The sequence below is a fragment of the Populus trichocarpa genome, chromosome 17 (genome assembly GCF_000002775.5).
Source record: "Populus trichocarpa isolate Nisqually-1 chromosome 17, P.trichocarpa_v4.1, whole genome shotgun sequence".
In the NCBI taxonomy this organism is placed as follows: Eukaryota; Viridiplantae; Streptophyta; class Magnoliopsida; order Malpighiales; family Salicaceae; genus Populus; species Populus trichocarpa.
Genome location: NC_037301.2, coordinates 3526522 through 3670700, shown reverse-complemented (window position 1 = coordinate 3670700; position 144179 = coordinate 3526522). Strand labels below are relative to the sequence as shown.

Sequence of the window (144179 nt, the reverse complement as noted above, 5' to 3'; positions counted from 1 at the left end):
TAATCAACATTATTTACCTTTAAAACTTCATTTAATATTTTTCTTGAAACATATTTAGTTTGTAATGAATATTATTTAACTTTGTTTTTTTTTTTTTTATGTTTAATAAAAATTTTATTTGCATAATTGGTTTGTATAACAATTAATTTATATAGTTTTATATTATATATCCTAAATAATTTTTTAAAAACAAATTAAGAAAAAAACTATTACCAATGATTTTACCGACAGATTAATTCGGTCGGTATTTTAAACGTTCACCGACAGACTTACCGACGGAATTAATCCATCGGCATTTGACAGTAGCTTCCACCAGTACCGACGAATTTACAGACGGACATATTCGGTCGGTATTTCATACATTCACCGACCGATGTACCAACGGATATTTTCCGTCGGTAATTACAATGTCACTGACGAAATAAAAATCCGTCGGTATATTTCAAGCGGGAATCTTTTTTTTGGCGTGCACGTTCCGTCTGTAAAACCGTCGGTAAATGGTTTTTTTGTTTTTTCGACCAATATACCGACGGAATGGGGAATCACCGACGAAGGTAAAGCCGACGGACATATTCCGTCGGTGATGACGTCGGTAAAAAAATCACCGACGAACTTCTAATCATACACCGACGGAATTGTTCCGTTGGTAAAACTGTGAAATCTTGTAGTGAAATATCCAGAGCTGTACTTAACTCTGTCATATAAACATGGAATTCATTGTAAATGTTATTAATTTAGAGATCTCATCTTCATTTGAAAGAGGAATATAATGGTTATCTGTCATTGCCATTGAAATTGTGTTTCAATGTTTTTTAAAAATATATTTGATTTGAAAATGTATTGAATTGTTGTTTTTTTTAATGTTTTTTAAGATAGTTTTGAGGTGTTGATATAAAAATATAAAAAATTATTTTAATATATTTTTAAATAAAAATATCCTATACCATAATTTTAAAAATATAATCTTAAAAAATACCTTACAGTGTAATATCAAAAATACACTGATCCCTTTTGCTAACAACAACTCTAAAGACTCCACACACTTTTCAAAGTTACGTGGATCCCTTTAAACTAGAGGTGATCATTTTCAATTCGGTTTGATTTTTATAAAAAAATTAACAAAACTGGTTTTTTTCAGAAAAAACCGAAACCAAACCGAAATCGGTTCAAACCGACTGGTTTCGGTTCGGTTATTTTAGAACAATAACCAGTTTTTTTTGTTTGGCTCGGTTTTTTCCGGTTTGGCTCGGTTTTTTAAAACCGAAACCAAACCGAACTGGTTAGTTTTTTTTTTAAATTCTAATTAGTTTAATCGGTTTTTTTCACGGTTCGTTTTTTTTTTTTGTTTTTTTTCCGGTTTTCTTGGTTTAATTAATTTTTCAGTTTTTTTGCTTACCCCTACTTTAGACGATGTTAAAGCCGACCTCTAGAAAGGTAATATTGTAAATGACGTTAGCATTTAACCTCCATAATAATGGCTATTTTGGATTATTAGCATAAAAATATTAAAATTTTAGTGAAATAACACTTAACAAAAGATTTTTTTTTTGTTGAAATTACATAGCTTATGTTTGTTGTGCTTTTAAAACATGACTTATAAAAAAGTTATAATTAAAAATATAACATTAAATCAATATCACGTTTTACAATTTTTATCCATTTATAAAATATAAAATTAAAAAGAGAGGTTAGAGTTTAACTTCATAATATATCATGATTTTAAATTGTAACTGAATAATATATTATGATTTAGAATCGTGATAGGTAAAAATTGTGTTATTTTACTAATTTTTTTAAATTATATTATTCTACTAATATTTTTAATTTATTATACTAATTAAAAAAATAAATCAAACACTTGAGGCTATATAACCCAAATGATTATCCATAAAGGTAGGCATATAGCAAATGAACAATTCCTATATGCACAATAATAATCCCAAATAAATTATGCTATTTGTGGTAAATATTTTTATCTCAAGAATCATAAGCAATTCATTTATTTCAGTCTATGTGAGCAATATATCATCTCTTACCAAACCTTGCTTTGCTTTGCTTTATTCTTCTTTTTTCTTACAGTTTAGCTTAGTTAAGATTTTACAACCACGTTGTTGGGAAGTTTTGTGGATGATTGAGGTAGTTTTTACTTTCAATAGCGGGAGAGCACTTATTACTAAAGAAACTAAAACGAGTTTTATTATTTATATTAAAAACTTTTTTTATTTCTCTTTTTTTTTATTAATTTTATATTGCAATATTTTATTGATTTAAATTTTATTTCATAATTTTTTTTAGTTTATTTTTTATGAGATTATTGTAGATTCAAACAAACATATGTCCTGATATTTTATTTGTGCTTGATTTTAAAAGTTTCTATTTCTGTTATCTTTTTGTTATCATATAATTAATTAAAATATAATTTAAGAAAAATAAAATTACAAAACCTAATGGGGTTCATGACTTTGGCTACAGGTTTGTCAAATTAAGTTGCAAAGGTTGTATCGATTAAATATTTTGTGGTCTCAATATTAAAAAATAAGATGTCATTTTAAATATTTTTAAAATCAAATTATATTTTTTACTGACCGTCTATATTATTTTTAGACCCATCAAGTTGACAATATCAAGTTGGAGAAAATCTCACATAGTTTGATTTTAAATCTTGTCTAAATAAGAGGTCGAATAAGGACATTTTAAATTTAAGATGCTGGGACTGATTTAATAATAATATTAAATAATTATATGCTGCCTAAATATTTTTCTTACATTCAATTTTGTTTATTCAACCTCTAAGTATAGCACGGGAACGTAAGCTAGTCTTCTCTACACAAGGAGGAAGGCTAAAAAGGATGGGCTTGCAGAAATAGGCCTAACAAGCATTCCATGTCATCTCTTACTTATTCTAGGTTTCATGTCTTAAACTTTAACATGGGCTGTCAACGACAATCAGCTAGGAATCGAATACTAATGAGGTTAATACTTAACCTTTGAGAGAGGGTTAAAATGCACCCACTTGTTTGATTTTCCTTTTCCTTTAAGCCCCACAGACATATATTATGTATTATTTAATCATTTTCAATTTAATCGTTGATTAAAATTTACAGTATCACAAATTTATACATGATTTCTACACATCAATAAACTTTCTTGACATTATCGCTGACCTAAACACAATCTAAGCCCTCTTGTTTCTCGGGTTGCTTTTCCTGTTTCATAGTTTTTTTTTTTAGTTTCTTCATTGACAATTAATCCGTGGCCTATACTTTGTTTTTTTTTTATAACCCGGGGTGTTCGGGCCAGCTTACATGTACCACGACTAATCCCCGAACCTACTGAACATCCTGTAAATCCAGTATGCAGGTAAGACATCGTGGGGATAACAGACGTGCACACAAAAGTTCGAACCTAAGGTGCAGAGACAAGAAATTCCTTGCCAGGACCGCTAGGCCACGAACCTGGGTGCTAGTTTGGGGACATACCTCTTTCTTGCAAGGCAAGAAAGATCAATCCTTTCATTTTGGTTATAGCTAGAGCATGCGTTATTATCTTTGTTTCGTGTTTCTGTAAATGATTTTGGATATAGTAATCAAATCACACAAGATGACCTTAGACATTGGTAACAAGATATGCCTTAATTAATAAAACAACATCAGATTGTCAAGACTGAGACCCACAAATACATAGATTTGGTGAGCCTGGGCATAAACAAGCTGGTGGTGAATGCAGAAGGATAAACACTCGAACTTATTATATTAGTAATATATAGAACAGAGAATAGATATTGTAATCATGCCTTTGCCTGGGTCAAGTGAGCATTAATATCTTTGGTGAAATCGACTGCATTGTCCAGAAATGCTGTTGGAGCTGGAATATTTTCATTCAGCTTCTCAAATATCAGTGTCCAATGCACTACGCTGCCATGACCTTTTGGAGTAGCTTGAACGATGACTTTGAAACTCTTATAAGCCTCCATTAAATCTCCTTCAATCACTTTGAAGGTGGTCGATAGTTTTGTGTTATCTATGTCTTCTATAACCTCCTTGGCGACCTTAGGGGCTCCATCTAGTCACAATTCACAATTAAATATGCAAATTAGCTATGAATATTAATATAATGTGTAATCTTCTTAAAAATATATATCTAAAAAAATGGGATGATGGGATGCCCTAGCAATTAAGAGCTGAAACTTCTAGTGCATGCATGGTGTTCTTTAGTTCAAATTCTGGAAGGAATAGGATTGAAATTAAAGAATTAGAGGGCTATTCTCTATGTATAGTTTAGGATGCATTGAACCTCCAACTAAATGAATAAAGAGAAGACAGAAAATAGTGTTGATAGTAAACCATATTTTGGTTTTTAAAATAGAAGAAATGTTAGATTAGTTGAATTAAATAAATCGTTTAATTGATTCAAAAACAGTCAACAATTCAAGTCAGCAGAATACGTATATTGTTCAGATTAAGATTTTTTTTGAATAGTTTAATTTCTTATTTGTTTAGGATTTGAGAACTATCAACAAGCTTGTAATCAGAAGCATAATTAAAATATATGCAAAGAGAAATACACAAGAGAAAACACTTCTTCCTCTCATATCTTCTTTTTGTTCTTTAGTTTTTCTCATTGTTTTGATGTCCTTGAACACCTACTCCCTAGAGGTCACCAGTTCGAGTCCCACAAATCTTAGAGCCACTGAAACTTACATGGTCGTTAACTTAGGGTCCGTGGGATTTATCGAGGTGCACGCAAGCTAACTCGGACACCCACGTTAATAATGATAATAACAAATAACAAAATTAGATGACCATTTTCTGATTAATGCTGCAAACTTACCGATACAAAAATTCCAACAGATAGTACAGCCAGGTTTCCCCCATTCTCCTTCAAGGAGATGAATAGCTTGTACCTTAGCAGGACTCATGCAAGATACTTGGGGTAGAGTACTGCTACTGAAAATATCATGAACTTTTCAGCACGAACGTTAGTTTCTACGTCAACCTCCATCCTATCACAGAGAGACATTTTCAGCTGCAAATTAATGGGGGGAATTTTAAAGCAGCTATCAAATTAGAGAAGAGATGTATTGGGTGAAGGTTGAGAAAATACTTGAGCCTCATGCCTTTATATAGAAGAGCTATGAGTTTGCACGAGTCCTTTTTACTATTACTATTATTATTGTTATTATTATTATTATTTGTAGGAAGGGGATTTAGACTTAATTTTTTCAATTAATCTTTCCCTTTCTCATTTTCCTTATGAGATTCCATTCCTTTTCAATAGAAACTTTTCATGTCTTTTCTGAGCACTTGACATTGTTATACACACTTTTTATCCACTTTGTGAAGACATTCATTCCATTTTATCCACAGAATAACCTTTTCAGTCTAAAGCTTCAACAAAAAGAAGAAGAAGAAGTCATTTTGTCTCTATGGAAAAGATCTGGGAAGTAGTTTAACTAACATGGATGTGCAAATAATGTTTTGGAATGTGGATGTTCTACCTACAATTTAATTGTTGAAAAAAAATGATTTTTATAAATGCATGTTAAAAATATATTAATTAGCTTGTATTTCAAAAAGCAAGAGAAATGATGTTTGTTTTAGATTGAAGATTGCTTATATTATTGAGAATAATAAAAATAGTTTTTAAGATATTAAATTAACTAATCTTAATATTTTTTATACCTGATAATTAAATAATTAAAATATATAGTTAATAAATTTAAATATCTAAAATTAACAAATCTTAATTATTTTATTCTAATTTATTAGTTCTCATCTTGTATGGATTCTAATTAAATTATTTAGTAATTTTATTTATCAAAAGAAAATTGTAATGTTTCAATTATGGTGTTCTTTCACTACCAGTAAATCTACGAATACAAACGGAATCACCGACGGATTGTTTCCGTCATTATTTTAGGGTGATATTTACCGACCTAATTTTTTCCATCGATAACTTCTTTGGTATTTATCGATAAAAATATTTTGTAGCTATATACCGAGAGAATCCTAGTCGAAATAGAAGGAATTTAAAAAAACCAAACAGTATGATGACGTGTAAGTTTGTATGGATGATATTACTGACATAATTATAGTTGGATTCAAACAGGTATGTCCGTACAGTGACGTGTCACTTATACTGACAAAATTACCGACGGATTGACAGACGAAAACATTCCGTCAGTAATTCTATCGGTAATAGTTAATATATGACCTGACCCCTCCCTTACCCTATTTCTCCTTCTTCCCCTCCCCTCTGCAACTAAACAAACAACCCCCCCTCGCATCCTTCCTCATCTCAACATAACTCATCATTCTTCAACTTTTCCAGTCACAACATCCGTGTTTTAATTTAAATTTTATTGTGGATTTTTCATAAGTAAATCTACCATTTTTTTTTTAATTTGAACACAATTTTAAAATATTAATTTTTTATTGCATATTTTTCTAGTATATGTATTTTGTTTGCATTTTTACTTGTATGGATTTATGAATTTGTACATGTTATTTGTTTTAGATTTTGTAAAATTATATTTATTTGTAAATTGTTGAAATTTATGTTGAATTACCAACTTAGGTGTATTGTGATGAAATAAATAATTGCTTGTTTAACGGGTTCGTTTTATATTTTGTCAATTTTATTATCGAGTTGTAATTTTTGTAAATTAATGTGTACAAATTTGGATGTACGTAGATAATTGATAATGAATTAAGAGAAGTATGAAATTACATTGGATAATCTTGAGCTAAACCAATATTTTTGCAAATTTATTTACTTAACATAGTTAATTAATACATGTTCTCATCATTATTTGATATAGGTTCGATAGAATTAGTCATGGATGATCGTTCATGGATGTATCGAGATTCACCCAAAAGATCGCGGAGGATGGATTATTATAATGAGGTTTAGGGTTTTATTAATTATGCAACATCTATTTCGAGATATATTAGTGAAGGCGGTATTAGGTTTCCATGCAAGAGGTGTAAAAATAAAAAGTTTCTCGATCCAGATGTTATAACGATGCATCTTCTATACAAAGGATTCATGGAAGAATACTTGTAGTGGTATGCACACGGAGAACCATTTGTTCCTCATGAGAGCATGGTAGAAAGGATGGTTGGGTCACCTTCTAGTGCTAGAAACATGCATAGAGTTGTAAATGACAATAGTAATCCTTACAAGACTATGGTTATGGATGCGATGAGAATGAATCAGGGTCATGCCAGTTAATGTCCAATCGTAGATGAAGAACCTAATGTAGACGCGACCAGATTTTTTGATCTTTTGAAAGATTCTGATGAATTATTATGGGATGACTGCACAAATCACAGTAAATTATAGGCCGTTGCACAAGTGTTTACCATTAAGTCGGATTATGGGTTGAGTGAGGTCAGTTATGATAGAATTATCGAATGGGCGAGAATCATTTTATTTGAAGGGAGCAGGTTGAAAGAGAACTTCTATGCTGCTAAGTCCATGATGAAACCCCTCGGTTTAGAATACCAGAAAATCAACATGTGTCTAAACTTCTATATGCTGTACCACCTTGAAAATGCTGAGTTGACCAAGTGCAGAACATGTGGGCATTCCCGTTATAAACCTAGAACTGATAGGGGAAAGACTCTTGTAGCACATAGAAAACTTAAATATACTTCCCAAGCACACCTAAACTGCAGAGGTTATTCATGTCACCAAAGACTACTGAGCATATGACATGGCACCAATCACATGATGTAGTGGATGGAGTGATGGTGCATCCTTCCTATGGTGAAGCATGAAAACACTTTAACAATGTGTATCCTCACTTTTCAGATGAATTAAGGAACATGCATCTTAGGTTATGTACAAATAAATTCTATCCATTTAGGTCATTTGCTGCTCCTTATTCTTGTTGGCCGGTTATTCTCACGGTTTATAACTTGCCACCGGGGATGTGTATGATGTCGGAGTTCATGTTTTTATCTACGATCATACCCCATCCTAATAGTGCGGGCTGGAATATAGATGTTTATCTTTGACCATTGATTGATGAGTTGACGTAGTAGTCCTCTAGGGTTTGACTTATGATGAATCGACAAAACAAAATTTTCTTATGAGGGCAGCTTTGATGCGGACTCTCAATGATTTTTCAATTTATGAAATAGTTTCTGGTTGGAGCACGCATGAAAAACTAGCATGTACATATTGCATGGAAAACAACAAGGCATTTACGCTAACAAACAGGGGTAATTTGTTTTTGACTACCACTAGTGTTTCTTATTAATGGATCACAGGTACATAAAGAACATAAATGATTTTTTTGTTGGCAGAATTGAAAAGGATGTTGCACCTCCACGTCTATCTGGTGAAGAATTGTATAACGTGGTGTTAGAGTATGGTGATATTGTGTTTGATTTTCAATCTGGTAAGCAGAAGTTTCATAGTTTTGGTTTGACCCATAATTGGGTAAAGCAAAGTATTTTATTTGAGCTTTTATTAGAATTCAGACAAGCACATAATTATGTGCTATTTAACTGTGATGAATTAAGAACTTTTATTCACTAAGTATATATACCACTTAAACTTTGTTATAAATGCACATAATTATGATAATCAATTTCGTTACAGAATTCTCGTTTACTATTAATTGTTGTACTTGATGTACAAGGTTTATTAATTGGGAAGGAATGCTAATGCTACATTGTTTTTACTAAGTCAGGGTCCTGAAAGAAAAGTGAAGTGCTACAACAAGTATTTTGTCAATGGATACGTGTTTCATACTGAAGAATATGAGCAGGGTAGAAAGACATATAACAATGGTGTTTGTGTTAAGAGATCTACTTTTAGCAAGTATTAAATTAAAAGAGGTAATTGAATTGCAATATCATAGTAAGCATCATAAAGTATCTTTATTCAAATGTTATTGGTATGACACTATTGACAGAGGAATCAGAGTAGATTCCCATCATGGTTTGGTCGAAAATTAACTCAAAAGCTAGATTCCGCAACGTCAACGATGTCTTTGTTTTCGTCAAGCAATGCCAACAAGTTTATTACACATACACCCCTTCCTTTAGAAATACTAAACAAAGAAGTATTAATTTTATAATTGTTATGTCAACTGATGTTATTGTGTTGTGCATGCATCTTTCAATTTAAGTATTTATAGGATGGATAGACAGGGAATACAGATACAATCTGTCAATCACTGTCCACAACACCGATGGAAACACCGACGATTTGTGTTCGTCAATGTATTCCAAAGCCGGGTGGAACTGTTCCCCTCCCTCTGACACGGTTCACTGTCCACAACACCGATGAAAACACCGATGGTGTATTCTAGAGACGAATGGAACTATTCCCCTTCTTATGTTGGTGATGACAATTAAAGTCCTCTGAGTGTATGGCAGGTTCTCGAGGGAATTACTAACGGACTACGAATTCCAATGTGCTTGTAATTAAGGCATCTCTAACTATTTACATTTTTATCGATGGAATCACGTATGAACCTCAATAATTCTAGAGGCTTTTTTTGAAAATTTTAGTGTGAAATAAATATTTCCAGGTGAATGTTCTGAGGGAATCACTGATGGAATAATAAAAAATAATAATATAAAATATTTCATCGGGGATTCCCTTGGTAAAAATGCAGTATAAAACCCAACGAGGACGCTAGAAGTGTAAACCCCGGGAAAAAAAATAAATAAAAGTGAAGAAATTCATGCATATGGTTAAATAAAAATAGGAATTCAGAAATTTTTGAATATAAATTTCCGGGCGAAATAATTCGAGATATTATAATAAACCCAGTACTGTTGAGGGTTGGATTTAATTGAAGAGAATAGTACACTTAAAGGAAAAAGGGGGCCTAAATGCAAATAAGGGAAATTATAGAGTATAAATACCCTCTCCTCACCAAAAAAAAATCTGCAAGAACTATAAGGAAAGAAAATAGGGAGTTTTATACCCGTTCTTGCAAAATCAAGAGAGAAATACTAAAATTTCAAGAACCCATCCAAGATTAAGGGTATATAGATGGGATAAACACTTGTGTGCAGGGGATTAACAAGAAAATTAAACAAGAAGAAAAGAAAGGAGGGAGTTGAGAATCTTCAACTGGTTGAAGATCAGAATCTTAATTCGTACCGAGTAAGGTGTTCTCAACATGATCTTAAAAATTCATTTTTTAATTCGATAATGAATTGATGCCTTGATATTGAAATATGAGTTAGGGTTCTCATACATGAAATGGGAAAAAAGTATTTGTTGTTAAAATTAAGTTAATTCATGTGTGATATGTAGTTTATGAAAGTATTGTGTGAAGGGAAGAGGGTAATGAATCTAGACAGACTCGTCTCCTGACTTTCAGTGAGATTTTAGATAGGAGGACGAGGGAATTAGGATCGGGTTCCTTCATAGAAATTGTAGATTGAATGTTAGCTAACCAAGAAAATTGGTCTTGCGTAATTTGGAGATATAGAACTCCAGTTATGGTTACCAACCGAGACTGAGTCGTGACTAATTATGTAGGGCAGTAGGACTGATTAGTTGATGAGCAATTTTGGCTATCTAGGAGGCAGAACTGGGTTCTCCTTTCTTCAGAGAACTTGTAGCCTCGTGTCTTAGCTTCTAACGAGATTAATCTCACTTAAAATGGAGTTTTAGAACTTTAGATATAGTTAAAAATCTTATGAGTGTTCAGACAGTAACAATTCAAATGTCTAGACAGTAACAGTTCAAATGTCTAGACAGTAATAGTTCAAATGTCTAGACAATAACAGTTACTACAGTAACAGTTGGACAATAATAGTTCAAATGTCTAGACAGTAACGGTTTGACAGTAACAGTTCAATGTCTAGACAGTAACAGTTGGATAGTAACAATTGGAAATTGGACAGTAACAGTTCAAAGTTAGACATTAATAGTAGACTTTCACGTGAATACTATATGTAAGAATATAAAAGAATTGAGTCATACGAACACTTGCACATTGAGATACTAACTCTGAAAATATACATGATATATGTATGTATATTATTAAGAGGAAATGAACATGCATAGAAAGTAACATATGAGTAATGGATGAATATGAATTCTCTATAATATCGGCTTGAAGGAATCATAACCAAAAACTTCCTTGTGATTCAGGAGGAGCAACCAGGATTGGATCTTCTGTTAGGGGAGGTCGCGAGACAGGCGAAGCAGGTGCGTGATTTTCCTCCTATTTACACTTATACAATTTAAAATTTTTCTGGTGAATGCAATTACAATAAATATCGTGTACATTGTAAATAAAGTCTAGCGTATTTACAAGATTAGGTTCGGCTAATGGCATCCATGATAGGATTGCTAGGAGATGAATTACAAGATTACCTTCGGCTAATGGCATCCGTGATAGGATTGCCGGGAGATGAATTTCAAGATTAGACTTTGCAAGGTCACCCAGTTCATGCAAGTAATTAAGAATATGCAAATAAGTGCTAATTGGGTTTAAAAGATTTACAAGCAAAATATAAGTTCTCTGTTAGAATTCTTATGGATTCGATAGAAAATTAATACTTCATTTGTATACATTACATGAGCATATATATATATATTCTTTATCAACATAATGGTATGTTTATTTGTGTAACAAGCCCATCAAATATCCAGGGAGATTATTAGTTTAGGACTCTACTTTGTCAAACTTATGTAAATATTTAACTTAAACAAAAGGGAATTACCGCGTTTATGTAGTATACTTTTGTGTAAACCTTGATGTATTTATAAAAGTTCAGCTTAACATGTAGTATTTTAGTTATCTTGTAATTAACCTTTTTGAAATGTTTAAGAACACTTATTATGTTGTAAATGCTTTCTTTACATGTTAGTATTCCTTTTCTTTTAAATTTTATGTGGACTATGTTCATGTTGAACTTACTCGTAGGATATTTATATATATATTATGTGGATTGTATGAGGTGTTAAATTATGATATTTGATGTAAGGTCCGGAACTATGGGATCTTGTGATGATGGGTTGATTAAGTAAATTGATAATAGTCGATAACTTGGGATGCCCTAAATACAAACAAAACCCTGCCGAATTTTTGGAAAAAAAAAAAATTTACACTCAAATTAAGAGGATATGTTGGGATCTTTTAACATTGATCAAGTCGTGCAGTCGGACTGTTACAAGAACATTTTTCTCTCTCATTCTCACAATCAAATGCTCTCACTCTCTCAATTTTCACACTTTCACTCTCTCAATCCTCTCCTGTTTCAAGTCTTCTTAAATATAATTAACAGGTATATATGGTGAATTTTTTGACTTATTTTCTTTTTATTTTTCTTTTTTTTGGTTTATTAACAATGTATTTTTGTTTTTTTTTCTATCATACGTAGATAAACTTTGAAAATAAGCACACCATTAAGGTAAGCATTTTTCATTCCTAAAGCCTATATTTGTTTTTGTATTATTTTTTATCTATTTTTTTTGTCTACATTACAGTAATGTTTTATTGTTTTGTTGAATTATAATTGTTAATTAAATTTGTAGTATAAATGTTAATTGAATATATATGATTAATTTTTTTTTTTGTCTATTTCATTGTCTACATTGCAATAATATTTTATTGTTTTGTTGAGTTTTAATTGTTATTGTCAAATTTGTAGTATAAATGTTAATTGAATATATAGGATTAAAAAAAAAAGTATCACGTTGACGTTGAAAATGAGATGAAATTGAAAATAAAATCAACTAGTTTGTGGCATATATTTTGTATATTTGTAGGATCGAAAATTCTGGGTAGTTTCCAGTATAGGGGAGGTGCTGCCGATTTTTTTTTAAAATAATAAATTGATTATGCAAATATTCATCAAGTTTGTGTAGATGCATAGGGAAAAATAAACAACACTTCGTGAGTACAAGATCACAGTTAGTTCTTCTAGCAGCGATCGAGAAGAGGCTCATTGGAAGAACAACCTTTCAATGTAAGTTTGTTTTGCTTGGAGTTGGTTTGTGTTTAACAATTTATGAACAATTAATATTTCATTAATTTTATCAATTTTCAGGTTTACAAACATTGAGGCCGCCAGAGTAATAACATTGACATTTAAATCGTCGATGGAAATTGCATTGTTTTAATGGAGTCAGGTTTCCAAATATCCTGACTGGAAACCTCATGTTGATGCTTGGTTTACAAGATTTAAGGTTAGTGTTAACTAGTTTGTGGCATATATTTTGTATATTTGTAGGATCGAAAATTCTGGGTAGTTTCCAGTACAAGGGGGGTGCTGCCGATTTTTTTTAAAATAATAAATTGATTATGCAAATATTCATCAAGTTTGTGTAGATGCATATGGAAAAATAAACAACACTTCGTGAGCACAAGATCACATTTAGTTCTTCTAGCAGCGATCGAGAAGAGGCTAATTGGAAGAACAACCTTTCAATGTAAGTTTGTTTTGCTTGGAGTTGGTTTGTGTTTAACAATTTATGAACAATTAATATTTCATTAATTTTATCAATTTTCAGGTTTACAAACATTGAGGCCGCCAGAGTAATAACATTGACATTTAAATTGTCGATGGAAATTGCATTGTTTCAATGGAGTCAGGTTTCCAAATATCCTGACTGGAAACCTCATGTTGATGCTTAGTTTACAAGATTTAAGGTTAGTGTTAACTAGTTTGTGGCATATATTTTGTATATTTGTAGGATCGAAAATTCTGGGTAGTTTCCAGTACAAGGGGGGTGCTGCCGATTTTTTTTAAAATAATAAATTGATTATGCAAATATTCATCAAGTTTGTGTAGATGTATATGGAAAAATAAACAACACTTCGTGAGCACAAGATCACATTTAGTTCTTCTAGCAGCGATCGAGAAGAGGCTAATTGGAAGAACAACATTTCAATGTAAGTTTGTTTTGCTTGGAGTTGGTTTGTGTTTAACAATTTATGAACAATTAATATTTCATTAATTTTATCAATTTTCAGGTTTACAAACATTGAGGCCGCCAGAGTAATAACATTGACATTTAAATCGTCGATGGAAATTACATTGTTTCAATGGAGTCAGGTTTCCAAATATCCTGACTGGAAACCTCATGTTGATGTTTGGTTTACAAGATTTAAAGTTAGTGTTAACTTGAAATTTTAACTATTTTTATGTTAATTCCTTTACTTTATTAAAATTATTGATTTAGTTTTTATGAATTTTTTATGCAAGGCTAAATTCGAGTGGGATAGAGCTAATGATAATGTTGCAAGGAGAGTTTGAGAGAATCACGCTGCAACTAGGTAACATTGAAAACAATACGATAATTTTTTTTTAATTTTATATATTAAAATTTCATTTGTCATTAACTCATAGATTACGTTTGTATCATGTAGGTTGCGTGATTTTTAGTATAAGGCGTAAAAAAATTCTAAAAAATATACTAGAGGAAACGCTCTACCAAACTGGAATGACATGGTAGTTTGGAAGGATTTTAGGTTGCTATACATCCCGAAGGATATATGGACAGAAAATATTCGGAATCGGCAAATTAATGGTTCAGTTACCATGCACACCGGCAGCTCCGCATACGAAGCGGATGGTAAGATTAATTTTAATCACATCTATCTTTAATTAATTTGTTGTTATTTATAAATATATTTAACTTGCAACTTTTTTTTCTTATTGGTTACGACTCTTGGATGTGAGCCAAGTCCAATAGAGCTTTCTTACGACTGCAAATTTGGATGGAATCGGGAGCCTAATTGTACTCAATTTTATCCAAAACTGAAGAGACAATGCAAATTCAATGGCAAATTAAATCATTATTGGACGAATCTGCATAAAAATAAAGCCAAATAACATAATTAGATTTTTAATAGGTCAATTTGATTTAATCATTAGCCAAATTAAAGCTTCATTATGTTTAATAATTAATTTGGGTTCAATTAAAGGATTTAATTAAGGGCAAAGACTTAATTATACTTTAAATGGGTCGAATTAATTTTATTAGCGGCTTAATTGGTGAAAAATTAAGTTTGGGAGCCTAATTTGGGCTTAATTGAGAAGATTGAATTTTTAAGAGACCAAATTTAATTTTTACCAAGTCAATTGATTCAAATCAGGGGTAAAATTAAAAGAAAATCAAATTTTTGGGGTCAATTAAGGGTTAAATTGAGGAAATTCACAGCTAAGGATCATTTTGTAAAAGGAGTCAAACTCTAGGGACTCAATTGATTGAAATCAGGAGTGAAATTAAAGAGATTTGAAAGTTTAATGGTCAATTAGGGGTTAGATTGAAAATGTTTTGAGACTAAGGACCAAAATAAAGAAGGCGCTGAAATCTGGGGTTGAAATTGAAGTTTGTCAGGGGCAAAATTGAACGAAATTAAAAGTTTGAAGCCAATCAGAGGTGTAATTGAGAGGCATCAGAAGTAGAAGGACTAAAACACACTTTGCCAAAATGGCACCATTTTGGGGTTGAATGTTCATCTTCTTCTCTAGAGAGGCTGCTCGAGTGGCCTCCTTCCCGAGGCGTTTTATGCTTCATCTTTCCACCAAATTAGACAAAACTTATACGAAAATGATCACCTGACACCTGACTACATGCCAATATGACTCGTTTTGGCTGATTGACACCACATCGGTTATGACACTATCCCAAAATGGCCATCCCGACTAACCATTTTCCTATAACAAATTTGACAGCCTATGATAGCTACTTTAAGCCAACGGTTGGGATCCTTACAGGTCGAATCAAGGGCTGAGATTTGGCACCAGTAGAGACATAACGTTCCTCTTCCACCACCTATAAATAGGGTTGGATTTCATGGCTCGGAGAGGAGAAAATCGGATGTAAAATTGGGAAAAACCAGCCTCCCCCCATTATGTTTTTCTACTAATTTTATATAATATTAGGTTGTATATTTATATTGAAAAATATAGATCTGGTATTAAAATACCCGGTATCTCCAAAATGTTTTTATAAAAAAAAATCTCAAAATTCAAAAAAATCTCAAAACTTTTAAATTAATTTTTGCTTTCAAAAAACAAAAATTTTTTTTTTTTCATTTTATGTTAGGGTTTAGATAAAAATTGCATCTTACTTATGTTTTTTTAAAAAGCAAAAAAATAGATACCTTAACTAGTTTATGGTTATCCATTAGGATTTGACCAAAATATCAAAAACCCTTCACCAATCATTTTGTTCATTTTATGTTAGGGTTTAGACGTAGACTTTAATATTTGGGGGTGTAAAACTACACAATAGAGTACACTCTCAGGTATTAAAGATATAAATTGCAAAATAAATGCGATGCTAAAATTTAGACTTTAGAACAATTAGGATTTCATCCAATGAGGTAGAGACTCTCTCACAAAGGGAGATTTGCCTTAGACCTTAGAAGAAGACCAATGAATAGAAACTTGACCTAGAAAAATAATCAAACAACAATGCAACTTATCTTAAGTAGGGTGCACTTGGGGTGATGCGTCTTTGATGCGTCTTCCCCTTGCACAACCAGTCCCTTACTCAAACTCTCGCAGACTATAGGTTTTCTAGTAGTCTTAATACTAGGTGGCGACTTCTGGATCTCATTTCGTGAGGAAGTCTCTACCTTATCAGGTTAAATCCTAGTCATTTTGATGTTCAAATTTTAGCGTCACATTTATTTAGCGCTTTATATCTTTAATACTTGTGGGTATACTTTACAATGTAATTTTATACCCCCAAATATTAAAGTCTACAGTAAAATCCTGACACTTTAAATATAAAGTGAACAAAATGATTAGTTAAGGGTTTTTGATATTTTGACCAAACCCTAATGGATAATTATAAACTACTTACAATATTTATTTTTGTATTTTTAAAACTTGAATAAGATGCACTTTTTTATAAAAAAATATGTTTGAAAATGTTTTAGGATTTGGTTGTATGCACGAAACAAAAATATTTTTGTTTTTTGTTTGTTTTTTTAAAGAGAAAATTAATTTAAAATTTATGAATTTGTTTTTAATTTTAAATTTATTTTTTTGAAACTTTTTGGAGAAAACCAAGTATTTTAATACCGGATCTGTATCTTACAATGTAAATATACAACCCAATATTATGCAAAATTACTGGAAAAACATGCGAGAAAATCACAAATATTTTGAAATAACCCTTGGAATTTTTTTTTATTTTTTTTAATTATATAATATTATATTATTAAATATAAATTGGGTTGGACCCAGCTCAGCCATCCAGGATGGGCCAAAATAGGGTTTGCCCGGAACAGGCTAAATCGGGAAGGGGGAAAAACAAGAGGAGGAGGTGGCGCAACCTTGCATGGTCGAAGGTAAAAGTTGTTGGAGTCATTCCTGGTGTCGTAGGGAAGACCTAAGCATGTTTGGTGGCAGCAACGATGGTTATTGGGCTAGAGGAAGTGGTCAAAGTAGTGGTCGAGAGGGAGAATAAAATTGCAGAATAAAAAAATAGGGAAGAGATGATTTTTTGCCAACTTTACACCCTCTTTCTTCATGCTCAATCCAAAGAATCCACCCCTATTTATAGCGGGTGGAAGAGGAAAATTTTGTCTTTAATGGTGCTAAAATCTTGGCACTTGATTCAGCTCAAAAGGATCCCAACTGTTGGCTTAAAGTGGGTGTCATGGCCTGAAAACATTTCAGCTGGAAGGCTGGTTGAGTTGGCTACTTTGGGGCGGTGTCGAGGCTGTTGTGGAGTCAATCGGCTAGAAAGGACTATACTAAGGTGTAGTTAGATGTCAAATCATCATTTGCGTGCAAATTTTGTCAAATTTGGTGGAGAGATAAAGCATTAAATGCCTTGGAAAGGACGTGATCCGAGTAGCTTTCGGGCGAAACCAATGATGAAGAAGATAAACAGTTCCAGAAGATGCATCATTTCATTTAAATGAAATGGAGTATTTTTGGCTTTTATGGTTTTAATTTAGGGATTTGACCAAAGTTCAATTTGGTCCTCCAACTTTTAATTTCTTTCAATTACACCCCTGATTGACCCTAAATTTCCAATTTTATGCAATTTTGCCACTACCAAACTTTAATGTCAACCCTGAATTTTAGCGCCCTTTTCACATTACTCCTTGGTTTTGGATTTATACAATTTGACCCTCAATTGACCCTTAAATTTTTAATTTTCTTCAATTTCACCCCTGATTTCAATCAATTGAGTCCTCATAGTTCGACGCTTTTTGCAAAATGGTCTTTGGCTGTGAATTTCTTCAATTCAATCCCTAATTGACTCTAAAACTTTGATTTTCTAGTGATTATACCTTTGATTTGAACCAAATGACTTTGTAAAAATTAAGTTTGGTCTTCTAAAATTTCAATCTTCTCAATTAAGCCCAAATTGGGCTTCCAAACTTAATTCTTCACCAATTAAGCCCTAATAAAATTAATTTAACCCATTTAAAGTATAATTAACTCCTTGCACCTAATTAAATCCTTCAATTGGATCCAAATTAATTATTAAACATAATTAAACTTTAATTTGACCCATGATTAAATCAAATTGGCCTATTAAAAATCTAATTATATCCTTAGGCTTAATTTTTATGCAGATTCATCCAATAATCATGTGAATTGACCTTGAATTTGCACTGTCTTTCTAGTTTTGGGTAAAATGGGGTACAATTACACACGATTCCATCCAAAATTACAGCTTGATTTTTTCTACATTTGAAATCCTCTCAGCTTGCTTTTGCCAAAATATTAGTCTTCTTGCTATTATTATTATTATAATTATTAATTATTATTATTATTATTATTTTATTTTGGAAAGAAAGAAGATGAATTTGGGGAATAACTCAGAAATGAGTTATGATAGTTGGCCCTCTCTTTACAATACTTACAATAAAAAAGTCTCGTATCTTTATAAAGCTTACTATCTAAAGTCTCGTAAGAGATTTTAGATAGTAAGCTTTATAAAGAAAAAAAAAAGAATGAGAGGTAACGAATTAACCAGATCAATAAATGATCAATCATTTTGAAAATATTTGAAGTGAAGGCTCAGAAGCATACTCAAAAGAAAAAAAAAATAAGGCTAAAAAGTGCACTATTCAAAGGACAAGGGCTAGAAACTATACTCAAAAGAAAACGAGATAGGATTTGTAAGGAAGAAAATGATCTTTGTGAAAGACTTTTTGAAGTGGTATGGTTATACGAGACAACCTACCTATTGATAGAATTCAAAGATTTTGAAATGGTTAAATTGTTAAGGGTGATCTGCCCAGATGAAAAATACAAAAGTTTTTCAAAATAAAAAAAATGCCCAAGTGGTCTCATTGAAATGAGCAACCTGCTCAAGTGAAAAATACAAAGATTTTTCAAAGTGCTCTTATTGTAATGGACGATCGGTCTAGGTGAAAAATACAAAGATTTTTCAATGTGGTCTCATTGTAATTGACGATAGATCCAGGTGAAAAATGTAAAGATTTTCAAAGTGGTCTTATTATAATAGTCAATATGCCAAGGTGAAAATACAAAGATTTTTCAAAGTGATCTCATTGTAATGGGCGACATGCCCAAGTGAAAAAATGTAAAGATTATTCAAAGTGGTTTTATTGTAATGGGGACCTACTCAGGTGAAAAATACAAAGATTTTTCAATGTAGGCAAGTTTGAAAATTTTAATAGTTTTTAACAATCAAATGATGATTTTTGACTAGTAAATCATATAGAATGTCTAACAGACTTATTTATGGACTAGTAAAATAGAGTTAAGCCTAGAAAAACAACTTGTTCATGTCATAACAATAACTTGTCGAGATCAAATTTTATTTGATAATTCTATAGGCCCATTCTTTAAGAGGACTGACTAGCTAAACCATCCAAGTTTCGTAAGACCCTCAAATTAGGCTTTGATATGTTATTTGAGATTTTATTATTTTTATTCTTTATATTGTGTTTTGTTTTTATTTAGGATTCAAATTTTCCTATCTTGTAAAGTTGTAAAGGTTGATTTATGGCACATTAAAAGTTTGTTTGGAATCTTTGAAATTGAATTCAATTTCAAGAGTTAAATCAATTCTTGTGTTTGGAATTTTTTTGAGGATATTGATTTAAATTTTAAATAAAATTCAAATCATGAAAAATAATCAAAAACAAATCAGAGGGTCTCCATCTAATTTGCTATAGTAATTCTAATTCAAAAATACCCCCTTTCTTTTATCACATAAACCCTTCTCTTTACGGGTCTTTTACTGATAGCTTGTGGTGTAGCATGCGTATTATATATTTTTCGCTTTATTTTTCATCCTTCTCAAACCAACAAGTGAAGAAAAAGCCACCATATTGCAATCTACAATTTGATATGAAGAGCCACAAGGGTCATTATTGAGACAAACAATTTGGTTTGATGAAAAAGCTTGGGATCGAGAGGGAATTGATGGAAGCTGCAGGCATTTTGTTGAGCTAAATGCTATTTACTAAGAATTATGAGCACTTTAGAAGCTTTTAATTGAAATACCTAGCTTGTGGTGTGCATCATCAACATTTGATTTTTTTTGCAATGCTGAGTTGGAATATTTCTACATCCAATAGTTTAAATCCCAAAAGATTTAATCAGAAAAGCACATAGAAGATGATACTTAAAATCTATTCGCCTGCTAAACAAAAGCAAAGCGTGGAGGCAGGCACTTCAGGACTGCAACAATCAGTATGAGCAGTTGGTTGCACCAAATACAAAAATAATTTTAGCCTTTAAACAAATTCAATTCCAATAGGAAGGAAATCCAACTCACAACACATAAAACCGTATCTCAATCCAATTCACAAATATTTAGACCAGACTCATCTCTTATAGACGGATCAGACCTAACCGAATAACTTACATAAATGCATCATGATTTATCATAAAATAATTATGGATTATGTTTCCACATTAAAAAAATGTTTTTTAAATTAAAGGTAAAATAATCAAGATTAATAATCCAATTCAATTTCATACGTATTTCAAATAGTATAATTGAATTTAATTATATAATTTATTATTTTATTCCAAACATAAAAATTATAATAAATTATTAATTAAATTTAAATCACATGAGAAATAATTATATTAAAAATAATTATTCAATAATAAATTATGAATTAGAAACCTTTTCGACAACAATTCTGTCTTTTATTACATATTGTCCTTGTGTATTGTTTTCGTGGATCTTCCAATCTTGCTTTGGAAAAGAAGATTTCATCCTTTCATTTTGGTTCTAGCTAGAGCATGCATTATTATTTGTGTTTTTGTAACTGATCTTGGATCTTCACCACTAATTATATTTAATACCAAGATTTATTTATTAAATCACACATGTCCTTAAACGCTGACACCAAGATATCCCTTAATATTACAACATAAGATTGGCATAAAGATCCAGACTGAGACCCACACATACATAGATTTGGTGAGCCTGTACATAAACATGCTTATAGTGCATGCAGATGGAGAAGCTTTTCTTCCATCAAATTTCAGTCTTTCTTTCTTATTCATACAACAAAACCACACTCGAACTTATTATATTAGTAATATATAGAGCAGAGAATAGATATTGTAATCATGCCTGTGCTTGGGTCATGTGAGCATTAATATCTTTGGTTAAATCGACTGCAAAGTCCACAAATGCTGTTGGAGCTGGAATATTTTCACTCAGCTTCTCATATATCATTGTCCAACGCACCACGCTGCCATGACCTTTTGGAGTAGCTTGAACGATGGCTTTGAAACTCTTATAAGCCCCCATTAAATCTCCTTCAATCACATTGAAGGTGGTCGATAGTTTTGTGTTATCTATGTCTTCCATAACCTTGGCGGCCGTAGGGGCTCCATCTAGTCATAATTTATAATTAAACATGCAAATTAGCTATCAATATTAATATAAATTGTAATCTTCTTAAAATATATATATTAAAAAGAGCCCTTGATGGGTTCCCTAGCAATCAAGATTTGAAATTTCTAGGGCATATATGATGGTCTTAGGTTCAAACACCGGAAGGAATAGGATAGAGATGTGAGAATTAGAGGGCTATTCTCTACGTATAGTTTAAGAAGCACAGAGCCTCCGATTAAACAAAAAATAGAAAACAGAAAATAGTGCATGTAATCTCTCAAGTAAGTATAACAAAATTAGATGACCAATTTCTCACTTATGCTGCAAACTTACCGATATAAAAATTCCAACTGATAGTACAGCCAGGTTTCTCCCATTCACCTTTAAGGAGATGAATAGCTTGGACCTTAGCAGGACTCATGGAGGATAATTGGGTTATTGTACTGGTACTGAAAATATCATGAAACTTTTCAGCAGGAACGCTGGTTTCTACAGCAACCTCCATCCTACTACTAAGAGACATTTTTAGCAGCGAAATGAGGAAAATTTAAAGCAGTGTCAAATTAGAAAAGAAATGTATTGGGTGAAGGTTGAGAAAATACTTGAGTCTCTTGCCTTTATATAGAAGAGCTATTAGTTTGCACTAGTCTTTTTAACTATTATTATTATTATTTGGAGGAAGGGAATTTAGACAAAATTTGTACAATTAATTTATTCCTCACTCCATTTCCTTATAATAAGATTCCATTCCCATTTCCTTATAATAAGATTCCATTCCTTCTCATTATAGAACCTTTTCATGTCCATTTTGAAGAATTGTTTTCAAAAAATAAATATCCAACACCCACTAATCAAAAGTATGTAAAACAAAATCCAATGATTAAACTAGGATTTCCAATTGAATTTTTTTAAAATCCTGAAAATAAAAATATTGATTTGAAGTTAACAATTATGACTTTTCAAACATAATCTATCAATTTGTTTTTTGAAATTTGTTTAAAACATGGTTAATATACATATTTGAGACTAAATAAAAAATGAAGTCTACTCATTTTTAGGATTAAAACCCTATTGGAATTAAATATTTAACATGAATTATTTAACATGAAAAATTAACATGATTTAAAAAGAAATTAGATGAATGAGAAATTGATCTTAAAGAATCCTTTGTTAATATGTTTTAGAGAAATCCAAAACCCTAAAAAAACTTGTATCTTACAAAAAAAGAAACAAGGTATGCTTGTTGTTTATATAGTGAGAACATGATAAGTTAAAATTAAACCTAAAGAAATGACCTAATCAAAGAAATGACCTAATTTATTCCTCACTCCTTTTCCTTATAATAAGATTCCATTCCTTCTCATTATAGAACCTTTTCTTGTCCATTTCGGAGAATTGTTTTCAAAAATAAATATCCAACAACCACTAATCAAAAGTATGTAAAACAAAATCCAATGATTAAACTAGGATTTTCAATTGATTTTTTTTAAAATCCTAAAAATAAAAATATAGATTTGAAGTTAACAATTATGACTTTTCAAACATAATCTACCAATTTTTTATTTGAAATTTGTTTAAAACATGGTTAATATACATATTTGAGACTAAATTAAAAATGAAATCTACTCATTTTTAGGCTTAAAACCCTATTGGAATTAAATATTTAACATGAATTATTTAACATGAAAAATTAACATGATTTAAAAGGAAATTGGATGAATGAGAAATTGATCTTAAAGAATCCTTTGTTAATATGTTTTAGAGAAATCCAAAACCCTAAAAAAACTTTTATCCTACCAAAAAAAAAAAAAAACAAGGTATGCTTGTTGTTTATATAGTGAGAACATGATAAGTTAAAATTAAACCTAAAGAAATGACCAAATCAAAGAAATGACCTAATTTATTCCTCACTCCTTTTCCTTATAATAAGATTCCATTCCTTCTCATTATAGAACCTTTTCTTGTCCATTTCGAAGAATTGTTTTCCAAAAATAAATATCCAACACCCACTAATCAAAAGTATGTAAAACAAAATCCAATGATTAAACTAGGATTTCCAATTGAATTTTTTTAAAATCCTGAAAATAAAAATATGGATTTGAAGTTAACAATTAAGACTTTTCAAACATAATCTATCAATTTGTTTTTTGAAATTTGTTTAAAACATGGTTAATATAAATATTTGAGACTAAATTAAAAATGAAATCTACTCATTTTTAGGATTAAAACCCTATTGGAATTAAATCTTTAACATGAATTATTTAACATGAAAAATTAACATGATTTAAAAAGAAATTGGATGAATGAGAAATTGATCTTAAAGAATCCTTTGTTAATATGTTTTAGAGAAATCCAAAACCCTAAAAAAACTTGTATCTTACAAAAAAAAAGAAACAAGGTATGCTTGTTGTTTATATAGTGAGAACATGATAAGTTAAAATTAAACCTAAAGAAATGACCTAATCAAAGCAAGTTTTGAGCTTAAACCCCCCCCCCCACACACACACGGGACTCGTGCTTTGGCTCAAGCTTTGGCCTAGGCTTAGGTTTCTTGTAAAATAATTTCTTAACCTACAAAAAATTATTTTTTACCGATTTAATTTTGGGCCCGGGTGTAGTCCATGAAAAATTATTTTTTCCTGTCCATTATCTTTTTCTGCTTGTCCAGCCGATGGACTAATTCTGATAAGCTTTTTTAGTTTTATATTTCAAGAATTGATTCTTCATAAACCTAGACAATTTTGGATAGTTTTTGCAGCTCTTTAAAACCAAAACTATTAAGATTTATTATTTTGTTATTGCAAGTAATTAAAGATGAGTATGGATGAAATTTATTCTGGTATTAATCAAAATAAATTCTTGTCAGTTTTGGTTTCAAAATTCACTATAAAATGAGAATGTCTCAAATTTTTTATACTATCCATAACCTTAATTTTTAGTATTTCTCCTCTATTTTAAGTTTTATTATCCTCTCTGATACAACCATATTATTCGATAGTTTCACCCACATTTAACTAGTGTTTTGCCTATGTTTTATATATAAAATGCCTTGATATTCTTTGTTTTATGTTTTGAAGGCACTTTTAGATGAAAGATGCAAAAAGAAGTAAAATGGAGATAATTGGCAGATTTGACCTTCAGTCGATGTTTTGTGCAGAGCGTGAGCTCTAGAGGTTGAAATGAAGTGATTCTAGTGGAATTAAAAAGCTAACATCCATACCTTTCTGGATATCTAAGGCAAAAAAATAAAATAAGGAAGAGCATGGAAATCGCAGCCTTCAAAGTCAAATCTTGCAATCTGCCAATGTTGACCTTTGGCCATTCCAACTTGAATATCTGGAGCTACAGAAGTCCAATTGATGCAAACGCAATTGTTTTGGATTCATGACTCAAAGGTATATAAACACTCCAAATTTCAGCTAAAAAAGATGTCATATGGGGGAGATATGAATTTTCAAAGATGACAACTGAATTCTGCCAGCAAACAGGTTTCTTGAAGAAACAAGTCCAAATTACGTTCCGAAGCATCTAAACCGATATCCAAGTTTTTATTTCAGCAATTTAGCTTCTCTAAGTCAAAGCTTAAATATTTCATGCAAGGCTATTTCTCCTTTTTTAGGAAAATAGTTATTGAAGTACTTAAATGTAAACAGTCTACTTAATGGAGGACTATTTTGTAAAATAGAGACTAGGGTTTCCTAGGATATAAAAAGAATGAGAGAAGAGAAGGGTGGCAGCCAGCCAAGAGGAGAAAAACACCCCCCTCCTCTAAAAAACTCGAAATTATGCATTCATCCTTCTTTTTTATTAGTTGTTCAACAAACATGCAAGGCTAAACACTTTTTCTTGGTTGCAAGGACACGGAAACCTTCGGATTTCAAGAACTGTGAGATTTATTTTACCTTTTCTTTTCTGTTTATATGATGAATATGTTTGTTCTTCTATGCTTATTTTTCCTATGATTGTTTATTTTAATTGCTAGAGTGGACTCTAAGTTATTATTGTAGACAATCTATTGCTAAGTTTGATATCACAACCGGAGTTGTGGTATATGAACTTGTGAAGCAACTGAGTTTAATAATTGTGGCGGATCTACGTTATTAATCTTAGGGAGAACATTCAATCAAATCAAACATAGACTGTGGATAGTTATGTTTTCTTGATTAATCAACTTATCTAGTTCTCAGGGCTGCCATTGAATTAAATTACTAGTGCGGACATTGTGGTTGTTTGATGGTTAGGGTTAGTTATACGGCGGATTCATTAACTAATCAATGTTAAGAAGAGATAAATATTCAGAATATAAATTGATGTTTTGTTTCCATGATCAGTTCTGATTTCTGTAGGTGGATGTTAACTTGCGACCAAGGTTTGTTCTCTTGATAATTTTCTGATTTTATATAAATTTTTTTGATAGTTTTCTGTTTTCTTTTGCTTTAGCCTAGATAACGTCCAAACCCCCCCAAATTGCATATCATCTAGCATAAAAATCTGACTTGAACCTTCCTCGTGGGATCGACCCCTTGCTTGCTCTATACTATCTTGTGTGTTGTGTTTGAAGCTAGGGTAATTAATTTGTGCAACCGCGACATCGCAACACTCTCAAATCTAGAGTTTATGTTTGGTCTTGTTGAAAGATACACACGCTACATTTTCTTAATTCGTTGACCATGTTTAGAAGCATATCTAAACAAGGTGGTGCTATTAGAATCTTGGGATGCTTATTACAAACAATCTTTTACACTAAGTGAGGATCAGTAAACCTTTAAGAACAAAGAACTCATTATTGATAACAACAAAGCTGGATCAATGCTAAAGTGTATCAACGAACAAGTGCCTTTTTTTGGTTTGTTTAATGAAATATGTTAGTATGCATGTTAGGATTATATTTAAATCTTTTATGCTTATTTGAATATATGCTTAGTGTACATGTTATTTGAATATATATATATATATATATATATATATATATATATATATGTTAGAATAGTCATGTTATGATAAACTAAACTTGCTCAATAATCTAGTCTAATACCTTTTGACTTATAATATTAAGACATTATTAAAATTGGTTTAATTAGACTTTGTTAGAATTTTCTTAGTTGTCTTACGGACTTACTAAATCAGCGATGTTGATAAATATATTTATGTGAAAAACACGGATAAAAATTATGTCATTGTCTGTCAATTTATGGACGACATGCTTATTTTGAGTAATAATGATTACATGATCAAGTATACCAAGAAAATATTAATTAATAAGTTTTACATGATCATACTAAGAATAAAAATTACTAGGACATTTGATGGATTGTATTGTCCTAATCGTATTCTATTGATAAGGTTCTTAATAAATTTTCTAAAGGTAACAATAGCTTAATCAAAGCACAAATGATCACAAGTGTGCATTTGTCCAAAAATAAAAGTAAAGGAACATACCAAATAGAAAATTCATGAATGATTAAGTGTTTTATGTACGTTATTAATTATACAAGGCTTGATATTGCTTATTTGATTACCAAAATGAATAGATTTGTCAGTACTCTAAGTATGAATCATTGAAAAACAATTAAAAGAATACTCAAGCATTTGAGGTATACCTTGGACTATAGGGTATACTATAGTGGTTACTTAGTGGTACTTGAAGGGTATAATGATGCCAATTGGATATCCAAAACTAAGAATTTAAAATCTATAAGTGGATATGTCTTCACAAATGATAGAGTAGTTGTGTCATAAAAATCCTCTAAAAAAACATGTATTGGAAGATCCACAATGAAATCAGAGTTTATTACTATTGATAAAGTTAAAGAGAAAGTCGAGTGGCTTTAAAATTTCTTAAAGGATATTTCATGTTAACGAAAACCAGTGCCAACTCTTTATATCCATTGCAATGATCAGTTTGCAATTGGTAGGGTATAAAAGTAGTATAATGGTAATTCTAGATAAATGCATCATAAACATAATATTGTCAAACACCAGTTTTTAAATATAATAATTTCTATTGACTATATAAAGTTAAAGGAAAATAGTGTAGATTTGCTAACAAAAGATTTATTAAGAGAGCTTATGTATAGTTCATCGAGGAAAATGAGCTTAAAGCCTTTTTAAAAAAATATAATGATGATAATCATACCTAGTTGAATTGAGATGTCAAGATCCAGATTTAAATTGAAAATTAAGTCATATAACATTCATAGTAACACTTGAAAATTATTATTTCATGCTTATTTATATGATGAAAGAAGTGTTAGTTGAAACATGATAAATGGTGAGATGTGCTTTTAATAATTGTTATATCTTCATAAATCAAATGGAGTATAGAAAAATACTCATAATGAAATATCACCTATATGAGTGAGAAATGTGTTTGTTTTTTTAATAATTTCAAAAGGCTAAATGAATCCAAGAGTTAGTTAAGGCCAAAATGAACACAACAGTGAGAACTACAGTAAATCAGCAGGTATAGATTAGTATGAATACTATTATTTTGATTTATATAAAAACATGAATAGTTAAAGACATTGCATTCACTAGCTAACAAGTAAATCCAATAGTATTTAACTAAGAAAAGTTTAAAGCCAAAAGTAACATATCTTGATGTAGTGATCCACCAAATCAATCTTTATGAATCTTCAAGTCATTTTTAAACTAGTTAGACAATTTTCATTCACGTGGGGGATTGTTAGAAATTTATTTAAAACATGGTTAATGAAAACATTTAAGGCCAAATTAAAAGGGAGTTCCACTCATTTTTAAGGTTAGAATATTATTGGAATTTAATCTCCAACATGGTTTAACATGGAACATTAACATGATTTAAAAAAATTATGGGTGAATGACTTATTAATCTCAAATAACTCTTTGTTGATATATTTTAGAGAAATCCAAAACCTTCTGAAAACTTGTATCCCACATAGGACAGAAACAAGCTTTGCTTGTTGTTTATATAGTGAGAAGGTGGGAAATTAAAATAAGGCACAAAGGACACCTAAGCTTTTTTAGAAGATAGTGAGAAGGTGGGAAATTAAAATAAGGCACAAAGGACACCTAAGCTTTTTTAGAAGAGCAAACCTAAGCAAAGTGAGTTTTAAACTCAAATCCAAACGGGTATGCCTGACCCGACTCATGATTGGGCTTTGAGACTAGGGTTGGGTTTACTATAAAATAATTTTTTGGACTACAAATTTTTTTTTCAATTTAATTTTGGGCTTGGGTCTAATCTTTGAAGGATTATTTTCTCCAACCTATTATCTTATATAGCTCATGGACTAAGTCTGATCATCTCCTTTAGTTTCATTTTTCTAAAATTGATTCTTTATAAACTTGAATAGTTTTTGCATCTTTTTAAAATAAAAAGTGTCAGAATTAATTCTGGTATTATGTCGAGTAATCAAAGCTAATTATGAAAGGAATCTATTCTTGTATTAATTAGAATCAATTTTTATCTGATTTGGTTCCAAAATTCACTATATAATGGGGGGTTATGAGAATAGTTTTCTTCAATATTTTTCATACTCTCCCACACCTTGATTTTTAGTAATTTTTCCTCTAATTTAAGATTCATTTTCCTCTTAAATGTAGAGCTTATGATTTGTCTTATTGAGAGATACTTTAGTTATATTTTCTTAGTCCATTAACCATATTTAAAAGTGCATTTAGACAAGATGTTGTTAGAATCTTATTGCAAACAATTCCTTACACAAAGTGAGGAGTAATAAAATTTTAAAGATAAAGGATTCATCATTGACAACAACTAAACTTGATCAATTCTAAAGTGCCTTAATAAGTAAGTATCTCTTTTTTTTTGTTTAATTAAATATATTAGTATGCATGTTAGGATTATATTTCGATCTCTATGCTTATTTGAATATATTCTTAGTTTGCATGTTTTATATTGATTTGCACCTTTGACATGTGTGTGTGTATTTCACATATTTCTTATGTTCTCTAGTTTTAATTTGAATATCTAATTTGTTTAGAGTGCTTTTGTTATGATAAATTAAACTTGCTCACTAATCTAGTCTAATACGTTTCGACTTGCATTTTAAGACCATGAGAGGATCTAAATCTTGAAAAAAAAAGGAAACATAATGACTTAATTCTCCATATATCCACTAATTTCTAATTAGTCTTTTTCTGTAGACAATATTTACTTTTTTAAATATCATAGTTCTTTAGAACAAAGTTTTCTATTATATTTGGTAGAATTGTTTTTTAAAAAAAAACCTTGGTTAAGGGAGATGTTTTAGACCCAAATGAAAGTGGGTTCCACTCACTTTTAGGATTAAATCTTTATTGAAAACTATTCTCCAATAAAAACTCTTTGACATGGAACATCACATTATTAAAATAAATTGTATATGAATGAAAAGTTGATCTAAAAAAACTTTTAGTTAACATGTTTTTGTGAAACACAAAACTCTCTATCCCTCATAGTAAAAATATAATATTATATTATAGTTTATATAGTGAAATGTTGAAGGGTCATAAATAAGTTTAACCCATACGCAAGTTCTTGGCTTAGGCTCCAGCTTCGTATCCTGAATTTATTATAAAATAAATTTTTGATCCATAAAGAATTATATTTTTTTTGTCCATGAATAAAGAGTCTTAATAGTCTTCTTCCTCCAAAGCAATTTATTTTCAGAGGAAAAAATATATGGTTTTCAAGGAAAAGAACTAACACCTTTTTATTCTTTTTTATTAGGGGTAATTAAGGTAAAACAACATAAAGTAGTTCTGGCAATTACCAGAATTAATTATGCTTGAGTTTTTATTTCAAAAATCAATATAAATAAAAGTTAAAGGGGAGATGTTCTGCACACCTTGCAATAGCTTTTAAGCCTTCTTTTTAGTTATTTTTTCCAATTTCTTTTGCTTATTTTCCCTCCATTCTAGAGTTTAAGTTTTAGTTCTTCATAAAGAGATTGTCAGTTTCTTTCTTTTTGTTTATGGATCTTAATAGGTAGTTTATTTCTGAACTTGTTTTATTTTTAGTCTAATAATTGTTTTTTATTCTAATTTTTATCTTGTATTTTTCTCCTATCTATTTCTTAAAAATCTTCTTTCCATAATTGTTTTTCCTCATATCGTTTCTTAACACTTGATTTATTACAACCTTATGTGTGCATCACTCATAAATACACAACGTATTGTTTTTTAATCTTTTTTGTTCTTTTTCATATGAAGTAACTGATCATTTATCCACTTTCTTAAATATCATACTCTAAATTCCAAAGTCATTATCATTTTTTTTTCATGTTTTAATGCTCATGATAATGTCCCATTTTATAAAATGGTAATTGAGAGAAAAGGAATATAAAAGAACCTCGATTGTAAATAAAAAAAATGACAAAATTTGCAATTATAAAATAAAAATTGCATTTTCATCATACTTTGAAAAATACAAAAAAAAATCAGTTAATAGATATCACAACAAGTTTGAGATTATCCATTAGGATTTGACCAAATTTCAAATAAAAACCTTTTTTTATTTTTTAGGTTCAAGAATGGTCAAGCTTTAACATGATAAGATAAAAATCTTCTTATTGAGGAAGAATTTTTTTAAACCTTGGATAAACTTTTATGTACTTTAGAATGGTTAGATTTTAACCTGATGAGATAAGGATTTCCTTACTAAGAAGAATTTTTCTCGAACCTTAGATAGATTAACAAATAAAAACATGACTTAGAGCAAACAACAAAGCAACTTACAATAGGTAGTGTGTACTAGGGGTGATACGTTTTCCCCTTGCACATCCAATCCTTTTATCCAAACTCTCACAAACCATTAGGTTTTCTAATGCTCATAATACTAGGTGGCAACTCTCATTCCCCTTGTTTTACTGATGAAGGATAAGAATTTCTTATCATTTCCTCTCACATCATTCCTGATAACCTGACCTGAAAGGATGATTATCGTGGCGCTGCACACATGTGACAATATCCATAAATCTTAGAATTTAGAAATTTATGGGTTTTTTTCCTCGTTTCTCCAAAACAAGATTTAATGGACTTTAGAGAGAGATGAGTCTCTTACCTTAGCTAAAACAAACCTAACTAGTATTTTCCAATTTTTTCAAGCCTCGCTCTTCTCCTCCACCAATTTAAACTTTCTTTTTATAACTATAATCCCTAACTTGTTTTCTCTCACTAATTCTACCTGGATTAGTGACACGACCAAAAGATTGATGTCTTCTCTCAAGTGTAGGAGTGTCGAAGTAATAAATAACCCGGCAAGACCGGGGTCGAACCACAGGGAGGTTAATTGTATAAATTATAAACAACAATAATACAACAACAATAGTAAAAACAATAACAATAACAATAACAATAACAATAATAATAATACTAATAATAGTAATACTAGTAGTAGTAGTAGTACTAATAATAATACCAATAATACTATTAATAATGATAATAATAAAGATGATGAAGAAGAAGAAGTTGATGAGAACTTTGAGATGGAAGATTAACCTAAGGATTAAACAATGATAACAACAAATGTCAAGGTTAGAGGATCCACTAATGGTATTTCAAACAAGTATAGTATAAACTCTTATTATTCAATTGGAAACCACACACAAAGGAGGTTCCAATCAGATTATAAATTGTTAACATGATTACATTAGTTATCTTATTCGAATAATGCTAATACTTGTAAATGTTGTCAGACATTCATGATTATAACTTATGTTAACAACAAATCAAGTTCCTTTCATAGCTCAGGTGTCGGTTATACCATACAGTATGGGCTATGAAAGTGTCAAGTATTTGCTGTACAAAGTGTTATACAACATAAATCTAGATTAACCATTTAACAAGCAAAGTATTAAAAGTGAACAAGATAACAAATATAAAGCATGTTAGTATCCAACATTAAGGTTCATGTTAAGTTTATATTATACTTATTCTTACACCATTAGTGTACCCTTTTCACCTTGACATAATTAACTTAACTACACATAATGAAAGAAAGAAACATAAATAAACAAGATAAGAACATAAATGAGAAAGAAGTTAACTAAGTAAAGAAAAGGAAATGAAAGGCATAAACAAGAGATTAATATAAACAAAACTTAAGTATTACAAAAGAGAGAGCAAGAGCATGATCTTGATCTGAACACCAAGATGCCTAAATACATGGCAAATGCCTCCTTTTATAGGCCAAAATTCAGAATTATTGATTTGTTGACTAATTGATGAATGGGTGGCCACATCTTGACTTGGTGACAATTCTTATCTTCTTGTCTGCCAAAAACATCATTGATAACGTCATAATTTGAACAGACTTAAATCATGAAAGTTCTAGGAAATTGTCTCATATTTTCAGGGTAAATATTTGAGATCATTTGGACTTCTAGAACTCGAGATATGGGCTGAACACTGAACAATGTTTGGGCTGCAGGACAGATTCGGATTTCTTCGTTGTTGCTACAATTTGGACTTGAAAACGGCCTTGTTAAATCTTGGACTCCTCATGAAAGTTGTAAGTCTATGTCTTACCTTTCCATCCATATAAAGTAGACCTAAATCCGAGATCTACAGCTCCAGATATGACCTGATTACCGAACAATGTTCCAGTTTGGACTGCACCAACATCTCTTTTCTAAGTTTGGCCATCTTTTTGTCCTTTCAATTTCAGTACTTCAACTCATGAATCAATTCTTTCATTTATGTGATAGGCCTGCATTTATGATGAACATTTACCATAAATTAAAGGTATCTTATATTATTAGATATGTTATTATAAAACATGCTTTAGTTAAGGAGTTATTGATACTTCAAGTGCAAAATGATGATATAAAACCTTGATAAAAATGCACTTTTAAGTACTAATCACACCCCCCAACCAGCTTATTACTAGTCCCTAGTAATCAAAGCGTTAAATAGAAAAACAATTTGCAAATTCCACAAAGCAAGACATTCATCATTTAACTTCTATTAATCTATCCAGATAAACAAACTCTCATTAAATTTTATATATTTGCTCAATATCTCTTAAACAAAATATTAATAAACCTTCCTTGGTATGTGCTCAATGTATGAAAACATAGATGATGGGGCTTTTATTGGAAGAAAACAATATTTTGCTCTAATGTTTAAGGTTAACTTCTTTGGGTTGGGATTATTATTATTTTTTTTTTCTTTTTTCTTTTTTCTTTTTTTTTAATATATATACATATAACTTAAAACACAATGCATCTTTAACCCATGTAACGAGCTTTCGGCTAATGCTCCCAGACCAGTTGGTCTTAGGGCATTAGGTGTTGAGACATCCCTACGAGCTTAGTAACTCGGGTTTCAGATACTGATACGTAGATAGTGCAATGTTTGATTCCCTTAAGCTTTTCTCCTTAACCTATATAACAAGTTTTGGCCAATAGCTCCCAAGTCAGTTGACTTTAGGGTATTAAGTGTTAAGACACCCCTTCGGGCTTAATTGCTTAGGTTAGGGAGGCTACGAAACCAAACTTATCTACGTTTTTATTATCATCAATATTATCAATATTTTTTTTTTTGAAAATTATATACTAACCCTTTCCCTTAGTTATTACCTTTAACAAAAGAACATAAATAATGTAATAATCCAATGTGCAACCCACAATCATATGTTAAAGTGTGTGTGTGAAAATGAAGGTTTAAGAATATTTGTTAAATGAGTATATGAGCAGAATCAAGTGATAACAATGCGAGAGTTTGTAAACCTGAATATTTCAAGAAGTATTATGATAGACCTTGATAAGACTATTTACTAAGATGCGTCTCAAGATTCAATAAAATTCCTCCTTACTCTGCCATCCTAATAACAGTTTTGTCAAATGGTTTTAATAATAGCAAAAACAGTTAGTAAGTTAGTTTTTTTTTTTTTAATGTCAACTACTACCCTCTTAAAAAACTTGACACGACCAAAAGATTGATGTCTTCTCCCAATTGCAGGAGTGTCGAAGTAATAAATAACCCAGCAAGACCGGGGTCGAACCATAGGGAGGTTAATTGTATAAATTATAAACAACAATAATACAACAACAACAGTAACAAAAACAATAACAATAACAATAATAATAATAATAGTAATACTAGTAGTAGTAGTAGTAGTAGTAATAATACCAATAATACTATTAATAATGATAATAATAAAGATGATGAAGAAGAAGAAGTTGATGAGAACTTTGAGATGGAAGATTAACGTAAGGATTAAACAATGATAACAACAAATGTCAAGGTTAGAGGATCCACTAATGGTATTTCAAACAAGTATAGTATAAACTCTTATTATTCAATTGGAAACCACACACAAAGGAGGTTCCAATCAGATTATAAATTGTTAACATGATTACATTAGTTATCTTATTCGAATAATGTTAATACTTGTAAATGTTGTCAGACATTCATGATTATAACTTAGGTTAACAACAAATCAAGTTCCTTTCATAGCTCAGGTGTCGGTTATACCATACAGTATGGGCTATGAAAGTGTCAAGTATTTGCTGTACAAAGTGTTATACAACATAAATCTAGATTAACCATTTAACAAGCAAAGTATTAAAAGTGAACAAGATAACAAATATAAAGCATGTTAGTATCCAACATTAAGGTCCATGTTAAGTTTATATTATACTTATTCTTACACCATTAGTGTACCCTTTTCACCTTGACATAATTAACTTAACTAAACATAATGAAAGAAAGAAACATAAATAAACAAGATAAGAACATAAATGAGAAAGAAGTTAACTAAGTAAAGAAAAGGAAATGGAAGGCATAAATAAGAGATTAATATAAACAAAACTTAAGTATTACAAAAGAGAGAGCAAGAGCATGATCTTGATCTGAACACCAAGATGCCTAAAATACGAACGGGTACCATTCCATCGATATAGCCGTCGGTGAGTGTGGCAAAATGCCGTAATTTTTCTGCAACTCTCGGTACAATACCGACAGGTAACAAGCCGTCGGTATTACCGTCGGTGAAACTGTCAATCTTTTGCAAGTTTTGTTTGTATTGCCTATCTATCCTCTGCACAAAAGCTTGAATTGCAAACTTACAGCACGCACAACACAATAACAAGAGCAAACAATTATAAAGAAAATATTTAATGTTCCAAAATATCATCCATAATATTACATCATAAAAATAAGGCTTTACAACATATTTAGTCAGAATTTTCATCTTCGTCCTCAATTGAATTGTTATCATCTTCATTGCACTCTTCAATGTGGTTATCATCTTCTTCATCAACATTCTCTAGTCCACTAGAGCTCAAAACAACATTCAACTCCTTTACATTAAAATCAACAAGATTATCATCGAAAACACGAAAATTTGAATTTTCTTCTAAGTCAATCAAAGGAGCAACTCAGTATGCTTCAACCAACTCACTAGCTTGAAAGACTTCATCTATCACACTTGTGTCTTCATTTTCATCCTGAACAACCTCGACACGACCCCTGGGTTTGGTTTTTAAAACGGATAACCAATCAACTCTTGATCGGTCCTTTCTAAAGGAAGGGGTGTATGTGTAATAAACTTGTTGGCATTGCTTTGCGAAAACAAAGACATCGTTTACGTTGAGGTGTCTAGCTTTTGAGTTGATTTCAACGAGACCATAGTGAGGATCTACTCTGATTCCTCTATCAGTTGTGTCATACCAATTGCATTTGAATAAAAACACTATATTCTGCTCGCTATGATATTGCAGTTCGATGACCTCTTCCAATCTACCATAGTAGTCAACTTCAAACTCACTAAAAGTCGATCCCTTAATACAAACACCGTTGTTGTATGTCTTTTTTCCATGCCCGTATTCTTCAGTATGAAAGACATATCCATTTACAAAATACCCGTTATAGCACTTGACTTTTCTTTCAGGGCCCAGGCTTAGTAAAGACAGTGAAATAGCATCACTGCCTCCCATTTGATAAACCTTGTATATCAAATACAACAATAATCAATAAATGGATATTCTATAGTATTGACATACAGTTAATTACATTGCAAGAGATAATGAGTTTGTGATAGGACTTACATGTGTTCTAAACCACGTGGCAAATTGTTCGTCTTATAATTGAAAGATCTGGGATTCGGTCAGTTGTGAGTTATTGGACAATAAGTATTGTCGATGTTGCCTGTAAGGTTGTTCCAAATTATATGAGTTTATGGTATCACAATATATAAATAGTACACTCTTGACAAAGTTTAAGTCGAACATCTACTTACTTAATAAAAGGTCTCAGCTCTTCACAGTTAAATAGGACATAACTGTGTGGTTGTCTGAACTCTATTTCAGACAAATATCTTCCCCTTATGACATTTTTAGGTGTAGGTTGTCCAGGATTGGAGAATATTGACAAGTTCCCACTTGAAGGCACTTCACCACCATCATTATGTCGTGGAACACGGTTGATCCTCGTTCTCAAATGAGGTTCGAAATAGTATGAGATAAATGTTGAGATCTCCTCAACAATATAGGCCTCATATATTGACGCCTCAACATACGCCTTGTTCTTAACCTTTTTTTAAGATTGAACAAGTACCTGCATATATAGAATTAATAAAAAATTATCAATTAAAAAAAATGAAAAAACATTAAATTATGAATTACATAGCAACTGTAATATCTAACCTCTCGAATGGATACATCCATCTGTACTAGACCGGTCCTCCAACTTTTACCTCAAACGGTAAATGTACACAGATGCTCTATTAAGTCAAAACATGATGGAGGGAATATCATCTCAAGTTTGCATATTGTCTCGACGATATTCGTTTTAAGCCTTTTCAACTCTACCAACAAAGAAATCCTTTCTGTACCTGTGATTCGGTGGCAAGAAACAACGGTAACAGTTAAAAAAGAAACTTTACCCCTGTTTGTTAGCGTGAATGCATTGTTGTTCTCCATACAGTATGGACATGCTAGTTTTTTATGCGTGCTCCAACCAGAAACCATTTCATAAGCTGGGAAATCATTGATAGTCCACATCAAAGCCGCTCTCATAACAAAATTCTATTTCCTCGAGATACCATAAATCAAAGCTCCAGAAGACCACAACTGCGTCAACTCATCAATCAACGATCGAAAACAAACATCTATATTCCGCCCCGGACTGCTCGGACCTGGTATGACTATAGATAAAAACATGAACTCCGGCCTCATACACATCCCCGGTGGCAAGTTATAAATCGTCAGTATGACCGGCCAACAAGAATAAGGAGTAACAAATAGTTCTCCGTGTACATACCAACACAGGTAATCCTCCATGAACCCTTTGGTTAAAAGATGTATCATTACAACATCTTGATGCAGAAACTTTAAATTTTTACATTTCCTATATGGACACCTAATACCGCCATCAGTAAAATTTCTCGGGATAGATGTTGCGAAATTAATAAAACCCTGAACACCGTTACAATAATCCATCTTCCGCAATTCTTGGGGTGAATCCCGATACATCCATGAATGATCATCCATGACTTCTATCGAACCTCTATAAAATTATGACGACAACATATATTAATTAACTATGTTACGTAAATAAACATAACAAAAATATTGGTTTACCCCGACATTATCCAACAAACTAAAAAAACACTTATGTTAAATATTCATTATCAATTATCAATTATCAACATCCTTACAATTTATACATATATAAATTTACGGAAATCACAACTTCGCAACAGAATTGATAAAAATTAAAACGGACCCGTTAAACAAGCTATTATTTATTTCATCACAACATATCTAATTCGGTGTAATTCAAAAAAAGTTTCAACAATTTACAAACAAATATAATTTGACAAAATCTAAAACAAACTATAACAACTATAAAATTATACATTCATACTACAAGTTTCTTTGACAAATAATAATCAAACAAGTACATACGTTAACAAAAAAACATATACTAAAAAAACCAATAAAATTCACATTAAAATGTTAAAACTAAAAAGGATAGATTTACTTATAAAAAATGATAAAATCCACAAGAATGGATGTTGTGACCACGTACAAAAGTATAAGAAACTTGAGTGCTGGTGTTGAGAAGAGGGGGAGAGTTAGGATGGGTGGTTGGCTACAGTTTGGGAGGGGAGAGGTGGGATGGGGAAGAAGAAGGGGAAGAAGAAGGAGAAATAGAGGAAGAGAGTGTCAGAGCATGGGTATATATTGACTTTTACCGATGGAATCCCCAACAGAACGTGTCTGTCAGTATACCCGTTGGTGAGTCTGCCGGTGACAGTGTCACGTCACTGTACGGAGATCTCGGTTTGAATCCCTCGGTCATCCAATCGGTAAAATCGTCTGAAAAAAATACACGTCATCACACCGTTGCAACTTTCCAAAAAAACTATATAATCCATCAGGGATACGGTCGGTATATACCGACGAACTTACTCTGTCAGTATATACCGATCGTATCGCCGACGAGTATTGTTTGTCGGTATATACCGATAGAATTGGAGATGGAATTATTTTCGTCGGTAAAAATTACCGACGAAAAAATTTCATTGGTAATTACGTTGCTTTTCGCCGATTTTTTGGTAGTGGATGGTGTGTGATTTCTTAGTACTCTTGAGATCGTCTCGATTGGTGCTTCCTTACCTTGAGGCTTTGTGATGATGATGGTGCTCTGTTATGGATTCCAAAACTTATTCTTCTTTTCTATCTTTCTCTCTCTCTTTTCACACTCATCTCCTTAATTTCCATGTTTGATTCCTTGCAAATATAAAAGTAGGTTGTCATTTTTTAAAACAATTTGACCTTATTCTTTTTATTACTATTTTTAGCAATAATTATATAAAAACCAAAATAAACGCTCATAAAATTAAGCAAGAACCAAATGCCAATGTATTTGTTTGAGACCATGATAAAAAAAAAAAAAGCAAATGAAAACAAATGATGAAGCCCAATTCAAAATTAATAAAATATTAAAGGGTAAAATTGAAAACAAAAAAAAAACTTAATGTTTAAGGATGAGATTGAAAAAAAACAATAAAAAATAAAAGGTAAAAAAAGGTCTAGCATGTAAGATTAGGTGGCCAAACACATATGGGTCTTTCAAAAATACATGTGCACAGGCTTGCGATAGTACCATAAGCCAAGGTCTTTGTTTTTTTTTTTTTTCTCTTTTTAAGAGGTTGATGACATATCGTCTCCCCTTCTTAAAAAGATAATAATAATAACACCAGTTGACGCGTCATTCAATATTGCGATGGAGAAAGCGTCGTCCACTTGCTTATAATCTGACCAAAATAACAGTGCCAAGAAGACCAAATGTTTTTTTTTTTGTCAAAAAATCCTTTTATTCAACCTAGATTCAACTTAAAACACATATTAAACACTCCTAGAACCTAAAAAAAAAACAATTAATCATTAAAAAAACTACAAAAAGGATTAAAAAATTACAAAATCAAACAAGAAAAAAATCATCTATCAACCCTAATCTATATTCTCTAGCAATATTAAGGTCTAAAAAACCTCAATTTGACCCCCCCTCTTCAAATAGAACTCGTTAACACCAAGATCGGTCCTTTTTGTTATCAAATTATGGTGAACCGGCAACTTTCTCTTTCCTTTACCATTTTTAGTTGACTTTCTCTCTTCTCTCTCAAGCTTCGGTACTAAAATATTAAGAAAATGAACCGTTAGACCAAAATTAAAATTATAAAGATTAAAGAAACTGTAAAGAAAGAAAAAGAAAAGTAAGTGGACAAAACATAACCTTTTCTAGTGAATCTGAGATTGGCTATAAGATTTCTTCTTGTTTTACCCTTTGATCCTCTTTTGTTAAATATTTTCTTTCCTTAACACATTTTAAGAAATTGGTAATTAATTTAGTCATGAATTGGTAATTGAAAAAACAAAAAATTGAAGAACAAAAAAAAAACTGTTACTGTGGATTATTTACTTAACTATTTTAATATACTTTGTAATTTATTTAATGTGTAGCCTTCTACTAGAAAATAACAAAAATCCCTAATGAAATGCCTAAAGATTAAACCTCGAAATTTTCACTGTGCAAACTTCAAAAGGCCTACATGCAAATTTAGGGAGAGAATTGTAAGAAGTAGAAAAAAAGAATTGTAAGAAGGGCTATAATTTTCACTGCACAATTATTCTTCATTATGCTGTCGAAAACCTGCTCAACATCCCTCGAACAAAAGTAAGAAGTAGAAAAAACAAATAGTGATTGTAGACAGCCACATTCGAAAGGGGGAGAACTGTGCTTGTAGGTATCTATATGATATTAGACAGGAACTTTGCTTTATTAATTTGTTCTTTTATTGTGGTCCAATGAACTATCATCTCAACTTATCTACAGAATAACTTTATCTTGCTCGAACTTAAATAATATTCAATAAATTAATTTAAAATATAAATGACTTTTAAAAAAATTGATAAATTTACTTACTTGATGTAACAAAATTTCACATGAAATTAAAATAAAAAGAGACATTAACACTAATAATAGATGTAGATCAACATTATTAATCTGAGGTTGCTAGATTTGTGAGGACAGTGATCGGTTTTATGAGAAAATAAAGGGAGGGTTTTTCTATTTCAGAAAGAAAAAAAATAAAAAGAGGGTATAAAAATGTTAAGTTTTAATTCATTTAAATTTGCTGGCAAAATATTTGTTGGTAGTTCCATTAAAAAATACTGACTTCTATGAAATTGTCGATGGATTTTTTTATTTTTTATTTTCTATATTTCATCAAAAATTCCATAAAAAATTACCAACAAAACATATTTTATAACTATTTACATCAGAAATTACCTATAGAAATATTTCATTGGTATTTTCATTTTAAATTATTAATGAGATATATTTTGTTGGTGTTTTTTGATATTTTTTTGATAATATTTTTTTTTACTAAAATAAAAAATGGATTAATTTAAACGTGTAACAAATATACCAGCATGTGAGAGAAGCCCCCACATGCTGAGTTTTGTTTTTTTCATTGGCTAAAATCATTATAATTATTTTTTTATTGGAATAGTAATTGAGAGGACATTCATCCCAACTTATTTACAGAATAACTTTATCTTGCTCGACCTCGAATAAAATTATAAATTAAGCTAAAATATAAATGCAGTACAAGAAACTAAGATTTGTGTCTACACAGAATATAGAACAGGGTATCGATATGATTGTAGTACAGAAGCTTGCTTTATTAATTTATATTCTTTTATTGTGGTCGAAGAAACTAAGATTTGTTCTTTTCAATGGCCAAAATCAATATAATCCCTTTAATATAATTCCCAACTTATCTGCAGAATAACTTTATCTTTCTCGACCTCAAATAATATTCTCTTCTCAAGCCCCCAGCAAGAAGGAGAGAAAAGCAGTCTATATCCAAGGATAATGGATAATTAAGTTCTAGTCTACGTTTAAGTTCTTTAAATAATTTAATTGTGATTTTGTTTTTTAACTTGGACTTGTTTAAATTAATTCATGTAACAAACAAACACTTGAAAAACTGGAGAAATGGATAATTAATTCGAGTATTTTTATTATATAAAACTAAAAAAAATCAGGTTACCTTAAGTATATTTTTCATTATTTATAAGTTGTATAAATTAATGATTTAATTTTTACAAGTAAATTATAATTTCTTAGGTCGTATTTATTCTTAAAAAATTAATTATTTTTTAATATTTAATAGTATTATATAAAATAAATTGAAAAATATTTTTCAGTGTTTGATTATGTCATGGAAAATAAGTTATAAAATAAATTGTTAACATTTTTTTTTCAAGTTTATTAAAATAATAAGGAACAAATCTTACAAATTAAAAAGTTGAATAAGAATAAAATTGAAAAAAAATCTAATTTCATAAATTATCTTAAATAAAATAAATAACAATCAAAATAATAGAGATCAAATTTAACACATAAAAAGTTGAAAGATGATGAAATTAAAAAAAAATTATAAATTATTTCAAATAAAATAAATAGCATTAAAAAGAATGAGGACCAAATTTGATAGATAAAAAATTTCAATTAAAAAAATAATAAGAGAAAAGCAAATAACAATCATAAAATGAAGATCAAAGTTGATTCAAATTAAATCAAATTTTAAAGGATGAAATTGAAAAAAAAAGATTCAAAACAAAATAAATAACAATCAAAAGTTTAAGGATCAAATTTGATATAATCAGTAAATAACATGACATTTCTAAACTTTTCACAACTTCTGAAAAGTATTTTCCACTCAAAATAAAAGGAAGATATTTTTCTAGAAACCAAGTCAAATTTTTCTTTGACTGAAAAGTATTTTCCATTGATTAATTTTTCTAATGACAAACAAACAAAGAAAAAGTGATTTCTAGAAAACCATTTTCCGTGCAATATACAGAATCTTAGTGTTTGACTTTTAGGTTAAAACTATTAATGAGACGACGGGTAAATAATTTTGAATTACTCAATCATATAAATCAAATTTTAATAAAAGAAAACTAAATTCAGTTGGATATAGGGTAAAAATCAGGATAATTTAAATAACTATTCAAAAAGTCAATTTTTAAAACAAATTGCTAGAACACTTATCCTGGGGATGACAATTTCATGATGGGATAATTAAACAAGCTATCAAAGTAGGAACTGTGAACTCTAAAGTAATGATGGAATCCGAGTCAGAGCATGGCTCTCAAATGGGGAATCTTATTCGATCGGATCTCATTGTGCTATCAGCTGCTCAAATGCCACCGTCAAAAATTAATATACATTTACCACTCAAAGATATTTATCAGCATCTCCTGAACATTGGACATATTACCATGATTCCATCATATCCTATAAAATCAACATTCACTAGGTAGTACAATTCAAGTTAGAAGTGTGAACATCGTGATGGGATCCTCGACCATTCAATTAAAAGTTGCAAAACAATCCAAAAATATAAAAAAATAATTTAGAGTTAAAAAAATTAAAAATTTTCAAAAGTGCAGTTGGATCATAATGTCAAACACCACCTTAGGTGTCAATCTATTCCACAAACTTCTATAATCTTCTTGTATTTTTCAACAGTCTCTAGTATTCTCTAAAATTTTTGTTTTATATTTTAGACAAAAATATTTTTCCTCTTTTTTGTTCTTGAAATTTAAATACATTTGATTGATTGATAATAATAACGATTATTATTTTTACTCTTCTATAATCATATGATGATTGATTGGTGATTATTTGATTGATGATGATTATTATTATTATTATTATCATTATAAAAAATTATAAAATGCCTAAAACTTGGCCAAAATGTGAAAAAAAAAATTAAGATTTGTTTTTTAAAAAGTATTGGGATAAAAAATTGAACTCCTATGTTTAGGGATTTCAGGAAGGTGATAAGAAAAAATCTACAACTTAAGACATGCTTATGTTAGGAAATTGAGCTAGAAAGAGTGATAAAAATTAAATTTTTTAAAAATATATTTTTAAAATACAAAAACAAATTTAATCCAATATTATTTGTATGTTACAAAGGCACCAACAATCATCAACTCCCCAACACAACATGGTGTTAAATTTGAAAAACAAAATTGTAATATGTTGTTATACTTTGATTTTTATTTTTGTAATAAATTAAGTTAAATTTGAGTTTCTTATTTCATGAGATTTTCAATGAGATTATGTGATAGAAGCATATATAAAAGAATGATTTTATATTTTGGGACAAATAAAAGCAATTAGATTCAGGAGAACAGATGGAATGATAAACATTTTTTAATTAAATAAATTAAAATTAAAAAAAATTATTAATATATACAAGTTTCAAACTTAAAAAACAATTACTTGAAATATAAAATCATTCTTGAATCCCCAGTATCTAACTCCATCTAAAGGCTTAGAATATAGATCAACCAATATATTTTTTTGTTTTACTAAGAAAAACAAACTTGATTTCTCTAATTATAGGCTTAAACTTTTCAACAGTTCCAAGTACAATTAACAACATGAGCCGATAGAAAGCTACCATTGCAAATAACATGGCAAGATCCATCCACTTCGAGTAACGCATTTCCACCTGCCATATAATTCTCAAAATTTCTTCACCTTTGATGTAAGCGGGCCCTCCTCCTTGCAGTACTTGACCATTAGGAAATGTCAGTCCTTCAAACTCGTTTTTGAAGAGCCCCTGGTACGCATATCTATGGAAAGCAATGTAGTATAACGGATATCTCCAGAAAACTAAGGGAAGATCATGCGGCAGCCGAAAGAAACCGCCACTTAGTATCATTAACCCTTGGATCCCTGCTCCTGTTATTAGACCCATCAGGAAATTTGGCATGATGCTTGCAACAATCAGCATTAGGCTTTCCACCAGCATCATACAGGCAAGGAGTGTCAAGGCAAAGTAGATGAACTGTGCGCAACCTTGTTGGAGGCCAACAAGGTAGTAAGTTATTGCTCCGGGAATCAAAGATATAACAAGCAAGAAGGGTGTTGAAGAAACTGTGTTGCTGACAACAAATGCAGCCGACTGATAATGTCCGTTTAATCTTTCCCGTTGAAAAACCTGGCTTGAAATGGAAGTAATTACTTGCTAAATGCTACTACTTCCAGGGACAGAATACTTGACATGTTGTTGTGAACTAACCTTCATGTCCTCCACAAATGAAGGGAAACCCCCAATAGCCATGATTGTCAAGAAGGAAGCAGTGAACATAAGCAGTGAACCTCTTGCCTATGAAGCAGAACAATCATGACTTAATTTTTTTCACAGGCAGTAATTTCTCACACTAAAACAAACAATGACATAATACTTGCCTGTATCGAGCTGTAACCAGAGCCTATGTCATAGAAAACGGATCCTAAGCCTGAACATAACGCAATATAAATGGCCAGACGGAGCCAGTAGTAGCCTAGATCTCGATACATGTTCACAAAAGACCTTCTTGTGAGAATAAGGCACTGGGAAATGAAGTTAGCCTGGCTGCCCTTCTTTAGTTCTTCTCTGTCCTAAAATGCATATACAGATGCAGACTAATACATTAACAAGCATAAAACTTTAGCCTGCTGAAAATATTATGTTTCCATTTCTACTTAATTTGTCTATAGCCTTACTCACCAAGCTACATATTTCTGCTACATGTCTTTGGATTTGCTGGCAAGCATGTGATGATTTATAAGATCTTACAAGAAAATCGATTGCTTCCTCGGTGGTTTTCTTTGCATGGAAACCTTGATCCATGTCCTAACAACAAATGATATATATTCAGAATATAAAAAGAAAACAGCAATATCTCCAAGCAAGATTTGTCACGATTCACTGTGCAAACCTCATCAAAATCTGTGTTGATTGTGTGTAGGTAATGATCAGATGGGTTTTGGTGACTCGGGCAAGGGAAACCGTTCAATTCAAAAAACTACAGTCAAAAGTAAAACAAGTCATGAGCTATTAGAGCTTTAAGAGCTGAAATAATTTTCCTAAAATAATTTGATGGCAAACGAAATATTGACATAAATGTACCTTATTAGCTCTATCAGAGCGACCAAAGTATATTGTTCGTCCAGAAGACAGAAGGCATAGGTTGTGAAAGAGCTGAAAGACTTGACTGCTAGGTTGATGAATGGATGCAATAATTGTCATTCTGTCTTGCTTTGCAAGATCGACCATTCGTTTCATAACATAATATGATGCAGCACTGTCAAGTCCACTTGTTGGCTCGTCGAGGAAAAGAAGCTTCGGCCGAGTTAAAATCTCTATGCAAATGCTCACTCTCCTCTTCTGCCCGCTACTTAGGCCCTTGTTGCTCCATCCTCCTATTCTTGTGTCCATTGAGTCTTGTAACCCCATCTCTTTTATTGTCGTCTCTGCTCGCTCTTTTTTCTTGCTTAATGACATTGAATTGGGTAGTTGGAGTTGAGCTGAGTAGAAGACAGCTTCTCTTACGGTTAGTGTCCATGTTATAACATCGTCTTGAGTCACATAAGCCTAAGTTGACATGACATAAATGGATCGTACATTAGTGAGACCAAAGCACATTTTGCTTGTGATCAGAAGGGATCGAACATGAAACAAAGTAACAAAGTTTATGTGAACACAAGGGCATGTACAAATTGAATGCCTAGAAAAGAAGCAAGAAGAGATTAATTCAAGTAAAATGTATATCAAGCGAGCTCTGTCTAGCACGAGGATCAATTTCTAATATCAGTGATCAGAACTCAGCAACAATTTGAAGTTCGAAAGGCTAGTTTTCATACCGAAGTCCCATATGCCAATGGCTGTTTTCGACCATTGATTAGAACTTCTCCAGTATGCTTTGTGCTGGAATCTAATCTCCCTGGGAAGAGTACTGTACTATATCAGAGTTATGTTTACAGCACATTGAAGAGTGAAAATTCATCAGTAAGAAATTCTTAATGCTGTCTACAGGATCTCTATGTTCTTTTTTCTTTTTCTTTTTCTTTTTTTGTCTGAACTGTTGATCAAGTACAATCCATCTCTCAACAATTACACAATGCTTTCTTGAACTAATATACAAGTTTCTTGACTACATGATTTCCCTTGAACCTAAAACAAATATAAGAAATGAAAAAAAAAATATTCTTAATGCTTGGTGTAATAACTTAATGGATTCAATACGAACACACACAATGGAATTGGTAGTAATTTAATGCAATTTTTTTAATTATTTATTTTATGTATGTGTTCATGCTGCTTTCGTTTGAAAATTTTCGTTATATATATCCCTTTACTCACAAATAATTTTATCTCTCCATTTCCAAACAGGGTTTTAGTGACAATATTGCAGAGGTCAAATCTTAAGTTGATTTTGGCGACACCGATTTGTCGCTAAAATCTTTTAGCGATACAATTCATCTTCATGCATAAAAATTCAGGATTTAGTAACAAAACTTTGTGTGGAACATATTTCCTGACAAGATTTGATGTCAGCAAATGTATTTGAGAACGACATAAGATTGTTTTCATAAGGTAGCCATGATTTAATTTTTTTTTTTTAAAAAAAAAAAAGAGCACAGGGATTAATTGTACGGGAAAACTTCAATATGATCACTGTCCAAAACCTATATCTTCTATCCCATCCAGGTCCAATCCAACCCACCATAGCATTTTCTTAGAATGTGTTGGAACTAGGACCATTGGGCCTTGGCTTTAGAAAATTTAGAAGTACAATGGCTTGGTTAATTGGCTTCGAAACAGTGTTTTTAAACTTAGTCTGGTAATCGCCCTGGTTCAAGATCCGGATCACGAGTTTTGACCAGGTCACCGGGTTTTGACTAGGTCACCTAGGTTAACTCTAATTTTTTATAAATCAAAACGATATTGTTTTAGTAAAAAAATTAAAAAATAGTTAACGAGTTGCAATCGGGTTTTTAGTCGGGTCAACCGGATTTTTAACTACCCTTATTTTTTCATTAACCCGGTCCGGTTCCAGTCCCAAGCCAACCGGGTCCTGGGTCGACCCGCTGGGCCGGGTTTTAAAACTATGCTTTGAACCTATTTGGCATCATAATAAAGATGAAATATATTAAAATAATATTTTTTATTTTAAAAATATATTTTTAATATAAATACATCAAAAAAATTTTAAAATATCAAAAAAATCAATTTAAATTTTTTTAAAAAAATCATTTTTTTTTAAATACAAACAAAACAAACGATGCCTTCAATCAATAATCATCCCTATAGAAGGGATGAAATTCACTTCGTGGAAATATAAGAAATAATTTAAGTATTTTTGTTTCTGACAAAACCTAAAAGATGGCTAGAAATGTTTTAAAAAAAATGGTGTATTGATGATTAAGATTGTGAAAGAGTGGTAGGGAGCTGGTGGTGAACAATGCATGGATGGAGTTTTAAAAAAAATCAATTCAATCCCAACATAAATAAATAAATAAAGTTATTTGGTTCTTTCTTAATTGATTGTAGCAATCAAGTTTGAAACATAATCAATAACCACAAACACAAGGATTAAGAAGGTGATTTTTCCAACCATCTAGGTGGTGACCCAGTGGTAAGAGTTTGGAACCAAGAGGTTTGCTCCCTCTGTCGTCTCAGGTTCGAACCCTGTGGTTGCTCATATGATGACCACTGGAGGCTTACATGGTCGTTAACTTCAGGGCCCGTGGGATTAGTCGAGGTGCGCGCAAGCTGGCCCGGACATCCACGTTAAACTAAAAAAAAAAAAAAGAAGGTGATTTTTCCAACATATGAAAACAAAAAAGCCCTTGATGTTTATAATGGGTGGCATTGTCTTTAGGTGAATCTAGCTGGCTTATTCAGCTCTGCTCCAAAAGGAATAGTTTTAAGCATAGTTTTGAAACCTGGTCTGGTCCGGCGGGTTAATCTGGGATTGCAACCAGGCCGGGTTAAAGAAAAAATAAGGTAAGGAAAAATCCGGTGTGACCCAGTTGACTCGGCGGGTTGACCCGGTCAAAACCCGGTTGCAACCCGTTGACTTTTGTTTTTTTTTTTACTAAAACGACGTCGTTTTGATTTTAAAAAAAATAAATTGACCCAGCCGACCTGGTGACCCGGTCAAAATCCAGAACCCGGGCCTTGAACCGGACCGGGTCTGAAAACTATGATCTTAAGACCTTAATTAAGAGACTTTCATGTTAAGATTCAAGAATCTGGATTTCTCAATTAATAATTAATATACAATACAATAAAATCTTTTTTATATATATTTAGTTTATAGTTATCCCCTTCACTACTCAATAATTGGTATAGAGATATGTGTGCATGAATATAATTAATTAATCATGCAGTATCTAATTTCGGGAGTGTCTAATAACACCCGTGAAGACTGCAAGCATTTCTTTGATTCCTTCACCGGAAAAAAGAAATCGATGCATGTGATCAAAGAGAAAATAATTGAAAAGTTTCTTGGAGAAAAGAAAGAGACAAGGAAAATTACCAGCTAGTGCGTCAAGAAGAGTAGTCTTGCCGCAGCCCGAAGGACCCATGATTGCCAAGACCTCCCCAGGCCGAGCATAGCCGGTGAGTCCTTGAAGAATGGATCTGCACCCATGTTTCCTATCGGAAACTGTCACCCCAAGGTTCTCCCATGTTATTGAAACATCCTTCCGGTGGACATCCCGACAGCTTCCAAAGGCTGGGCCATTTTCCAAGTCTACTGCCTCCATAGATTCGTCATTTGGAGACAATGCACTGTGGTCTGTTTCGTAGTTGGAGCTAGGTGATGAAGAAGCCATGCAAGTCTTGCCGTCAGCAGGCAACTTAATCATGCTGTGTGAAAAGGGATTATGCATTGTGATTTAAGGATGTTCTAAGCTTAAAGGAATTGGCGTGTGGAATCTCTGTACAAAGCACGTAAAGACAACTAAGAGCCCTCGTAAATGGAGGAAATGAAGGCCACTTGTGACTTTGGGGAGATTTTTACTCTCTCTTTTGTCGAGGGATAACTCCATTTTTGTTAAGAGTTAAGATATGAGCTGAATAAGAACAAAATCATGTGACATTTGACCGTAAATTCATTGCTAAGATCAAAATTGATGATGCTTGTCCCACTTGGGTTAAGGATTGAGAATTAAGCTTATGACCTTCAAGTGTGACTTTTTTAAGATATCTTTTTTCATAACAGAGGTTCAAAGATATAATTCTTTTGAGTTGTCTGCTACATAATGTTTGAGACATCATTATCAATAATGTGTTGAGAAAAGGCATTGATATAACCTAATTAAAGTCTCAATTCTTTTCTCCAAATTAAATAAGCACATAACATAAATTTTAATATAGAAAATCCTGGTATGGACAAAACAACGGAATTATAGTCTACTTAATTTTTTTTACTAATAGGATCACAAAGCTCTTCTTTAACTTAGTTGGAAGATATATATCAAAATATTAAATTCATCGTCCTAAGAACGGATTTCATCATCAACAACGAAGAAAAATGACTAAATCTCATCAATTAGAGCTTTGTAAATACCCAAAAGAAAAAGCTTTGCAACAATTAAAATTGTGTAGTTGAAGAGCTCATCATTCAGAATATTGTATCAAAATCTCATTAAATCAAATAACAAATCACCATTGGATAATCGGATAATCAAGGCACAAGGATAAAGAACACATTTTTTCTTCATTCTATCTCACTTTTTGGCAAAAATCTCTCCTTCTCTTCTTTTTCTTTTGTATATATTAGCTCACAATGAAAATAAGCCAAAGTTGGCCTTTTTATACCTAGTTATTTATATGACCTAAGCCTTTGTCCTTATTTTTCTTAGTTTATATGGGTTATAATCCCAAAAAAATGGACCAAAACCCAATAATTATCCCCCTTCTGAATCATTTAAGGGGCTCCACTAAGCTTGTTTGCTTTCTATAAAACTCAAACTTTTCTCTTGATAAAGGCTTGTTCATTATATCTGATACATTGTCTCGGTATAGATCTTCTCAACAACAAAAGACTTCATCTCTATAGCATCTTGAATTCATTGGTATCTAACATCGATGTGTTTTGATCTTGAATGAAAAGTAAGATGCTTAATGAGATAGATCGCACTCTAATTATCATAGTGCAACATAAAGTTCTCATGCACTAGGTCAAGTTCATGTAAGAGTTTCTTCATCTACAACTCCAGAGTTTCTTCATCTACAACTCCTTCATTAAGAGCAATGTATTTAGCCTCTACCATAAAACTGATCCTTCTACAAAAGTCATTAAGCATCTTGATGTGGACTTTCTAGCATCAGCATCACTAGTCAAATCTACATTTATGTATACATTTAGTATAGGTTCACCATTACCAAAATATAAGTTGAGAGTGAAAGTACCTTTGAAATATTGAAGTATTTATTTTACTGTTGACCAATGTTTTTTACCACGATTAAAGAGAAGCCAATTGACCACACCAACAACATGAGCTAAATCCAGTCTCATGCAAGTTATGACATACATTGAGTAACCAATTACTTATGCATAAAAAAACCTCATTCATTTCTTTATTTCTTCATCACTTGTAGGACAGTGTTAGAACTTAGCTTAAAGTAACTTGCAAATGGATAATAAATAGGTTTGAACTTGCTCATGTTGGATCTCTTAAGTATTTTTTGAACATATATATCTTAAGATAGCCAAAGTTTCCTCTTTTTCATCTCACAGGTAATCTTCAAGCCAATAATCTATTTTTTCAATCCTGAGTTTTTCATTGTAAAAGACTTACTTAACTTTCTTTTGAAATTTTGGATCTTCTTAGCATAATGGCCAACAATCAATACATCATCCACATACAAAAAAACATAATGAAGTTACCATCAAGATACCTTTTTATAAAGACATAATGATCAGAAGTGATCCTACCATAACCATGCTCCACCATGAAAGAATCAAACGTATTGTACCATTGCTTTAGAGTTTGTTTCAACTCATACAAACTATTTTTTAGCTTGTAAACTAAGTGCTTTTTTCTTTCACTTTAAACCCTTTAGACTTCTCTATGTAGATCTCCTCATCTAAGTCACCATGGAGAAAATTTGTTTTCACATCAAGTTGTTCAACTTCAAGATTCAAATTAGTAACTAAACTAAGCACAACTCGAATTAAAAACATCTTCACCAAAATGAAAATATCTTTTCAAAATCGATACCCTTCTAACTAAAATCTTTCACAACTAATCTTTCCTTGTACCCTGGTTGTGAGAGATTTTCTTTAATTTTCAACCTAAACACCTATTTTTTCGTAAATGCTCTTTTGCTTTTAAAAAGCTTCATTAACTTGAAAGTGTGATTCTCATATAAGGATTTCATTTCTTTTTGCATGGCTTTCAACCACTCATTTTTCTTTTCATATGACATAGCTTCATCAAAGCATTATAACTCTCCCTCAGAAATAACTAACACACACTTATGAGAAGAATATTTTGTAGAAGCTTGGTAAGGTCTAGTGGACCTCTTTAATTGTAGCTCGTCTAGAGCTTTTTGAATAACCTATTTAGGAATAACAACATCATCATCATCATTATTAGTTGGCTTAGGATCATCAACTAATAGTTTAACAGGCAAACCACAATTATCATCATTTTGAAAATCTCCTTAATAATTAAAAGGTATCAAAGGAAATTGTATGGTAGGTCTTGGATAAGAATAAGAATGAATGAAATTAGTAAACTTTATTTTCTCTTTTTTTTTTTCAAAATCTTCAATGCTTTAATTTTTAAAGAGGACAACATCTCTACTTATAACAAATTTCTTCTCTTTTGTATCCCATAACCTATATCCAAACTCTTCTTCTTCAAAAACCAAGAAAACACATTACTTTATCTTGTTGTCAAGCTTAGACATTTCATCTTTAGGAACATGAACAAATGCCTTGAAACCAAACATTTTTAAGTATACATAAGAAACATTTTTTTCCTTTCCACGCTCTCTCTAGAACATCAAAGTTAAGAGAAACTGATAAGGAAAGGTTGATCATGGCAATTATAGCCTTCATTGCTTTACCTTAAATGGATTTAGACAACTTTATATGAGAGAGCATACATTTAATTCTTTCAACAATGGTTCTATATTATTTCAGCCACTTTATTTAGTTTTTAATTTTTTAAACTATATTTTTAACCCTCATACCATGTTCCATGTAGTACTTCTTAAAAAGATCCTTGTATTTACCACCACTATCAATTTAAACACATTTCAGTTTTCTACCAGTTTTCCTTTTAGCTCTGGCAAGAAAATCCTTAAATACATTAAGCACCTAATCTTTAGATTTCAAACAAGTGGCCCAAATCTTTAAACAATAATCATCAATAAAACTAACAAGGAATAAATCACCTCTAAGAGACTTATCAGTCATAAATTAAATATCAGTATGAATCAAATCAAGAACATGTGAAGGTGGTCTTTTAAATGCAACTTTATGTTGTTTACCAGCTAAAAAATGAGTGCAAGTGGTCATCTTCTTGGTAAGGATATGAAGACCTTTTCTCACTCAAGAATTTAAATTGCTTATATCATTAATCAGTAAAGCCATCTTTATTTGCATTCATCTTCCTCTTAATCACCTTGGCTTATGACATATAAAGATTAATTTTTTTTCTCTTTAGAAAAAAATCAAAGAACTTTTAGAGTGCTTCCATTTACTATCTCTAAAATAATTATGATAGCTTTTTTTTTACCAAGTGTACTTGTAGAGATCAAATATACGCGCATATCATCCATATGTTTAGCATCTTTGAGTTATAACATGCACTTGGTATTGGTTTTTAATTAGATGTCTTTAATTTTCATAACACTAGCCATCCTTTAATTTCTCATTCTAACTTAACCAAAGTTAACAGCAATGTAGGATGTAAAGAAATCTCATCAAGGTGTAACATGGTAAGAAATAGTTGAATTTGCAACCCAAGTAGTAACTTGACGTACAAGATTAACACAATCATTATTATAAACAATGGCAACATCATCGTAAAAAACAATTACAGTTGTACTATTTTTTTTATTTTTGTCTTTGTTTTTACCCTCTTATACTTTCTACAATCCTTTTTAATATACTTAGGCTTATTACAATAATAACACTTAATCCATTCCTTCATTGAGATCTTCCTCTAGGTTTTTATTTGCCTTTTCTATCATTGGATTCTCTATCTTGCTTTCCACGATAAAATTTACTTTGGTTTCTCCCCTGACTTTCTATAACAAGTACATTAGACTCATAAGTGTCTCTTTTTCATCCTTTTTTTTTAAGAATATTTTCCTTCAATATCTTTAAAATGAGCTTTCCATTTGGAGTAGAATTACTAAGTGACACCATCAAAGTCTCATAACTATATGACAGTGAACTCAATAGGATTAGTGCTTGTATATCATTGCCTAACTTAAGATTCATCAACGACAACTAATTCAGAAACCCTCGGAAGTCACTTATATGCACCAAGGCATCTTTACCCTCTTTGTACTTCAAATTCACAAGGTGTTTGATCGCAAAAACTTTGTTTTATACACAGTTATTAACAAATATTTCTTTCAAAATCTTCCAAACTTTGTAATGGTCATGTTTGTGAGAAACATGGTTAATGGACTTAAAAAATACTCATTTTCTTTCAAAATCTTCATTTTGCCTCCTTTATTTTGGTAGGCTTCTTTCATTTGCATTTTAACACCAAAGCTAAATTATTGCAATAAAAGCGATCCTCCATCAATGTCTTTCATAGGAAACAAATGGAGAGAGTATACTTTATCATGCCTGAATCTTCCTTTTTCATTTTAGCTACAGAAGAAAATCAATCTCCGCAACTAAGCTTTGATACCACTTTATTGAGAAAAGGGGTCAATATAACTAAATTTACAATCCACAAGTCTTAATTATTTTCCCTCTTTATATAATTAAAATAGGGTTAACCAATCAGCAAAAACTAAATGCAAAAATTAAATAAACACACAACATAAGGAATTTTTACAACAAAAACCCCAGTAGAGAAAAACCATGGGATCGTAGTTTAATCAAACTCTTCTATTAGTTCAAATAATGGGATCACAAAGTCCTTTCCTAGCTCAACTAGAGGATATACACCAAATCACTAAATTCATCATCACAATGATGGACTTCATCAACAATAACAAATAAAAATGGTTAAATCTCATCAATTAGGTATTTTAGAAATACCTAAAGGTGGAAGCTTCTCAATGATCAACATTGTCTAAGTTAAAGAGCTCATTATCGAGAATAATATATCAAAATCACAACTTAATTGGGTAACAAATCATCGTCCAATTAAAGCACAAAGATGAAGAAAATCTCTCTCTCTCTCTGACCGAAAGCTCTCATTTTATCTTTTGTAAATGTTGGCTTATAATGAAAATAAGTCAAAGTTGGCCTTTCTAGACTTGGTCACTTATATGACTTAAAAGGGCTTGAAGTCTTGGTCTTTTTTTTCTTAGTTTATATGGGTTATGGCCTAAACAATAAGGAATTGGACCCAACAATGTGTTCTGTCCTTAGTTATAATAATACCAAGAGTATGGGCAATGTGGGCTCACTAAGTTATAGGTTGGATCAAGTTTTTTTAATTTTAAAAAAAATCTTTAGGATGCATGGAACTTTTTGGCATTGTAATTAAACCTGGCTACAGGGGTCAAACTTTAAACATTCCAACCTGACTTTATACTTAACTTGGATTTCAAATTAAATTATATAGGAGTTACCCTGACATGACTCAATTATTTTAGCAAGTCTAAAGACAACTTAAATTACCAGTAAAAACATAGTTTAACTTAAAAAAAAGTTCAAAATAACATTTTTTCTATAAAAACAAATCTAAAATAATAATATATTAGATTGATTCGGGCTTCACAACCTAACATGTCAAACCAATACCTAAAATCATTAAGGAAGGTTGTGGTTAAAAGCCATCTAGTTAAGCAGCATATTTTTGTAAGTTTCAAGTGTTTTTTTTTTTTACTCCTAAACTATTGTAGAATTTGTATTTTGATTACCGTAATGGTATTTTAATTTAAAATTTTAATTAATAAATTATTTTATAATGAAAAATCATAATATAACAAACAAACTCCAAAATATAATATTTTAAAAAAATATATTTTCATAAAAAATATATTTTTCGCATCAATATGCTAATGTAGCGAGTATTTATAATGTGTGGATCACTTATCCATTGTTATGGCTAGCTATACACACCATGATGAAGTCGAATAATCATAGTTACTGTTTTTGTTGTTTTCTTAGGAGAAGGAATCAACAAATAATGTCATATATCATCTCTTTTTTGTAATCCTCATAAAAATTAATCTTAGGGTTGTAATTGTTAAGGGGTATTGATATTTGTTCACAAAATGGTGTTTAATTTGGAGGATGAATTTAACATTTGAGCATGGAAGAAAGTTCTCTCCCAAACTAATGTTTTTTATTTTCACTATTTCCTTTAAAAAAAAAATTTACTATTTCTGCTTCCAATCATTATAAGTTGGGATTTTAGTTTTTTTTATTTTATTTCTTTGTGTTATACTTGTTAGAGAATAATATAAATTATATTTTGTACCTCACCTAACAGTTTAGACTATTAGATTGAGATGATTCTTTGATATGGTATCAGAGTCTTGATGACCAAGCGGTCACGAGTTCGAATCTCACCATCCTCATTTATTTGACAAAAAATTAAACACAAGATAATATGGATCTTTTCAAATTTTAAGTTTAAAAAACTTTCACTTTAAGATGATAATTGTTATTTTTTATATAAAAAAAAATCTCCCTTCAATTCTATATTTAATTTTTACCAAACGCAACTTGAAGCTAAATGACTTGTATTTTTTATGCTAATAAGTACAGTAGTTTTATTTAGATTGATGCGAAAATATATTTATGATATTATTTTATAGATATGATTTAATTTCTTTTAATTTATAAATTAATTAAAAAAATATTCTTTAAATCTTTATAAATTTTATCTATGAATTTAATTAACTAGATAAAGGTATAAAATAATAATATTAAAAATGACAATTTAATTTAAATTTGATGGATATAAACCTGACTTGAATGAGTTAATTGTTTTTTAGATAGTTATATTACTGGATCAATAAGGTATAAATTTTTTTAATCTCAACCCAAAACTTAACATAAACCTACTTGAGATATATATATATATATATATATATATATATATATATATATAATTTTTATAATTTTTTTATATGTAATATAATATAAAGAACTATCGTCTGACCATAAGTGGTTGTCTCCTTCCTCTTTTTTTTTTTTTTTTTTTTTTGCTAATGGTACGAAATACAAAGATCTAAGATAGATCTGCCATTAAAGTGCAAACACAATGTCATTACTCTTTGTTTTAACCTTCAAGCAAAACATATCCATGTCCTCATTGTAATTGTGTGCCGAAGACCTTTAAAAAAAAAAAAAAAAAAAAAAAAAAAAAACCACAAGACCATATCAGAATCGTAAAAGCCCAACTAAGCCCTCAAATGGCTCACGATATAAAGATTGGTAGGGCCATGTTGACAACTGAGACTAGATCCTGATCCTCATGCTTACATGTTGGGATCTTATTGGTCCCTCAGTTAGCCAAGACAGGATTTTGCAGAAGAGAGAAGTCTAACTCCTATCTTTTAGTTAGTTACTACTGTTGCCTTCTTGTTAAAAGAAAGCTTGTTATTACAGTTTTACTCTCTTACGATGATGAATTGGAGTTCAGTTTCCTTCTCTTATCTCTTCTTGCAGCCTACACAGACAGGCAGAGACTGAGAGATGCATGGGCAAGAGGGTTTACTGTTATCAAGGTTTTTCTCTCTCTTTTTTTTCTTTTTAGTTTAGTTTATCATCGCCTGCAGAAGGGATTAATGATTAAATGACGAACTGAATGTCTTGTCTTCTCTACGTTCCTACTTGTAGATAATCATTAAAGAAAGATATACTTCATTTGATAGCAATAATGGCAGCAGCGTTTTGTAGCCTCCACCAGGGGTCTAGTCTCAAGAAACTCCAATATTATCATGTGAGGCAGAGTTATGCAACAAGGCAAGTTATTAAGTTCATTTTTGTACTTGATTTTTTGTTACTATGAGACTAATCTTAATTCATCTGTTTAACATCAACTCACTATTCTTAATTTGTTTACTTAAATTGCTCAGTATAATTTAATAAGTTCTTAGTTTACTTCAATTGATTCTGCTAAATTTGAAACATTGTTTGAACAAAAGGTTTAACAAATGTTGAGATGGCATGATTTGTGAGCTTTGTTGAAATTCACATCAGTAGATTGAATTTTGGTGTAATACAATCAATCATTCACTGAGTTCCGTGTGATTGATGATGCTTCTTTTGCTAGCTAAGAGAGTTTGGAGTCTAAAGAAACTTAGTCTGGGTGTGAAACACAACTCCAGAATCAGTGCTGTTACAAGGTGTATTCCATGCAGTAAGAATATTTGGAAATGATATGTCCTTTGGCCTGATGTACTTAGAAATCTATTAATGATGGTATTTTGGTGGGAAGCTTGTAGTTCAAACTGTATTTAATGTTTCTATTGCGTAGCACTGCATTTCTTGATTATGGTTTTACTCCTTACACTGCTCTCCTTTACCTTAGAACAGAAGAAAAAGTGAGGACATCATGCGTGCCTATTGTTTCTGCATTTACTAATAGTTTATTTCATCAAGTCTCTTTTTTTTATTATTATTATTATTGTTATTTTTTACCAACTTTCTCAGGTCTTATCCGGGAGCTCTTACTTCAAATGCTTCCAAAAAATCATCATTGTGCTGCTGTACTGCCCAGAATTTTGTCTGTGGGAGTCGTATAAGCCGGTTAGAATTCAAGAAAGGAATTCAATGTTGGCGGGCTTTTTCAGGAAGTATAGCAAATTATGCTGACAAATCACATGAAGGTGAAACTGGGGAGGATGTTCCTAAAGCAACCTTGATATGGAGGGCAGTCAAATTGCCTATTTACTCTGTTGCTTTGGTTCCTCTAACTGTGAGTTTTTCCTTATAATTAGTGCCAATGGTTCTTTGAATATTGATTCTGTGACTATGCTTTTGAGGATTAATGGTTGGTGATGTGCATCACGCTTCATTCATCTTTTCCTGGCTTACATATTTCATGGTTTGTGGAGCAGGTAGGTGGTGCAGCTGCTTATTTGCAAACAGGCATGTTTTCAGCAAGACGCTACTTTTCGCTCTTGGTTTCTTCAATTCTTATCATAACGTGGCTCAATCTAAGGTGAGTTCTGAAAAAATAGGAGGGTGATTTAAAAATAAATTAAGTTGGAACAAGCTTAGCAATAGACCTTGTACCAGACTACTGTTTCGTGTGGGCATTGATTTTCAAACTTCCATTTTCCTGTGGTTTAATCGAATGTACTACCCTGCTGATTCACTCTACTGAGTTTTTTTTTTTTATTTGTATTTTTCTGGCATCTTAAACCAGTAGCCTAAATCTCCTAGAATGAGTAATTTCACTGGCTGTATGTTTTCTAAAAATAAAGTACACCATCAGAAAACTATCCTCGTGGGTATACTATGTTATACAAGATGTTAAGATTCATCTGTGTGACCCATGGGCAGCAACGATGTTTATGATTTCGATACAGGAGCAGATAAGAACAAGAAAGAATCAGTTGTGAATTTGGTCGGCAGGTAAATGGTTAATAGAAACTATGAACTTTTATGTTCTGATGAAAAACAAGATTATTCAAAGAGAAAACAAACAAGATATCGCTAATTGTGCTTTGCTATCGCTTTGGGAAGCCGTTCAGTGGCCTTTATTGCTGCTTACTCATCACTTCTACTTGGCTTTGCGGGCCTGGCATGGACTTCTATGGGGGAAGGAAACATCCATGCAATATTATTCCTGGCTTGTGCAATTCTTTGTGGTTATGTATATCAGGTAACAAAAATCTCTCTAGTTTGTGGAATGTTTAAATCATTTTTGAAGAATTGAATCTCCTGTCTGTTACAAAATTTTATAGCAAGTTCTACATTTGAGGCTTTGAGCTGCCTCCTAGATCCAGCACTTGTGCTTGGCAAGTCATACTTGTAAATATAATTCCATGGTGGCATAATAGTTACATGTTTCCTTTTGACATGTCCTTTCTTATCTTGGAAGAACTTCTGAAGCTTAGTATCTGATGTAGTGCCCACCATTTCGGTTAAGTTACCAAGGATTAGGAGAGCCCTTGTGCTTCGCAGCATTTGGCCCCTTCGCTACTTCTGCCTTCTACTTACTACTTGGCAGCACGAGGTTTACTTTATTTCTTCAAATTCCAACACCAACTCAGCTTTACATAACTTTTGTTCTTGCTCTATACATAGCTGATATGCCTTGGTGTGTTTGACAGTGAGATGAGCATTCTTCCATTAACTGGCACAATTCTTTCTGCATCACTCCTGGTTGGCTTCACAACAACATTAATACTCTTCTGTAGTCACTTTCACCAGGTAGCCTTCTTTTTATTTTTCTCAGTTTAGCATCATTTAGCAGTGGATTTTTTGCAAAACTCACATTAACTAGCATTGCATTATCAAAATAACATGAAAATGTTGTGCAAGTCAGGTGGAAGAAGATAAGGCTGTTGGGAAGTTTTCCCCTTTGGTGTGTACATTGACTCATCCTTATTCATTCGTTTACTTGTTTTTCTTAAGTTATATAGTGCATCAATGTCTTGTTTGAGCTTCTATGCAGGTTAGACTTGGCACTGAAAGAGGTTCTGGAGTGGTGAAAGTAGCTGTCGCAATGCTGTACTCTCTTTTATTTGCTTCTGGTCTAAGCAGAACTCTTCCTTTAGCTTGCATTGTAAGGCAATAATAAATTGTTCAAAACGTTTGCTTTTCACCGATGAACTCTTATAGGTATATTGACTGAATCATGGGTATTCCAGCTCCTCTGTTCTCTGACCTTACCTATGGGAAAACTGGTGGTCGGCTTTGTCGAAGAAAACTACAAGGTGAGATCTAAACTAACACGATAGTTTAAGCCTCTACAGTTCCAGTCTCCCTCCTCTGATCCTGAACTCCTGATGCCACATAATGCTCATATCATTCTAATGGGATGAATATTACAGGACAAAGGGAAGATTTTCATGGCAAAGTACTTCTGTGTGAGATTGCATGCCTTATTCGGGGCTGCGTTGGCCTCTGGACTCGTGGCAGCTAGAGTATTTCAAGGATATTTCCCTTGAAGTATTATTCCAAGCATCACTCAAACCAAAATGAACCAGAGAAGCTTCTGTAGATGAAAGGAAATGAATGCAATGAACAAGGTGCTACTGAATATGACTTGCAACCAACATGTTGTATTGATTTTATTAATATAGAATATATTTATTGTTAATAAAGATTTTCTTTATATTTGATTAATAAATCTAATTTTTAATTAATTAATCTAGAATAAAAATAAAGTATGTGGAATAAAAATACTTTGCATGAGAAATTATAAAGTTGTTATAATTATGAAATTTCTATTACATCAAAACATTGTTTCTAAATGTTGTTAGTCAATATTCTATTAAAATTAAATATTAATTAGAGTTATTGACATCAATGCATATCATGTTTATTTTTTTATGAAAGAAAGCAATTGCTTTCATAAATCAAGGTATGAGGAATACCTGAAACTAATATATAAGTACTTGTCAAATGACATAGACACTGAACTGACCTGTAAAAAAATTTATATAGCGAGATCATTTGTATTTATAAAAATGCTTACGTGATAGTTGTGTAAGTAATCATTAGACTTGAGATCACTAAGTTATCTTATATAAAAATAGTGTTATGCTTTGATCATAATACTAAACTGATGACTCGTGGTTTGCAATAATTTAGTTTTAAAACAATTATTCAAAGCCATAAAGAATATCCAATCTTTAAGTAATTTTTATATAAATGATAAACAACTCTAGATTTTCTTAATGAGATCCTTGAAACTCCCTAAAAAATTTTAATTTATCATTTCTTTACGTGTATACGTTTTAGAAAACCCAAATTGTCATTTAACAAGCATTTATATATTAGTTTCTGGTATTTTTCATATTTTAACTTATAAGAATAAGTGTTACCTTTATAAAGAAACGAATATAATGTATATCAGTTTTAACAACTCTAATTAATATATAGTCTTAATATAACATTGACAAAAATATTTAGAAACAATGCTTTGATATAATATGAATCCTTATAGTTATAATCATTTTACAATTTTTTTATAAAATATTTTTTGTTCTTTTGACTTTATATTTACTCTAAACTCGTTAAATAAATTTAAATGAATATTAAAGGTAAAAATATATTTATAAATAAAAATATATATTTTGCATAAATAAAATCGTTATCACATATTTTTTGAATATTTTTTGAAAATGACAAACATTTGATACGATAAAGTTTTCTTAATTAATTGAATATTTTTTCTTTGGGAAGGTTGGCATCAATTGATAAACAAGAGGGTATGGTCAAGAAAGAAAACAGAAAAATTGATCCTCTTAGCACTAGGCCCCACGAAACCCTAATCTAGTGGCCGAACAAACCCAGCTCATAAATAAGCCATAACCCCCAAAACATCCAAACCCACAGCCATTGATCTCTCTTCCCCTCTGGGCCTCTGGCTCTGTACTCTGTAGTCGGTTCCCATCGAAAGATATAATCACACTAGCTAACCTCTCACTCAAGAATCATATCTCCACTAACCAGAAACCCTAAGATCCCAAATTGACAAACCACCATAACCAACAATCAAACACAAACCCATTTCAATTCAGCAAAAACCCTAACAAAATGGACCCCGAAATCGCCAAAACCCAAGAAGAGCGCAAGAAAATGGAACAACAACTTGCCTCTTTAACCTCTTTAACCTTCGATCGTGACTTGTATGGTGGAGTCGACCGTAATGCTTATGAAACATCGATCCCAGCTACCGATGATGAAGAACCCGAAGTGGGTCTTAACGAGGTTGCTCAGAAACTCGCTTCTTATACTGCCCCGAAATCAGTTCTTAAAGAAATGCCTCGTGGCGGTGATGATAGTGAAGAAGTTAATGGGTTTAGGAAGCCGTCGAGGATTATTGATCGTGAGGATGATTACAGGAGGAGGAGATTGGATAGGATTATTTCGCCGGAGAGGCACGATCCTTTTTCTGCCGGGGAGAAAACGCCGGATCCCAGTGTGAGGACTTATTCGGATATCATGAAGGAAGAGTCTTTGAAAAGGCAAAAGGAGGAACTTCTAAGGGAAATTGCCAAGAAAAAAAAGGAAGAAGAGGAAGCGAGGGCTGAGAAAGGTGACAAGGGTGAAAAGGAGTCGAATTCGATGGCTAAGAGGAGGAACAGGTGGGACCAATCGATGGAGGATGGTGGAAATGCAGCTAAGAAGGCGAAGACGGGTTCGGATTGGGATTTACCTGATGCTACACCGGGGATTGGGAGGTGGGATGCGACACCTACTCCAGGGAGGATAGGGGATGCTACGCCAGGTGCTGGGAGGAAGAATAGGTGGGATGAGACTCCTACACCGGGGAGAGTGGCTGATTCAGATGCCACTCCTGCGGGTGGGGTTACACCAGGGGCGACTCCTGCTGGTGTTACTTGGGATTCTACTCCCAAAGGAATGGTTACACCTACACCAAAAAGGCAAAAGTCTCGTTGGGATGAGACTCCAGCTAGTATGGAGAGTGCAACTCCTGCTCTTGGGGGGGTTACTCCTAGTCTTGGTGGTGCGACTCCTGGACCTACTCCTCTTGGTGCAATTGATATGGCTACTCCAACTCCTAATGCACTTGCCATGCGTGGGGCTATAACTCCTGAGCAATATAACTTGCTGAGATGGGAGAAGGATATTGAGGAGAGGAATAGGCCATTGACCGATGAGGAGTTGGATGCTATGTTTCCTCAAGAAGGGTACAAGATTTTGGAGCCGCCGGCTTCTTATGTGCCTATCAGGACACCGGCTAGGAAGTTGTTGGCTACCCCGACACCAATGGGGACTCCTCTTTATTCTATTCCTGATGAGAACAGAGGCCAACAGTTTGACCTGGGGCAGGAGCCTCCTGCTGGGTTGCCATTTATGAAACCTGAGGATTATCAATATTTTGGGGCTTTGCTGAACGAGGAAGACGAGGAGGAGTTGTCACCAGAGGAGCAGAAAGAGAGGAAGATTATGAAACTGCTACTTAAAGTGAAAAATGGGACACCTCCACAGAGGAAGACTGCTTTAAGGCAATTGACTGATAAGGCTAGAGAGTTTGGCGCTGGGCCATTGTTTAACAGAATTTTACCGCTGCTTATGCAGCCTACCTTGGAGGATCAGGAGAGGCATCTTCTGGTTAAGGTAATTGATAGGGTTTTGTATAAATTGGATGAGTTGGTTAGGCCCTATGTTCATAAGATTCTTGTTGTTATTGAACCACTCTTGATTGATGAGGATTATTATGCCCGTGTGGAAGGGAGAGAGATTATTTCTAATTTGAGTAAAGCAGCCGGTTTGGCCACCATGATTGCTGCTATGCGTCCTGATATTGATAATATTGATGAGTATGTTAGGAACACAACTGCAAGAGCTTTCAGTGTTGTAGCTTCTGCTCTCGGGATTCCTGCACTGTTGCCCTTCTTGAAAGCTGTGTGCCAGAGTAAGAAATCTTGGCAAGCTCGCCACACTGGAATCAAAATTGTTCAACAGATTGCTATTTTGATTGGCTGTGCTGTTCTTCCCCATTTGCGATCCCTTGTGGAAATCATAGAGCATGGTCTGAATGATGAGAATCAGAAGGTGAGGACAATCACTGCCTTGTCCTTGGCTGCTCTTGCTGAGGCTTCTGCCCCATATGGTATTGAAAGCTTTGACTCTGTTCTGAAGCCATTGTGGAAGGGAATTAGGTCACACCGTGGCAAGGTCTTGGCTGCCTTCTTGAAAGCAATTGGTTTTATTATTCCTCTCATGGATGCTATGTATGCCAATTACTACACCAAGGAAGTCATGTTTATTCTGATACGTGAGTTTCAATCACCTGATGAAGAAATGAAGAAGATTGTGTTGAAGGTGGTTAAGCAATGTGTGAGTACAGAGGGTGTGGAAGCTGAATATATACGTTCTGATATTCTACCTGAGTTCTTTAAGAACTTCTGGGTTAGAAGAATGGCCTTGGATAGGAGAAATTACAGGCAACTTGTAGAAACGACTGTTGAGATTGCTAACAAGGTTGGTGTTAAAGATATTGTTGGCAGAATTGTTGAGGATCTGAAAGATGAGAGTGAACCTTACAGGCGTATGGTCATGGAAACAATTGAGAAGGTTGTGACGAACATGGGTTCATCTGATATCGATGCTAGGTTGGAAGAGCTTTTGATTGATGGTATTCTCTATGCTTTCCAAGAGCAGACCAGTGATGATGCTAATGTGATGCTTAATGGGTTTGGTGCGGTTGTCAATTCTCTTGGACAGAGGGTGAAACCTTACCTTCCCCAGATTTGTGGAACCATTAAGTGGCGCTTGAACAACAAGAGTGCTAAAGTGAGACAGCAAGCTGCTGATCTTATATCTAGAATTGCTGTTGTCATGAAGCAGTGCCAGGAAGAACAACTGATGGGCCATCTTGGTGTAGTGTTGTACGAGTATTTGGGAGAAGAATACCCTGAAGTTCTTGGATCGATTCTAGGAGCTCTCAAAGCAATTGTCAATGTCATTGGTATGACCAAAATGACTCCTCCTATTAAGGACTTGCTTCCAAGATTAACACCAATTCTGAAGAATAGGCATGAGAAAGTCCAGGAAAACTGTATTGATCTTGTTGGTCGTATTGCTGATCGTGGAGCTGAGTTTGTTCCTGCCAGGGAGTGGATGAGGATTTGTTTTGAGCTTCTTGAGATGCTTAAGGCCCACAAAAAGGGTATTCGGCGTGCTACTGTTAACACTTTTGGTTACATTGCTAAGGCCATTGGGCCTCAGGATGTTTTGGCTACATTATTAAATAACCTTAAGGTCCAGGAGCGCCAAAACCGTGTTTGCACAACTGTTGCAATTGCTATAGTTGCAGAAACCTGTTCACCTTTTACAGTCTTGCCTGCCTTGATGAACGAATATCGTGTCCCAGAGCTTAATGTGCAGAATGGTGTCTTGAAATCCCTCTCCTTCCTGTTTGAGTACATTGGCGAAATGGGTAAAGACTATATCTATGCAGTGACTCCATTACTTGAGGATGCCCTCATGGACAGAGATCTAGTTCACAGGCAGACTGCAGCTTCCGCTGTTAAGCATATGGCTTTGGGTGTGGCTGGTTTGGGTTGCGAGGATGCATTGGTCCACTTGCTTAACTATGTTTGGCCCAACATTTTTGAGACGTCCCCTCATGTGATAAATGCTGTCATGGAAGCCATTGAAGGAATGAGGGTGGCCTTAGGCGCTGCTGTTGTGTTGAATTACTGTCTCCAGGGACTGTTCCATCCTGCCCGGAAGGTCAGGGAAGTATACTGGAAGATCTACAATTCTCTGTATATTGGATCTCAGGATGCCCTTGTGGCAGCTTATCCTATACTGGACGATGAGCAGAATAACATATATAGTAGACCCGAGTTGATGATGTTTGTTTAAACTGCAGTTTATTTGTAGTCAGAGAGTATCAAGGGATCCATCTAGAACACGTGTTAAGCCTTTTGTTTTTCTATTTAGTCGCTGTAGTTTGACTAGTATCCATATGCTCTGCTTTGGATTTCTAGCTTGTTTTCATATTGATCATTTATGTGTAGTAATGCTATGAAATAAAAGCCTTGTTTTCTTGAGATCTCAAGCTTTGTGTGTGCTCTTTCAGCTCAACAAATACACATTTTGTCCTTTTGTTAAAAAAAAAACTTATTAATACATGCTTTATTGGAGTTCAGGTCTCATGACAGCATTATTGAGGCTTTTGGTAACATGCATTTTTCGTGATTGATTGTCCTGGACGATGATCTTCATTCTGCATTATCCATGTTGTCTGTGTCTTTTAGATGGCAAAGGAAGCAGCAGACCATAAGCATAAGCATTTTGCTGAAATTCAGTATCTTTCACTGAGGCTCAGAATTTGAAGGCCACTTGAGACGTACTAGAGATCTGCTAGTACTGTGTGTTTTGCGTTGTGAAGTAGGTTTAAAAATAGCTTTTTCATAACCAAAGTCTTCGGAGTTTTTAGTAGGATTCATATAAAGGTGTGTTGAATCAATACTCTTAAAACTATAGTAAGGGCAAAACACAATTTCAACCATCTAACCACACTGCAATTTCAATGTATTACTGGCCATTCAAGTTTTTAACCAGCTGCTGGCTGATTTTCGGTCTTACAAATTATGTATCCGCACCCCTTGTGTTCGTGCACCTGTAATTGTAATTCTTAGGCCTATGGTGTGCATTGCATGATACGATGATAGTCATAGTTGGCACCACCTCCTTGGTATGATGGTAGCCGTGGGTATACGTGGCTATATTTCACGTCTTTTGGCTCTGCAGATCCTTGATTACTATCTGAATATGCAACACAAGTGAAGTTGATCAAACATGTGAAGGAAAGTAGAGAACTAGAGAATACTACTTCCTTGTAAAGAGAGATTTAAGGCTTCTTTTTCACACACCATATCGCACATGCTTCCCAGAAATTTTCTGAAACTACAGCTGGCTCATGTAACATTTCTATCAGTAACAATAGTCCCCAATGATTGATAGAGGAAGAAACATAATGAACGCATAAATGCATATTGCATAATCACCTATTTTTATATTTATGTTATTTGTTAATTTGTTGTCCTTGCCACTTCCGTCCCTTTTCAAAGCTGTTCTGCTGGTCTTTCTTTATCATGTCACATCCATGTTCCATAAATATGTCCATAACTTGGATGGAGGCTCAAACCTCAATGGTTGTTCTTCTATAAGCACTGTATATATTAACTATATCAGTGTTTCCAAGATTTTTGGGAACTTTGATTCTATTTTCTTTACATGATTCTTGTTAATATGCATCAGGTTCTCTTAGTGCTTGAACTTTCTGGAAAATCCTGCTCGTTTCCTTTATTTTTTTCCCAGGCTGACTTCATGTTGACTCTTTGTACTAGATCAATTGGTCTTTCTTGTGACAATCCAAAAGGACATTTTAGTGCTTTTCAATTTATAAATTCCATCAGTTAATTTGTAGTTACTGATCATGCAAGAATTCTCACCTGGGTATGTAGGAAGTGAAACGTACATGTCCGCTTCTTCTTTTAAATATGAGGTTGATGTGAAATATAACTGTATATCATGCTCTTCAATCTACATCGTTCTCACTGCATGCCTCTTCTTTTACTTGAAAGCCTACGGTTGATTGAATTTCTCCCAGGGAGGCACACCCCAGGATCACATTTCCATCTTTTCTTAACCCAATCTAGCTCTCTGTCAACATTGCACTCTCAAGTTTATTGTCGAGCTGATTTGATGAAATGAACTGTTAAAGCAATAAGTTGGGTAGTAATATCTACAAGAATGTCATATGACACAGCGACATCCGGCTTATATTCCAATCGACGTGCATCGCATTTTGATGTATATGCTTCTTGCTGTTCCTCAAGTCTGTGGGCGTAGTCTTCATTCTGAAGAGCTGGTTTCAACTGTCAATTCTCTTTAAAATGTGGTAAGTTGTCCTCTATGGCCTGTCAGTTATTTCTTGCCCTTTTCTGCTCCTTCCCTCCAACGTACTTTGATGCAATTCTTAATTTGAGTTCTAAGTGGATTTGGCCTGTCCTTGTTTAAACAGATATGAATTATACGGATCAAATTCTATTTTTAACCCCAGAAAAAACAGAGTGGCAGAGAGGGAGGGAGACAGAAAAAAAATGCCTGAAAAGGGCGATTATCTGAGAGATATTTGTGAGTGGTCAGGGGAATCGATGTCAGCAACTCCCTTTACATTTCTAGGCTAGAAAACCCTACCATTCTTTCGAATGCTTTTGAATAATGAGCATGTTTAGCAACCAGAAAGGCTCAAGCGCTTTGAGGGAAAGCAGTGAAACTTCCATAGCCATCTATCATAAAAGACATGACCGAAGAAAACCACGTTCTCTTGGTTAATTTCTCTATTGCATTTGCATTGTTTGCATGTGTTGTGTGGTTTAGGATCTATAATTGACAACTGAACCAGTGAAAGCATGAGAAGAAACAAGAGATATATTACATAGAATTTCCCAAATTTAAATTTACAAAACATGTCAAGGGCCACCTTCCTTGTCAGATCTAACAGCCATTATGATTGTATCCAACGCTGTAACTTCGATAGAAAATTGAGCTTTTCTAATGAAAGAGGTATTTCTCCTGATAATTTATTACGGGACAAGTCCATAACTTGTAAATGAGCCATGCCTGACAAATGCTTCTCTTTCCTTTAAGATTCCCAAAACTTGGCCATATTGGTCCTGTGAGCTTGTTGTAACTCACATCTAGGGTTGGTAGAGAGCTCCAAATTCCTTTATACTTGAAAGTCTAGAGCTTGCTTTTAATAATTCCACTGTTTTATGCTTTGTCCCATGTCAGCTTTTCTTTTACAATTAATTGATTCACTTTGACTTCCACTATTAAGCATTTCAATTCAACAGCATGATGTTCTTTTCTGTTTTCTTCCTTAATAAGATTGAATCCATGTTTCAATCGATCAGAAAGACGGATAGTCTCTTGAATGTTTTTCAGTAATGCAGCAGTGCAGAAAATCTATTTTATAGTTCTGCTCATATTGTCACTGTGACTTTTAGAAACTGTTTTGGAAACCCTGTTGTTCAACTAAATTTTGAGTCATTAGGGTATACAGAGAATCGTCAGGCTACTAATCTTGGTTAGCAAAACAGACTATCTGATACTCATTAGCTGCAGCAATTTTGTTTGCCCGATGTTCTTTTGGTTTCTGTAAATTATGAAATAGGAAAGAATGAAAAAGATTAGAATTGTTCAAAGTCTCTGACTGCAAGTTACCCTTCATTAGCTTACTTCTGCAATTTGTTTTCATCATAAGTCCAGGGAAAATAATGTTTTATAATGATCAGTTATCCACTACTCAATTAATCAAGAAATCATGGGCTTGGTCCCTTTGAAACTAAAGCGTGTTGACATAAACTAGGATAACTGAAAGAAGCATAAATTATCACCATAGATGAATGGGACAACATTTCTGTAGTCCGTGATATAATTTCTGTAGTCCCTGATATAATCTGGTTTCAACTGCTTGACAATGACTCCATCCTGGAAACTCCCTCAACATGCTTTATCATAAATCATAGATCAGATTAGTAAGAAAAATAAAAATAATGAAAAAAAGAAGAAGGGACTACTATTGTTTTCAGTTTCGATTTCACTAAGAAAAATAATATTTCAATGAGCATTCTGACACTAGCTCATTGTGTGATATCTCCTGCATCGCCATTGTGCAGAAGCCTTGAAATGTCTCCATGTCAAATCATTGTCTGAATTACATTTTGGAACATCTTAATTTCTATAAACATTATTTTCCTCCTTGTTTATCATCTATTTTAGACTTGTCTCTATCAGAAAACCAAATTGACTGTAGGCAATTGCAGTATCTCAGCTGACTAGCTTCGATATAGAAGTAGAGCCATGCTCCTAGGTATTCTCTCTCTTGCATCCATTCATGCTCCGAGTTTTCTTTAATAACTTATTTAACTTTTTTCCTCTTACAAGAATGAAAAATGATGGAAATTGAACTCCATTTTTAGACTTCACTTTTCGTAGAAACCATGACCATTTCTCAAAAACAATTATGTACTCTTTTGCATCCTCTGTATCCTCTATTTCCCTCTGGCTTTGAAAATGTCTCGCTGGTCTTTCTTTTACTCTTCACTGCAGTTCTCTTACACTTTTCCGCAGTCTTCATGAATCCTTAGACTCAAAACTCTGCTCATCAGTTCAATGACTAAATTAGTTTGTGAATCTTTGCATTAGCTTTCAGTTGATTGACTTTCTGCGCAAGGCCAGAAGCAAACAAATGGTCATTATTGTCATCATTCTTAACTTGTCAATACAGCACTCTTGGAGTTGTTTCTCTTGCATACAAAGGATCCACAAGGGAATTTAATTGTGATAGTGATATAACTCACAGTCTGGTTTATGTAATGTGCTACTAAAGTGATGTTTTGATAGTTCATTTTTTCTTATTAAGCAGTTGAGCAATCTAAATACTCACCACTCTGTAAAATCAAAGTGGGCTTATATTCCAACCGTTCTGCATTGCCTTCTTTAATTGGGATTGAACTATGGGAATAGTCGTGAATAGCAGTTTTAAGTGGTGGTCTATCTTGACAAGGTGGTAAGTTATCCAGAATGGCAACATGACTTGTATCTTAGCCTTTTCTTCTTATATGACCCTCCAATCCACCCTTTTCTCTGTAAGAATAGAATTATCTGGGATGCACTGCTAAATAATAAACCTTGTTCTCTCGGATGATTTCTCTTTTGCTTTGGCATTTTAGCACAATTTTTAAGATCTATACTTGGGAAACTCAACAATGGAATTATTAAAAGAAAATATATATACATTACATAGAGCTTCCAAATCTAACTTCACAATACTTGACAACTAGGGCCACCATCCTCATCACTCCTCACTGCCTTTAGACAGCATTAGTTTAGATTTATTTTTTGCTATACCTGGTTTCCTATTCTTGTGATATTTGTTTTCACTTCCGGAACACCCAACCAGATAAGAAGCAAAAGCTGACAGTGAGAAGGAAACCAGTGACAGCTCCAAATCCAAATTGCAAACCTATGATAGTCATTTCTTCATCAGCTGGTTGAGGCTGGCGAGGAGTCACGTTATCACTGAACAGACCCTTGTTTCCCTCAAAGCTTGGAGATGGAAATGTCAAGAACTGGCCTCCTCTGGGGATTTCTCCATGCAGTTGATTGGATGCGACACTGAACCTTGCTAGAAAACTAAGCTTTTCCAATGAAAGAGGTATTTCTCCTGATAATTCATTTTGGGACAAGTCCAAAACTTCCAAGTTCGTCATGCCTGATAAACTGTCAGGAATATTTCCTGACAGATGATTGTCCTTCAGATTTAGAACATGTAGTTCTTTCAAATTTCCAAAACTTGGCCATATCAGTCCGCTTAGCTTGTTGTAACTCAAATCCAAAGTTGGTCGAAAACTCGAAATCTGTTTGTACATATTTCTTGCCTTGAAAAGTGGGAAGCCTAAGGAAGGTCTTTCTTCTGAGACGTTCTTCTTGATTAGGCCTTCTAACTCGGTTAAGCTCACTGGTATTTCACCAGTGAAAGAATTGTGCGAGAGATCCATGTAAAAGAGAAATTTGAACTCATGGAACCCGGAAGGAATGGTTCCAGTCATTTGATTCCATGAAATATCCAGAAGTTGTAACATCTTGCTGCTACCCAGCCATATTGGAAACTGACCTTTAAGTCCACAATGGGGAATAACAAGTGTTTTCAGATTCCTGAAGTGCAAATTCATATTTCTAGGCATTTGCTCATCATGAAAGTTGTCACCAAGGAACAGTGAGGTTAAGTTTTTGCAGTGTTGTAAAATTGCAAGTGCTGATGATATGTTAACAAGGCTACTGTTTGAGAGAGAGATGGAAGTAAGGGCCTGGAGATCCTTGAAGGCATAAGGAACTTCTCCACTAAGGTTATTACGACCAAGATTCAGGTTACTTAGTCTTTGGCAAGAGGATATACTCTCAGGTACTGGACCACAGAATTGATTAGCACCGAGACTGAGGGAGGAGAGGTGAAGCATTGCTGAACAGTTAATATTGATTATACCACTGAGGGCGTTGGAGCTTAAATCAAGAGTTATTATGGATGGGGAATTCACCAATGATTTAGGCAAATGCCCGTAGAACATATTCGATCTGGCTGAGAAGTGCTCAAGCTTTCCAAGACTCTCAAAAACATCTGGGAGAATTCCAGAAAACCTGTTGAAGGAGACATCCAATTTCACAAGGTTGGAAAGGTTGCTGATTCCTTCATTCAATGACCCCAAAAACAAATTATCCTGAATGTTCAATGTATGAAGATCTCGCAGTTGCAGGAGACTCTCTGGAAAATTTCCTGTGAGATCATTTCCATCAAGAAAGAGATGCTGCAGATAATAACAACTTCCAAAGCTTGCTGGAACTTCACCAGTGAAATAATTATTTGCAAGATTGAGAACTTGAAAATGGGGTGAGGTTTCGAAAATTGTCGCATAAAGAGTGCCATTAAAATTGTTCTTTGAAATGTCAACGTACCGGATTAAGGGTAAATCACTACCTCCTGGTATAGGACCGACAAAATAATTATTGCTCAAGTCAAGGATCTCCAGCTTCTGCAAACCAAATAACTTTCCTGGAAGATAACCTCGAAGGAGATTGTGAGAGACGTTCAGGATTCGCAGCTGATCCAAATCTGCCAAGGACTCGGAAAGTTTTCCTACAAGTTTTTTTGCTCCAAGCTCTAACCTGACTACCCTTTTACTTGAAATGGTGGAATTATCACAAGTGACTCCTGTCCAAGTGCAACAATTTGACTCTGAGCTACTCCAATCAAGCCCCCACTCTATGAAATTGGAGAAGCGAATCAAGGCTCTAAGGTCAGTGGAATTGCATGAGACATTCTGGCACCTCATAAAGGGAGTCTTGAAGCTGATCATCAACAAAATGAAGGTGAAAGCAAGGTATGACATCTCTTCACTAAGGGTCAAAGGAAAGAAACTAGTGAAGTAAAAAATGGTGTTACAAGTGGAATGTTTAAGGTACAAGTTACTCCTTCAACTGTCTACTCTCTTGAAAATAATCAATGCTTTTATTGACTATAAGTCCTCCCTTTCATTTTTTTTCCCCCTTAAATCATGGTTAGATTGGATCCTAGGGCCTAAATAGCAAGTCACCAAATGACTTGAGTCCAGCTTTGACTTGAAGACTTTTTCATCTCCAAATCAAATTAAATGAAGAAAAAAAAACTAAGGTCAGGAGTCCATTTTATGGTCGCTGTATAGTTGGATTTTTTATTTTTTTTCTACACCCTGATTCTCATTTGGTTGCAGGTAGGGCCACTGGCAAGAAAAAGAGAGCCATTGTGAAGTTTCCTGCTATTTATATGCGTTTCAAGTCTTTCAAGTAAAACACAAATACAGTCATATACTTTATAATCCCTTCTCTCCTTTTCAATTCTCCAGCTCCAGCTTCTTCTCAGCTTCTTCTTGTTCTTTTCTTCAGCTCCTTCTTCTTCCTAGCTCCTTTTCTCATCTTTCTTTCCTTCCCTTTTACTCTTCAAACCTCTCGTGTCCCGCATCATCTAGTTTGCCCAATACTATCTTATATAAGGTTCCGAAAAATTTAGCTATTGTTTTTCCTCTTTTTTTGTGTCGCCTACAAAACCTGTAGCTAGTGGCTATTCAATGGTCTGTTGGGCTGTAGTTTAGTTGGTTTCTACAGAATATCACTCACAAAACTTACTTGAATATATCACACAAATGTCAGTATTTTTTTTTATCTTTTTTCCACATTTTCTCCTTTACACTATCAAATATTTTCAAGTGATTCACGGATAGTTGTCTCTCACTTACTGTTAGAGAATAATATAAATCATATCTTGAAACCTCACCTAACAGTTTAAACTATTGAGTTGAGATGGTTCTTTGATATAATATCATAGTTTTAATGACCAAACGGCCACAAGTTTGAATCTCATCATCCTCGTTTATTTAATAAAAAATTAAGTACAAGATATAATGTGGACCTGTGAAAGTTTCAAGTCCAAAGGCTTTCATATCTTAGGACCTCACTTAAAAGCTTAAGCTTTTGGGTTGAATTGGTTTTTTGACATGGTATCAGAACCTTGATGACCAAGCGGTCACGAGTTCGAATCTCACAATCCTCATTTATATGATAAAAATTAAACACCAAGAAGTGTGGACCTGTGCAAGTTTCATGCCCAAATGACTTTCCCTTGAGAGGGGATGTTAAAGAATAATATAAATGATATCTTGAAACCTGCCTAAAATCTCTTACAGAGCTTCTTTAAATATAACATACACTTCATCATTTTCATCATAGTTTAATTCTTCCTTTCTGAAACTCTATTTTGTTGGGGTATATAGCCACCAATAAGTTGTCTTTCAATACCTTCATCTTCGCAAAACTTTGAAAATTGTCTTGAAATGTACTCTTTACCCTATCACTTCTCAATACTTTTATATAATCATCACATTGTTTTTCATTAAGACTTTTAATATTTTAGAAAATAGTAGCAACTTTAGATTGTTACCTCGTAAATACACCCATGTCATTTTCTAAGAGCTTACTGTTCAAGTTGTAGTACTTCTCCAACATTCTCATCGAGCTTTATAACGATGCTCAATTAGAATGATTAACCAAGCTTTTCACCAAGGATTACAACTTCTCTATATACTTTCCAAGTGTGGCAGACACTAACACGGTATTACAATGTAGTCTCAAGCTCACCACTCTTTCAAGAACCTACTGATCCAAGAGTCACGCCTTTATTTCATCCTAGGAACTGTGTCTTGCTTCTCCATAAGTCCTTTGCTTTTCTTTCAAGAGTTCAACTAACTCTCTATTTTTACCAAGGGATATCTCATTAAAAGTTGATCTACCGTTGCTTCATACTCTTAGTATTACAATGCAATCAAAAATTCACCAATCTTCAAAGAGTATACTTATCCAGAAGTTTGTGCGTACCCTTTGTTGCTACTCCACGAGTCCTTCACTCTTCTTTCAAGAGTTAAATTGGCTCTTCACTTCATCACGGGGGCAATATCCATGAGGTTAATCGGCATTTTGTCTTCATACATGTTCTAGCCAATATTCCACCATTAGCTATACATATGTTGTATCCACTTGTCTTCAGCTATAATATTGTCTCTCGAGAGTTCTGATGCTCAAACTCTTTCTTTATAGGTAAGATGCAAATTCATTCGTTGACTATACATATAATTGATCTCTTTTGCAAATAGATAAGTTCTTATACCAATTTGTTGTGGATCGGGGTGATAAGATCATTGTTCACAGAAGGGCCCAACACAACATTTTATTGTGATTCGACAACTTCCCTACATCTACAAAACAACCAATATTATTAGATAAAAAAAAGATTTCTACAGCAATGAAAAAGGAGATACACACTCAACTCAACTCTCATTTCTCTCACTCAACTTGTCACTACAAGCTACTGTCCAAAGCAACCCTTCTGCTACCAAAGTAGCTCTCTCTCTCCCTTTTTTAAATTCTACTTGGTTGGATCTTTCAGCTCTGTTTGTGCCTTTATTTATAGGCTCCCTGTAATGTTTTGAATATAAAGAGATAGAAAAAGGCTATAGAGCCCTTGAAGGCTTAGATGTAGGAATAAATGAATGAAGGGTATTGTAGTAATTCAACAAACTTGATAAATATAAATAGAAAGAAAAAAAAGAGAAGAGAGTTGTGTTTTAAGAGTGAAAAACTAACGGGAGAAGAGAAGAAAAGGGGAAGAAGAAGAAGAGAAAATAGAGAAATTAGAAGGGAAATAGAAAGGAATTGAAGAAATAAGTTTAAAGGTAAGATTTAGGTTGTTAAATGTATAAATGTATGTTAATTGAACTTTAATTTCAGTTTTGATGAATGTTAGGGTTTTGAAAATTTGTGTTTTGGGTTTAATTGATGAATTAAATTGAATATTATGGGGTTGATTGTTGTGGGTAATTGATTATTTAGTTGATTATAGAAGATTGTGATGATTTTGAGTTATGAATTGTGTAAATGGTGAATTTTGAGTTAGAAATCTGGAAAGAACAGTAGGTTTTCTGTTGAAATTCTGGATTGGAGGTTGAAGATGACAAAATTTCAGTTTGGTCCCTCAATTTGTGAAAATTACAGTTTAGTCCCCAAACTTTGGAAAATTACAGATTGGTCCCTGGAACATATTCCGAGATTCTGAACAGAATAAAATATGAATTATGGGCAGAATTCCAGTATAGTTATGAATTTTTAACACTTTCAATTTGGTCCTCCAATTTGGCAAAAATTACAATTTGACCCTAAAATTTTGGGAAAACTCCAGAATGGTCCCTGGAGCATAATGAGATATTCTGGACATAAATGAGAATTAATTATGGTCATAATTTCAGTATAGTCATGGATTTATGATATTTTTAGTTTGGTCCTTCAATTTGACAAAAGCTACATTTTGACCCATAAAATATGATAAAAATTTAGATTAGTCCCTAGCTGTAATATTAACTTTTGCATATTGGTTCGATAAATAATTGAGGGTTATTTAGTGAATTATTACCAATTTTATTATTTGTTTTATTATAGATTAGATTTTGGGAAAACCGTTAAATTTTGGGTTTTTGAGAAAATTGACTAGTTAGTTCAAAAACATATAGGGTTACAGAATATACCCTTAGTTAAGTGTATTAAATAGGTTAAATTTTTTTTCAAGTCGTTCTTGAATATGTCTCCTTTGTATTCAGATAATCCTGATATTCTACCGGCGGGATGTCAGTAGGATTTTCTTCGGTGTCTGCTTTTGATTCTGTTTGCTTTCGAGTCAGGTGAGTGGATAATTTTCTATATGCATGAGAAATATTATAAATATTTGATTTGTTAATATGAATTGGATCATGCTTCTTGATAATATATATGTTGATTATTATTCTTGTTATGATAAAGCATGATCAATTGTTGAATCTGAATTCTTGATATGAACCAATATATATTTTGAATTGACTTCTGAATTGATAGCTCCTCATTTGATTGATGTCATGAGTTGAGCCTTGAGATATGAATATGTCTGTTTGATTATGATTATGAACCTATGGTATGTTAGTCAGAATACCTATGCTAACAGGGTACTGTTAGTCTTTGTGCACATCGTATCTGAACCCTAGTTGGTCGGGGGAGTCACCAACCTATGTGGACTGATCATCCCACAGTACGGAGCCTCATGCTCATTGCATTTTGATTTTCTGACGAGTTTTACCATATGATCTTTTTGTTATGGCCTATTTGAGAAACCTTTGTATAAGAACCTAGATCCATAATTGTATATATATTCTCATTGTTGTATTACCTCGTGTGTGTGTGTTGAACGTTATCTACTCACTGAATTGTTGAACTCACCCTCTCATTATTTATCTTTTCAGGCTTATAGCTTGTTAGCGGGTTATTTTTGTTGAACCTTCCGAACCTGCTTTTTTGTTGTAATTTGTACCTTCCTTTTTGTCTAGTTAGTGCTCCAAAACTATGAAATTATATGAACTCTTGTATTAAAACAATTCAATTATATTATGAAGTTAGTTTTGTTATTAATGTTGCGTTAAACTCTGATTGAGTTAGGAGAAGTTTGTATGTAAGTTTGGGTTTGCATAGATATGGAACCTTGGAGGGGAACCTTGTCTATGTGCCGGTCATGGATCCGGGATTCGGATCGTGACACTCCCATAAAAGCCTAATTAATGATTCTTCAGTAGCCAACTATCACCTCTCAAACACAACATTTATGGCCATAAATGGTGGTGGGACAACTCACCATTAATGCTACCCTTCAACACCATTTGTGGTATTTGTGTCATAGTACAATACAGAAACCTGGTTGAATTTAAATGATTAATAAAAATTTATAATTGTCACACACCAAATTTCTTGGCATTTTTGTAATTGTTTTTTAAGATAATATGTTGAATGAGAGAAAATTTGAATCAAGACATGAGAGAAGTGTTTAACATATAGTTAGGTGAGAGAAAATATGATTATTAATTATTTTTTGATTGAAAATATATTAAAATAATTTTTTCATATTTTATTTAATATCATTATATTAAAATCATTAAAAAATATTAAACAATATCAATTTGATATTTTTTTCTCACTTAAATACAATTTCAAAAAAAAAAAACAAATGGTACTGTTGAATTCATGATGAAAGATTAGGCATATAATCATACCAACTTTTTGATGCACTTGTCTAGTTTGTACTTTTCAACCTCCATTTCTCCAACCACTAACAAACGAGAAAGAAAAAGAAGAAGAAAAAGTAAGAGAACAGGAATGCTTAAACTGAAATCATTTATCTGAGAAATAGTCGTGACTGTTTAAGAAATCAAGTAATGATTGTTGTCAGAATATCTCTTTAGATCCTTAGGGTCGATACTAAACATGGTAATTGTCCATTTTTCCTGCTGTTCTCTAGATTTATTTGTATACTACAAGCTACTAGAAGAAACGATAAGTACTTAGCAGGGATAAAATGCCCCTCCAAGTACTATGCTTCATTGAATTTGCTTTCTTTTCTATATGCTTTAAGATTTGTGATTGTCTAGCTGAATTCATGAGGAGATGAAAAGAAAGGAGACATTACAAGAACTGCTCAAATTCTGAGTTTTGACAGAAAACATTGAACACGACGACAAAGGCCAATTTCCTTATTACTTCTAACTGGCTTGGTGTCAGCATTTGTTCAGATATAATTATATGTATATGTGCATGGGGATTCATATTCTGGTGGCTTTGATATGTGTTTATTATGGCTTTAGGAAAACCCAGCATCTTTTGAAGCAAAGGCCAACTGTGAGAAGGAAACCAATCACAGCTCCAAATCCAAATTGCAGAACTATGATAGACATTTTTTCATCAACCGGCTGAATCTGAGTGTGAGGAGTCTGATGAGGTTGACATGGTGGAAGGTCACCGCCACGCAATCCTCTGTTTCCCTCAAAGCTTGACCGTGGGAATGTCAAGAGCTGGCCTCCTGTGGGGATTTCTCCATGCAGCTGATTGTTCGAATCGTTGAATTTCTACAAAAAACTGAGATTTTGCGATGACATGGGTATTTCACCTGATAATTCATTCTGGGACAAGTCCATAAATCCCAAGCTTTTCAAGCCTGGTAAACTATAGGGTATTATTCCTGATAGATGATTGTTCTGCGGACCTAGAACATGAAGTTTATTCAAATTCTCGAAACTTGGCCGTATTGGTCCAGTGAGTTTGTTGCAACTCAAATCCAAAGGAGGACGAAAACTCCAAATTATTTTATACATGGATCTTGCCTTGAAAAGTGGAAAGCTCAAGGAAGGCATTTCTAATGAGATATTCATGTCGATCAGGCTTAGTTAAGCTCTTTGGTATTTCGCCTGTCAAGTTATTTTTGGACAAATCCATGTAAAACAGATATTTGAACTCATGGAACCAGAAGGGAATGCTTCCACTCAATTGATTTCATGACAAATCCAAAAGTTGCAACATCTTGCTGCTACTCAGCCAAATAGGAAGTGGCCTGGAAGAGTTAAAATAGACCTGCAACAGTATCGTTAAATAAGTCTTGCTACCTGGAAGGTTCTTAAGCAAACATCAGCCAAAATCTTGTTACGTATTAGGTCATTGCAGATGGTGAAAAATCTTGAGTCCTTTCCTTGATAAAATTTGTGACTGCAGAAGGACTCATAATGTCTGCACCGAACGAAATTTACTGTCCAGAAGCCTGATTTTCGTCTTTGTTTAATTTTGGTTATAAATTCTGCTACATTTTGTTGAACAAATTCAAGTTTGCATTTTGCCATAAACACAGCATATCAATCCTCGAATATTTGTTTGAAAAATAAATCAGTGCATATTTACATTAATGGGAGGTAACAAAAGTAGCAACTAGCAAGGAAAAAAAAAAAAAAAGGACTCCTCACATGCATGTTTTGAAGCATCCAGAAAGTGGATTCTCGGACATTTTACCTCTAGCGGCCGATTCTAATTACTCTAACCTTCCTTTTTTCTGGCTTTGGAAAAATCCAGCCAGTTACAAAGCAAAAGCCCACGGTGATGACAAAACCGGTTGGAACGCCAAATACAAATGGCCAGCCCATGATTGTCATTTTGTCACTGGGAAACACAACAGGAGTAGGAGGGGGAGGAGTTTGTGCAGGTGGACTATAGGCATCCCATCCACAGGTTAGACCGGGATTTCCAATGAAGCTTGTACAAAGAAAGGTCGCTAACTGCCCTGTTTCAGGGACTTCCCCATGCAGTTGATTGTATGATACATTGAAAGTTGATAGACAACTGAGCTCTCTCAATGTATCAGGAATTTCTCCTGATAGCTTGTTATGAGATAAGTCTAAGGTTTCTAAGCTTGTCATCCTTGATAAACTACCAGGAATAGGTCCTGATAAACTATTGTACTTCAGATTTAGTATATGAAGTTTTCTCAGCTTCCCAGTACTTGGAGGTATGTGTCCTGTGAGCATGTTGTAGCTCAAGTCCAAAGATGGAATGGAGCTCCAAATTTTGGTCGCAAACCTTTCCAATGAGATGTTCATGTCAATGAGGCTCGGTAGTTCAGTCAAGCCTTCTGGAATCTCCCCGGTCAAGGAGTTACTTGACAAGTTCAAGTACAAGAGATATTTGAATGTTCCTATCCAGTATGGGATGGATCCTCCCAAATGATTCTGTGAAAGATCCAACACCTGCAAATTGCTGAAAGAACTCAACCATGATGGAATTGAACCTCTTAGTTGACAATTGGAGACAAAGAGTTCCTTGAGGTTTCTGAACTGCAAACTCATATCAGTTGGTAATTCCTCATTTTGAAAGTTTAAGCTAAGGTCCAGCATGGTTAGGTTTTCGCAATATTGCAGAGTTGCAAGTGCTGATGTAAAGTTAACAAGACCGGTGTTTGAGAGTGACAGGCGTCTCATGGACTGGAGATTCTTGAAGGCAAACTGTAGTCCACCTCTAAGGTGGTTGTGGGAAAGATTCAAACTATTTAGTCCTAGGCAAGATGATAAACTATTAGCTACCAGATCATGGAAATTATTGGAAGCAAGATTTAGGGTGGTAAGTTGAATCATTGCAGAACAATTGAGATCGATTAGACCGGTGAAGGAGTTGTTTTCCAAATCAAGAGTCAAAAGGGATTGAGAATTTACCAATGACTTGGGCAACTGGCCACTGAATTTATTTGATCTGGCAGAGAAGTGCTCGAGCGTTTCAAGCTGGTCAAACACATCTGGAAGAAATCCATTAAACCTGTTGAAGGAGAGGTCCAATTTCACAAGCTTAGACAGGTTACCAATTCCATCATTTAGCGATCCAGTAAACAAATTTTCTTGAAGTTTCAACGTACGAAGATCTCTCAGTTGCAAGAGACTTTTCGGAAAAGTTCCTGAGATCTGATTGCCATTAAGAAAGAGATGCTGCAGAGAAGAACATTTTACAAAACTCTCTGAAACTTCACCAATCAAATAGTTGTTTGCAAGATTAAGAACTTCAATAAGGGGTGACATTGAACAATATGTTGCATCTATACTGCCACTAAATCTGTTCATCGAGAGGTCAACATACCAGAGTGAGGGTAAATCATCACCATGTAGTAATTGACCGTAAAAGTCATTATTGCTCATATCAATGACCTCCAGCTTTTGCAAACTGAAGTGGTAGGGGTTCAAGTATCCTGTAAGAAAATTAGCAGAAAGGTTCAGAATCCTCAGCTCATCTAAACCTTCGAAGGACTTGCAGATTGAACCTCCGAGTCCTTTTCTTGCAAGTTCTAACTTGACCACCCTTTTACTTGAAGTGGTGGAGTTGTCACAAGTGACACCATTCCAAGAGCAACAACCAGAACTAGAGATATCCCACCCATCAATCCCTGAGTCTATGCAACTGGAGAAGTTAATTAAGGCTCTGAGGTCAGTTGAGTTGCATGTCACATTCTGGCATCTCATGACAGGTGCCTTGAAACTGATCGTGCACAAAATGAAGGTAAAGTAAAGGTATGGGAGCTGCATCTTCATCAAGTTTCAGGGAGTACGAAAGGATGAGGAGTGAAGATATGGTGTTACTATAGCGTGAATTGATTACAAGTTAAGGGTTTTTGGTTTTACTTTCTCTGATGTTCTGATCTTCCAAGCTTGTTGTAGAATCCTTATCTTCATTTATAGGATCTTGAAAACTCATTGTCTTCATTAACTGCCTCCCATGCTCGACTTTGAATCCTTCTATCTTTAACAACATTATTTGACCAGTCAATAGCTTCGGCAGATATATTAAATTAGGTTACTTTCACATGCTAGTTCCGTTGAGCAAGTGTCAAAACCCGGAATCCAGAACTTGTACCGGCCTGGATTTAAAAACTATATGAAAAAAGGTCTTCACCAATAAAAAACTGCATCCTTACTCAAACAAGGTGGTAAAGTAATTAGACGGTGACTCTTGTTCTCCAAAAGTCAAATAAAAATAAGATTCTTTTGCAACCACATAGACATAAAAGACAAAAACACAAAAGTTAAATGAAGAAAAATCAAGAAGAGAGGAAAGTTAAAGTAAAGGAATTTTTATCTAATTTCTTAAAAAAGTGCAATTTTCGTGAGTGTGGGTTGCATATAAATAAGTCTACGAAGAAATTTAAACAAGTTAAACGAGTTTTTTAAATAAAAATATATGTAATTTTTTATTTGTAGATTTAATAATGAATTTTTATTCAAAAATTAATGCTCTTGTTTATGCTCTCTGTCTATTTTATGCTCTTTGCTCTCTTTTATTTGTTTTATTGATGACAAATTCACTAAAGGGAATGTGTTCAATTTATTCATAAATTCGTTTTATACTTTTAAAAATAAGGAGAAAAACAGAAAAAGAAAAAACAGAATTGCCAAGAGAAATGGGAAGGAAAACATTTTCTTGTCATATTATGATGCTGCTAGTTTATTTATTGGTAAAAATTATCTAATGTGTTTCCAGAGGTTGCCTTTTGTAATGATCCGGAATTTAAAATCATCTGAAGATATTTGATCAATGATTCAATATTTCCACGAATCCACCATCCACTTGATTGTCCATACAACATGCAATATGCAGATTTTAATCTAGGTAGTAGTATATTTTAGGGACTGTAATGCATGGATTTTAATTGTTTAGTTGCTGAATAAGAATATTATAGTGAGTTTTGTTATCTTTGGAGAGTAATAACTTAGATTCATAAAATAGAACTGGAGCAAAAACTCAAAGAAGATCAGAGGATAGCTTAGAATAACAAATTTGATAGACACATGTATATGAATTGTAATCTCTGATTTAGTTTTGCGAGTTTTTTATGCATGCTTCTGGATTATATGAATTGTTATGTATAACACATGTATTATGGTACTTTTTTTTTAACAAAAATTTAATTAGAATCATATTATGTTAGGATTGATTACAAGGCTGATTTGAACTATGTATGAATTTGTATGTGAATCATGTATTTTAAGGTGCTTGAACTATGTATGAAACAAAAATTCTTTACGATTTTACGATCCGAGTTTATTTTGTATTTTCCGTGCTATGTCAAAAATAGGTTTTTGACAACTTTGCCATTGAGCATCCTTCTCAACCACTCTTTGAAACATGGCACTTCATTTCGTAAATGCACATAGAAAACTCCTTTCAGGTTTTTAACATTTGTGATTTTAAAAAAAAAAAATCCTAAAGATGGATGTGCTAAATTTGGAAGAAAGTAACTTCAAAGCAATTGATTCATTCTGTAGACATCAGCAGGAAGACAATTGAGCTCTTTCTTCTTGGTGGAGTTCGAAGCATCAATTAGTCCATTGGATAGCCTCATTTAGTTCATCTGATTAGGTTACATTCCAAACCTTCGAATGTTTGTTTCATAGGATATGCTATGTACTGCAGGCTGTTCTACAGTACAGAATGACTAGGGCAGAGGAGCCTGCAGCCTGCAATTTGGCTCGGTGATTCCAAGAAAAAGCGTGGTGTAACTTCGAAGATGAGGATTGGGGGGCTGATTAGCTCGGGCTTGTGTAACCAGGAACACCTCCTGCCTTGGCCGAAAAGAAAAGGCGCAGCAATTTCTTATCTCAGGTATAGTTTTTATCAACCTATTAGATTTACTTTGTTTATCATACAAAATCTTTGACTATAGCTAGCTACGCCTCAACCCCATTTTGTTTAATTGTTGTAAATTGTGTTTGAATTCCTGCTTGAATTAACTGAATTAAAAATGGAAAAGAAATGGGTGTTTTTCCCTAACGCAGCAATACATGACTACATCGGTCGAACAAGAAAGATCAACCAGCATTTGAAGACCGACTTCTTGAAATAATTCAAGGTTGCTCTGCCCCCAAGGCGAGTAATGTATCAGTCTATTTTGTGGCATGTCCACATCCTCATGCCCTTGTAGTTGCCCAAAAATGATGCTCGACTGTATACATTGAATTTGAATTGCAGCCCATCAGTTTTTGCTACTCTTTTAGCTCTTGTCAGTGTAGGTGGATTAGAGGATAATGGACCACAATCAATGTCAGGGCTTGTCACTTGGACCACTTATAACTGAACCTCTTGTTTTGTACTTTCAGCGGGCAAAGCTTTCCATCCAATCAAGGAGCTATTACCTTGTCCTAAACTGAAACATCTAAATATCCAATTTCAATGGTCATCAGTTTAATTGGGGCAACAGGGAAAGCACCTTACAGTGAGATACAAATATTTCCTACAGTCGCTGAAACCTTCAACAACCTGGGATTGCCCATTTATAATGTTCAGTCTCTGCAGTATAACAAAAGCAAATTCCAGGTGGGGACATTTGCAGATCTCATGGAACAAATATACCATAAGATGAGTCACCAATGGTGATGAGCAACAGTGGGTTGCCAAAGATCAAACAGAAAGTATGAAAAAATTAGAAACAAAATAAAATGATCAGTACACAAGTTTCAATTTCTTTGATTCACTAAGAAAATAACCAAATCTTTCCATTAGCATTATTAATCTCATAATGTTATACCTGTAAAACTAATAGAGATCCAGGCTAAGAAGTCAAAATTTCTTTGCAAAGTTGTAAGCTCAGCCATTCTCCAAATCACTATATCGTTTCAGAAGGAACCCCAACAGCTACTTAAAGTGCAAAAGCAAATCAGTAGAGGCCCAAAAATTTCCACCAGAAAGTTCCAGTAACTCCCCAGATGATGGCATTAATAAGGGCCATTGTAAAGCCCATCTTGAATACATCAGGAAGGTCTACATAACCAGCTGTTACAAAAGGCAATTAAAACACTATCAGATGCCATGTTAACGACTCAAAACAGATAATGTAGAACAGAGATCTCAATGTGATCATGATAGATAGCATAGAAAACCCTAAATCAGATCAATTTGAAGAGAAAAAATCTAGTTTGATAGGCTGTCAATGAAGATAAAGTTCATGAAGCAAGATTTAAAACAGAAATGCTTGACAATTATTTGCTTAATTTGGGAGAGCAGATGCATACCTCCATAGTATACAGCAGCTTGGCCACTGCTATAATGTGTAATAGCACCAAAAAGATTCGTATTGTAAGCTAAAGCCAAAGCTGCCAATATACCAGGCACCCCAGCTGCCAAATGCATTGCAAGGAATGCAGAGTACAAAGCACCAACATGACCAGTTTGACTGGCAAATAGGTAGTGGATCAGGAAATAAGATGCCTGAAGAATCCCGAATGCAGCAGGCCAGCTCAAAGAGACAGATTGAAGGACCTTGGCTACACAGCTAGACATCCAGGTTACAACACCAAGGTTTGTCAACTGGCCTGCCATTCCCACTAGAACGGCAAACCAAACCAAAGTATCCCATGCTGATTTTTCAATTAAGCAGTCATCCCAATCAAGAACTCCCAACAGAAGAAGTATTGATAAGCCAATCATTGCAGCAACTACACTTGGTATTCCAAGAGCATCTCTGCAAACAGACCATCCAAGCAGAATCCAAACCCATGAACACATTTCAGAAAGAAAGCATAAAAATATCAACAGGGAACGTAATAATATCTGAAGTTTGAACATCATGCCAAGATCTCTACCAACCAAATATAACAACTATTTTGAGCTATCAGGTACATGCAAAACAAACCAGAATCCCTTGTCCAGGCTGAAGAATCCAAAAGATAATGAAAAAAAAATTAAGCTACCATGAACAAGATAAGAGGATATTTCTTCAACTCCAAAAAAGCACTAAACTCCACCAATTTATACCAATATGATCACAATTAAAGTAACCCAGGTCAAAGCACATTTAAGTATTGCCGTATTCCACAGAAATGACCAGTTAACATTTATTACCAAGTTGTTTTGAGGCCACAGTTAGCTGGAATGAAAACATCTAATGTATTAAATGAGAAATCACCTGCATGTTCATAGCTTTGAGACAATAGTAGATTAACATTGTCCAATTCAATAAACCTAGTCACAAGTTTCACAATCAACTGAATTTAGTGCCATAACATTTTTTGTCAGCAATAATCAAATATCATGGACAAATCTTCTATGTGATGACCTTGCACCATTACTTGAGAGTCATGACAACAGAGTACGCAACCAACTAGTAAGTTGTAAGGACACAACATGCTTTCTTTATGAAAATGTATATGTTTTATTTCTTTAATTAAAGTTGCAAGGTAACCAACAACCACTATGAACTAACCCATTCACAAACCTGTTCTTCCCCAATAAGTGTCTTCCCCCATCCATGAACTCAACCTCCGTGTTCATTAGGACCAGTAAGTAGAGTTCTAACAGGCACCTATTATAACCAGAAACCTAGACAAGGTTTGTTTGGGGAAATGTTAGCAGAGACAGGTAGTATTACAAGGCCTTCTCTTTGCAAATACGCAAGGATCTGGGGATAGAAAGCAAGCATTAACTTCAAGAGCGTGAAAACCGAAAACAGAAAAAAGGGAACAAAAGATCGCCCCTTCATCCCTCAAAGCATAATGCATATGCCAAAAGCCAATATAACTAGAGCTGCAATATGCAAAAAAAATATCAGGCTTCTTGGCTTTTTTAAAAAAAAAAACAAAAACCATGTATGGTCCTTCTACTTTTCACATTTGGCCAAATCAACCCTCTACTTTATAATGGATCAAATTAACCAATTAACTTCCAATAAAAGGTTATTTGAATCCTCCATACAAGCAAATTATAACATGTGGCATTCATAATAATTGGATAAAGGTGCTCAGATCACCAATATTTGAAAATAGAAGGGTTGATCAAACTCAATTTAAAGCGAACAGTTTAATTCGACCAAATGTAAAAAGAAAGGAACCACATGTTATTTTTATCCCATAAACAAATTGAACTTGATAAATCAGAAATCTACACCTACAATTGAATTCCTTTATGATTCAGAGAAATCTACACCTACATTTTTGGTCTGACAAAATTATTATTGAGGCTTTTCTAGATCAGTAAAACCAATAAAAACAAGTTAGCAAGCTGCACATAACACTCCCTCAGCAACCTGTTACCTTAATTTCTGTTAGGACTGCAGAGAAGGGAGAAGGGAGAAGGGAAGGTAATCACAGAGGGTGTCATGGAGCTAAAGAGGAAAAAAAGAGACAAAAATCAATACTTTAATACATGTGATAATCATGCTGGTATAACTATCCCTAGCATACTGATCAATTTATAATCAGTTGAATGACCAGAAAGATGCACTAGATCACAACAAATTAACTGAACAACATTCTAATCTAGTGAATCTTCGGCCTACTCAATCATGATAACATCCACATGATGAAAAGTCCAGAGTAAACATCAGGGTTCAAAATTCCACAATAGGGAGTGGAAAGTTCCAAGGACATTCTGTTTTCTCTACATTTCATTTCCATTAACTCATGCTTATGCATTGTCCAGAATTGGTGTATTACACATAGATATCCTGTTCAAGTTATATCTAAAAAAATAATATATATATTGTAGATGATATGAGATATTTGACTTACCCAAATACCCACAAAGAAACTGCAAGAACCATGGTACCAACCATGATCCATTCATTTCTTGTGACAGGACCCATAGTCTCCAGCTTCTTTGCAGCCACTGCTGGAGCATCTGGAGTGTCTTTCGTTTCAGGAGGATAAAGCTTATATAAGATAAGTGGAGTAGCTAGAATAGAAAACAATGCTGGCAAGCTAGCTGCCTTAAACCAAGAAACCCAAGGGCTTGAAATTATCACCCCAAGTTCCTCAGCTAATTTCAGACACAGCAAGTTTTGAGCCGCTGCTGTAAGAAAAAGAGCACTGGAGCTGCTAGAACACTGTAAGACATTGCAAAAGAATGATGCTTTAGGTGACCGACACTAGAAAATTAAAAGGAGCTAAAATTTGGGAACAAACTACTAGAAACCAGTAATGTTCCACATAAGAAAACAATATAAGAAATACAACAAAGAAACCCTGCTTATGGTTGATAACATGGTACAGAGATGGAAAGGTCTTGAAAATAACAATCCAATCAAAACCTCATGCAGGACCTCTCTGAACTTTCCAGATAGTAATAATGAGGAGACGTCAGAAATTCAACTAGTATGCATCTCCCTTCACAATTAATCCCGCAAATTCTTTACAAGATGCCACCAAGACAGGTGGTAAAGCCTCAACAGGGCGATGGCAAGAGTCAACCTGTCTTCAAGACATTTACATCAACCTAATTAATAATCCATCTCAGTTCAACCAAAAGAAGGCAGTTTCCCATGGAAAAACAATCCAACCACCCATATTTTTCGGATTCACTGATGAATCTTCTAAATTCGTAATAAAGAAAAGAGCTTGTCAACTAGCAAAATCCACAAATAAATTATCATTCTTTTAAGAAACAATATCCTCAACATTTATTCACTCCAATTGAAACAACCACTCACACACAGATAATATCACAGATTGAACATTCCATCCACCGACAGAAAAATTAACTGCACCTACACATCCACACAAATAGCAAAACCAACATGATATAAAAAGAAAACAAGATGCACCATGTAAACAGAAGATAACCTGAAATTGTGACTGAACTAAATAAGAACCGAGCTTTTTCGAAGAGGTATCACCAGGCTTACTCCCTGCTGACAATGACAATGACTTGATAATAGGCAAAAAAATACCACCGGCCCTAGCAGTAGTACTAGGCATTGCAGGCGCGATAAGCGCCTCACTAAGAGTCAATCCGTAAGACAATCCTAAAGTACTCTTCCCTAACCACTTAACAAAATAGGTAGCAATCCTATCACCTAATCCAGTCTTAACAAAACCACGAGCGAAAAAGAAAGAAATAACAATCAACCAAATAACTTCACTAGTAAAAGCACTAAAAGCCGTCGAAAAAGTTAAAGTTCTAGTAACAACCGAAGTGGTTAAACCCAAAAAAGCCCATGCCCCAACTGGCAAAGGACTTAAAACAAGACCAGCGATAGTAGAAAGGAAAATAGACAACAATTGCCAGGCTTGAGGGGTAACTTCTATTGGTTTAGGCACAGCAAACCTTACAATTAAGCCTATAGAGACAGATATTAAAAGGGGTATCAATTTTGCTCCTTTTAGAGATGGGGTTGGTTTTTCTGGCGACTTTGATAACGGGCTGTCCTTGGATTCTTGATCCAATGCGAGAATTCTGGATTTGGACGTGAAGATTTTGTTTTTGTTGTGGAATAGAGAGAAAAGGAGAGGTTTTTGAGTGGATGATCTGATGGTAGAGAGTGAGTGAGCGGTTGATGAGGATTTGGTGATGGAGATAGGTCCCGGTGATCTGTGGAGTAGAGAATTGCGGTTGTAAAGAGAGGTGGAGAAGGTGGTGGTAGCGGAGAGAGAGTGGAGGGCAAAGCTCTCCATCTTTTCACTCTGTTTTCTTGTGTGTTTTCTGTGTAAGAGAGATGATGAGAACGAGAGAATTAGTAGCGAGGGAGAGAGCGGACACAACAAGGAGTTTCGTGAGGTGTTTTGTGACTGTGGTAGTTTAAAATATTTTTTATTTAAAAATATATTAAAATAATATTTTTTATTTTTAATATAATATATCAAAATAATATAAAATATGTAAAATATAATTTTAACACATTTTTAAATATTATTTTAATATATTTGGGATGTGAGGATGGAAATTAGAGGAAGCAACAATGGCCACTAGATATTATTTTAGGACCTTTTCTTGAAAGTTAAAAGCCAATGGCGTTTCAAAAATCAAATGGACATGAAAATGTTCGACAAAGGGTTTCAAGTTTGTTAATTTTTTTATTTATTTTATTTTATTTTTTATAGCAAATCCATAGGCACATAACATCAATGATATTGACACCACTTCAATTATATTCCATCCACTTTTTTATTATTTTTTGGTGGTATTTTAGGATGACATTGACGTGTGATACCAAAGGACTAAATTGAATTGAAGTTCATACAAGTAGGGGGTGATTTTTTTTGTTTGGTTTGGTTTTTATTAAAAAAACAATTAAACTGAAATTTAAAAAAAAACTGAAACTAAACTGAAACCGGTTCAAACCGATCGGTTTCGGTTCGGTTCAGTTTTTTTAGACAAAAACCGGTTCAAACAGGTTTTGCTCGGTTTTTTCGGTTTGACTCGGTTTTTTTGTTTGGGTTCGGTTAGGTTCGGTTTTTTCGGTTTCAGATTTATAAAACCGAAACCAAACCAGTTAGTTTTTTTTAAATTTTAATTTGTTTAATCGGTTTTTTTTCACGGTTCGGTTTTTTTCATTCTGGCTTTCTCAATTTAATCAGTTTTTTGGTTTTTTTCTCGCCCCTAGATACAAGGGCTCAATGAAAATACTCAATAGTTTAGGGTTGAAATCAAAAAAAAAAAAAAATCAAGGGGTGTTGATCAAGATCTCTCTCATTTAAGGGGGGATATCTTGCCTTTCCTATTAAAAAGCAAACTTTTTTTATAAAATTAAAAATTGCTAACTTTTGAATTTCTTTCTATTTTCTTACATATATTTCATTTTTTTAATTTCAGTTAGATATCCCTAGTCCTATAACTTGCGCTTTCAAGTTAATTTTCAACACAAGAGAAGAAGACGCCGACATTAAAATGTATTTTTGAGTATCCTGATTTCTTTTAATTGAGAAACAATTGTTTACGCTTAATAAAATTAATTAATTAAAAATATATGAACTGATATATCGAAAAGAAGTTATTAACATTAATTAAATACTAAAAAAAAAAGAGGGGATATTAATTAAAATTTTAAAAAAAATCAAGCTCGTACACCTGATTAGGCATGAAAAAGCCTAAGCACGCTTGGATCTAGAAGGTCAGGTCCACTAACTAATTTTTTTAATAAATAGGCTACACATTATTCGCTTTGCTTTTTCTTTAACGGACAACATGTCGTATGTTATTACATATGACCATTTATTAGATAATTTTTTAATCTTCTCTAGTGATCTAAAAACAATGTTTGAGTTTTTTATTTTAAAAAGTTAATTTTTAATTTGTTCTCACCTGAAAATAACTTAGAAACACCCTAAGAACCCTCAATAAACCTATTTTCAAACCAAAATGCCTTCTAATCACTCTAAAAAATAAAAAAAAATTATGGACTCAAATGTACTTTTTCCAACATGGCTGAAGGCAATACCATCTTCCTTGAAATCCACTCGATAAGATGAAACCATAACATTTTTCTTTTTTATAATCATCCAAACATTTTTCTTTTTTCTCAACATATAAAAACTAAAACGTAAAATAAATAAAGTCTAGGGTCAAATTATAAATTTCTAAATAATAGAGATTAAATAATACATAACCTGAAACTTCAAGCAACCAAGTGAAGTTTTCTATGGAAAAATTTGTACGGGTCTATTTTTTCTATTAACCTTGGTCCTTTTTTTAATTTATTTTTTAACTATAATCTAAAGTTTTATTTTGCAAAATCAATTTTTAATTATTTGTTAGATTATCTCTCTACACTTCATATATAAAAGCATGCAAATTGGAAAAAAAAACTAAACACATAAACCATACTAATGTAACTTAAAATGATGAAATTAAAATAAATTAATTATAAAAAAAGTAAGCGGACCAAAATGAAAAAAATAAAGAATTACACTGTTCAAATAAAATTATACAATGAACAGTAAATCCACCTGAACTTTTTTAATTTTGTTAGTAATTATGGGATCAACTTTTATATATCAAGATTGGATCTAATAAAAAAAATAATCCACGTTCAAAATTGATGAATGATTAAAAAAAAAGTTATTACAAATGACTCCACTAGGAATTTGAATAATAATAAAAAAACCATCATGGATTTTACATTCATCTAAATAAAAGAATAAAGAATGCATAATATTTTTTATTTTAGGTAAGTGTTAGTTTAATTAAAAAAACCATCATGGATTTTACATTCATCTAAATAAAAGAATAAAGAATCCATAATATTTTTTTATTTTAGATTTTAGGTAAGTATATGTTTGGTATTAAGATAATAGTTGGTTTTTAAATTATTTACATTCAAAAATATATTAAGATAATGCTTTTTTATTATAAAAAAATTTATTTTTGATATTAATATATTAAAACAATAAAAAAAACACAAAAACATAAAAATTTTAAAAACAACATTTATGTCAAAAAAAAAAAAAGCATGCACTACCTATAAAAGGCAAAATAACCATGAGACATGGTTTTTAGTGAAAATAGAAATTCCATATTCATAAAATATTAAGTTCAATATTTCTAAACTCTTTTCATGAGCACCCAAATTCCTTCTTTTTCCGAGGTCTGGAGTGCAAGAGTCGTCGACCTGTAGATAGGGATGGCAAAATACAATGCATCGATAAAATAGTTTATTCTCCTGGTTGCAAATATAATAATTATTAAAGGTTAATATAATTGTTAATTTTAGAGTTTATAAAATTAGTTGAGATATGTGTAAGTTGATCCGAACACTCACGTCAATAAAAAAAAAATCAAAGATTAAGTAAGATTTGCTTGATTTAAATCTGGAATTAGATTTTAATTTTGACTTCTTGAACTGTATTTAATAATAATTTTTTTAAAAAAATCCTTGTGGGCTAGAATTTTTTTATATTAAAAGAAATAATCCTAGCAAAAGAAATAACCCAGTTGTAACTTAAAAATCCACATCCCTGGGAATCAAGATTAAAAAAAAAAATAGTTACCAATTGCCAAAAACAGGTAGACGATAACCAAATCAAATTAATGCCCTTTGGAGAGTTAGAGTTTAGAACAATTTCAATGAAAGGCCTTGGATCATAAATAAGTTAGATTTCATAAAACCAAACAAAAAATTAAACCCGCTAATCTTGTGGGTTAACTTGGTTTGGTCCTTATACTTTTTTTTTTTATCTATTTGATTTTTAAAATTTTAATTTTGATCTTGAATTTTATTTTTTTTATTTTTCAGTTTTTAATTTAAAAAAGGACAGAGAGAATCGTTGAATTTTAATAATAGAGAAAATCTTGATTGATATCGATTTAGACCATGAAAATAAATCAATCTTAATGTCAATAAATTTCTTTTGGTGAAGAGAATCTCATCTAGATATTCTTTGTCATTTCCATCACCTAAAAAATGATTGGACCATTAGAGCATAAGTCAAACAACTCCTTTTATAGCAAGATGAAGCATCCAGATCTAGATATGTACTAGCTTGATTGCCCGCGCTTTGCTGCGGGCGATTTTAGGTTATGAATGAAAATACAGTTTTGTACCAGAATAAGCATAACATGCATGAAAAATAATAATTGCTAAGCAATAATAAAAAGAACTGCAGCTAGGTATAGTATCAAAGGTTTGATAATATAGATAAAGTTATAGATTAAGTTATAAACAACAAAATGCAAATAAGCTGTCAGATTGCTGAGCACTTAAAAGACATTGTTGTTTCCAAATTATATCAAAATTACAGAGGCAGCAATCATGATAATATAGATTAAGTTATAAACAACATCAAAAGTGGAAATAAGCTGCCAGATTCCTCTCCATGTTCTTGCTACAGGAATCTAAATCCAAGTCATTTGTAGAGGAATTGCTAGTTTTTCTGCAAAGTAAAGACAATAAAATAAATTATGTAAAGACAACAAATCCAAGTCATTGTTGTTAGTATTTTTTGGACATGTTAAATAGCCTTCACAAAAATGTTTTTGGTTTTTTTTGTTTTGTGTTATAGATGCAATTGAAGGTTGAAAATTCTGTGAACATTTATGTAGTAGATGAAGTTAAATGTGTGCATGAAGCAAGATATAAAAATTGACCATTTCAGGCAGAAATCATACACACTGAAATTTAAAGTCGTAATTTAATTGATAACTATATATAATTTAATTCATAGGCCAACGAAATATAAACAACTTGTTAAAAATTCTTAATTCAACATACAACACCTTAAATTACCATGTCAAATCAATAAACAATTTAATTCTTCATTTTGAAGCATAGAAGTAATAACATTGATTGCCTAAATTATTTCATCAGTTAAGCTAGAAATTAACACCCAAATGGAAAAATCTGCAATATATTATTATTTTTTATTCTTAAGCATATTTCATTTTGGAATGCATTTCTTTAAATAACCTCTAACATGAGTTCAATCAACTCTTTTTTTAAACACGTATCACTAAGCATGAGTTCAAGCAAGACCTTTTAAAAAAAAAACACACATATCAGCAAGCATATATTTTCCAGCAGAGCAAAACAACACCCTAATCTCAAGCTATCATGCAAACAAAGAATAAGCATTGATTAACTTAACTTAAGCTCTTTCAACAACAACAAACATATTCTAAAAAATTTAATAGAAAATAGCTTGTAAGAAAGAATGAAACAACTAAGAACCAGAACACTGTTTAATTAAAAAAAGAGGCATGAAAATACCTTGTCAAACATTCCTTGAAAGTGGATAGCAAAATCAATAGCCTACACCATTAAACATTCTGAGAAGGTCCACACAAAATAAAGCAACCTGTAAAACAAACATTTTCACATGCATAAATCCACTAATCACCCAAATTAGCACCCAAAATCAAGATGGAAAAAAACCACAAACAAATTTTTTTTCTCATATCCGAAGCACCAATCAACCTCAAATGCCTCATCTTAAATAATAATTTTTTTTTAAAAGGGAACAAAACAACGTGAAGCTTAACAACAATGAAGCCACCTAAGGCTTTGTGGGAACATAGTGCAGGAAAAAAATTTTATTAGATAATGTATGCATTATGTTGATCATGCTACAAAGGAATGAGAGAACACAATACAACTCACACATTACCTAGTAAACTGGAAAAAAAAAATATGGAACCCTTCAAAGGCATACATATAAGATGACAGGAAAAAGACAAAACAAACATACAAAACCACATAAGCAAATGAAAACAATAAGGGGAGCTGTAGTTACTGAAATGAAAAAAAAAAAAAAAACAATGCCACATGACAGCCCTTGCCAATTAAAAAGACCACATGGATTAGAGCAAAAAACTCTCAACTATAAAAAACATGGACCCAAAATATATATATAAAAAAATTGCATGGACAAAGTAATATTTAAAAATTCTTAATTCAACATACAACACCTTAAATTACCATGCCAAACCAAAAAACAATTTCATTCTTCGTTTTGAAGCATAGAAGCAATAACATTGATTGCCTAAATTATTTCATGAGTTAACATAGCAATTAACACCCAAACGGAAATCTTCAACATATTATTATTTTTTATTCTTAAGTATCTTTCATTTCAGAATATATCTTTTTAAATAACCATTAACATGAGTTCAATTATTTTTTAAAAAAAAACACATATTACTAAGCATGAGTTCAAGCAACACCTTTTTAAAAAATACACATCATCAATCATATATTTTCCAGCAAAGCAAAACAACACCCCAAACTCAAGTTATTAAAATTCAACCAGCCTTCCTTTGAGTGACAAAATTATTCAAAGTAGAAAAGACAAAAGTGAAGATGGTGTAGTTAAGTAGTTGCTTGTCTCAACCAAAGCTTTTTGGTAACACAAATTGTCTAAGAAAATGACAGCGAGAACTGAAATTGCAAGCAAAGCTAGTTCTCTTGACTGCACACAAAATCGGAGGGGAGAAATTAAGGAATAAAGCATCAAGACCAATTGAAAATTAAACAACTAATCCATTCATTTTACGGAACAAATAAAATAATTAAAAAAATTATGATAGAATCAAATGTATCCAGCCAAGTCAAAAACCCTAATTACAATTAAAAATCAATGTTAAGAGAGATTACAATGCGATCTTGCAAGGTTTTGGCTTTTTCAGCCATGACTTGATGAGCTTGGTGAACAACAAAGCTGTTCCCTACTTTCACTGCCTTGCTCACATAGAGAGAATTGAACACAAAGTGATACAACATACTTGTTTAATGCTTAATAAAAAAAGATAGTACTAATTAATAACTACAGTCTAGACAAGTTCATTATTATGTATTTGGACCGAGAAGAGGTCAGTCAACGACTCAAGCAATTCCTCTACGTGGGCACTAACCTAATCAAGAAAAAAAAAATCTTAATTCTCCAACTTTACGTGGAATTCAGTTTTGAAAATTGTAGTTAATTTATACCAAAACCATGAAAGCAAACATTTCAAGTTTCAAATGCATTGAATTTCCAGAACCATGATTTACTTAGTAGCTAATATCTTTTTCTGAAAATTTTAAAAAAGTCTTACAAATTGCATGCAAATAAGATATCTCAAGATGATTTTAAACTGATAATACTCTAAGAATTTCAATAAATAAGCATCCTAAATTACCTTTATTTAAATATAATTTCTATACATATTTAGTATGCATACATGATTGTTTTCCTATATGTTATGCAAGTTAATATATATTTGTTTAGCATGACTTGCAGTTGTTATGTCAAATCAAAACATTTATGCTCACTTTTCTATTTATTTGTGATTTTTGGACACCGACATTTATAAAATAGTAACAGTAACAATGCTATAAAATATTTTCAGGAGCCTTGATCCATATCTTTTAGCACAAACCGAAGGACCAGAATGCTTGAGGTTTGTGATTAACATTATAAATTAGCCGCGTTTTCTTCTCCCCAAGTAGAGAATTAAGGAAAAGGAAAATGTCAAATGACCAGAGGCTAGGTGCAGAGCCAATCCCATTCCCCCCTTTTTTAGTTTTTTTTTGCTTTTACTATATGCAAAGTAACAACGGCAAGTAAAGAAGCAAATGCTACTTTAAACAGACGAAAATTGGTGAGGTCTTGGAATGATTTGTGGTGTAGTTGAAAGGGGCGGCTTGAAAGAACATGACAATGGAAATCTTGCCAGAACTCAAGAACAATTTCAATTTGTGAGACAAATAAAAAATTCCCTTTGAAATATTTGTAAATCAAAATGGGTATAGAGAAGAACACGCAAAGCTGTGATGAGAAAATAAAGAAGAAATTAATTAAAACGCAGAGCATGAGTTCAAGCAACACCTTTTTAAAAAAAAAAAACACATATCAGCAAGCATATATTTTCCAACAGAGCAAAACAACACCCTAATCTCAAGCTATCATGCAAAAAAAAGAATAAGCATTGATTAACCTAACTTAAGCTCTTTCAACAACAACAAAGATATTCTAAAAACTTTAGTAGAAAATAGCTTGTAAGAAAGAATGAAACAACTAAGAACTATAACACTGTTTAATAAAAAAAAAAGAGGCATGAAAATACCTTGTTAAACATTCCTTGAAAGTGGATAGCAAAATTAATAGCCTACACGATTAAAGATTCTGAGAAAATCCACACAAAATAAAGCAACTTGCAAAACAAACAATTTCAGATGCATAAATCCACCAATCAACCAAATTAACACCCAAAATCCAGATGGAAAAAAACCACAAACAAATTGTTTTTCTCATATCTGAGGCACCACTCAACCTCAAATGCCTCATCTCAAATAACAATTTTTTTAAAAGGGAACAACGTGAAGTTTAACAACAATGAAGCTACCTAAGGCTTTGTCTGAACATAGTGCAGGAAAAAAATGTTATTAGATAATGTATGCATTATGTTGATCATGTTAGAAAGGAATGAGAGAACACAATACAACTCACACATTACCTAGTAAACTGAAAAAAAAAAAAAAAAAACATGGAACCCATTCAAAGGCATAGAGATAAGCTGACAGGAAAAGGAAAAAAAAAACAAACAAAACTATAAAAGCAAATGAAAACAATAAGGGGAACTGTAGTTACTAAAAATAAAAAAATAATAATAAAAAAAAACAATGCCACATGACAGCCCTTGCCAATTAAAAAGACCACATGGATTAGAGCAAAAAACTCTTAACTATAAAAAACATGGACCCAAAATAAAATAAAAAATTGCATGGACAAAGTAATATTTAAATAATGATGGGTTCCAGTATAGAGTTGGTGTTTTTATATAATGATGGGTTACATTAATTTTGCATGGACAAACTAATAATTAAATCACAAACATGTATTTACTTGGCATATGTGGTTTTACAGCCTATTGAGCACAATCTTTTATTCTTGAAAATGGATGATCATGACATGCACTTGTTTTTTTTACCGTTATTTCAATATATTTCTAATACTTTATCAACAAAGTATTTCAATATAATTCTAATATTTGAAAAAAAAAAAAGAACTAATCTGTAAAAAAACAAACATAAAATGGAAAAGAAAAATACAGCAACAAAGCTGCAAGCAAAAAAGAGGTAAAGTCTGAAAATAATGGTGCACCTGTAACTTGAGTGACAGAGGAAAAAGGTGGTGTTACAACTCTCTGCAACCTAGAGATAGCTCAACACTAATTGGAATACCATGCCTGCAACAAATGGTTAAAAATAGAAAGTCACCAAGCAAATCTGAACTTGAGAGATGGATAATAACAACAATAAAAAAAAAAACATGCGATTATGAAAATGAAAAGAAAATAATTATGAAAATACTTTTACTGCCTTGCCCATATAGAGAGAATTGAACACAAAGTGATACAACATACTTGTTTAATGCCTCATCTCAAATAACAAATTCATTCATCTCAATCCATAATTTTTTTAATCCAAAACCAGATGGAACAAAAAACACTTACCCTAAATCTCCTGTGTTGTTGATTGAAAATCTTTTGTTTTTTTAGGTGCTACACTTCTACTCCAGGTTACGGAAAGGCGTGTAAAAAAAAGTAGTGAAGATATACTGAGGTTTTTCGCTGAAACTCTATGAAAATTCTGTGGTCTTTCCATTCTGCTGCAATTTTTCTTTAAATTCCCTAAAGCGTGCAGCGCAATTGTCAAACTCTGTAGGCTGCCATGGCCAAACAGTGTTAAATGTTCTAGAAGATTAAGCTCTGTTTTTTCTAGATTGCCCTTGATTCAGCTAGAGGTCTTGAATATATCCATGAGCATATTGTCCCTGTTTATATTCATCGTGATATTAAATCAGCAAACATACTGATACGCAAGAACTTCAGGGGAAATGTTGGATTGATATTTTTCTTATGATGGTGTCCCATTTTAAGCCTTTTTCACATAGTTGTACTGAATCCTTTATTGTACAGGTTGCAGATTTTGGATTAACAAAACTAACTAAGGCTGGAAGTGCATCTCCCCTTACACGTCTTGTGGGTACATTTGGATACATGTCGCCAGAGTAAAGCATTTTCTCCTTTAACAATTCTATAAGAAGATAAAAACTTTGGAATAGGTGTCAGATAGAATCATGCATAGCTTAACTACTGGCCGGTTTCAATTTCTTAACAACTTGCCCTGTTTATAACTGTCTAGAGTTCAGAGAAAGATCCCAAAATCTGTGTCAGAGCAAACAAAGCTTTTATGAGTTGTGTGATTTTACCTTATTCTTATCGGGAACATATTTGTTTCTTTTTCTTTAACCCCCCTAATTCATATCCCACCAAACACACATATTATATGAAACTCTTTAGGGGCTAGAAGAAGGCTAAGGTAATTTTTGTGCTTGGAGGGTCTTCGGGGCTAATGCTATTAACTTTGATTTGCTGAATGTTTATAGTCAAATGTTATTGGGGCATAAGGATTGGTATTTTACTAATAACAAAAAAGGCAACAAACAATGCTACAAATAATCGTTCAACAAAAGTAAAAAAAATTAAAGACAACTAAAAGGAGCCAAATCTTAAAAACACAGTAAAGTTCATAACTTGCAACCCAAATTGATTTGAAACTAAAGTCGAGGAAAAGCAGAGAATAATCTTAAAAAACTAACCTTTGTCTTAGTAGAACACGGGGAAAAAGTTAGGAGCCAGTACACCCAAAAGCAAAGCTTAAAGCATTATATATCTTTGCAGGAAAAAAGGAAAATACATGCCCACCAACATGATAAAAAGCAAGTAACTGGATGTCACAAAACAGAAGTGATTGCTATGACCAGATATGAAATAGAGTTCTTAAAAAATTTTCCATCAGGACAACCCATCACCTACCCAAGTCAGAACTAAACTAACAAATCAGCCCCCTCACCTTGTCTCCATATTTTCCGCTCAAGAAAAAATGACCAGATATAAAATAGAGTTCTTAAAAATATTCAAACAGGACAGCCCATCACCTACTAAAGTCAAAATTAAACTAACAAATCAGCTCCCTCACCTTGTCTCCACATTTCCCGCTTAAGAAAAACACTGCACATCACAATGGCAGCAACATGCCAACCTTGACGTGCATTAAATGCCTGTCAGCTGAAACAACTTAAAACCATACTTCTCTTCTCTTTTCATCAGCATGCTGAACCAACCCACTCTCACCTATCTCAACTGAGACATCCAAATGCATGTCAACACCTTAATTCTTAGGGGAAAAAAACGTACCAGCACAAAGAAATGCAAGCAAACCAGCCATGTATAAATAAGAGCCACAAAGAGCCTTTTAATCCATGCCAAGCCACCTAATAAAAAAAGCTTCACTGTCAAGTGATATTTTGTAAAAAAGCAAACTAAAAATTAAATTAATTTTAAAAAAACCAAAACTGGTCAGTCAATCACTGCAATTATATACAAAATCTGACCAAATTACTAATCACAAATAAGCTCACCTGCTCTGGCGCTGCATTTAAGAACTCCTAAAATCAAGCCAGATTTTCTGGTGGCGGCGACGTCTCTGCAGACTAAAGTCCCTTTCCCTTTCAGCCTAAGCCATCATGAAATCCAAGCCGTCGTTCACTCTTCATTTCCCGGTCTTTCCTTTTGGGATCTATATGCAATTTTAAAATCTGTCCATCAGGGCCCGAGCAGCAAGAAAAAGGAGGAGCTAATCAGACAAAGCTATGCAATTATAAAATCTGTCCGTGAGGGGACAGAGCTCTATAAGGTACCGAAAAAAATCACACGGCAGGTGAACGAAGCGTATGGAAGTCACTTACGGATCCGGATTCCATTCTTTTTTAGTGAACGAAGGGCAAGCACTGGGCAGACCTCCTGGTGAGAACTGAATGATGCAAACCAAGATCTTGTACCGCGAGAAAACACCAAAACAGACCTTTAAGCCAATTGCTCCAGTCCACAGTAAGGCAGCCACAATGTTTTCTTAAGCCCTTTTAGCATTTACTGAGATAGATCTGGAATTGTGAATGTATTATTTGCTTTGTTTGTGAGGCGTTTGCATCAAAAAAAACAAAAACATGAAAAGCTGTAACCTGTAGATGTATGGCAAAGATGCTACCACGTGTCCAACCAAAAAAATGAAAAAACATTGAAACAAAACTGGCCAGGAGATACTATGTACAGTGAAACAAAACAATGAAACAAAGTGGCCAAAACCTACCGACAAATAAATTTTAAACGTAAACAGTGCAATCCACAGTGATTTTAGAAACAATGTACAGTGATTTACTGATCTCTTTTAGTTTTTTTTTAATAAATACATAAAATACTTTTAATCCAACCTGCTATCTTTTTTTCCTTTTTCTTGTATTTTAGGTTTACAATCAATTTTAGCATTACTCTCAATGTTTGCACTACATAGGTGGCTTCCACTATGCCGCAAGTTGGGCTATAATTTCTTATCATTAAGAAAAAATTTAGGAGGCGGTAATGTTTTTAAAAAAGTTAGAAAAATCTAACAATCGAGTCATTGACTCAACTTAGTTTAGTAAGCACAGTTAATTTAACAATATAATTACAAAAATAAGCAACAATAGAAAATAAATAGAACTATATGTATATCAACTAAAAAAATAAACAATTATCAATATTATAGGAAGATATCCTCTTAATATTTGATAACAAAACAAAAATCAAATGAGAATACGATAACCCATACAAAGCAAAATGAAAAAAAATTCAAAGCTTATTACCAAAATAATATAGTCAAAGCTCAATTTTCAACAAATCAACGGTGGAAAAATAAAATTAAAAGAAAAATCAAATTAAAAAAAAAGAAAAAAAATGACCTGAGTCAGAGTCAGCCAACCAAATACGTGCGTATGAAAATTGAATAAAACAATGAAGCTCAAATATCAAAAAAACACAATGTCGAAGGGCAAAACTAAAAAAAAAATCTCATCTAAAAAAACAACAAAAATAAAGACATGAGTCAACCTTAAGTTAACTTATTAAGCCCATGACCCAGGACATAAGATCAGGATAATTTCATAGAAATGAAGTGAAAAAAATCGTGGAGCTTAATCCCTAACTAGTCCAATGTTGAAAGATGAAATTAAAAAAATAAATTTTAAAAAAGAACCTAAAAAAGATTGAAGTCAACCCGAGCTAATCTTCAAAACTCGTGACTCATGTCATAAAGCCGGGACCAACCCTATACAAAGCAAACCTGAAAAAAGCATGAAGCCAAATCCCCCCATCAACAAATTGTCGAGGGATGAAATTGAAAAAAAATCCAATTAAAAAAAGAATAGAAAATAAATAGCAATCAAAATAATAAAAACTAAATTTGATATAAAAATTTAATGAATCTAAATACTTAAGGGATAAAATTAAATAAAAAAATCAATAAAACAAATACATAACAATAAAAAAAAAATTGACCAAATTTAATATAGAAAATAAATGATAGGACTATTCTCAATTTTAACAGGCTAGCACAATTCCCGAGAGAAGAGAGAAAAAAAATGAGGAAGAGAAGGTAAAAAGTTTGCGGCGGCTCAACTGCTATGCCGTCATCAACACACACTACACCATCAAAAAAGTGCGACACGAGGATTTGAACGCCGTCGTTGAAATCACCATTTGTCCGACAAGAGATGCTGCAAGCATCGCCTGAACATCGTCAACGCAATTTTTCTATTGAAACCCACAAATTGCATTAAAGTATAAACCCACAACTTTTCAATGATTTCCAGTTGCATACTGCAATGCAAATCTAAAGTCTAAACCCACAGATTTCCCTGTCATAGTGTTGGATTTTTCTATTGAACCTTCAAAACAAAACCTGACAAAATATAGCGATAACAACAGAGAAAAAACCATACAATAACATAATAATCCATGGCAAAAAGTCCACCAATTCACCAGTCCTCCTGATCTCAAACCAACAAGTAAGACTTTTCACAGTCAATCTGGAACTTGATTTGAATAAGAAGAGTTCCAAATCAATGAACAAAAGGCACTTGCCTACGTTATACATACATGAATACGAACAAATTTATCGCCCAAACCAAGCCTCGATGCCCTGCTTTCAGAAATGAATGGATCAGAAGAGGGCTGGGTTCTATTTCCGGGCCGGGGATCATACGTTATGGCCAATATGAAAACACTTCATGTAATGGAACGAACATCGCACAATGGAATCAACATTTTGTTCCTTGAACATGGTTTTGTGCATCCATTGATCATAAATTACAATATTTAAATAACTCGACATCAGCATGGAACAAAAAAGAGTTGTCAAAGATCCCATGCATCCAAAAAATAAAAAATTACAATGTTTTTTTTGTATAAAAAATTATCAGATTGTTGTTTTTGAATAATTTTAAGGTGCTGGTATTAAAAATTAAAAAAAATCTAATATATTTTTTATTAAAAATACCTCGTACCTTGCATTAAAATACCACCAACACTAATAGACTATAAAAATATTACAGTAACTCACAACTCGATCCCTTGAAGAGGTATGGCTTAGCCAATGACCATCTTGCTGTAGTCTTATTTTTAATGGCGACATTCCATTCAACGAATAGAGACACAGATCAGAATCAAAAGTCCAGTCCAAGTTTCAATCTTCATGCCCTTTCGTGGCTCTTTTGGCTTGTGCAAGACCGCCACGTACGTTCTTGCTGTCATCTGGTTATTGGATCACCTACTGAGGACATTGCTAGGTCATAGCTGCTAGCTGTGGTTGGGCAAAATTAGCAGGCACTACTTGCATTTCTTAGAACTCCAACCTCAAAGTTTATCCAAGTATGAAAAAGACGGGCGCCGCGCCCTTTTTTATCCTCTATATATAAAACAATGGCATAGCTAGCTGTGGTGACCCTCCCTTGAGTGACACCATTGCTTGCGGTGACCATTTTATCGCATTGCATGGCCACATTTTCATGTCTTGTTCTTGCTAATACCAGAAGGAGCTTGCCAGCTGTGACTGACTCCTCAACCCAGGCCGAGACGCTTTGTATACAACCGTTCTACTATATATCTGTCTAGCCAGCACCACATTGCATGCACATTAGTGCCGTGATCCTTCCTCTTCCCTCCATCTAAACATGGAAAAGAGAGGAGAGAACCGTTCTACCACCACCACATGGCATGGACATGGTTCTACATTGGTGCTATGCTACCTTTTCCCTCCATGTAAATAAGAAAAAGAAAAGAGAGAAAATATATGGTTGCGTTTGTGGGATTTTTCAAAGTGGAAAATTCTTTATTCGTGTATCAACGTAGAAGTTCTAATTGGATTTCTTTTCCAATTAGAATTCAATTATTTATTATTTAGATTCATGCACAAAATTCCTAATGCAAGAAAATATTTTGGGAGCTTTGACATATTTTAGTCAATAATTTGAAGATCTTGCTCTTATCTGTAAAGCCCTTAATTTATTTGACTAATGTCTTGTTGGCAGAACGAAATTATTATTTATCGTAAAAAACATTTTTATATTCCAGTCAGATTATTTTCAAATGTTTTTTTATTCTTCAGTTTTTCTATTTTTCAATCTTCTTCTCTCTTTTTTTCAGTTCTTTTAAACTAGCTAGCTCTTTGATCTATGACTATAATAGTTGTAATGGTGGCTAGAAAATAAATCTTTGATTCAAAAAAATATATTAAAATAACTGTTACAAATATTATAAATTTTTGACAGAACACAACACCATTGGTTGGGGACATGTCAAACTACGTCACCTGCGGGTAACAACCTTATTCGCCGTTGCTTCCTTCTTGAAGACCTTCTCTTCATTCTTCAATTTTGCCGCTTCCTTGATCCTCTCTTCATTATAAATACAAGGAAAAGAGAGAAATGGCTTCATGAGTATAAAATCTTGAGTTTTTCTTCTTTCTAGAAATGGCTTCTTTCAATGTTTCTTCTTGCCCTTCAACAACCACAAGAGCAGCTCGCTCTGGTTCCCAGTAAGTTTTTTTATTTTTTTTTATGCTTATTTTCGTGTTTTGACGGCTCTCTTGATGGCTTAACGTGTTAAAGTTTTCTACTTTTGGTTTTGTCTGCTCTTTTTTTATTTACATTTGTTTTGAAGGGTGAATGGTTTTCCATTTTGGTTGTGCAATCTAGAGTACCGGTGTCTGGATCGGTTGAACCTTGTGTTTGATTTTATATTTTCGTTTAAGAACTTGGTTTTTTCTGTTTTTCTTTATGGTGTGATTAGATCAAGAGTTTTTCGTCGTGTTTGATTTTAGAAGAGGAGCTAAAGAAAGGATATATAGGAATGATTGTTTGACTGCTAATGTCTGAGATTACTTGAAAAGAATCGAAATTCTTTATTGGTCATTCCGGTGACTGCATAGGATAGTTGACATGAATAATACTTTATCATGATTCAAAGTTCTCATTTTTTTGTTGCACTTCTTAGCAATCCAGTGTAGTATATGTATGTTGCAGCTTGATTAGTTTATTGTTTTGGGTTGTGAAATTTGTGATTATATGAAATTATCAGCATAATGGCCATGCTCTGTCTATTGTTTCTTGGTATTTAAAGTAGCTATTGAGCGATATTTATGTGTAGGGCATGCAGGAACTTCAGATTGTTCAATGGATTACATGGTGTGAATTCATTTTCTGCAAATGGGAATGCATTGAATTTGGCATTGATCCGGCTGGATGGAAGTAAATCATCTTTTGGTATTAAGGGTGTTAGCAAAACTCGAGCCACGCTGATATCTGGTGATGAGCTACTGTCCTATTCCAATGACAATGGTGTTGTTGCAAAGAGTGCTCTTCTTGATAATGGTTCTGTTGGGGTTGACTTACAGCCTGAGGCAGTAGCATTTGGAGCCCTATCAGCGGATAATGCTTTCATCACTAATGATTTTTCCATTGGTAATGATGACCGTCAATTGGATTGCCCCTCAGAAGGGTTTTCTTCCATCCCTGACGCTATTGAAGATATTCGCCGAGGAAAGGTAGTTTTTTCCTGGATTTTGTTGGTAGTTTATAGTAGCATTTTCATGCCTTGTTGCTTCATAAAGATTTTTCATTACCGGTTTTCATTGCAGATTGTAGTGGTTGTAGATGATGAAGACAGAGAAAATGAAGGGGATCTCATTATGGCAGCAGAGTTGGCAACACCTGAAGCTATGGCGTTTATTGTAAAGCATGGCACTGGAATAGTTTGTGCGAGCATGAAAGGTGAAGATCTGGACAGGTTACAGCTTCCTTTGATGGTTAGGCAAAATGAAAATGATGAAAAACTTCGTACAGCTTTCACTGTGACTGTGGTATGTACTTTTCTGGCTTTGAGATTTCATATCTAGAATATTGAGTCTCTCTTGTCAACATCGTTTGTCAGGATTGCAGTTCACCAGAAATATAATAAATTTCTTCATTTCACTAGAAGTATATGAACGCCCTGTATTTAATCGTTTTAGCCTTGGAAAACACTTTCTTTGTAGAATGATATATTTGAAAAGTATATAAAATGATTATATGCAAAAGAATGTTTGAATTTTTCTAATTTTATCCGTGATGATTCTGTTTCGAAGAAACAGAAATACCACACTAATAAAATAGTTCATTGCTCTACTTTCTGCAAAGCTTTACATTCAATGGTTTCTTCTCTGTCATGACAGAGGTTCTTAAAGTCATTCGCAGTCATTTCCAGACATGTAGCTACACAAAGATATTACTAATTGATCTTCTTGTACACTACACCGTCATGGTTCTCAATTTTTCTTTTGCCTGCAAACGACGTTTTATTAGGATGCTAAACATGGTACAACAACTGGGGTTTCGGCTAATGATAGGGCAACAACAGTGTTAGCTCTTGCATCCAAAGATTCAAAGCCTGACGATTTCAACCGCCCAGGCCACATTTTTCCATTGAGGTATAGGGAGGGTGGTGTTCTGAAAAGAGCTGGACACACAGAAGCTTCTGTTGATCTTGCCGTTCTAGCTGGATTGGATCCTGTTGCAGTTCTGTGTGAGGTTGTAGACGATGATGGCTCCATGGCTAGATTACCGAAGCTTCTTCAATTTGCAGAGAGGGAGAACTTGAAAATTATATCTATAGCTGATTTAATCAGGTAAAGTGTTTCCATCTTCCTTCTTCTGTAGCAGCTTTATGTTATCATCATCGCACAAGAGATTATGGTTGAGTAACTTCATCGGTGTCAGGGGTTGATCTGGTTACTTGTGTAATAAAGGAATATTTTGCCATTCTGGGGTTTCTTAATGTGATTCTGTGGTAATGTCAGTTAACTGAAATACTATAATTGACAGGTATAGAAGGAAGACAGATAAGTTGGTAGAATATGCTTCTGCTGCTCGGATACCTACAATGTGGGGACCGTTCACAGCTCATTGTTACAAGTCAATCTTGGATGGCATTGAGCATGTTGCAATGGTTAAGGTGAGCAATTATCATAATTTAGAGATCCAAACTCACAAATGTTACCCGAGTTGGGAAAATAATTGTGGTCATTTTCTTACAGCAGAAGACTAACTGCTTGCAAGGTTTTTGTGCTGTCGTTGCTACATAATCCTTCAAACTTATAAATGGCTTGTAGAAATAGGATCGGGGAAAGGTATCCGAACCCCATGATATCCAATTGTTAGAATTATTATGATGTAGAATAGATTCTCTGGAAAGAACCTTTTCTAAACCAGGTTTGAGACCACATCTTGAAAGCAATGGAAATGAAAGAATGAACTTTTATAAACCATGCAGGAGGTCCATGCTAAGCCGGTTTCACTGGAAGCTAGCTAATGCATAGCTTAATGTAGTTTGGTTGTTAGAACAGGAATACCTACACACACACGCTCATGCAATCCTTCAGTCAACATATGATTTCGCTTACAGTCAATAATGCAGAGAATGGGGAATCGAATGTTTTCATTTTTCTGGTTTTTGAAACGCGAGAAGTCAGATATTTGGTTGTGCAGGGGCAAAAATGAAAGCAATTGTCATTTTACTTTTCCAGCTAGATAGAGTTTCTAAGGTCAAACACCCATTTTCAAACTTCTCACAAAAAAGAACTCTTCAAGTATTCCATACTTTCAAATTATTTTTCTGGTTTATACAGGGTGACATTGGAGATGGGGAGGATATTCTTGTGAGGGTACATTCAGAATGCCTCACAGGAGATATATTTGGATCTGCTAGATGTGAATGTGGGAATCAGCTGGCACTTGCAATGCAGCAGATTGAAGCTGCTGGCAGAGGTGTTTTGGTCTATCTCCGCGGGCACGAAGGGCGTGGCATTGGTTTGGGTCATAAACTCCGTGCATACAACCTACAAGATGATGGACGTGATACCGTGGAGGCAAATGAGGAGTTGGGGCTGCCTGTTGATTCACGAGAATATGGCATTGGCGCCCAGGTATACCCTAAACCACACAAAATGAAAGCATTCCATTTGTAACTCTAGGCTTTCATGAACCGTATCCCATGATCAAACTGAGGTGATAAAGGCAGCTGTGTTTTCTCCTAATCTTACAAGGATATGCTCTGCATCCAGAGGTTTCAATCCTAGTTTCATTATGTAAATATGAACCACTTGGTTTCAATCCATTGGCCCTTACCCTTTAACCATCTCAAGACATACTATCTCCACATTGATTAGAAATGAGTGTGGAACAACAAAAATGCAGGGGATCTGGCAAACCACCTCCATACCATCTAGTGTTGCTGTTTTCCTCTTTTGTTTTTCTTAAGGTCAGAACAGCATGACATCAATGGAATTTCTTTGCAGATGTTACGAGATCTGGGTGTCCGAACAATGAAGTTGATGACAAACAACCCTGCAAAGTACATCGGGCTCAAGGGTTATGGATTGGCAGTTGCAGGAAGAGTTCCGCTATTAACTCCCATCACAAAGGACAGCAAGAGACAGCAATGGTAGTGATAATGGCAATGGTAATGGTAAATCCAGTGTCGACATTCCACCTGGTGTTGCTTCTGACTGGTAGACCAGTTGCATCCTCGCTTCAGACAGCCAGGAGTCAATTATGAGGTTCCAGTTGGGTTCTTTAACATGACAGAACGGCAAAATCATGAATTGGATTATGAAAAGAGCATAGATTCTTTCATTGTACTCAACTCAAAATCAAAAACTATGATTACATTGCTTTGCGAGAGAAAAATTCAATGTCTTAGCGAGTGCATTGAACAGCCATTCATTCTTTGTTTAATGTGTAACGTAGACAGAACAAAATAAATCTCATTTAATGCATTTCTAGCTTGATCATTGTAAGGAAGTTGAAGCGATCCTCTCTTGTTCACCCCATCAATTTAACTAGTTTAAACATGAAAACATGCGAGGCAGAACTTGATTGCTGTATCAAGATAAATTTAGTATTTTCTTCTTTTTTACCTGGTATCCTCGTACCTAGTAGTGATCATTTTTGATTTGGTTTAATTTTTAAAAAAACAAAAAACCAAACTGAAACTGGTTCAAACCGACCGGTTTCGGTTCGGTTTGGTTTGGTTTGGTTTTTTGGAAAAAAAACCAGTTTAAAAAGGTTTAACTCGGTTTTTTAGTTTGACTTGGTTTTTTCTAAATTTTTTTTATTTCAATTTGGTTCGATTTGATTTTGAAAAATTAACCAAACACATCTCAAAAGTTTAGTTTGATCTTGTTTTGGTATAAAAGTTTTGAATAATAGAGGAAAGTGGGTAGCACAACAATTATGAGCTGGAGTGAGCTTTCAAGCAGGTACAAAATTGTGATTGTACAGATGTGTTTTTAAAAATTTTAAAAATATTTTTTAATTTTAAATTAATTTTTTTATTATTTTAATATTCTGATATTAAAAATAAATTTTTTAATAAAAAACTATTATTTTATTATATTTTTTAATAAAAAATATTTTAAAAAACAATTTCTACCCTACCCATAATACCCATAAGATTTAAGATTACCAAACTCATCTAATTCCTACAAAAACAATCGTTTAAACCTAAAGAAATATTACCCAAAACAGCAATTCTCCCATAAAAAAGTTTTTTGGTTGACTCTGTCTCTAAACTGTTAAAAAAAAGGTTATTCATGAACCCAAGAAAAGAAAAATAAAACTCATGGGGTCATGATCTGATTTGATTTGGCTTGAAAAATCTAACCAAATCAAGTTATATTAGTTTTAAAAATATAAACCAGACCGGACTGAAAACCAGATCACACCAAATTAGTTCGTTTCAATCAAGGCTAGTTTTTTTTGTATAAAACCAGAAAACCTAATCTTAAACTTGAAGGATTTGATTCACCAAATTGAAAGGAAAAAAAACAGTAAAGATTACAAAGAACAAGTGCAGTCATTAAATTATATTCATTTTTAAAACTAAACCGAACCGGGTAGATTTTATAATTTAAAAAATCGATTTAATAGGTTTTTCTCTCAGTTTAGTAATTTTAGTTCATTTTTATTTTATTTTCTCAATTGAATGGTTTTTTTGAACACCTAATGTAAATATTTCTTTAGCTAGGTTTATATTATTATACTACTTCTATTTTTAAAAACTTGGGTATCATTATAAAGGTAACCGATCATATAATCAATAAAACTCCTTTCTTCTGCTTTTTTCAATTCAACTCCCTATTTTTCTTTTTCTCTTCGTTTTTTATTTTAATTTCATTGTTTTTTTTAATTTTATCCTCAGATTTTTTTAATAGTTGTTTGAGTTATATTTAGACCAACCAAGTCTATAAAGTTACATTAGAACAACTCTTACATGATTTAATTTTAAACTCGGGTTAAGTAAGAAATTGAGTTGAGAGGTTTTTTATGTTACTTTCATCATTGTTTTTTTCTTTCATCCTCAAACTTTTTTTATCAGTGAAGATGTTTTTTTATCGATCAAGTTGATTAGATCAAGTCAGGGTAACTTTCATATTGTTTAATTTTAAATAAGGGTTAGACAAATAGTCGAATTAAAAAGTTTCAAGGTTGATATGTTAGGTTAGCTTAATAAAAATATCGAATAATTCTCTATAACTTAGATATTTTTTTGTTACATTCAAAAAAAAAATTAATATGACTTGCAACGTATTTATATAAACTAGAAATAAACTAAAAGATTTAGGTTTTTCTATCCATAAATTATAACCTCTTTCACATTACTGTTTATAGCCAAGTTTTTCCTTTCTCATAGTTCCTTAGTTTTTTACTATTTTATGATGCGGTGATTCCTTTAAAATTCTATTTTCATGGTCTTGTAAATATATATATATATATATATATATATATATAAGAGATTGCTTTCTACTTTACTATAGTACTAGATAATTGGTCTGTATTATATCATGGGATGATTCAAAATAAAATAATGTAAAAAAAAATATTTGGGTGTTGTTAATGTTTTTTTAATTAAAAAAATATAATCGTATGAGAATTGATTTGATATGACGTCATCTTATCGAGTCCAAAGACAATCTAGATTACTGGTAAAAACATAGTTTGAGTTAAAATAACTATTTTATATGAGATTATTTTTTAATAAATATTGAGATAACAATATATTGGATTGATTCAGATCAATCAAAATTAAGTTGTCAATTTGTATACCGAGTCATAAGATCATGATAACCTCAAAGAAAACAAATATAAAAAAATTATGAAACTCAATTTTCAATAAACTCAATGTTAAAAGATGAAACTGAAAAAATTAATTAAAAAAAGACCTAAATATATATATATATATATATATATATATATATATAAAGTTGTTATTATATTTAAAATAATTATTAAAGTGTCCCTAAGGTCTAAAAATAAAAATAAAAATCTACCAAAAAAAATGAAAAAAAAAAAGTGAAAGAGAGAAAGCAAGAGGAAACAAAGAAAAGAAAAAAAAGGCAGTCCTTCTCTCTTGTTTTTGGTACCACATCCACCTCCACCATTAATCACTCGACGAGGTTCTACAGCAGTCTTCCTTCCCACATTACCATATAATTTTGGGTCTTCGTGTCTTTTAATGATGTCTTTAGAATGGTCCATCACAATTTATTAAAGGAAAAAACTTGCAATGAGAAAAGGTTTCATCGAGGTGGGGGTGATGCCACATGACATGGCCATACTTTAAAATTGCTTGGATTATAATGCTAAATATGTTATTTATTCTTCCACTAGCATTAATTTATTTAAAATTATTTAATTCTTATATTTTTAGCATCTAAATAATTTAAAGTCAGGTACTAGGGTGTTTGGCTTTAAGGTATGAGTGGCTTCTTTTTATGGAACCCACATAAAAAAAACATATATTTTTTGCTTTTATAAGATGTCGTTTGTGCTTTAAAAAGGTTGTATTTAAAAAAAAACAAATCACATCTCCAAACCAAGCACATATTAAATCCAGCTCGACCATAAATCCTTCTCTGAAGTTCTATAACCCACACCCCCCAAAATCTCTCCCACTCCACCATCAACAACCTAAATCAATGGCAAGTGGAGCCTTTCTAAAAGGTAAAAGATAAAATTGACCTTGTTACTTTGATTAGGACCTTGCTTCTAGGCTAGAGAAAAAAAAACCTAGAATTTTTAGATGATTTTTTATGAAATTTATAGTAAAGACCCGTGTTGAAGGACAACTATTGTAACAAGATGCGAGTTTAAAAAAAATTAGCACGAGAAAGAATAAGTTGTGTGATAATGATTATCTTTAATATTTTAATATATATAATAATGTTATTGTTATTTTATTGATTTTTAAAATTTATTTTGATTTAAATTATAAAATATAATATTCAAAAACTCGATTTTTAAATAAAAAATAATTAAATTATGAGATACTTAGAGTAATTTTTTTAAAAAGAAAAACTAACCAAGTGATAGATGCGCTGTCCTTTAATAAATCTTACTTAATAAATTTATTTCCAAATAATGACCACGCGGCACCCTACGCGAACACGCTTTCCTTTTTCCGACCGTTAGCACATGGCAAAAGTTCTCTAATTATCTTTACTGTCCAAATTTCTCCGACTTTGAAAACTCCTACGCGCGTGTACGTTCCTGATTCATTTGACAGCTGTACTTAAAACCGTCTGATTGCTTGCTTGGCCACCAACCCAAAAGGACTTAAAACCGTGTTTTTTCCTAATCTTCATGCTGACGCTAGATAATGTGAAAATACAGATTATTAACAATTTTATTTAATTCATAAATGATAAATATTAGGATATTATTTAAATTTACTTATTATATGCTTCTCTTCTTTTTACGATAATAAGATTTCTTAGATTACAGTTTACTAATGTTTGGTAGATTTTTAGTAATTTTTATATTTTTAAATAGAAAATATCCAAAAACATGTTCATTTTGTTTTTATTATTTAAATTTCTACGTATTCTAAAATGATAATCAAATATTATCTTAAAATATAATTTATGAATTATGAATTTAAAAATAATAATTTTGTATTAGAATTTTAATAATCATACTTAAAAAACAAATTCTGATTATAGCAATATAGCCTTCATTTACTTAGAAGACTATACACATTGTAAGACCTACATCATTTTTTCTTTTTTTATTTTTGAAAATGAAAATATTTCTACAATATTGAGGAATGTATCAAAATTTTCGGCATTGATTTACTTCTGTTCCAGAGTATGGTTGTGGTTGCTTTTCAAAGTACTTTTCACTTAGAAATGTATCAAATTAATATTTTTTTATTTTTAAAAAATTATTTTTGAAATCAGCGCATCAAAATAATCTAAAAATACAAAAAAATATTAATTTAAAGTAAAGATAAAAATAAAAAATTTTAAATTTTTTCAAAAGCGCTTTTGAAACACAAAAACAAACAGGCTAACATAAGACCTACATCATTTCTTCTTTTTTTATTTTTAAAAATGAAAATATTTCTACAATATTGAGGAATTATTAGTACCCATAATAAAATTTTGATTTCAAAGCTGGATTTTTTATTAAAAAAATAAAATAATTTGTATTGATATTAAATTAATACAAAACATATTACTATCATTACATCACTTAAATAAATAAATAAAACCTTTAATAAACTCTTTAATGTTGGATATTTAATCCTAAAACAAGCTGACTCATAAAAAAAAAAGAATAAATAATACATTCCAATTAAAAAAAAATCATTACCGTTAATCGCCCTCGAAATTCGTGTAAAAAAATAAAGAAAAATCCTTGTAAAAAAAAAAAAAACAATAATCCAACGGCTCTTAAATTAACCAGAAGTGTCCCTCTCTCTCTCTCTCCAAACCCCTATATATACCCTCTCCATCCTCTATTTCTTCTCGCACTTCACCGATACAAGCAAATCTCTCTCTCTCTCTCTGAGCTTATCACAGCCATTATCTTCCTTGCTTCTCTCATAACTCTTCAAGAAATGGCTGGAAACAAGAGCATTGTTTTCTTGATGCTAATCACATTCCTAGCGAGCTCCACAATTGCACAACCTCCAGCATCCTCCCCTGCAACCTCACCCTCCAAATCACCACCAAAAGCCTCTTCCCCAGCACCAAGCACCGTGAAGCCACCGGCATCTGCACCTTCTCCTTTGACAACTCCACCACCCAGTGCAGATGCACCATCCCCCGTCACCACCACCTCTCCTCCTTCTCCTCCTCCAGAGACCGCTCCTTCATCTTCCCCAACTGGTGTCCCAACTTCTACTATCTCTGACACTCCAGCTGCAGCTCCCGGCCCCAACAGCGGTGCCGTTTTGAACAGATTTGCTTTCGGTGGATCTGTCGCTGTCGGTGTTTTCGCTGCCGTTTTGGTGCTTTAAAGCGGAGAGAATTTAGGCTTATATATGCTCTATCAATTTTAATTTAATATATTTTATCCTGATTACATTGCTTTATTTATTTGTACTTATTATATTATTTATTCAATTAAAGAGATTTTTATCATCTTCGGTGTGGTTGCTAGTTTATTTATTTACCTTCAAAAGCCATTGTTTCTCCTGAAATTAACTAAGAAAAAGATCAATCATGAATATTCTCTAATGGATTTGAACGAGATGAGAAATAATTATGATACTTAAATGAAACTATTAATTAAATTCCATGACCCATTTCGCAATATTGCAATTTGATCCTTTATTTTTAGATATATTTTCAATTGGGACACGCCTGTGCACTTTTATTTTTGCTATTGATTTCTCGTTCTTCAAATTTGCAACTTCGATATAATGAGTTTTTGTGTATCAATGCCCTAAGATTCTAGAAGCAATGTGTTCAAATAACTCGTAGTGAGTGAACGGTGGAATATTCGGATTAACCCGCAGGTCCGTGAACCAACTCAGTATTTGTTGTTTTCTTTTTCTTTTTTGTTCAAACAACCAGTTTAAAATGAAACCTAATCCGAGCTAGAAAATTATTGGTTTATTCAATAAGAAGAGTTTCAATAAGATGTTTTTAGACATCCTTATTACCTAAGATAAACTTAAGAAGTTTTTTAAATTCGGGTTGATTTCAAGTTTTTAGACCAATTATAATATTATTTAAAGCAATAAATAAGTTTATCAAAATCTCCATAATTTTTAAAATAAGTTGTTTAAAATGAAGCCTAGTCCTAGTTAATAAATTATTTTTAGACCAAAAATAATGTGCACGGTGATGGTCTTTAATTTTAGGATCTGTGGGATTAGTCGAGATGCACGCAAGCTGATCAAAACACTGATATTAATAAAAAAAAAAACAAAAAAAAAAGAAAGAAACACCATCAATCATGCACATTATTTTTGCCCCTTAAACAAGGTAACCCTTGTCATGAATTCAGTCCACGAATTTTTACCAAATACAACATTATGGTTTGTGGGGAGGGGGACACTAGGAAAGAAGAAAATAGGGAAAATACCCCTTTTCTTTTGGGCTTGTACTTAATCTTGGCCTTGTTTATATTATCCACGAATAGAATATGTTTGCAATGCATTCCATGTCAAAATATCAGCAATTGACGTGAATGTGGTGGATGATGTTGTATAAGTAATTTATATGATAATTGCAAGAAAATTATATAAATTTGTTATTTTTTAATATAATCTATTTATTTGCATAACCATCTTCTTTAATTACCAATAATGTTATGTTCAAAATATAAATATATAGAAAATGTTAATAAGAAAAAAAATCGTCTTCTTTTAAGTAATTTTATAAAGGAAAAGTTGTTAAAAATATTTTTTAATTCGACCATGCAAACACTCTAAATATATTTTTTTAAAATTACATTTTATATCCTCTCAATTAATGCTGTCTTATCAAAAAAAATTGAAAATATAAAAATCTCCTTTTATATATATTAGGTAATTGGTTAACTCGAGTTAATCCAGATAGATTCAAAATGTTATTTTTTTAATATTTAGAAAAAAAGGTTAAAACAATATTATCTTGAATTTTTTTAAGTCAAATCAAGTTTTAATTGGGTTGACTGTGTGGCGTTTAGACCTACCATGTTGATCGAGTCATATCATGTTAACTTGAACCTGATTTAATTTAAAGCTCAGGCCAAATAAGTGGTTGGGTTAGGGGTATTTAAGAAAAATTAAATTGCTCCTCGTGACATAAGATCACATTTCTTAGTTTATATTTATCTTTTAGCTTCCTGACATAGGTTTTAGTTATTGTTAATAATTTATTTTTAACATTTATTAATGCATGTAATTATTAATTTATTTTGTTAAACAAAATCATCATATTTTAAGTTTATAACTAATTTTCATCTTCAGAAAACATGAATATACCTGTATATTTTTTATATTTAAAAATAATTTTTAACCCAACAAATAATATACCTTGTTAATTTGGCTAGTATAAAATAAATCTTGTTCAAGTGGGTCAAGTATCAAAGCCGCAAACAATAATAAAGAAATAATCATCTAATAGGTGATTCAGTGGTAAAAGTTTGGGACCAAGGGGTTTGCTCATCTTGTGGTCTCAAGTTCGAGTCATGTGGTTGCTAATATGATGACCACTGGAGGCTTACATGATCATTAATTTTAGAACTTGTAAGATTAATTAAGATGCGTGCAAGCTAGCTCAAACATCTAAATTAATTAAAAAAAACAATAATCAAGAAAAGAAGACACGCATATCACGCAATATTCAAGAACATAAAATCACTGCCACGGGAAAAAAGAAAAGGGGATGTGCGTACGTTGGTGGTCTTTGATTTTGTTGACTTTTTACGAGAAAAGAAAAACAAAAAAGACAAAAGAGTCCTAAAACGTATCACTTAGGTTTCCAGCTAGTAACAGATTTCCACGTACGTGGTCCCCACCAGTTGTCGTTTTCTATTTCTTTGCCGTTACAATATTGATTTGACTAAAATATTAGTATTGCAATGGACGGTTTACGATAATTTATCATCACCGTTCCATTGCACGTGTACGTTCGTGATCAATTCACATCTGTATCTTAGTGGCAGTCCACGAACCAGGTTGGAAGCCTTCCCAAATTAACGCATGCCAAACCGTCCCTTACTGGTTGGCCACCCATTGTAACATTACCTCCTTTATTCATTTAACTATACATTTTTTGTGCAAAATTAATGGTGGTATCCTCAAAAACAAAAAAAAAAAAATTATATTGTCCAGAAATAATTAATTATATTTTATTAGTTACTTTTTAAATCTATTATAAAGAAAGAAAAAGATGTATACAGATATAAAATAAAATATAAAACTCATCAAAAAAAAATTTCTTCTTATAATTTTTATCTTTAATTTTTATTTATTTTTTTTTCCTTTAAAATAGATTCAGAGATAATAACCAATAAAATACTATTAGTTATTTTTAGAATACTATAAAACCTCTTCTTGTATCCTAAAAAAATTATATTTTTCATTTTATATTTATAAAATCTTAATATATATTTCACCAACTTTTAATTATAAATGATTGATTTAGAATAAAAACTCAAATATACCGTAATAAAATAAATATTCTTATAATGGCTTGATATGAGGTTTGGGTTATAACTAGTTCCACGGTACTCTTGTTTTCAACCATTTCTATACAATAAGATCAAAATAGTTTTTATTATAACTTTAAAGGGTGCAACTTAACTGATCATACTATAAATTTACTCTTTAAAGGTTATCAATTCGAGTTTTATAAACCTCAGGGCTACTGGAGACTTACATGGTTGTTAATTTCAGGACCCGTGGGAGTAGTCGAAGTACGCGCAAGCTGGCACGGACACCCACATTAATAAAAAAAAATATAGTTTCTATTGTTACCCTTATTAATTCAAAATTAAAAGAAGACTTGTAAAAAATAGCTTCTATTGTTACCCTTTTTAATTCGAAATGGACTATTTACAATTCAAATTAGGAGATATTTAGTCACAATATATGAAAATTAGTTTAAAAATAATTAATTTCACAGTATATATATATATTCTGTCATTAAAATCACTGCTAATAAATAAAGAAATAAAGAGAAACCTTCACCATTTGATTGGAGTCCAATTCAACGGTGCACTAACAAAGTCATCAAAGAGACGCGCACACACCACCCTATATATACCTCCGGTCACCCTCTCCTCCTTTCAAGCCACTCCTACACTTCTTTAGCTCTTTACTGTGTCTAAATTCTCTCAGAGACAACTCTTAGCTTTTCTCTTCAACAATGGCCACCTCAAACATTCTAGCCTTGGTGGTGCTAATGGTATTGTTCTTGACCTCCACCATGGCACAATCTCCAACCTCCTCTCCAACTTCTTCTCCCACAAAATCTCCAGTTCCACCAGCCAGCACCCCAACATCTGCACCACCACCTACTGCTACTTCTCCTCCTCCAACTTCCAGCCCTCCTGTCTCTCCACCTGCACCCAAGAAGAGCCCCACCACTCCTCCTGTGGCATCTCCACCATCTCCCACAACCGTCAGTTCTCCTCCTCCAGCATCCAGCATCCCTCCTTCCAGCATCTCCAACTCACCATCTGATGCTCCTGGTCCATCTGCTAACGATGCCGTTTTGAATAGAGTTACTGTTGGTGGGTCTTTGCTTGCTGGTCTCTTCGCTGCCGTTTTGGTGATTTAGAGTCGTTATTGAGAGTCGGTTGTCTTGTTTCGTGAAGAGTGGTGGCTTATTTTCAGTGTTTTTTTTTTCTTTTTCTTTTAATTGGTTCCGTGATTGTAGTTAATGTAGTCATTTCATAATTGAATAATTGTTGGTGTTGTTAATGAGTAATTGCCTATTTTCTTTTTTATTTTCCTAATTTTAATTTTTAATATATTTTTAAATAAAAAATACCATATAAAAAAAAACAAGAGAGTTAATTTACGTGAAAAAAGGGTACAGCCTGCTGAGAATTGGAACTCAGCGGACACGGATTCCCTTGGACCGGTCCCACTCTCTAAGTCTCCTTTTCTTGTCAGAATGGACCCACTTAAAACACACCTGTGCCTCTTCCTGGGTTTTAAAAGTTTAAAGTAATTTATGTGAGGATAATAAAATTACTCAATTGATTAAAAAAATTTAATGGTTTAATAAAAACTCATTTATGTTTAAGTAAATATTAAAAACTTCGATTTTTATTTAAAATATATATTTTTTAATTTTAAAATCATTCTTTTTAATGTTAATGACATTTTTGTTACCAATTATAATGTCTTCATATTTCTAAGAATAAGTTTATGATATATCAAAATGATTACTGTAATTTATCATTCATATTTTTATATGTGTCCATTTAAAGTCATTTCTATTGTATTTTAATAAATTTATTACAAAAAAATTGATAAATTTATTAAAATCTAGATAATAAGATGGGAAATAAATTAAATGGTCTCAAATTACTACCTGCAAAGTTATTTTATGTAATTATGGAGATTGATTTATTTATTTATTCCTTTAAAACCAAACCAATGTATATTTGTAGTTGGTTGTTATTAAATTTAGCTATTTTTTGTTAGAGAATAATATAAATTATATTCTGAAACCTCACCTAACAGCTTAAACTATTAGGTTGAGATGATTCTTTAACATGGTATTAGAGCCTTGATGATCAAGCGGTCACGAGTTTAAACCTCATCATTCTCATTTATATAATAAAAATTAAGCACAAGGTAGTGTGAGTTTGTGCAAATTTAAAGTCCAAAAGACTTTCACTTGAAGAGATGTAAGACCTCATCTAACAACTTAAACTATTAAATTGATAACCAATATATTACAAACAATTTTAATTACTAATATTCACTAAATATTAAATCCGTAATTCTTAGATACCTATAAAGAAATCACAATTAAAAAGTTTGTGTATTGTGGGTTAACATGAGGTGTTTGAGAGTGTGGTAACGATTACTTTTCAAATTATATTTTACTCAGAAATATATTATAATAATATTTTTTTATTTTAAACAAATTATTTTTAATATTAATATATTAAAACGATTTAAAAATACAGTTGTTTTTAAAAAAATTCAAAATGTAATCAACCTTATTTAGAACACAATAATAAAAAAAAAAAAAGTGAAATAGCAATGGTGGACTGCCGTGGTGAAGAATCAAGAAAAGCCCCGGTCAAGATTGGGCGTTGGGTTTGCTTTTCCTTTTCGATTTTCCAAAGCTAAGAGAGTGATTTTCCATGACCCCATGTGCCTTGTAAGCTGGAAACGATTCTAAAGAGAAAGAATAGTTGAGGACATGAGGTTTTCTTGTGCTTTGAGTTCTAGACAAGTTGTAGCATGTTTAGGCTAATGTTCGCCCAAGAATCTCAAGTGAACTATTAAACCCTCCAACATCTACAATAATCTACAATAATATTAGTTTACATGCCGCGCTACGCACTTGCTCAAATAAAAAAAATTATTTGATGTTGTTATTAAACTCGATCTAATATGTCAACTTTGAAATCTTTTAACCCGACTCCTTGCTTAACTCGGATTTAAAATTAAATCACAAACATCCCAAATATATATAATCTTTTAAAAATCACAAATACTATATATATATAATCTCTTATTTTATATAAAATAATAAAATAGTACTTAATGCATGCTTAAACTTAATATAGATATTGTTTTTGATTTAGGAATTTATACAAATACACTAGATACTCAATTCTTGGATACTCGTTACCATCCTTAACCCATATTGATAGCATTTTGAGACCACACTATTCTACTGTAATTAACTTTTCTTTTTATTAAAGTTTAAGATATTTTTATGTTATCTTTTGTCTATTAAAATTAAATCTATCTATTTTGTAGTGCTATTAAACCCGGCCCGGCCCGGTAGGTTGATCCGAGACCCGGTGGCTGAACATGTCCAGGTTTAATAAAAGACCGGCTGGGCAACAACCCAGCCAAACCCGGGCGACTCGGTGGGTCGACCCATGACTCGGGCGAACCTGCACGAGACCCGGTGTTATTTTTTTTTTTCAAATGTGGGATTTGAAACCCATTAGTATATATACTCTATGTTCCCAAGAAAAAAGTCATGTTTTTTCAATGTGGGATAAAAAACCTTTTGATTTAAATACTTCAACTTAAAAGGATAACATATTATCTTTTCAATGTGGGATTTGAAGCCCTTTCGTATATATACTCTATGTTCTCAAGAAAACAATCATGTTTTTTCAATGTGGGATAAAAAACCTTTTGATTTAAATATTTCAACTTAAAAGGATAATATAGTATCTTTTCAATGTGGGATTTGAAGCCCTTTCGTATATAAATTCTATGTTCCTATGAAAAAAATTATGTTTTTTCAATGTGAGATTTGAAACCCATTAGTATATATACTCTATGTTCCCAAGAAAAAAATCATGTTTTTTCAATGTGAGATAAAAAACCTTTTGGTTTAAATACTTCAACTTAAAAGGATAACATAACATCTTTTCAATGTGGGATTTGAAGTCTTTTCGTATATATACTCTATGTTCCCATGAAAAAAGTTATGTTTTTTCAATGTTGGATTTGAAACTCATTAGTATATATACTCCATGTTCCTAAAAAAAAATCATGCTTTTTCAATGTGGGATAAAAAAACCTTTTGGTTTAAATACTTCAACTTAAAAGGATAACATAGTATCTTTTCAATGTGAGATTTGAAGCCCTTTCATATATATACTCTATGTTCCCATGAAAGAAGTTATGTTTTTTCAATGTAGGATTTGAAACCTATTAGTATATATACTCTATGTTCCCAAGAAAAAAATTATGTTTTTTCAATGTGGGATAAAATTTTTTTGGTTTAAATACTTCAACTTAAAAGCTTAACATAATATCTTTTTAATGTGGGATACAAAACTTTTTAAAATATTCTTTTAAACTTCATTGTTTACAATATGTATAACCTATATTTACATAGATTTTTTCATATGAAATATTAAAACTTTAATTTTTTTTAATTTTTCCGGGTTGACCCGAGTTGACCCGGGTTGACACATGAAACCTGGGACCCGACCCCTTGGCCAGGTCAACTCCCGAGTCGGGTTTAATAACTATGCTATTTGGTTCCCAAAGGATAAGCTACCTTACCACTCTAAAAAACTGAGTGTAATTACTTTCTTTGTTTTTCATATAGAATTTGAAGAGGTACCCTTTTTTTTTTCATTCTCTCTCTCTCTCTCTTAATTTTTTTTTTGTTATTTTTTCAAATTTTATCCCTTTATTTACGTGGTTTTGAATTTATCTTCATAAATTATTTTAATTTATTTTTATGAGATTATCACAATCTCAAATAAACATTCTAATATTTCATTTGTGCTCGATTTTACAAGCATCTATTTTTTTAATGTAACATTCTCATTTCCAGGATCAAACAAAGCAATTATACTACCGAATTTATAGGTAATTTTTTTTCTTTTTTTTTTCGCAGACTTATTTAAGGTTTACCAGAATTTCTACTAAAATTTTGGCAAAGTCTCCCCTATACTAGGAAAATCCCAAGGTATCGACAATTTATCATACACTCATTTTATGCTCATTCTGCAATCATAACATATTCATATTACACCGCAATCACAATCATTGCTAGTCACAAGCATAATCGATTGCATATTCATTTTTCCTTCTCATTTACAAACACATACAAAATGGTAGTCAAACATGGATAAACAACATTAATATTACAAGCATAAAATAGTAAGAATCTTAAGTCTCGATAATTAATATAAAGAGATACTAATACAATTCAAGTTATATTATTAGTTATGGCAAAATACATTAGCATTCATTTAATTCCTAATTCATACAAAAGGAACTAGAAACCTAGGACACTACTCTTAGCGTGAATGCGAAGGACCTGCAATATCAAAATAATTATATTAAAAGTAAAAATACAGCAAAGATGAGGCAGAGTCAGAAACACATGTACCTACATATATAATTGACTACTCGATAACACACAATCATAGTTGTCATAAAAACCCACACTTAAATTTTTCCTTTACTACATCTAAAGCCTATCGTTCCGTAACCCACTTATAGGTTTTTTTTACGATTATTATCCATTATTCTTCACTGGGTACACCCATCTTACTATCATGTCCTAAATTTAGGGAGGTTATTGTCGACATTAATAATTCCTACTAGTGTAATTAATCACCCTTATCCGGACCGACTAATCAAATCCTTAGTAATGCCGACACCAACTTATTGGTTGGTGCCGTTAACTATTTTCAATCTGAAATAGTCAATCAATTCTTTTCCGCCTCACCTTGAAGATTTTTCCGGTAATGTCGATGCCAAGATCTCTTGACATCATTAGCTTCCTTCTTGGGAAGCTAATCAAATTATCCTGAGTTTGTCGATACCAACATTGCCTATCGGTATCATTAATTATTCTTAACTCGAATAATTAATCAAGTTCAACACTCATTATATTTCCATCAAGATCATGCTGATGTTAACAAATCTTGCTAACATAATTAGTCGCCCACATTCAGGATTGACTAAACAAGTCCAGAGGCGGTTGTTTTGGATTCATTATTATATTTCATTATTCGAAATTGAAGTCTATAAGTCCATAACTAAAATTAGATTTCAATCCACATCCGTTTCATCGTATCTTTTCTTTTTTTTAACTTTGTTCGTAAGTGTTAAATTTCAAAATAAAATAGAATACTAGTTTCACTCTAAACTAAGGAGAGTATAGGTGTGAACTTGCCACTGATGCTCAGTTTGCGCTCCTTTGCTGTTGCTGTACTCCTTATGCAGTTCCTCCTGAATCCACAAGCATACCACATTAGTTCATGTTCAACTTACATTTTGCAAATAGCAAGGCAACAATAACAACATTTACTCTTCGCATTCCGTTATCTTAAATCATTACACATATTATCAAATTCATTTTTAAATGTGATTTATTCCTTTTCGGTGTCAAGGTATGACGTTACAAAATTCTGGTGGGAAGGAAACCAGGTTCTGCTCCTATCACGGCTAAACTTCCCCATTTTATCAATCTCGCCGAAAATGCTAGCAAGGGCGACAACTCAACCTTTTCTCATACATTTATCTATATTTGGAGCTCTAGTGCTCCAAATTAAGCGAGGTCAGATTTATTGGAAAGCTAATATCTCCGGCTACAATTTCTATGAGGAGATGTTTCCCAAATTTTGTCGTTCTGAGGCCCAAATCTCCTCTAAAACAGGGGTGATGAACTTGCCCAGATTTTGTTGGCGATTCCTAAGTGAGTTTTCCGCCAACCTCCCTTCTCTTTTTCTTCTATGACATTTATTTTCTATGTTTTCCTACATTTTATGATTTCTCCCATTCTGAAATCATGAGCTATACCCATGGTTAATAATTTTATCTTTCGCTTCACATAACACGCATCAAACTCGTGAAGTCCCCTCCTATCAATTTTTTTTTCACACTTTTCCCTATTAGTGAGCTTTTCACTATAATTAATTCATGCATCAAGGTCATATATTACACCAGAATTCCTCTTCCCTCCCCTCAATTGACTTTTGGCCGAACTTGGCATAAGAGAACTAAGGGTTTTTTTTTTTTTCTAGTCAATTTGTTTTGCTTCATTCACTCATTGTTCACATCATATACATATTATAAATGTTCATCAACACAAATTTCAGAATTCCCTTCTTCCCCCATTCAATCCTCTCATGGCCGGCCACTCAAGCCTTTGAGTTAATAATTTTTCTTTAACAATTTTGTATGTTTTTCATGTTCAGAACATCTTATGTTAGCTCAACTAACTTTATTCTAATAATTTTTGCACTTCCCCTAATTTTCACTTAAGAATCCTAATTTATAAAATCTGAAATTAGTGCATAATTCTTAATTAATTGTTAAAATGTTTTTCACCATTAAGTCTAATGTCTATACCTTGAGAAATTTCAGAATTTCACTTCAATTTAGTTGAAGATTTTTGGCCTCTCCTCTCTTGCATGCAGCCAGCCATCTTCCCCTTTTTTCTCTAGTTTCTTCACTTGTTTTCCTTGTTAAAGTCCTTGTTAATAAGTGTCCTCTCTACTTAAGGGTATTAGGTTTGTATAGTTATAGAAGATTTGGTGTTTTTTCCTTTTTTTTTATGAAGAAAAATCTGCACCCCTCCTTTTTTTCTATGGCGTTCAGCCGGCCATGAAAGAGAAAGAAATGATGTATTTATAGCCTCATTCTTCCTAATTACACATTGACTTTTTCTTTTTCTTTTTTTTTCCCTTTACAATTGGAGTCACCCTCTTTATATCTTTCATATTTTTCTCATTTGATTTCTTAATTATTATATTTATTTATTTTGTATTTCATTTCATCATTCATTCATCATTTTTTTCGGGATTTTACATTTAATCATATAATTAAGTAAAAAATAGTCTTAATAATAGAAAGTTCTTAAACCAAATGGAGTCTATCACTCGGATTGTGGACTAAACAGGTTAAATCTTGAAATTTGAGTCAATCCAATATGTTGTTATCTCAATATTAAAAAAATCATCTTATTTTTTTTAAAAATCAAACCACGTTTTTACCGGTTATTCGGATTGTTTTCAGATCCACCGAGTAAAATGGATCATATTGAGGCAACTTCTACGCGATTTAATTTTAAATTCAAGCTAAATAAGAAGTCAAATTGAGAGGTTTCAAGATTAACACATTAAGTCAGATTTAATAATAATACTAAATATTTTTATATAAATTAATTTTTTTTATTAAAATTAATTTTTAATTTGAGCCGCAATATAAATCACCTTTTAAATTTAAACTAGTTCATGTTTCATAAATGCAGAAGACTGATAGGAATATTAATTCCCAATTACCCTTATTTCAATCAACAATAACGTGACATTATTTTACTATAATTTCCAAAGTGGGCTTACTTGGAATCCTAGATTTTTCTTAATAAATCAAACATTAAAAAAAATTTGAATAGATTTTTGAAATTAACAATTAAAATGTATTTACAGTTAAAATATTATTTATTAAAAAATTAAAATTTTTAATGTTTTTAAATTATTTTGATGTGTTAATATTAAAAATAAAATTTAAAAAATAAAAAAACTTATTTTGATATAATTATAAATAAAAAATATTTTAAAAAATAATAATTATCAAGAAAACAAAACATACATTTATAATTCACATCAAGATCCAATCATAAAAAAAGTCGTAAAAAATAATTCTTATGAACGCATTAGTTAAGAAAAACATTCTACTTAAAATCAATTGACGAAGCTTATTTTCAACGTGGTGCCTTCAGCACAAATTTCTTCACTTAAATTTTAATTCAAAATAATAATAATAATAATAACGTGAGTCATCGGAATCAAACCCGGGCAAGCCACGTGTATTCTTTAAGCCTTTTAAGACGCTACCGGCCACGAGGCACGCACTCCACTCCCAGCAGAGACAGTAGTAGTGGTAGTAGTCAAGTTCATGCAAGCGCCAGAGAATTCTAAAACCAAACAAATAGCGTTATGATCAATTTCCTAAAAAACGAACCAAAATCAAAGCATAATATCTTGATAACTTCGTATGCTCATAAAACTTCACCATGATCACCAGCAATAACCACCACCCCTCCACACGCCACCACCACCACTCCCAACACCGTCAGTCGCAGCATTTCAACCGTCACCGGAACTTCCGAAACCACCAAAACCAAAGCCTTTTTGTAGTCAGGCTTTTGTCCAACCACCGTAATAATAACCGCACGCAATCCCCACTCGAAACCCTAATTTCCCAATGTAACCCTAAACCTGACAAATCCGATACAAACCCCACGTCCGCCGTTGCTGCTCGTTTGTTTTTCCACGACCAGAGCGATGCTATCGCCGCCGTCGTCTTCCTCTGGGAACGGAGGCTGGCTGGGGATCATGTGTATACTCCGGTGACGGATTTTGATGTAAATGAAGGGGACTTGAATGAGAGGATTAGAGGTTTGTTTAAATTGTATGCAGAGAGGGTGTTAGAAGGGGAGGTAGTGAAGAAATTGGAGAGAAAGATTGAAAATTTGGCCGTGGAAATTGGTAAATTTACGAGCTTTTTCAAGCGGCCGAAAGGGGTTAGGGTTTATAGTGAGAATAAGGTGAAGAAGGAGGCGTTGAGGGTGGAAATGGAGGTGGTTGTGAAGAGGGTGGAGGAGTTTAGGAAGGGAATGAGGTGTTTGATGGATTGCATTGAAGGGAAGGAGATTGGTGATTTGGGGGTTTTGAGGGTTTATGATGAGGGTAATGGGAGAAAGATGGGAATTTTTTATTATTGGAGCAGGATTCATTTTCTGATATTGAGAGAGTGTAGAAGGGTAGAAAATGGGTTGCCTGTTTATGGGTTTAGGAGTGAGTTTTTGAAGATGCTGCGTTCACAGCAGGTATGATGATTAGTGTCTGGATATGTTAGCTTTTATTGTATTTAAAGGAATATGCGTTGATTGTTTCTGATTTGATTTTGTGCTTCAAGCTTAGTGGTATATGCTTCTTGTATTTAAAGGAGTATTATGATTTGAAATTCGACTTTAATCTTAGTTTGTGTGCTTATGCATATTCTTGTATGATCTCTTATGAATGGTTGGTATGTAGTTTTAGGAGCCGTTTTATGCAGGTGATTTTGTTTGGTGATTGTGTCTTAGGGGGTGTTTGGCCTTTTGTTTTAACTGGAGTTTTCAAAAATTTTGAATTTTTTTTTTGCTTCAAAATAATTCTTTTTTGGTGTTTTTGGATTGTTTTGATATGATGATGTCAAAAATATTATTTTTTTTAAAAAATTACTTTGATATATTTTCAAGTGAAAATACATTTTGAAAAACAACCGCAACCACTATCGCAAACAACCCCTTATAGTCACATATAGTTTTTTACCGAAATAAATAGTTGAAAGCGCAGTCGATCTTTAATACTTTTAGCGGGTCTTGGGTTGTAAAGCTTTGAATAATTAGAAGAAAGTATCTGGAGCTATGATGTTTTTATTATTCATTTAGAAGGTTATGTGAGGCTCAGTTGATTAGGAATGTGATCATTGATATGTCTATCCAGTTGAGATGCGGGTTTAATTGATTCGGAATGTAATCACTGACATGCCAGACTGGTTAAAGATAATTATGATGATAATTTACATTATAATGTGAACGGGAATGGTGTAGTTTATATATTGTTATCTAATTTGCTCATCTGGACTGTTTATCTGGCTATTAGCTTTCCAACTCTAGAAAAAGAATTAAGTACGTAGAAACTTAAAAGAACATTTGAATCTATACCTGCAAATGAAGACGCACCTTGATTGTTGATTGGCATGTCTGATGGAAACTAGAGCTGTTTTTTGTAGCTGCAGTTTTCTTGGTCTTGTTTCATGTCTTTGTTGGGATTTGGAATGATAATTGAATTAGTCAATGGTTTTTTTTTTTTTTTTTGCTGTCTGGCTTCAGAACTTAAATTTTGTTAAAAGTTGCATTAAAATAAGTTTATTAGTATGTCTTTATAACTTGTTGGTGTTGATAGATGTTTTGTCTTTCTCTTTTGACTTCTCCCACAGGTGATGGTCTTGATTGGAGAAACAGGTTCAGGGAAGAGTACGCAGTTGGCACAATTTATTGCTGATTCAGGAGTTGCATCAAGTGGTTCAATTTTGTGCACTCAACCCCGCAAAATTGCTGCTATATCCCTGGGAAAAAGGGTCGGTGAAGAATGCAATGGATGTTATGAAGATAATTCAATTATCTGCTACCCATCTTATTCATCTTCCCAGCAGTTTGGTTCGAAGGTAATATATATGACTGATCACTGTCTACTGCAAAACCTCATGAAAGATAAAAATTTGTTTGGAGTTTCGTGCATTATTGTAGATGAGGCTCATGAAAGAAGCTTGAATACTGATCTTCTTTTGGGCTTGCTAAAAGAATTACTTCAGGAAAGGCCTGACTTACAGCTAATTATAATGTCTGCAACAGTTGATGCAAGCAAATTATCCAGTTATTTCTTTGGCTGTGGAACATTTCATGTGTTGGGGAGAAGCTTTCCTGTTGAAATCAAATATGCTCCTGCTGCATCTAGAGAGTCCCTTGACCCCTTGCCGAGCTCCAATAATGCAGCTCCATATGTTTGTGATGTTGTTAAGATGGCAACGGAAATTCATGCAGCAGAGGAGGATGGGGCAATACTTGCTTTTTTGACTTCACAGGCAGAAGTAGAATGGGCATGTGAAAAGTTTCAGTCTCCCTCTGCAATTGCGCTCCCATTACATGGGAAGCTTTTCCATGAAGAGCAATGTCGTGTTTTTCAGAATTACCCAGGAAAGAGAAAAGTTGTTTTTGCTACAAATTTAGCGGAAACATCCATAACAATTCCAGGGGTCAAGTACGTGGTTGATTCTGGTTTAGTTAAAGATAGCAGGTTTGAATCTTCATCTGGTATGAATGTGCTCAGAGTTTCCAAGATCAGCCAAAGTTCTGCAAATCAACGAGCTGGCCGTGCTGGTAGAACAGATCCTGGCAAGTGTTACCGGTTGTACTCGGTTTCTGATTATCAGTCAATGGATTTGCATCAGGAACCTGAAATTTGTAAAGTTCATCTTGGCATTGCAGTTTTGAGGATTCTTGCCTCTGGTATTAAGAATGTGCTAGAGTTTGATTTTATTGATGCTCCAAGTGTGGATGCAATCAACAAGGCAATCAGGAACCTTGTTCAGTTAGGTGCTGTTGCCTGGAAACATGATGCTTTTGTATTAACTGCTGATGGACACTACTTAGTTAAATTGGGTATGGAGCCTCGACTTGGGAAAATTATTCTTGAAAGTCTCCGTTATGGTTTGCGCAAGGAGGGAGTTGTCCTTGCTGCAGCTATGGCAAATGCCAGTAACATTTTTTGCAGAGTGGGTACTTATGATGAGAAACTGAAGTCTGATTGCCTTAAGGTCCGGTTCTGCCATCACGATGGAGATCTCTTCACTTTGCTCTCCGTCTACAGGGAATGGGAGAGTTTACGGCAAGAGAATAGAAATAAATGGTGTTGGGAAAATAGAATCAATGCAAAAACTATGCGAAGATGCAGAGATACAGTATTGGAGTTGGAAAACTGTTTGAAAAATGAACTCAATATCATTATTCCAACTTACTGGCTTTGGGATCCTCTTGTTGCCTCTGTGCATGATGAAAACATGAAGAAGATTATACTTTCTTCACTAGCAGATAATGTAGCTATGTATTCTGGATATGATCGCCTTGGTTATGAGGTTGTTTTAAGTGGTGAATACTTCCAACTTCACCCTTCATGTTCATTACAAGTGTATAACCAGAAGCCACATTGGGTTGTCTTTGCTGAACTCTTGTCCATATCAAGTCAATATTTGGTTTGTGTTACAGCAATTGACTTTGACAGTTTATCTACCTTCATACATCCTTTATTTGATGTCTCAAAGATGGAATCTAGAAAACTGCAGTTGAGGGTGATAAAAGGATTTGGAGGTGTTGCTTTGAAACGGTTTTGTGGAAAGTCAAATAGTAGCTTGATAGCACTTGTTTCTCGCATGCGTGCTATTTACATGGATGAACGCATTGGAATTGAAATCAATGTGGGTGACAACGAGATTCAATTGTTTGCATCGTCCAAAGATATTGAAAAGATTTATGAATATGTCAATAATGCGTTAAGATATGAAACAAAGTGGTTAAGGAATGAATGCTTGGAGAAGTGCTTATATCATGAGGTACGGGCTGGTGCTTCCCCCCCTGTTGCACTTGTTGGAGCTGGTGCTGAAATTAAGCATCTGGAGTTGGGAAATAGATGTTTAACAGTGGATGTGCACCTTTCCAATGTGAATGTGGTAGATGACAAGGAAGTTTTGACATTCTTAGAGAAATCTGTATCTGGAATTTGTGGTTATAACAAATTCACGGGCATTGGACAGCATGGTGGTGATGCAGAAAGGTGGGGCAGGGTGTCATTCCTTACTCCTGAAGCAGCTAGAAAAGCTCTATATTTTAATGGATCCGAGTTATGTGGATGTGTACTTAAGTTGTCCCTGTCTCGGTCATCTGTTGGAGGTATTCGAAAGTCATCATTTGCTGCCGTAAAAGCAAAAATCAGTTGGCCACGCCGGTATAGCAAAGGGTATGCAATTGTCAGATGTGAAAGGAATGATGCCCAGTTCATTGTTGATGATTGCTTTAATGTTCTGATTGGAGGCAGGTTTGTTCAGTGTCAGACCAGCACAAGAGACATGAACTCTGTAGTTATCAGAGGACTGGATAAAGAAACTTCTGAAGCAGAAATTTTAGAAGTTCTGCACAAGACAACAAATAGGAGAATTTTGGATGTATTCCTAATCAGAGGAGATGAAGCAAATAATCATTCTGTTGATGCTTTTGAGCAAGCAATTCTCAAGGAAATTGCTCCTTTCATGCCTAGCCAGGGCCCTTTGAGCAATTACTGCCATGTTCAGGTCTTTGCCCCTGAGCCAAAGGATAGTTTCATGAAGGCTTGGATCACTTTTGATGGAAAATTACATTTGGAGGCAGCTAAAGCTCTGCAACATATGCAAGGAAAAGCACTTGCTGGTTGTTTTTCATGGCAGAAGATGCAATGCCAGCAGGTGTTCCATAGCTCTGCATCATGTTCTGCTTCTGTTTATGCATTCATTGAGAGGCAGCTGAATATTTTACTGAAAAGCTTCAAGTTTCGACCTGGTAATTCCCCTCACTCTGAAGGAGTTTGTGGTGAATTGTTTTTCTTTTTTGACTGAATGGATAAATTCTTAAAGCTAGATCTATCCTGGTAAATTTTTAAATAATCATTTCTGAAAGCAAGTTTGACAATCAAATGTTCTTTGAATTAAATCTCTTTTATTATGACCTGATATCCTGTATTGAGGTAATGTGAATTGTTTTCTTGTTTTTCTTGACTGATGGCCTAATTCTTTATGGTGGACCTGTCCTGGTAATCTCTTGAAACCATCTTCTTTAAAAGCTTTTTTTTTTTATCTTTTTGGCATCAAAGGATCTTGAGTTTGACAATCAATTTTTCTTTGAATAAGTACCTTTAATTATAGCTGGTTCATTTAAGTACTGATACAGAATTTCAAGCATATGTATGGGTCAAAACCATGAGCTTCAGGCCAATAGTGAAACTACATGAATGACTTTTGGATGGATGACACACTTTGGTCTTCGGAATATGGATCTTTAAGCATCTTTTGTTTGGGATGCACCAGTCCTCTTTCTTTTCCTTTTTAATTTTACTTGGTCTTGATATTGGTTTATTCTAAATTGGTTGTTTCTATTTTATTTTTTTACTTTCATCCCATCGAAGCAGTATGTGCAATGTGGCTCATGCTGTGAGGCTGTGAAGATTCAGTCCAAAATAGGATAAATTCCATTAAAGCCTGTTTAGATGCTTTAAGATTGATGTAGATAGTTTAATGTTTTTTAAACTTGATTGGGATTTGAGATTCTAGTGTAACCATGATAATTTTAGGTCTTACTTTCATTTTGGTTGATTGGATACAGTGAATTTGACCTCGAGTATCAGTCTGTATTGTAAGTGATGATAGGAGGAGTTGTTATGCCGCCTAAATTAGATTAATTAAGAACCAGCTTTGATTAGGGAATGCCAACTTTAGAGAGGTTGCTTTTAAGCTTGAGGTTGGAGTAGGCGGAAAAGTTACTTATAGTGTGTGTCAGACTTCAGAGTCATGGAACCTCCTTTGACCGATCACAGGGATCTAGTTTGTTTCCAGATCTGGTCCTGTTTTTTGTAGGATTCACCATGTACCTGTGGAGTGACATAGAGGAAGAAAGAACTGATAATTTTAGAATTAATTCATAGCCTAGGTCATATTCATGTGAGCAAGCCGCTGCCTATTTTTTCTACCAGCCTGGAATTCTTTGGATATATGCTTGAAGCATGGAGCACTAATTTTTACGATAAAATGTTATTTATAATTAGAATCTTTTGCTTCAACAATGGAATCTGACTTACCGCGATCTTTATGTATTACTCCATACAGTAACAAAATAACAAAATTGGGGTTTTCTTTTATTGAGTAGCTACTTTTTGGATGATTTAATTTGGTTTTTATATAATGTTTTTGGTTTTGTTAGGTTGTTATTATTGAAAACCCAAAAGAAAAATTCTAAATCAAACAAATGGAGAAACTGAACGCACACCCCTAGGCTTGACAATTTATATGGACGGGAATTATGGAGCTGATCAGTCCAGTAACAACTTGTTCCTCATTTTACATTATTGTTTAACCTAACTCCATGATTTAATACGAAATGTGCCAATTGTTTATTATTTCATGAACGTTGTTTGATAGTAATCAGGTGCTGACAAATTTGACTATGCAGGTGTGTGTTGCAATTTAGAAAGGAATGAGAATGGCTCTTATAGAGTGAAGATATCTGCTAATGCAACAAAGACAGTAGCTGAGTTGAGAAGGCCGCTGGAGCAACTGATGAATGGAAAGAAGGTAAATCATTGTAGCCTCACCCCATTGGTTCTGCAGCTTCTCTTTTCCAAAGATGGCATCATGCTTATGAAGTCACTGCAGCAAGAGATGGGAACATATATTCTCTTTGATAGGCAGAACCTCACTGTTAGGATCTTTGGCCCCGAGAAGAAAGTTGCTCTTACTGAACAGAAGTTGATAGCATCTCTTCTAGCCCTCCATGATAAGGAACAAACAGATATCCGCCTTCGAGGTGGAGCAATGCCGTATGATCTTATGAAAAAGGTGGTGGAGAAGTTTGGTCCTGACTTGCATGTGCTCAAAGAGACGTTCCCTGAGGCTGAATTTATGCTTAATACAAGGCGACATGTTATTTCTTTTTCTGGAAAAAAGGATCTGAGACTCCAAGTGGAGCAGATGATTCGTGACTTTGTGCGGTCTGTCGGTGTTAATGGATCCATCAAACGATATGAAGATGACAATATTGCCTGCCCTATTTGCCTTTGTGAGGTTGAGGACTGTTACCAGCTTGAGGCTTGTGGGCATAAATTCTGCCAGTCATGCTTGGTTGAACAGTTAGAGTCAGCAATGAGAGGACGTGATGGCTTCCCTGTAGGTTGTGCTCATGAAGGTTGTGGCATGCACATTTGGCTTACAGATCTGAAGTCTCTTTTACCATGTGAGAAGTTAGAGGATCTCTTCAGGGCCTCCTTGTCAGCCTTTGTGGCATCTAGTGGTGGAACTTACAGATTTTGCCCATCTCCTGATTGCCCTTCAGTATATCACGTAGCAAGTGGGATGGTTGGTGATCTATTTGTTTGTGGAGCATGCTATGCCGAGACATGTACAAGGTGCCATGTGGAGTATCATCCATTCGTATCATGTGAAAAATACAAGGAGCTCAAGGAGGATCCTGACATGTCCTTGAAGGAATGGTGCAAGGGAAAAGAGCATGTTAGAAACTGCCCAGTATGTGGATACACAATTGAGAAGGTAGATGGCTGCAACCACATTGAGTGCAGATGTGGGAAACACATCTGCTGGGTCTGCTTGGAGGTCTTTATGAGCGGTGATGACTGCTATGCGCACTTGAGGTCTGTACATCCTGCTACATTATAAAACCTGTACTGACTACATTGTAAGTTATTTGTATATATAAGTATATGATATCCACACATGTATAATTTAGAAATATTACATGCATATCAGTTGTTCCGTGCCTCATGTTTTTCATACTTGCATTAGCCTTCTTTCCTATGAATCTAGCACATTACTGTTTCTAATTTTGAGGTCTTCAAAACTCGTTTTTGCTGCTCAAGATTTGGTTTCTCTTTTTGTAAAATGAAAAAATAGAACCACTGAAGTGAGCCCCCCCTTTTTTTTCTTTTTTTCTTTCTATTGTCGATTACTGACTGGAAAATTGTCAACTGAAACTTTTGTATCCCTTGTTGATAAATCCAATTTCACACTGATACTGCAGTATATTTGTTTGTCTTGTGGCTGAAAACAATCAGAGTGACCTCCTTCTCGACCACAATCCATGAATCTTCTGTAGGCTATGTGTACCTAGAGGAAAAAATATCTATGAATATACTATCCTCGTCATTTTGAATAGACTATCTTTGTTTTTTGCTTTGTTTCAAATTTAGTGGGTTGGATTTTATAGTTAGCTGCAGTTGTTTACAAGTTTAGTGAATTCTTTTGATTTTATAGTTAGAATCAGTTTCTCAGAAGTTTAGTCACAATTCTATTGCTATTTGCTTTGTTCAGGCACCTTTTATTTTATAATGAAATTAACATTATCTCTGATAAGCATTCTCAAATATGAATGATTGCATAATTACAGAGAACTGGAGGAGGTCCATATAGATTCATTTCTTAATGCAAAGAAACATATGCTTTTGCTTGTGTTAATAGTGGCAACTGATAATCTCTCCCCTTTTACTTTCCTCGAGAGTTTTGCTGCACAATCGTTTCTATTACAGGGTCAACCATTATCTTCAAGTCATCAATGTCATGCTTCACAGCATCCACCTGCATGTTTTATCTAGAAAAAGAAAAAAGATTGACATTTGTTCAACAAATGCATGCATGTTTTCAAGTTTTGTTCTTCCAGTTTCTTTGAACTTTATGCTATTAATGGCAGTTGAAATCTCTTGTAGCAACTCACCTTGTGAATAAAGTCTTGAGTTAGTTTAGCATCATGTGCAGTTGCTTTCGTAACGTGTTCTATCAACAAAGCTGTTTCCTTCAGTTTTCCGTTTTCAGGCAGCACTTCTGCCACCTCTTCTGATACCTTCTCCGCCACTGTTGCCACCTTTTCTATCTCCTCAGCTACATGTTCAACCTCGTCTACAATAATATCCGCCTCTCCTAAAATAAAATTCTCCCAAGTTGATAAAGAAGACTTAGTAAATTAACGAGCATACATTAGGAACTCATGTACCTTCTATCCTTTTCAGCTCCTCCCTTTTTTGCTTCCAAAAAGGCAGGAGGATGGACAGTATAGATCCCAAGATCCATTTTGCCCTGCATGGAGTGACGTTTCTTGCAATGTTATTCCTCAAATAATAATTCCTCAATTCATGTGGTGGAAGCTTGTGGCTTAAAATCCCAAGTGCAAAGTGAATTCATACCAAGTGGGGAAGTTGCTTCCAGGAGGATTTGGAACCGGTGGTACAACCTTGTCGCTCTTCATCCTAGATCATAAAAAGAAAAAAAAATAAAATTGCATCAATATTTGTTAGATAAATAAAATCAAGCTATTGAAATAAATAAAAATTTTGAACTAAGACAACAAAACAATGAACTTCAAGAAGGATAACAACATGTTGAAATGAGATCGTCTCCATTTATTGCTATTGGCAACGATTAACTGTAATCCTTGGTGCATAGATAAACCTTGTCCGATCTTGGACACTGTAGAACCAGACCCGCAGCTGTGAGAAACATTGCCGGAGCTGCCTCTGTAACGATGAATTAGTTCCAGAAAACTTCGTACATTGTAAGAAGGCCAAGAACCTTTAGCAGACATAGTGAAATGATAATATTTGAAACGTTCAAAAACCCTTCATTATAAGCTGCATAAAGGGCAGATTGTGTGCTGTATTTAGGCAGGTGATTGATGCATTTTTCATGTGAGGATCCTTGCAGGATAAAGATTTTGAAATTGCAAAAGATAGAATACGAGCACGCCAAGTAATGATGTGTATTTTGGTCACTTCAAGCTATTGTTTTACATCTAACGAAAGGCTTAGAGTGTGCCGTTCTCCTGACTGTTCCTTGCAAGCTAAAACTTGTTATTACTCATTCAAGCCTTTTTTCCTTAGGGCTTTCGCGAACTTTTCTTACCTTTTTTTTTGTTGAATTTCCATGCGACGGAGAAGAGAGAAAATGACAATCCTTGAATCTTAGACTCTCGTAATTTTCTTTTGAATTAGGGAAAATCCAAGAACCTAATCCATATTGTGGTCCTGCATAAATTAAAGGCATTTGCAAATCGTGTTCTCCACGTCATTAAGAAACTGCTTGCCCATGAAGTTTGGACTATTAAACAATCTCAAGAAGTAAAAAGAAACAAAAAAATTAAGGAAGTTAGGTTTGATACTGTATAATGCAATTAAAATAATAAAAAAGAATAGATTTAATATAAATACAAAGAAACTATATATAAGCTAAACAAAGAAAACTAAAAAGAAAATGTAAAGACTATTTTACCCTTAATAAATAATAAGACAAAATAACCCTATCTTTCTTAACATCTCTCCTTAAACTCACAATGCGACAACTATAAGTATTGAGAGTTTGCCAACTAGAAAATAAAAGTAGGAAATAGAATGCAACTTGGTAAAGAAATCTGCAATCTGCAAAGAAAAAGGAACAAAGGGCAAAGTAATGGTGTCATGCTTGAGATCATGACGAGTAAGATAACAATCGATCTCAATGTGCTTATTTCGTTCATGAAAAACCGTGTTGTGAGCAATCTGAATAGAACTCTGGTTGTCACAATACATAAGAGTGAGATCAGAAAGAGAAACTCCTATATATGCAAGTAACCAATGTAATCAAATAATCTCTTTTGAAACAATAGATTGTTTTTTGCTCTTTTAAGAAATAAAAAATCACCCAAAAAGATACAGAAACCAGTAACAAACTTGCTATATGTAAGATCACTGCCATGATCAACATCAAAATATGCACGCAACACCAAGAAAGATGTGGATGGAAGTAAAAGACTCTGAAAGACTGTACCTCGAAGATATCATAAAATACAAAAAACAACTGCATAATAAACAGTAGTAGGAGAAGCAACAAACAAACTAACAACATGAACAAGATAGACAATATTTGGACGAGTAATATTGTGATATACCAAGCTCCCAACAATAGTACAATATAAAGTAGGATCTGGCAAAACTAAACCATCAAAAGAAGAATACTTTGTGTTAACCCTAATGAGAGTATCTATAGTCTTATTATCAGTAAGTCTAGCTTGCTCAATAATATCTGCAACATATTTTAACTAAGAAAGAAGATAATCTCTGGGTGAGTAGGCAATCTCAATACTCAATAAATATTGTAGATAACCCAAATCCTTCATTTCAAACTGTCTAGCTAACTTTGTCTTCAAAAATAAAATATCATTAATATCATCACCAGTAATAATCATGTTATTAATATATAAAGATAGAATGATACGACTTGAATCAATGCACTTCACAAAAAGAGTAGAATCATGACTACTAGAAATAAATCAAAAGGAAGAGATCACAACAAAAAATTTCTCAAACCAAACATGAGGTGCTTGTTTGAGACCATATAATGTTTTTTTAAGCTTGAAAACATACTTAGAATCATATGAACACTAGGATAGGGCGCCATATAAACTTTTTCTTGAAGATCTCCATTCAAGAAGACATTTTTAACATCAAGTTAAGAGATATGCCACTAACAAACCGAAGTTACTACATTAAGAGTACAAATAGTTGTCATTTTTACAATAGGAGAAAACATCTCCTCATAATTCATACCATACTGTTGAGAATATTCTTTTTGCAAATGACCTAGCTTTGTATCGTTCAATAGATCCATCAGAATTAGTTCTGATCTTATACACCCAACGACAACCAACAACACTTTTACTAGAAGGTAGAGGAATCAAATCCTAAGTATTTGTCTTATGCAAAGTTGAAAGTTCCTCATCCATAACTTGCTGCAAAAAAGGATCAAGAATTGTCTATTTATAAGAAGAGAGCTTAGAGAGACAATGAATAGAAGCTAAAAAGAAAGTAAAAGATGAAGAATAACAAGAATAGGTAAAATCTAGTAACTTTGCAGACTTATAAATGTGTATGGATTGATGTAGAGGTGGATTCACAATCTCAAATGGAGCTTAAAAGACCATAGAAAAAAGGGGAGCTTTAGATGTACTAGAGAGTAAAATGTTAGTATCTGTAGAATGATCAGTAGGAATTGGTCGAGTAACATAAGAAGAGGGATTTGAAGTATTAGGAACCTAAGATAGTAAACTATCAGAATCCTAAAAAAAAAGATCTATATAAATAAGATTAGATCTAGTCAAGCTATGAGCAATGGATGAAATAGAAAATAAAGGTATATGCTCGAGAAAGATAACATGATGAGACATATAAAGTTTATGAGTTATTAGATCAAAACAACGATACCTTTTTTGACATTCACCATAACCAATAGATACACAAATAGCAGGTCGAGAGGACAACTTGCTGCGTTCTATATGAGGATGAAGAACAAAACAAGTACAACCAAGCATTTTAAAGAAAGAATAATCAGGGGCATACCCATACAACTTTTTAAAAGGAGAAAAACCTAAAATATAAGAAGATAGAATTGTATTAATCAATCCTACATCAGTAAGAACAACTTCACCCTAAAACACACCAGGAACAAAAGCAGATAACAAGAGAGAATAAGCAATTTCAACAATATACCTATGTTTTCTTTCAACAATACCATTTTGCTCAGAAGTATCTATACACGAATTTTGGTGAATAGTTTCATCTAAAGCAAATAACTCACAAAACTTATTAGAGGTGTATTCTCCCACCCAAATCACACCTAAAACATTTGATAACAACAAAATGTTGAGTTTTGACAAGAACACGAAATGTTGTATGTATCTCAAAGAATTCAAAACGATGTTTCATTAAATAAATCTAACAATAACGAGTATGATAATCAATAAACACACCTAAAACATTTGATAACAACAAAATGTTGAGTTTTGACAAGAACACGAAAGGTTGTATGTATCTCAAAGAATTCAAAACGATGTTTCATTAAATAAATCTAACAATAACGAGTATGATAATCAATAAAAGAAACATAATATCGAGACTCTTTTTTTGCAGCAATAGAAGAAAATCCCCACACATCAAAATGAATCAAATCAAATGGAGAAGAAGAAACATAAATACTTCGATTAAAAGGTAAAGCGGGAAATTTTGTTAGTTTGCATCCACAACAATAAGAAATACAACAAGTTTGTAAATTTTCTAAAGCTTTTAAGGATGCCAAAAATCTTAAATGACAAGACGAAACATGATATAGATGACAATACCATAAATAAAAACTAGAAAGGCTAAAAAAAATAAAAAAATCTACACTAGTAGTAGTAACAATTGTACATTAGGCAGCAATAACAACTAACACTTTTAACTCGTCCAAAATATATAGTCCCTCTTCCTACGACTTGTCCCAATTAGCTTTTGAGACTGCATATCTTATACAAAAAGAAAAAAAGAAAAATATGACTAAATAATTACTAGAATCACATAACTGACTAATAGAAGCAAGATTCAATGTGGGGTTTAGAATAAAATACACATTAGAAAGAGACAATTGGGGTGTGACAACAGAACTAACACCTGTTAAAGGCACATGAGTGCCATCAATAGTTATGACAGGAATAGAAGATGAAGGAGACACAAAAGCAAAAGATGAAGAATCTGGATACATATGATGTGAATCACCAGAATTCAAGACTCATTCAGAATCTGACATACTTGAACTATGAGGAAATTGATCTATGAAAAAAAAAAGACATAGCTTGTGGCTGTAAGGAGAGAAATTTCTGAATTTATTCAGTCAAAGTATTAGGATTGGTGAAAGGACCTGATAAAACTATTGTTGCAGTATTAAATTGTGGTGGTTTTGTAACCATGAAGTGGTTTAAGAGCATTAGATTATGACTAATTACTAGGCTTCTAAGCTTGAGATTGCTACTACGATTGATTCTGTTATCTCAACTTAGAACACTGAGCCTTCCAATGACTTTTCTGTTTACAGAAACTGTACTCGTCGAAGGCAACCCTTGTGTAATGTTTATTCTGATTATTAGAGAGTGGTTTAAAAGGTACTAGTAGCATACAATGATTAAAAATAAAAATAATACCCTTGTCAGAATAAGACTAAAGATGTATTTCTTCAACTAATAACTTATTAACAACTTATTCAATAAAAGAAAGTGGAGAATGGTGCAAAATTAAACCTTTTAATCCTTCAAAATCATTACGAAGTGCCGTTAAAAATTGTACCAATCGTTGTTGTTATCTACAAGCAATATAGGCAACACATGCCTTTAATTTTGTAGATTTTATAAGAGCTAATTGATCTCAAAGATATGTCATAGCAGAATAAAACTCCTGAATAGTCATATTTTTCTGGTGAAGAGCTCGTATGTCATTCTTCAATCGATATTACTTTATAAAATTTCATTGAGTGAATAACTTTTATAGATGATCTCAAACCTCTTTTACTATCTCATACTTTATCAACTGTGTATCTATGAAATGTTCAACAAAATTATTAATACAAGTAATAATTCTTGCATTGTTTGCTTCCTAGACATCTATCAAAGCAGCATAACCCTCATCAGTATTCCTAGGTTTCACAAAAGTTTCACTAACATAACCCCATATTTTTTTACCCTTAAAATAATTTCTCATCACATAACTCTAATATGAATAATTATTTCCATCCAACCTCACACTCACAGATTGAAGTGAATCGCCTCTTTCAATAGCTATAATCAACAAACAAAGAAAACCAGAACACAAAAGAAAGGAAAACAAAATACCAGATTGCAGAAATAAAAGAAAAAAAAATACCAGATCTATGAAAGTTGTGTTTGAGGTTAAGTCTCGTCCCATAAAACCTAACTCTGATACCATGTTAAACAATCTAAAGAAATAAAAAGAAATACAAAAATAAGAAAGAAGGATGTTAGGGTTTCATTGATACTGCATAATGCAATTAAAATAATCAAAAGGAATAGATTTAACCTAAATACAAAGAGATTGTATACAGGCTAAACAAAGAAAACGAAAACGAAAATATAAAGACTATTTAACCCTTGATAAACAATACGGCAAAATAACCCTATATGGCAAAATAACCCTATATTTCTTAATATGGACAAGTAATCTATAAATGATGGATAAACACTTCTTATTATGTTCTTGAGACGTTAAATGTCTTCATGTAGTTTTCACTTAGCTTACAAGGAACTTTCCACAAGAATCAACCTCTCATTTTCTCCATCTTGTAAGAAATGTCATGGTATTGAATAGACATCATCCTATGATCCATTTCTCATCAATGACAACTATATGTCACATTACAATCCCTTAGACTCAATCATGCATGCCTCCACCATGAATCCTTATGAACAACCCTTTACTGCACAAGAATTTA

At 32.9% G+C, this 144179-nt stretch overlaps 11 protein-coding genes, 1 long non-coding RNA gene and 1 pseudogene across 19 annotated transcripts; 5 read left to right on the top strand and 8 right to left on the bottom strand.

The window, feature by feature from the left end:
- Positions 1-3619: 3619 nt before the first annotated feature.
- LOC7461264 (MLP-like protein 31) lies at positions 3620-5058 on the bottom strand (annotated as a pseudogene).
- A 16186-nt stretch (positions 5059-21244) lies between these two features.
- On the bottom strand, positions 21245-22406 carry LOC7461263 (MLP-like protein 28). The gene is made up of 2 exons (XM_002323716.3): positions 22132-22406; positions 21245-21797 (listed from the first exon to the last, which is right to left on the bottom strand). The coding sequence occupies exons 1-2, from the start codon at positions 22319-22321 to the stop codon at positions 21526-21528; spliced, it is 462 nt and encodes a 153-aa protein (XP_002323752.1). The 5' UTR covers positions 22322-22406; the 3' UTR covers positions 21245-21525.
- Positions 22407-44633: 22227 nt separating this feature from the next.
- On the bottom strand, positions 44634-50175 carry LOC7496611 (ABC transporter G family member 1). The gene is made up of 8 exons (XM_024588264.2): positions 49689-50175; positions 47008-47087; positions 46274-46738; positions 46083-46169; positions 45872-45997; positions 45571-45762; positions 45401-45487; positions 44634-45319 (listed from the first exon to the last, which is right to left on the bottom strand). Exons 1-8 carry the CDS (start codon positions 50041-50043, stop codon positions 44660-44662), a joined length of 2052 nt encoding a protein of 683 aa, XP_024444032.2. The 5' UTR covers positions 50044-50175; the 3' UTR covers positions 44634-44659.
- Positions 50176-57858: 7683 nt separating this feature from the next.
- Positions 57859-61636, top strand: LOC7496610 (2-carboxy-1,4-naphthoquinone phytyltransferase, chloroplastic). Of its 2 annotated transcripts, XM_002323935.4 has the most exons (12): positions 57859-58042; positions 58155-58280; positions 58971-59235; positions 59378-59481; positions 59826-59897; positions 60009-60147; positions 60395-60501; positions 60599-60698; positions 60814-60852; positions 60943-61053; positions 61139-61204; positions 61322-61636. In XM_002323935.4, the coding sequence occupies exons 2-12, from the start codon at positions 58195-58197 to the stop codon at positions 61436-61438; spliced, it is 1206 nt and encodes a 401-aa protein (XP_002323971.1). In that variant the 5' UTR covers positions 57859-58042; positions 58155-58194; the 3' UTR covers positions 61439-61636. The 2 variants fall into 2 exon arrangements, with proteins under 2 accessions (XP_002323971.1, XP_024444082.1); XM_024588314.2 differs by lacking the exon at positions 59826-59897.
- Positions 61637-62780: 1144 nt separating this feature from the next.
- LOC7461262 (uncharacterized) lies at positions 62781-67024 on the top strand. Its single transcript, XM_002323934.4, has one exon. The coding sequence runs from the start codon at positions 63033-63035 to the stop codon at positions 66834-66836; it is 3804 nt and encodes a 1267-aa protein (XP_002323970.1). The 5' UTR covers positions 62781-63032; the 3' UTR covers positions 66837-67024.
- A 4716-nt stretch (positions 67025-71740) lies between these two features.
- Positions 71741-73994, bottom strand: LOC7461261 (phytosulfokine receptor 1). The gene has a single exon (XM_002323714.4). It carries the CDS (start codon positions 73931-73933, stop codon positions 71927-71929), a length of 2007 nt encoding a protein of 668 aa, XP_002323750.3. The 5' UTR covers positions 73934-73994; the 3' UTR covers positions 71741-71926.
- A 6806-nt stretch (positions 73995-80800) lies between these two features.
- On the bottom strand, positions 80801-83244 carry LOC7461260 (phytosulfokine receptor 1). The gene is made up of 2 exons (XM_024588801.2): positions 82169-83244; positions 80801-81706 (listed from the first exon to the last, which is right to left on the bottom strand). Exons 1-2 carry the CDS (start codon positions 83030-83032, stop codon positions 80978-80980), a joined length of 1593 nt encoding a protein of 530 aa, XP_024444569.2. The 5' UTR covers positions 83033-83244; the 3' UTR covers positions 80801-80977.
- Positions 83245-85934: 2690 nt separating this feature from the next.
- On the bottom strand, positions 85935-90989 carry LOC7496609 (dicarboxylate transporter 2.1, chloroplastic). Its single transcript, XM_002323712.4, has 4 exons — positions 90050-90989; positions 89000-89313; positions 86507-86955; positions 85935-86267 (listed from the first exon to the last, which is right to left on the bottom strand). The coding sequence occupies exons 1-4, from the start codon at positions 90878-90880 to the stop codon at positions 86152-86154; spliced, it is 1710 nt and encodes a 569-aa protein (XP_002323748.1). The 5' UTR covers positions 90881-90989; the 3' UTR covers positions 85935-86151.
- A 3825-nt stretch (positions 90990-94814) lies between these two features.
- Positions 94815-102616, bottom strand: LOC112324699 (uncharacterized). 2 transcript variants are annotated; one of them, XR_002978695.2, is made up of 5 exons: positions 102428-102616; positions 102101-102277; positions 99779-101953; positions 95908-95995; positions 94815-95074 (listed from the first exon to the last, which is right to left on the bottom strand). It is a non-coding gene; the product is annotated as an uncharacterized LOC112324699 (long non-coding RNA). The 2 variants fall into 2 exon arrangements; XR_002978696.2 differs by having other exon boundaries at positions 102101-102258.
- Positions 102617-105667: 3051 nt separating this feature from the next.
- Positions 105668-110887, top strand: LOC18107058 (bifunctional riboflavin biosynthesis protein RIBA 1, chloroplastic). 2 transcript variants are annotated; one of them, XM_006372982.3, is made up of 7 exons: positions 105668-106587; positions 107208-107595; positions 107689-107910; positions 108392-108714; positions 108911-109040; positions 109714-110010; positions 110383-110887. In XM_006372982.3, the coding sequence occupies exons 1-7, from the start codon at positions 106523-106525 to the stop codon at positions 110530-110532; spliced, it is 1575 nt and encodes a 524-aa protein (XP_006373044.1). In that variant the 5' UTR covers positions 105668-106522; the 3' UTR covers positions 110533-110887. The 2 variants fall into 2 exon arrangements, with proteins under 2 accessions (XP_006373044.1, XP_024444289.1); XM_024588521.2 differs by having other exon boundaries at positions 105669-106587; positions 107199-107595.
- A 4994-nt stretch (positions 110888-115881) lies between these two features.
- On the top strand, positions 115882-116511 carry LOC7496606 (classical arabinogalactan protein 1). Its single transcript, XM_002323931.4, has one exon. It carries the CDS (start codon positions 115986-115988, stop codon positions 116385-116387), a length of 402 nt encoding a protein of 133 aa, XP_002323967.1. The 5' UTR covers positions 115882-115985; the 3' UTR covers positions 116388-116511.
- Positions 116512-128396: 11885 nt separating this feature from the next.
- LOC7461259 (ATP-dependent RNA helicase DEAH11, chloroplastic) lies at positions 128397-136729 on the top strand. Its single transcript, XM_024588266.2, has 3 exons — positions 128397-129378; positions 130536-133683; positions 135346-136729. The coding sequence occupies exons 1-3, from the start codon at positions 128563-128565 to the stop codon at positions 136563-136565; spliced, it is 5184 nt and encodes a 1727-aa protein (XP_024444034.2). The 5' UTR covers positions 128397-128562; the 3' UTR covers positions 136566-136729.
- Positions 135263-138646, bottom strand: LOC7461258 (uncharacterized). 5 transcript variants are annotated; one of them, XR_008057710.1, is made up of 6 exons: positions 138275-138625; positions 138083-138145; positions 137893-137975; positions 137617-137819; positions 136645-137012; positions 135263-136568 (listed from the first exon to the last, which is right to left on the bottom strand). XR_008057710.1 is itself a non-coding variant. In XM_024588268.2 (5 exons), the coding sequence occupies exons 1-5, from the start codon at positions 138478-138480 to the stop codon at positions 136842-136844; spliced, it is 705 nt and encodes a 234-aa protein (XP_024444036.1). In that variant the 5' UTR covers positions 138481-138646; the 3' UTR covers positions 135263-136841. The 5 variants fall into 5 exon arrangements, 4 of the variants coding, with proteins under 4 accessions (XP_024444036.1, XP_024444035.1, XP_006373042.2 ...); XM_024588268.2 differs by having other exon boundaries at positions 135263-137012; positions 137617-137798; positions 138275-138646; XM_024588267.2 differs by having other exon boundaries at positions 135263-137012.
- Positions 138647-144179: the final 5533 nt, after the last annotated feature.

Bases quoted from the DNA above. Each gene is read 5' to 3' on its own strand.
- LOC7461261 (XM_002323714.4), bottom strand. From the start codon at position 73,933: ATGTCATACCTTGCTTTCACCTTCATTTTGTTGATGATCAGCTTCAAG.
- LOC18107058 (XM_024588521.2), top strand. From the start codon at position 106,523: ATGGCTTCTTTCAATGTTTCTTCTTGCCCTTCAACAACCACAAGAGCA. The intron at 107,596-107,688 runs GTAGTTTTTTCC...TTTTCATTGCAG, and splicing joins AAGATATTCGCCGAGGAAAG to ATTGTAGTGGTTGTAGATGA. The intron at 108,715-108,910 runs GTAAAGTGTTTC...TATAATTGACAG, and splicing joins TCTATAGCTGATTTAATCAG to GTATAGAAGGAAGACAGATA.
- LOC7461258 (XM_024588267.2), bottom strand. From the start codon at position 138,480: ATGTCTGCTAAAGGTTCTTGGCCTTCTTACAATGTACGAAGTTTTCTG. The intron at 137,976-138,082 runs GTATGAATTCAC...CACTCCATGCAG, and splicing joins GGAAGCAACTTCCCCACTTG to GGCAAAATGGATCTTGGGAT. The intron at 137,013-137,616 runs GTGAGTTGCTAC...TTTTTCCTCTAG, and splicing joins CTCAAGACTTTATTCACAAG to GTACACATAGCCTACAGAAG.
- LOC7496611 (XM_024588264.2), bottom strand. From the start codon at position 50,043: ATGCATAATCCCTTTTCACACAGCATGATTAAGTTGCCTGCTGACGGC. The intron at 45,998-46,082 runs GTTTGCACAGTG...ATTTGTTGTTAG, and splicing joins TCAACACAGATTTTGATGAG to GACATGGATCAAGGTTTCCA. The intron at 45,763-45,871 runs GTGAGTAAGGCT...TATGCATTTTAG, and splicing joins TAGCAGAAATATGTAGCTTG to GACAGAGAAGAACTAAAGAA.
- LOC7496610 (XM_002323935.4), top strand. From the start codon at position 58,195: ATGGCAGCAGCGTTTTGTAGCCTCCACCAGGGGTCTAGTCTCAAGAAA. The intron at 60,502-60,598 runs GTTTACTTTATT...TGTGTTTGACAG, and splicing joins TTACTACTTGGCAGCACGAG to TGAGATGAGCATTCTTCCAT. The intron at 61,205-61,321 runs GTGAGATCTAAA...TGAATATTACAG, and splicing joins TTGTCGAAGAAAACTACAAG to GACAAAGGGAAGATTTTCAT.
- LOC7461259 (XM_024588266.2), top strand. From the start codon at position 128,563: ATGATCACCAGCAATAACCACCACCCCTCCACACGCCACCACCACCAC. The intron at 129,379-130,535 runs GTATGATGATTA...CTTCTCCCACAG, and splicing joins AGATGCTGCGTTCACAGCAG to GTGATGGTCTTGATTGGAGA. The intron at 133,684-135,345 runs GTAATTCCCCTC...TTGACTATGCAG, and splicing joins AAGCTTCAAGTTTCGACCTG to GTGTGTGTTGCAATTTAGAA.
- LOC7461262 (XM_002323934.4), top strand. From the start codon at position 63,033: ATGGACCCCGAAATCGCCAAAACCCAAGAAGAGCGCAAGAAAATGGAA.
- LOC7461263 (XM_002323716.3), bottom strand. From the start codon at position 22,321: ATGTCTCTTAGTAGTAGGATGGAGGTTGCTGTAGAAACCAGCGTTCCT. The intron at 21,798-22,131 runs GTAAGTTTGCAG...AATTATGACTAG, and splicing joins CAGTTGGAATTTTTATATCG to ATGGAGCCCCTACGGCCGCC.
- LOC7496606 (XM_002323931.4), top strand. From the start codon at position 115,986: ATGGCTGGAAACAAGAGCATTGTTTTCTTGATGCTAATCACATTCCTA.
- LOC7496609 (XM_002323712.4), bottom strand. From the start codon at position 90,880: ATGGAGAGCTTTGCCCTCCACTCTCTCTCCGCTACCACCACCTTCTCC. The intron at 89,314-90,049 runs GTTATCTTCTGT...AATGTCTTACAG, and splicing joins TAGTTCAGTCACAATTTCAG to TGTTCTAGCAGCTCCAGTGC. The intron at 86,956-88,999 runs GTAAGTCAAATA...GTCTGTTTGCAG, and splicing joins GTTTCTTTGTGGGTATTTGG to AGATGCTCTTGGAATACCAA.
- LOC7461260 (XM_024588801.2), bottom strand. From the start codon at position 83,032: ATGAAGATGCAGCTCCCATACCTTTACTTTACCTTCATTTTGTGCACG. The intron at 81,707-82,168 runs GTAAATTCTCAA...AGCAATTTGCAG, and splicing joins GCCAGTTGCCCAAGTCATTG to GTGTTGGATCTTTCACAGAA.